The sequence below is a fragment of the Sciurus carolinensis genome, chromosome 15, assembly GCF_902686445.1.
Source record: "Sciurus carolinensis chromosome 15, mSciCar1.2, whole genome shotgun sequence".
Lineage (NCBI taxonomy): Eukaryota > Metazoa > Chordata > Mammalia > Rodentia > Sciuridae > Sciurus > Sciurus carolinensis.
This window is the reverse complement of record NC_062227.1, coordinates 8,739,709-8,848,781: the sequence shown is the minus strand read 5'-3', so window position 1 is coordinate 8,848,781 and position 109,073 is coordinate 8,739,709. Positions and strand designations below refer to the sequence as shown.

General features: G+C 52.0%; 3 protein-coding genes across 17 annotated transcripts; all 3 read right to left on the bottom strand.

Moving 5' to 3' along the window:
- Positions 1-1,091: 1,091 nt before the first annotated feature.
- On the bottom strand, positions 1,092-11,651 carry Card19 (caspase recruitment domain family member 19). Of its 4 annotated transcripts, none has more exons than XM_047525915.1 (6): positions 11,559-11,651; positions 5,913-6,055; positions 3,701-3,854; positions 2,304-2,363; positions 2,048-2,119; positions 1,092-1,396 (listed from the first exon to the last, which is right to left on the bottom strand). In XM_047525915.1, the coding sequence occupies exons 1-6, from the start codon at positions 11,563-11,565 to the stop codon at positions 1,281-1,283; spliced, it is 552 nt and encodes a 183-aa protein (XP_047381871.1). In that variant the 5' UTR covers positions 11,566-11,651; the 3' UTR covers positions 1,092-1,280. The 4 variants fall into 4 exon arrangements, with proteins under 4 accessions (XP_047381871.1, XP_047381873.1, XP_047381874.1 ...); XM_047525917.1 differs by lacking the exon at positions 11,559-11,651 and adding an exon at positions 5,487-5,656; XM_047525918.1 differs by lacking the exon at positions 11,559-11,651 and adding an exon at positions 5,487-5,656 and having other exon boundaries at positions 5,902-6,044.
- Positions 11,652-20,233: 8,582 nt separating this feature from the next.
- Positions 20,234-42,058, bottom strand: Susd3 (sushi domain containing 3). Of its 3 annotated transcripts, none has more exons than XM_047526729.1 (6): positions 41,944-42,039; positions 31,276-31,427; positions 28,876-29,064; positions 27,122-27,269; positions 26,480-26,635; positions 20,234-21,630 (listed from the first exon to the last, which is right to left on the bottom strand). In XM_047526729.1, exons 2-6 carry the CDS (start codon positions 31,319-31,321, stop codon positions 21,438-21,440), a joined length of 732 nt encoding a protein of 243 aa, XP_047382685.1. In that variant the 5' UTR covers positions 31,322-31,427; positions 41,944-42,039; the 3' UTR covers positions 20,234-21,437. The 3 variants fall into 3 exon arrangements, with proteins under 3 accessions (XP_047382685.1, XP_047382686.1, XP_047382684.1); XM_047526730.1 differs by lacking the exon at positions 41,944-42,039 and adding an exon at positions 41,728-41,753; XM_047526728.1 differs by lacking the exon at positions 31,276-31,427 and having other exon boundaries at positions 41,944-42,058.
- A 16,043-nt stretch (positions 42,059-58,101) lies between these two features.
- On the bottom strand, positions 58,102-108,141 carry Fgd3 (FYVE, RhoGEF and PH domain containing 3). Of its 10 annotated transcripts, XM_047526988.1 has the most exons (20): positions 100,953-101,141; positions 95,116-95,257; positions 93,518-93,565; positions 92,779-92,931; positions 91,753-92,227; positions 85,914-86,003; positions 85,104-85,240; positions 83,210-83,366; positions 78,770-78,908; positions 77,994-78,052; positions 76,684-76,830; positions 75,354-75,446; positions 73,696-73,775; positions 72,472-72,502; positions 71,882-71,989; positions 70,832-70,894; positions 63,624-63,746; positions 61,201-61,341; positions 59,828-59,968; positions 58,102-59,201 (listed from the first exon to the last, which is right to left on the bottom strand). In XM_047526988.1, the coding sequence occupies exons 5-20, from the start codon at positions 92,191-92,193 to the stop codon at positions 58,950-58,952; spliced, it is 2,202 nt and encodes a 733-aa protein (XP_047382944.1). In that variant the 5' UTR covers positions 92,194-92,227; positions 92,779-92,931; positions 93,518-93,565; positions 95,116-95,257; positions 100,953-101,141; the 3' UTR covers positions 58,102-58,949. The 10 variants fall into 10 exon arrangements, with proteins under 10 accessions (XP_047382944.1, XP_047382937.1, XP_047382934.1 ...); XM_047526981.1 differs by lacking the exons at positions 71,882-71,989; positions 100,953-101,141 and adding an exon at positions 108,054-108,141; XM_047526978.1 differs by lacking the exon at positions 71,882-71,989.
- Between the last annotated feature and the right edge of the window lie 932 nt (positions 108,142-109,073).

Genomic DNA, 109,073 nt, shown 5'->3' with positions numbered 1-109,073 from the left:
GTCTGCCGATGGAAGCCAAGGGCAGAGGGATATTTCCAGGATGGATCCCAAGGTTGAGGCCGGCGGTGGAAATAAGATGGGCAGTCATATCAGTCAAGGGAGCAGGGCCCTGTTCCAGATGCAGTTAGACCTCAGATGCAGTGACATTTTTCATCTCTAAAAGATCTAGAAGGTTCTGTAGACTGCTTTGTTCTCAAAGTCTAGATCTCTTCTCCTGTGGGTAGGGTGGCCTTTGCAGGTATGTCTGTCTCCTGCCATAGGTGTGACCACAGATGTATCTGACAGGGCGGAAGCCTGGGCCCTGGACCTGCCCAACCCATGCTTGACAGCACTGGATTCTCTTTCGCCTTAACGGTGAATGGGTGGGTTTGAGGTTCCAGCTCTCTTGGGACCTCTGTTCCCAGGTCACAGTGGTTGACCTGGGATGTGGAGGAGCTAATGCTCTGGTGACTGGACAGTGTCCAAGAGGCCAAGGGAGGGGACCTGGCCAGGAGGGTGGAGTCAGGTGTTTCCTTGGACAATCACAGGAAAGGACAAGAACAAGGTTAGCTTGAGTTCAGATCTGGCCTAATGTCCTCGCTTCTTTTACTGCCTGAGTGACCCTTTTTCTGGGCCTCAGTGTCCTCATCAGGAAAGTGGGGATAATGGTCCCTACCTTGTAGGTTTGTTGGTCGGATCAGATTTAACACATGTGGATGCTCGGAGCAGCAGGCACCCCCTGCAGGCCTACAGGGCCCACTACTACCCCAAACCCACGGTGGCCAGGCCTGGGATTCAGAGTCAGCAGAACTGCCAAGCCAGTGACTCAAGTCCATCCTCCCCACCTCCCCGCCTTTGGAACTGGACAGAGACCAGATATGGGGCTACCAAGGACACTGGGCAGGGAAGAGCCAGAAAGGCTCAGAGGTGGAGCAGGAGTGGGGACTGTGGGGCCTAGCATCCGAGAGGACAGCTGGCACAGGGAGCCTAGGTGGGGGCACCTGCCTGGGTCTAGGCTGAGGGCTGGATCTCGGCTGCTGGGAACACCCCCCAACCCAGCCCACGCAGGAGCAGCCAGTCAGAATCATGTAAAAAATCTTCTGAGAAAGGGAGCAAGAGAGAACCAGTGGACGTGAATGTTTAATATCATTAAGCACCTCGTAGGGTAAAGGTGATGTTCTTCATATAGAAATTATAAATAATGAAAAATAGCGCTTAGAAAAAGAAGTGCCGGCCCCTGGGCAGGCAGCCAGGGGGTTCTTTGGTTGAGCAGAGGGCAAGATCCTCTAGGCCTGGGTCTGTCAGAGCCCCCCGAGGTCATCTGCCAGGAAGGCCAGCAGGTAGCGGCTGACATGCCTATCGATGATGACAGGTGAGAAGCCAAGGACACGCCGGGCCCCTGGCAGCACTTTGGGGTCTGGAAGACAAACGGGGAGGAAACATTTAAGAACCAGCCATGAAGGGGAACTCTGTCCTGCCTGGCTGGGTTGCATGGCAGCTGGGGCGGGCTGTCACTCCCTCCCGCTCACGGTCTTGGTGTTTGAGTTGAAAGACAAGAATCTAGGCAGACCCTGAAGCCCATGGCTCCTTAAGTGACCCACAGGCCCTTCCTGAGGTGACAAACTTAGGCATCACAGAAAAGGGGAGGTGGGACCATCTGCATTGCGCTGCAGCTGCTGGGTCTCAGTGGCCTCCTGCTGCCAGGCCTGTGACACTACGGACAGGAAGCCTGGAGGCTCTGGGGAGGTGGCCTGCTAAGGGCCCCATGACTCAAGCTCACAGGTGTGCCGGGCTTTCCAGCTGCCCGCTCCTTCCAAGGCTCCTCATTCTCTGATGCTAGGGGCGGAGCAGGGGCGACCAGGGCCGGGCATGGGGGTGCCTCACAGGTAGTCCTGAAACTGTCCCACTGTATAGGTGGGGAAACTGGGGCAGGGAGAGGCCAAGGAGCTTCCGCTGTGGGCAGGGCTCAGGGCCCTCTCTTGGTGACCCTGGTCAGTGGCTGAGCACAGGCAGTCCTGAGATGGAGCCCTACTCTCCTGGGGTCTCTTGAGGGCCTACCTGCACTCACCTGGAGGACAGCAGTAGAGGAGGAGGGCCAGTCCAGCAGCCAAGCCGAGGCCCGCCAGGAAGCTCATGGGTCCTGGGGAGAAACAAGTGTGAACAGGCCCCCACGCTAAGCCAGAGCAGCTCAGGGGGCCTGTCCACAAAAAGAAAGCTAGGAGTAGAGCCTGACTTGGGATGGAGTAGCCCCTGGGACAGAGGCAGAGCCCTGAGGGTGGGGAGGAAAGAGAAAGAAAGGGGGAGGGAGGTGGCGGGGACGTTACCCCGGTCACTCAGCTCGTGGCTCTTGTCGCCCCAGTCGAACTCTGTGCAATCTGAGTTTTCTGGAAACAGAATCACAGGGCATGGTTAGTCATGGGCTGAGCCCGAGAGCGAGGTGGTCACCCCACGGGAAATGCACGGCCATGCCACCTCCTGAAGCCACTGGGCCCTCCCATGGCTAAACACTGCTGCGTGGTTCTGGCCAGGCCAGAACCTGGCAAATCAGCCTCCTCAGGGAACCCTGCAGTTCTTTGGTTCAATTACTGTGACATCATCGTTCTTGGCCACCGACACCAATGCAGCATGAATATCCACCATCCAGCCAGCTGCTGGCATCATGGTGACTGTCTCACCAGGGGCAGCTGGGCTGGGGCTTCTCCCCAGACCTCACTGTGGTCCTTTCCAGGAAGCCTGTCTACTGAACAGGCCCTGGGAGCATCTAGGAGCCCAGAAGGTCCTTCACCATCAGCAGCAGCGTGGCTGGGCCCCAACTACGCTCTGGAAGACCCCCGGAGCACTTGTGGCTCGGGTGAGAGGGCCTGCTCACTCTGCCCTCAAGTGTCCATAGCGTACCCTGTGAGGCCTGGGCAGGCCTCCTGGGATCAGAGGCACAGGCCTGAGCAGCTTGGGCGGAGCCACATCATCCCTCTGGTTGGGGGCAGCAGCCCCTCCTCCCCGAGGCCCAAGCACAGACGCCTCAGAATGGAGCCACCATTCCAGACTTCTTGTACCCTTCCTGGTCCCAGAAGCTCAGAGGACCCCAGACCCTTGGGACCTGCACACCCCCATGGCCTGGGGGTGCACCGTCCATGGGATAGAACTCTCTGAATCAAAATGCACGAGCCTCTAACTGGCTGTCCATGCCCAATGATACCCTGCAGAAACCCCACATGCGCAGGCTGGCAGGGCAGAAGGCGACACGACCTCAGTGTCTGCCAAGAATCAGGTAACTCCAAGCAGGAATGGCCTGGGAGCACCCTGCGGCCACAGGACAGGGCCGCCGTCAGCTCAGAGAGACCCCGCGGTGAGTGAGACTGGGGAGGGAAGGAGGGGCAGATGTGTGGGATGCTGGCCTCTGAAAACTGGCATGAGAAGAAGGGACAGGCAGAGAGAAGCGGGAGAGACAGAGACAGGAGAGAGGCAGAGGCAGAGAGGGAGAGGTGGAGACAGAAGTAGACACAGAGACAGAGACTGGGAGAGGGGAAAGGCAGAAAGAGAGACAGGCACACAGAGATCCGTGTTGCGGTGACACTCTCCCCCGGAGTGGGCAAGGAAGGAGATGCCCAGGCCTGGGCCGCCACAGACTCAGATGGGCACCGATGACGCGCATGCCATCCACAGCCGGCTGGGGAGCCTCCCTGGCCCTGCCTGGAGCATTTGCGTTGGGGAGGGGACTTACGCAGCGTGTGGCGGCTGGGCAGGCAGCTGTGCAGGGGCTGGGCGTGGATGTACAGGGCTCGGTAGAACTCCTGGCAGTCCCGCTCACCACTCCGCTGCAGGTGGCTCAGGAGGTCACAGAGTCGTAGGCGCAGGGACACCTTGGGGTTCCGAAACTGGGAGAGGAAGAAAGAGCAGGCTGGAAAGGGCAACAGTGGATCAGGGCAGGGTGCTGGGTTCAGAGTCCCCAGCAGCAGTGTCCCCAAGTATCAGAACTCCCACAGAGGGCAGTGCCTGCAAGCCCCACGGCCTCTTAGCCACGTCAGGTGGCCCTGACAACAGCACTGCCAGGGGCATTGCTGCTAATCCTTACTGCTTGGGTGGGGGCAGGCGGGAAGCAGACTGGGAGAAGTCACAAAGGAAGCACGGGTAGGGGACATCATCCTATGTAACAGGACTTCATGTGGCTTCCTGTGTGCTTGCAGTGAGTTGCTTCAACCCCTCTAAGTCTTAGTTTCTTTATTTGTAGAAAGGGAATAATAAGCCCACTTGGTAGGATCATTCCAGGGTATTGATGAAGTCATGGCATAAGTGATAACTTCTAGTAATGTGCAGTCTAGAAGAACATGCGTCAAGTATTTAAACCGAGTTGGGGAGTGAACCGGCTCTTCTGATGTGCTTAATGGGTGGACAGAGGGCTTGGCACTCACTGGTCAGTGGACAGAGACCAAGAGGCTGTGGCCTGGTGCTTCCCCCTGGTGGCAAAGCATAGTGTGACAAGAACAGACAGCAGGTGCGTCTGGTATGAAGTGGTTGGTTCCCTTTCCACTGTAAAAACACTGAAAAGCCTTCAAAAGTTTAAAGATGAGCATGTATTAGACGTCTATCTACCATGAGAGGAATTCGAGTTCATCACTTTAAATCACTTGGTGACTTTCATAATAGCAGCAGCATGTGAGGCTGTAGCAGAAGTTGGCTCTAGTTCAGTCCTCGCTGATCCTGCCTGTCCCAGGAGAGGCTCCAGAAGAGGCCCAAACCTCAGGGCAGCCCTGCAAGTGGCACTGTGACCCCCACACCCAGTGACAGAACTGCAGCTCCGAGATGGGAAGGGACTCATTCAGGGTCACCCAGTGGGGAGACCATGGGCAGGACCTGAACTGCAAAGGCCTTGTGGGTCTCTGGCACCAGCTGCCCAGTCCTCCAGTTCTGTGAGTGGTGCCAGGGACAGATGGCTCAGGGCAGGAGCAGGAGCTTGGTTCAGGGCATGCCCAACTCTCTCATCCAGTGTCCCTGAAACCTGGGGCACCCATTAGGGTCCCTTAGCCCCAGGGAAGTTGGGCAGCATTAGACCTCCTGGGACAGAGCTCAGGAACTGCATCTCAAATGTCATATCCAGCAGAGCCATTGTGGCACCGACAGTTCTGAGAAAGCCAGGGTGTGACCTCACCTCCTGTGATGGATGACCCTGGCATGTGGCAGCTTCTTGGGCCTCAGCAGCCTCCTCTATAAAAGGCGATGACTGGCTGCTTGCAAGGACCCTCCTGGAGCAGGGCACCCAGGAGCTATTTAGCCAGCTCAGGTGAGTCAGTCCACCCCACAGCCTGTCAGTACCCAGGGCTTCATGCCCACGTCACAGATGGGGATGCCAAGGTCCCACTGGGACCAACCTCCCTCAGCACTCTGAACAGGGCAGCATGAGCTTGGCCATGAGGCAGGTCAGCCCCTGTCGGTCCACCTCTGAGGGGCTGGGCCTTCTAGCCTTATACACGAGAGCAGCAAACAAAGAGGAAACGGAAGCAAGTCTTCACCTCGATCCTTTGGAAGATACGTGAGCAGCTTCCAGGTGGCACCAGGATGAGGCCAAGCAGGAACTTTCCATCCTTCCCCCTCAGCCCCATCCGTTCTCCCCTCCCGATCTCCTGATGTCACTGGCTATCGTATGTTGTCATGTGTCACCTCCTATAACCCCTCCACAAATCTGGAAAGGGCAGCAGATATGAGGGCATGTGAAGAGACAGGCAGAGGGTTGCTGTTCTGGGCCCTTTTAGGTCACTTCAAAGGTTTCGGGCTTGGGCAGCTCCAGCGCCCAGGCCCAGGGTGTCACTGTGAGCTATCCTGAGGCATCTGGTGTGCGGTCTCCTGGGAAGATGACCACAGTACCGGCTCCTCCCAGTCTGGGAAGGAAGGGGAACCGAGAGGCATCCTGGGCACCCCCACCCTCACCTCCTCAGCACCTTTTCGGCCTCCTTATTGGTGAGGATCTGTGGGTAGTAGCGATTCAGCTGAAGGATAATCCTGTCCACCTGCTGTTCACTCAGGCGCCCTTGGACCGTCAGGAAAGGTGTGTCCTGCACCAGGCGGTCACAGTAGGTCTGATCTGGAACAGACACAGGTAGCACAGGGCCTGAGCCAGTACAGCCCCATGGGAACCAAAGGCAGTACCCTTCGTCCTGGCCGTGGGAGGCCCCACCCCCACTGGGAGGGCGACCTCTAGGGGCACACCTGCAGGCTCACAGATCCTGCACCCTGCACAGCGGGCATCGATGCAAGGAGAGCTGACCCCGCCTGCCAACGCGCCTTGCCAGAAGACGGAAGGAGGCAAGGACCGGGGATCTAAAGGGGCTGAATTCTCTGCCCCTTTTCTATGCCCGACAGCTTATCACAGGAAATAAACTCAGAGAGGAGAAGGGGCCATTTTCCATGGGGCCTAGTCAGGGTCGGGAGGCTGCAGGCAGCTCAGAGAAGGCCCAGGGGCTCCCCACCATGCAGATGCAGGACACAGGGCTCGGGGTCTGTGCCGGTGTCGCCAAGGCACAAAGCACGTCTGGAAGGCCTCGAGAAGCTCCACCAATGGCAAACCAGCAAGCCCTGCACTTTGTCTCTGCTCTTTCTGAATCTTTTTAGAATCATCACCATTGTACTGTCTCCTCCATTAAGAACCTGACTGAACTGTGTTAAGAGCCATATGTGAACAGCCTAGTGAATCACACCTTTATGTACATCCACGAGGTACTAATTTTTTAAAAACTATAAATAAAAGAAAGATCAGTAGCATAGAGGAAAAGGATCAGGGGAGGGAGGAGAGGAAAAGGGGAGGTACTGGGGACTGAATTAGAGCAAATTATATTCCACACTTGTATAATTATGTCGAAATGAGCCCTAATATTAAATATAACTAAAATGAACTCATAAAAAAAGAATGCTTCATAGAAGGACAGGTCTTTAAAGCTGAGGGGTGGTATGGAGGGGGGCAGGCACAGGGAGCACAGGATTCTGGCGGGGACTGTGGCCACTTGTCCCACTGACCCAAGTATACAGGCTGGGGGCAGGCATGGAACTTTATAGAAACACACGCACGCACATGACTGAGGTTAGGTTGGTATCAATTCAAATTAGACTGTAACAAGTTGAGGATATTACATGTAATCTTCAAGTTTGTGTATATCTAGAATGTACACAAAAGGAAACAAAACAAGGCTGGGACTGTAGTTCAGTGGCAGAGTGCTTGCCTAGCATGTGTGAGGCACTGGGTTCGATCCTCAGCAGCACATAAAAATAAACAAATAAGGTCAGAGTGGTGGCGCATGCCTGTAATCCCAGATGTGTGGGAGGTTGCAGCAGGAGGATTACGAGTTCAAAGCTAGCCTCAGCAACATAGTGAGGCCCTAAGCAACTCAGTGAGACCCTGTCTCTAAATAAAATACAAAATAGGGCTGGGGATGTGGCTCAGTGGTCAAGTGCTCCTTAGTTCAATCCCCAGTATCCCTCCCCACCTAAAAAAAAATAAAATAAAATAAAGGCATTCTGTCCATCTATAACTACAAAAAAAATTTTTAAGGAAATTAGGGACTCAAAAATGTTTTACTACCAAAAATGAACTAAACACAAAAGCAATAATAGAGGAAACAAGGGTCCATAAAGCTACAAGACATACAGAAAATAAGGAGCAAAATGGCAGAAATAGGTCATTCCTTATCAGCAATTACTGTACATGTAAATAGGTTAATCTATCTAATCAAAAGGCACAAATTAAGCTGGGCACAGTGGCACATGCCTGTAATCCCAGCTGCTCAGGAGAAGAATTGCAAGTTTGAAGCCACCCTCTGCAATTTAGCGAGATCCTATCTCAAAATAAAAAGGGATTGGGGATGTAGCTCAGTGGTAGAGCACCCCTGAGTTCAATCTCCAATAATACACACACACACACACACACACACACACACACACACACACACACAGGTACTGAGTAGACACTGTCTACTGAGAAGATGAAGAACTGGTCAATAAGCACATAAAAAATGCTCAACATTACTAACCATTAGGAAATGCAAATCAAAACCACGTTGAAATAGCTCTTCATAATACTCATCAGGATAGCTATACAGTAAAAGATTCAGTGATGGGGAAGATGTGAAGAAGTTCAAAGTCCACTGCACTGGTGGAAATGTAAAATGGTGAGTCCCCGTGTAAAACAGCACAACAGTTCCTCAAAAACAGAGAAATTCTAGAGAAAAATGGGGGTCACAGAGAGCAGATCAGGCCCTGCTTTAGGGGGAAATTACCTGAGAAGGAGTACAAAGGACCAGAGTGACAAATGTGCTGTCTTGATTCTGCCCAGGCTGATAGTTACACGGTGTTGACATTTGTCAAAACTTACCAAACTGTCCACTAAAAACAAGTCCATTTACTCATAAGATCATACTTCTGTAAGGCTGACCTTTCCTAAAATAGGGTTTTCCTGTTGGAAAAGTGGGCCCCTTCTCTGGTCTCATCCTTGGGGCACAGACTCAATAGGCTGTTTCCCTCACATCTCTGTTCAGCGGCTGCTTCCTCCTGGCTGGTGTTTCTTCCACCTTCCCAATTCTCCCATCCCCGAAGGTAGCTGTGCCGAGGTGGGGACAGCCTGTCAGCACGCCTGCCCTGGGCCAGGAACTCTGCAATGTCCTCCAGGGGTTCACAGTGTTGAGGGTGGGGGCTGCATTCACCATGTAACCCCACAAACACATCTTACCCCAGACACTGGCTCTGCAGGGAACTCTGGGGAAGGGAGCTGCTCTATTTCACAGCCATTGCCTCTGCCAGGTCCACGCTTTGGCACATTAGCATGCCATCATTTGCCTGAGCCATCACCATGGCCACACCAAAAGCAGTTGGGGACTAGAAATGCTGGCTGAGCCCAACATACTGCATGGAAGATGACTGCCAGCAGCCTGGTCACAGTGAGGCAGCTAAGCACAGGTTGTCATGTGGCCGGGCGCATTGAGCACTGTGGTCTCCTCTCCCACTGCAGAGTAAAGATGAACTGGTTGCACGGAGCAATCCCACTTGCTGGGTGTGCTGTGGGCACTACGCCTACCTATACCCTCCGTCCTCCCCCAGCTCTGCACAACCTCCACCCTTGTTCTCAAAGAAACTGAGGCACAGAAAGAAGATCAGATATCTGTTCAAGACTGCAGTCAGCTAGGAAGTGACAGTTCCAAGGTCAGGACCCATGTACAGTTGCACTGGTGCCACCTCTTGACATCCAGATGTTCTGCCTCTCTCATGAACATGCAAATCAACAGTATAACTGGCTCTAAGGGGCTGCTCCCTGCCAGACAGAAGCAAGACCAAGGCTGCCTATCCAGTGCTGTCTCCCCAGTGTGTGTGATGACATGGACACAAAGCCAAGAACCACATGCACTCTCTAAGGAATTCTAAAATGAATGGGTACTGGTCCAAGGCCCAAGGGTGAGATCTGTTGGTGGACATTGGCCAACATCCTCTAGCAGCCTCCTCCTACCCTGCAAGCAGCTACCCTAGCAGGATTTCTGCTGCCCACAAGCCATGAGTCACAGAAGCCCTGAGTCACCTGGCACGGGCAGCACAGCCCAGGGGCTGAGCTTGGCTGCATGGCTCCAGGCTGGGCTTCCTGTGGTTCTTGTGAGCTGTGCATGCAAACCACACACATGTAGCCGCTGGGAAGCACGAAACACAAGCTGGGACCCCCACCTCGGGGCCAGGCCCTGGTAAACAAGGCCAAGACTGTTTTCATAGGATAAAGGAAAATGGATTGCTCTGTGAAAAACCCACACACAACTTTTCAAGGCCCACCCAGGCCCTCCCCTTCCTGCCCAGCTAATGTCAGACAAATGGATGTCACTCTTGTCACCCCGGTCTGAATTCTTTCTCCTCAGCCCAGATCAAAGCCCTTAGCTTAGCATCTGGGGCCCTGGGGCAGTTCTTGCTTAGGTCTCAACAGGCCCCAGAGTCCTTCGGCTTGGGTGGAGAGCCTACAACCATGCCAGGACAGAGAACAACTAGTTAACTGGTACCCAGCTCATTGTCCTCCTCCCACAAGGTCTTCCTGAGTTCCTTTGGTTCCACCCTACTAGGGTCCAGACCCTTGGGCATCAATCTTCTTCCCAAGTCTCTTCCAGAAGCTCCTCTTGTCCCACCACTCAGCATACGACAAGGCAGATAACTTCAGTGGAACACCTGCCCCAGGCAGACACTGTCCTCAGTGTTCTGCAGACATCAGCTCATACATGCTTGCTGTCATGTGAGAAATGTCTAGAGGTCTAACAAGGAGAAGGTAGGAAGAAAGGGTGCACTCTTTCCACTGTCAGAGTCCAGAGGACCCCTGCCTGGCTGTGGTCTCCCAGTTGGAGGGTTCCTTCATCAAGAAGACTTCCCTGGCCCCCAGACCCCCCTTGGAGTGGGCTAACTAACTCAGCCACTATCATAGCTCCCTAAAGGTCAACACGGCTGTAACCTGTGTGCCTCAGGCATTCTGATGGACTTGCTAAAGGAGCTGGGGCACTGAGCATGCTGGGACCAGGGCTCTCATTCTGCCTCTGTCACTTTGTTTCCTCATTCATATGCAGACATGATATTCCACAGGTCTCCATACAGTCATTCTGGCCAGGAAGTGCCCAATGCAGGACCCAGTACACAGCAGGTACCCAGAAATGACAGCCACAAATAAGAAGGGATGTAGCAATGACAAAGGAGAGCAGGTGGCAGCTGGGATCTCTTCTGAACTGGTATCTTGGAAGTCACTGGTTCCAGTTCATGAGTCTGTATATTTGTGCAGGACCTGGGCCCCAGACTCCAATGAGTGCAGAGGACAGAAGTGGAGACTTTCGGAACCACACTGATCCAGGGTCACCTCATGTTGCAGAAGAGTGAGACCCTTAGGAACAGAGGTGTGGCATCTGGGAGCCCCCACTTCCCCAATTGTTCTGCCATGGGGTCCCTCACTGGCCCATCACGCTGGTGAATTCTCACATGGTAAAGTTCACAGAGCAGGAGATGAGCAAGAAGGTGGGTGGGTCCTCCGACCAGAAAGGCCATGGCGAATGGGGGAGGCTGGCTGGGGCCACTAAGTCTGGAGCACAAATGTCTCCAGGAGAGTCCAGCTATCTCCTATTTCCCTAGGCCTGTCTAGGGTAAGGGGGTGCGGCCGAACCGAGGGAGCAGGAAGTGCTAGAGTTCCAAAGGTATCACACACTGCCCAGGAACGCAACGCCCATCCTGCCCCTTCCTCCGGGTGGCTGCGGGGATGTGCGTTATCTCCGTGCCAAATCACTGCAGCCCTGCAGGGAGTACCACTTCCTATTTTCAGACTCAGTCCCATCCCGGGACGCCTCTCCAACCCACAGATGCAGCGGCAGAGCCCGGACCGTGGCCGTGCACCTGCGCCCGAGCTCACCTGTGATGTCTGCCTCCTCGGTCCCGCACCGGCGCCCGACCTCCGCGCCTGAAGACCCCCGGCACCCACCGCCCCGCCGCGCAGAGCCCAGGAGAACCCCCAACGCGCGCGGCTGCACCCGAGTCGCCGCCAACAGCTGGAGACCAAGGTCACTCGGCTCCTGCCGCTGGTCTGGCCCTGCGCCCACCTGTCATGGCGGACGGCACGGCTGTCCGCCCCTCTGTCCGCCGCCCGGCCCACGGGCTCCGGTGACCGCCGCCCGCAGGTCGGGCCCTAAACCCCGCCCCTTCCCGCTAGACCCCGCCCGAATGCGACGGCGACGTCGCCGCCAGCTCCAAACCCCGCCCTTCGCCGGGCCCCGCCCCCTCGCCGGCCTGGGTAACGACGCCGCGTGGAGCTCTTAGCCCCGCCCCTTCCCGCTAGGCCACGCCCAGGGAGCGTCGGCGGCGCACTGGCTGGATTCTAAGCCACGCCCCTCGGTGGAAGCCCGCCCCTCGCGGTCCTGGGCTGCGGCGCCGCGGGCCGCTGAGCCCCACCCTTCGCCGAACCCCGCTTCCGAGGGCGCAGCCCAGGCGCTGGAGTCCCGCTACCGTAGCGTCCTTATGAAGCCGCGAGGAACCCCGAATCTCGCCCCCCGCTGGCTCCTCCCTCAGTCTAATCCCGCCCCCAGCAAGCTGCTCCAAAAACCCAGGAGCTCCTCCAGGTGCAAGCCTCTGTCTTTGGCCTCAACCCCACGGATCCTGCCTGTTTGCGGCTGAGATCCAGGAGGCCTAGGTGCTGCCTGCCTCCTTCTGCCGTGCAGCTCCGCCCCTGACCACCGCACCTACCTTCGAGATTAGTAAACTGAGACTCAGAGAAGACATACTTCACTCAAGGTCATGCAGGAAGTCAGGCCAGGAGCAGAGGGTTAGTGGGCATCCAGTAGCCCACTAACAGGTCAGCCTAAGTAAGTAGGGCTTGAACAGTGACGTTCCTCGAGGCGAGAGGAGAATTGAGACTCAACAGTGTGTCCTGGGTGGGGTAGTTTCCTATTGGGGCATCCATCTGTAAAAGAAAACACGACCCTGGCATTGTGACCCTAACTGGGAAAGTCATTAACCTGCCTGAACCTTAATTTCTCCACCTATAAAATGGGTGACTTCAGACAAATCTCTCCACTTCCCTGCCCACTACCCCCTCTGTCATTGGCCTGGCCTTTCCAGCTCTGATGCCCACCACAGGAACCCCTAGCCCCATATGATGCAAATGTGCCCTGTCCCAGCTATGAAATGATACCTGTTGTGTGGGGGTGAACAGGACCCTCATAACCATCAACAGTGGACAGGTGTTTGATTTTACTTGTCTCCTTCCCTGCCTGTGCCAGCTGTACCCCCAAGACTTCACCAATTTGATGTGTTGAAGGCTGACCAGGAATGGGGGCCCAAGCTCAGAGTTCACTTCTGGGACAGCACAGGGGTCCCTGTGGTCCAGGTGGCCTGCAGCACTGTGCCTCAGTTCTCCCCTGTGCTCCAGCCTCTCTTCATAAAGGGGGCTTGTACAGTGATCCTGAGATTCGGTTGCAGTTATCACCAGGAAACCCCAAACTCTTGGGCACAGTTGTGGTGGTCAGTATACACACCCCTCACCAAAAACTGGTGATGAGCCTGGCTCAGGTTCCCCACAAGATTGGGCAGTTTCAGAGCAGGTCAGAGGCGTACTCAGGACCAGAAGAACAACATGTGCAGGCCCTGCCCCAGGGCAGGTGTGTGCCTGACCTGTGCCACTCCTGGACAAACCTGGGAGACTTCCCGCCCAGACCCCAGGCCTTGGGCACCACCCTAGAATGCTGCCTAACCCCAGTTTTTCCATATGTATCACACTATGTTGTGGCATCTAGCACTGACCCCTCTGCATTCATTTTACCCCTGAGGAGTAATGTCAAAGTCATAAGTGCCAGGACTGGGTAGGGACAGCGGAGCTCCAGGTACCGCCCACTTTCAGGGAACCCTGGCTCCTAGGAAGGCCAGCATTCTACCATCACAGCTGCTCCTGCACACGCAGGACTACTCGGCCACATGGGGATGGTGAAACTAAGGCTTAGAGGTCCCTTGCCCCAGGTCTAGCAGCCAGGATGGGGTCTCCCAAGTGCAGGCTGCTGCTCTCCAGAAATCCAGACTTCGTATAGAATTTGGGCTAAGGACCCCACCCCACTTCACAGGGACTGTACACCTTGTACCACTCAGGATGTGACCTCCAGGCCTGTGGGGGCATTAGGCCTCAGCTGGAGTAGGAAAACTTCAGACATGCAAGGGGGCTTCTTGCTCTGATGCCTACCCCAAGGGCTGCAAGTGGGAACAGGCACCCCGAGGTCTGAGGATGGACCCTGGGCACTCTCCCCAACGTGCCAAGTTGGGGGTGGAAGTAAGAGTAATGCTGGCATCCTCCCTTTGGTTGACTCCTGCTGGCTGCAGCTGTTTGGGCCCCAATGGAAAGTGAGCTCCTGCAGATCGAGAGGGTTGAGGTCCTGGACCCTCACTGGGTTCTCGGGCACTATGGGTCTCACATGGTGGGAGAACCCAGATCACCCTGTGCAGAATTCTATACTATTTGAGGTTGCCCTTCACCTCCTGGGGAGTCACTGAGAACCCTGTCCTTGGACATTATCAGAAAAATCAGAGCTGGCCAGTAGTCACAGTCTGTAAAACAGACTTTATTCAGGAGTATGCAATAGAGAAAAAGACCTCGGTATAGAATGGGGTTCATTCTGGTCACCATAGCACATGCCTGTAATCCCAGTGGCTCAGGAGGCTGAGGCAGGAATATTTAAAGTTAGAGGCCAGCCTCAGTAACAGACCCTGTTTCAAAATAAAAATATAAAATAAAAAAGACTGGGAGCTCAGTAGTAGAGTGCCCCTGGGTTCAGTCCCCAGCAACCTATGCACACATGTGTACACACACACACACACACACACACACACCACAACTGGACTCAACATTGAATACAGCAAGGACAACTGGGGATTTATAACCAAGGAGCGGTGACAGGGCTGGGGCTGGACAGTGGGTGGAAAATTACTAAAAGGAGAGGTCAAGAGTAAGGGGCATTCTGGTTAAACCAACTGTTAGAGTTTGCATGTCCCCACCCAAACCCGAGTTGAAAGTTAATCTTCATTGTGAGGTATGTAGAGGAAGGACTAGGTGGGATCGTTAAGGTTAGGGCTCTGCTCTCTGAATGGATGCATCCATCATAGCTCAGTGGATTAATGGATATTGAGGGAGTAGTTATAAAAACAAGCCTGCTCTGTGTGACCACACTATGCCCTCCACCATGCCATGACCCAGCCATGACCCAGATGCTGAGCAGGTGCCGACACCATGCTCCAGAACTAAACAGAACTGTATTCTTTGAATACCAGTCTGTGGTATTCAGTTATAGCAACAGTAAATGGGCGAATTGACCTAACAGGATTCTTGCTGAGGGCAGGCCAGGGCAATCAGACATCACCAGGGCATGGTGGTGGATGATGGACCCTATCAGTTATCTTAGGGGATCAGGTATGGAGGGTGCTGGGCTCTTGCTAAGCTGTCTTCACAGCTTTCTTTGCTTAACCTGGATTTAACAAAGAAGTGCACAGATGGGCCTCAGAGAAGGTGAAGGAGCCCAACTCAAGTTTGGTCAGGCAAAGAATTGTCAGGGTCACAAATGCCCTGTCCCTGACACCTCTGCCCTATTTTGTCATCTTGACAGGCTCTATCTGATCAGAAAGTAAGCATGATCTTCAAGTTGCATAGGGAAACTTGTTCCTCTGTGGGTTCCTTGTGCTGGACCAGCCCCCTCCTTACTCCTGGCTCTGCTCACCTGCCCCTTTCAGCGGATCTCCTGTGGACCCTCCCTCCCCAGTGCCTCCCATATCCGGCCCACTCCCACCTCTGACCACCACCCCATTTCTTCCCTGGAAGTTGGCAACCACCTCCTCATTGGCTCCCTGCCTTGTCCTATCCCCGTAGCCTGTCCCCATAGCCAGTCTGCACACAGGAGCCACAGGAGTTGTGACCCCCAGTTGGACCGTGTTCCTGGGGATCACAGTCTTCCTGTTCTTCCAGCCGCCACCTCTGCCATTTATAAACTGTTCCATGCGTTGTGCCCTCTACCCAGACGTTCTTCCTAGTGCCTCACCTGAAATCCTCCCTCCCCTGGGCTCCGCCCAGTGTCATCAAGTTGCCATTCTTCAGAGTGTCATCACTGCTTGATAAAGGGTTTCCCTACTGGCATCATGCTACAGCATCCACTCCACAGGACCAGCATGCAGTAGACACTTAATGAATGCACATGAATAACCCTGTTGACAACTGGGGTGAGGGACAGGAAGGCAAGGACAGACACTGTAATACAGGGTGATGAGGCCAGGGTGGCCTTCTTGAAGTCTGAGACTGAAGTTATGGTGTTCCCAGGCCAGGGACATGGGGACATGGCCCCATGGACTGCCAAAGGCCTGCTTGGCTAGAGCTGACCATGACCACGCAAAAAGGCAACGCAGGTGGTGAGGGACCTGAACACTGAGGAAAAGCAAGGACATTCTTCTCCCACACCCACACATCACCAGGAGACACCAGCCATCCACTTATTTATTTATTCATTCATTTAACAAATGTCTCCTAAACAAGTGCCCAACCCTGAGTTAGATCACAGGCTGGCAGAGGAAGTCCGGCTCCACAGAGTTTCCCCTGTGGACAGAGGACACAAATTATCATGCTAATAAGTGCCATGAAGGACACTTAGGAAAATGGTGCCTGGTGGGGTCACCTGCCTCCAAGATGATCCCAGGGATGACATCATTGTGTGGTCTCCTCCTACAGTGAACCAGGCTGATGTGACCAGTGAAGTGGGGCACAGGTCTTGGTATGTAACTTCTAAGGCTGGGTCTTAGAGGTATTGAGGCATCAGCCTTGTGACTTTGGATAGCTTATTCTGAGGGAACAAGTAGCCATATTATTAGGATGCTCAACCAGCCCTGGAGAGAAAACTGGGGTCCCCAGCCAACTTCTGTGAGTGAGTCAATCATCTTGGAAGTGGATCCTCCCTCCCAGTGAAGCCCTCAGACGAGACCATCCCTGGCTGACATCTGACTATATCATCACAAGAGACCCTGAGCTTGAATTCCAGCTATATATAATAGATATTTATGTTATAATGTATATGACATATATTTATAATATATACATAATATATATTAATTGCAATAACCTAAAGGTGGAAACTGTTCAGATGTCCATCAGTGAATGAATGGATAAACAACATGTGATCCATCCATACAGTGGAATATTATTATTATTATTTTTTTTTTTGGGTGCTGGGGATCGAACCCAGGGCCTTGTGCTTACAAGGCAAGCACTCTACCGACTGAGCTATCTCCCCAGCCGCCCAGTGGAATATTATTGAGCCTTAAAAAGGAAGGAGAGCCAGGTGTGGTGGCACATGCCTGTAGTCCTCAGTACTTGGGAGGCTGAGGCAGGAGGATCACTTGAGCTCATGAATTCGAGGCCAGCCTGAGCAATATAGGAAGACCTCCATCTCAAAAAGAAAAAAAAGTTTAATGGGGACAGTGTTTCAGTTTGGGATGATGAAAAGGTCTAGAGATAGATGGGGGTCATATAACAGTGTGAATGTACTTGATGTCACTGAACCGTATATTTATAAATGACTACAGTAAAACAACAATGATAAAGCAGAGGTGTGGAAATAAGCTCTGAGGGGCTTGACGGGAGGCCTGGAGACCAGGAGGCCACTTTAATGGTCCAGGGCTGGTAGCAAGTGTGGAGTGAGTTAGGGGGCGTAGGCGGGGTGAGTTTTGAGGTTAAGCCAAAGGACTTGCTGAGGGATCGAATGTGTGGCTGAGAGAAAGTGAAGAGCCCTGGATTTGGGCCTGCAGCAGGCGAGGGAGAAAGACTCAGGGGTCCTCTGCTGAGACTGAGACTAGTGATCGCTCACCAGCGGAACATTGCCCTGGCCGGGGCCTGAAGGAACTGCCACACCCACTTCCTGTCCCTTGGGATGCTTCCTCTTGAAGCCCAGCTGCCATGCTGGAGGGGAGCTCAGGTCACATTACGTTTCAACTGAGAGCCTCGGTTAAGGTCACACCAGACATACTAGAAGATGCTTCTGGAAGATTCCACCCCCTGCCACTGCCCAAATGCAGTGGCATGTGAGAAGCAAGCACAAGCAAGAACCACCTTGCTGAGTCCAGCAAACAAGCAGAAAGAACCAGCATGGGGGCTGCCACTGCTGTTGTTTTACACCAACAAGAAAATGAAACAGGTAGCCAGCGTCCCCCATGGGCCCCCACTGGGGAGAGTCTGCTGAGTAGTGATGTCTCCTCTGTGCCCAGTTCTGTTAATGCAGCCACCTGGTTATTTGAGTGACGCCATTCCAGGGGGACTCACGTTTCTTTGATAACTTGGCTTTGCACTCTCACCAACTCCAAATCTAAGACAGCTGAGTCAGGCCTCAGGGGACTTGAAGCTATAAAGAGGAGGATGACAGTAGTCCTGATGTTGCTCATGGCCACCTGGAGAGTGACCTCCTGGTGCCTGAGTGGCTTGGGGTCAGTTGGTTGAGGTGATGCGAGCAAAACTCATGACTGACTTCCTTTCAGGCTAGAGCATTTTGTGGCTGGTGCAAACCTCTCCAACATCCCCTTCCTCTGTCACAAACATTTTGGACACTTGCATTGGAATGGGGGATGCTTTACCAGCCGGGAGCTCTGGACACTCCACTGAGCAGTCCTTGCCCATCAGCTGGACACATACTACGAGCAGGAAATAAACTTAGTGGTTTGAGACCCTGAGATTTAGGAAGTTACTTGTTTCAGCCACATAACCTCCCAAATGACAGATATAATAATAAAAATTACTGATTTCTTGGGCTGGGGTTGTAGCTCAGTGGTAGAGCGCTTGCCTCACACATGTGAGGCACTGGGTTCGATCCTCAGCACCACCTATAAATAAATAAACAAAATAAAAATATTGTGTCCATCTACAACTAAAAACAATTTTTTTTTAATTACTGATTTCTTGAACTAAGGTTATGGTTTAGATATGAGGTGTCCCCCAAAAGCTCATGTGTGATAAGATGCAGGTTTAGAGGTGAAATGATTGGGTTATGAGAGATTTAACCTAATCAGTACATTAATCCCCTACTAGAGATTAACTGGCTGGTAACTGTGGGCAGGTAGGGTGTGGCTGGAAGAGCTGGTCATTGCGGAGTGTGCCTTTGGGGTACAGTTGTTCTTGGTGATCAGAGCTCTCTCTCGGCTTTCTGGTGCTGTGTCCCAGCTGCTTTCCTCTGCCTCACCATAGGCCCAAAGGAGCGGAACAGGACATCTCTGGTCTGACCTCTAGAACCATGAGCCCCCAAATAACCTTTTCCTCCTTAAAATTGTTCTTGTCAGGGCTTTTGAGCCCAGCAGTGAAACAGCTGACTAAAATAACCAATAGGTAAATGGGGAAGGACAACCGTGGCCACCAGACAGGATGCTGTTCAGGCCTTTGTGGAAAGCAAAGTGGGTGTGTCCAAGAACCCACAAAAAGACCATGGTGGTAAGTGGTCCCTTCTCCTCCCAGAAATTGGACATCTAGGGGTTCTATTTGGAGGGTGGGAGTTGGGGGCTAGTCCCCCTTTGCTTATCCCTAGAGGGAGAGCCCCACAGCTCCAACAACCCCGAGGGAGAACAGCTCTCTGCTGTTCTGCTGTTGGGGTATCGCTAGTATCTCTGGTCCAGCTGCAACCCCCAGGCCATGCTGCAGGCTTGGGGGTGACCTGTGAGCCACAGCTCCCCTGGACAGCTGCTCTGCCCTACTAGGCCCCTCCTTACTTCCACTGCTCTTGCCTTTCACCTTCTGTAGCCCCTCCATGGGAATCTGAACACTCATTTCTGTAACTCCTGGCTACTGAGAGCTGCTGTGGTCAGGGTCATCCACTGGAACACCTTCAGGGCAGGCCTCTTTGTCCCTAGCCTGCTCCATGTGGCCGGGGTTTACAGCCTCTGCCATCTTGGTTCCCACCTTACCCAGAGGGGTTGGTGGGGCTGGAACTTGGCATGAGGAGTCTGGAGCCTTTAGTTGCCCATGCCAATCCCTGGCCAGAGCTGCTGAAGACCCGGGAGCATCGTGGTTTCTGACCCCTGCATACAGATCCACAGCAGGGGCCACCTTGTACTCCTGTCTGAGCTTTCCCCTTCAGTGTCCTACCAGATACCCCACGCAGGGTGTGCAGGCACGTCCCCCACCTCAGTCCCAGTTGGAAAGCCATCAGCAGGCAGGGAGCAGCTGGAGTGCAGACCTCTGACTCCTCTTCTGCTTCCCCGTGGCTCCCGTGTGCCTGCTGAGCCTCCGGGTCGGAAGCAGGAGAGTCAACTTTCTTCAATGGCCAGAGACAGGTCACACTCCAAATTTTTGAAGACTGCACATATTTTTAATTGACCCAAGACAAATATGGGGCTCAGAGGCAAAGAGAGGATGGGGCCTGGAGCTATCAAATGAGTCCCAAGTTCACCTTTTGTTTTGATGCTGGGAATTGAACCCAGCAGTGCTTAACCAGCCCTTTTGTATTTTGAGGGGTCTCTCTTAGGTTACTCAGTGCCTCACTAAGGTTGCTGAGGCTAGCTTTGAACTTGGAATCCGCCTGCATCAACCTTGTCAATCACCGGGATTACAGGCACACACCACCATGCCCAGTTCCCAAGTCCACCTTAAACCCAAACAAATAAGAGGTGCAGTAGCAGCAAACATGTAACGCCAGGAGTGCCTTGGCCGTACGCACCCACACACAGCTGAGCTGTTCAAACTGTCCCCTCTGAGAGCAGGCTGGAAGGGCAGGAGCTAGGATCCTCTTCTATCAAATTGTCTTGGTAAGTAACTGACTTAAAGTTTTGTGATGATTTTTTTTTTTTTCAGTGCTAGGGATCAAACCCAGGGTTTATCTCAGCTGCCACTACCAGTGTGGCTACCATGCTGAGCTCTTTTTTCTAAGTTTGTACTGGTGATTGAACCCAGTGGTGCTATACACTGAGCTATACCGCCAACCTTTTAAACTTTGAGACAGGGTCTTGCTAAGTTGCCCAGGGCAGCCTTGAACTTTTGATCCTCCTACCTCAGCTTCCCGAGTCACTGGGATTACAGGCATGTGCCACTGTGCCAGGCTCCTATGATGGTCTTAAAGTGTGTCCCTCGTTTCTTTCCCACTTGCTAGCTGTGAAATCTAACACCCCATCCTGGCCTATGGGGCCACCATGATTCCTGATGAACAGGACACAGCAGAAGCCACAGGAGGACTTCCAAGGCCTATAGGTGAAACAGCCTCTCTAATGCTCGCGATGACTCCCACCTTGGAAAGCAGCCACTGTGATGTGAGGCAGCCACAATGGGTGACCGGGAGGAGGTAGACTTGCTGGCCAACACTCCATGAGGTCTCTGTTGACTGCTAGCAGCAACCCCAGATCTGCAAGGGACCCAGCTACCACAGGAGGGACTGAGCTTTGGCAAGCCCAGAGCACTGAAGGGAACAATTGTAGCTTCAGGCCACCGTTGTGGTTATGTAGGGATGGACAACTGGGACCGTGGTATACACCTTTTTTCTTTTTTAGTTATAGAATTATTTCCCACACTTGTGCTTTACAAAGATAATGGATACAGGACCCTCCATGGATTCCTGCTTGGAAACAGCACATCCTGCCCAGGAAGATGCCAAGGTGGTCATCTATAGTTGCTGAAAAGTTTATTGCTCTTTTCTTATTCTACTATGCAAAACTAGATTTGTTTAAAATACTTCTTTCTCAGTCTCTTTAAAGGACCCTGGTTAGATATTGTACTACATTAACCTCAGCCGCTGTTTCAAGTGCGCCATTACTATAAAATCACCACAGCTGGGCTCCTTTTGGGGCCCAGGGCTCCTCACTAGGCCCCCTAGCCTGCGAGGGGCCCCAGCTTCTGCTGTCAGCTTGACCCCTGAGGGGTCTCTACACCTGGAGGCGGCTTCCACTGGCAGATCCCCAGCTGGACAAGTGGAGTTGCAGGTGCCGGGCTGGTGACGTCACCCTGGGAGGTACATCGTGGACCGTGTGGGCATTCTTGAGGCTGGCCCTGAGGAAAGCAGAACCTTCCCTGGGTTCACTGTGTGGACAACCACACGGGTGCAGGGTGAGCAGGAGGAGCTGCTGGGCCCAGGATCCTTGTCCACACTGGGGGTCACGCCAGCCAGTTGCCTGATGCCTTCGCTGAGGTCTCTGTGGGGAGAGTAGGCATGAGCTGGAGAGTGGATGAGGTTTAGCTACATCCAAGTATCCAGGCCTGGTCCTGGTCCTGTGGACTTTGGGACAGACCATTCCCCCAAGGGCTGGGGAACACTGCTTCCTCCTGCCAGAGCTACCTGTTCCCTGGGGCGTGTGGAAGTTGCTCTGTCTTCCTTACTGGACCTACTGGTCAGGCCTCAGGTCCCTCACCCACGTGGCCAGGGTGGGTCCTGGTCATCTTCCTAAGGGGTGAGAAGGGGCCTTCTGAGGCTTATTCAGTGTGTGCATAAACTGCTGGGAGTCTGGCTGCCTGGCCAGGACCTGGGGACAGGGGACCAGGCACATCCAGAGGACACCTCCTTTCCTTCCAGGCCTGTCCTCTTTAGTGGCCTGGAGCTGGATCACTCACCTTCCACACCCTCAGTGCCCTTGCAGCTCCCCAACCCCAACACAAACTGAGGTGCCCTTGGGCTGATCAGAGCTGCCCCCCATCTCTGGCTTCCACACACGCTGTCCTTGCTCCCTGGAGGCTGCCAGGCTGCCCCAGCCCTTTGCCTGCTGCCCCCTCTCGACTCCTGAGGCACGCTCCTCCAGTATGCTCACTTTAGGCCTCACCACCTCCTGGAAGCCTTCCTAGATCACCATTCCCACCCACATCTCATGCTCAAGAAAATTCTGGAAAGTAATAGAATAAATAATGCAGTGGTTCAGTGAACACATGAATGAATCGATTAGTTAATTAGTAGAGAGGAGACAGCTTCGTGAGTAAGGATGCAGACTTTGGATGGGCAGCCTGAGGTCAAACAAGCTTCCTGCACACTAGCTGTGTGAGATTCTGCTCAAGTTTCTTAACCTGTCTGGTTCTTCATCTGTAAAAGTGGTGCCCACACCTAAGTTTAAGAGCTAATATCTGGAGCGCTTAGAACAGAGTTAAGCACATTGTTGATGCTGGGCAATATTTACAACATAAAGCCAGGGCCAGGGGCAAGCCCAGCCTTGCCTGAGGGGTGATGGCCTCAGATCCAGACCACCCTGTCTGGGAACCAGGAGCCAGAGACAGGGGTTTGGGGACTCTGTCCCCATCATGCTGTGTAGCCTTGGGCAGAAGCTGTCTTCTGATTCTCCATTGAGCCTGGCTGAGTGCTCAGGGTGCCATGTGTGGGACAGCTCAGAGGAGGGGCTCTGCCCCAAGTGCCCCCCAGACAACCTGCTCTCTGCTTTATCTCCTACTTCCTGTCTCTTAAGCTACACTGCCTAGAGCCAGCTGTCAAAGTGGCCCCCAAGCCAGCCTCCTCCAGCCTGTCATGACCCCCTCAGGGCAGCCCCCAGATCCAGGAGTCTCCCACTCCTTGGGGAGGAACATAGTTCCCTACACAGCTCTGGGACCACCCTTGGATGAGGGTACCTGTCTGACCCCAAGGCCTAAGAGTTAGTGTCTGTGGGGCAGGGACAGGGCAGACATGGCCTCAGCAGCACCCCTGGGAGCCCCTGGGCCTCCTGCGTTCACCAGGGGAGCACAGCTGCCTCACCAGGGCACCATGTCATCCCAACAGCAGCAGCTCTCCCCACTTTCCTGATTAGGACACAGGACAGTCTGGTCACAGCTCTGAAGTGGGAGCAGTGCCACAGGGTGGAGGCAGCAAAGAAGTGTGGAACCAGCCTCGGCCACCTGAAGACAGGAGGAAGAACACAGCCAGGTGCAGCCGCGCACACCTGTGACCCCAGGACTCAGGAGGAAGAGGCAGGAGGACCAGGGGTCAAGGTCAGCTGACTCAGTTATGTGATGTGCACGTGCAGATATGTCCCAATGAGTCCCGCTGTTATGTACAATTATAGCACACCAATAAGAAATAATTAAAGAATTAGAATGTGAAAAAAGAAAGAAAGAAAAAATTCAAGGACAGCCAGGCAACGTAGTGAGGTTCTGTCTCAAAATACAAAGAGCTAGGGACGAGGCTCAGTGGGGAGGGGTTTGTGCCATGCCCTGGGTTCATCCCCAGCACCACACACACACACACACACACACACACACACACACATTAGTCAAAACAGTCCAACCAAACCAACAGGAAGAAGGAGCAGAGCCTGTAAAATCCTTGTGGCCAGTTGGCAGGTCAAGCACTCTCCCATGACACGGACCTCCTCGTCATGCAGAGGAACTGAGAAGGAGTGACATCAGCAATGCCCCTGGAAGGAGGGTTTGGGGAAAATATTCACCCTCAAGACTAAGCAAAAAAAGGCCAATAAAAATGACCTGTAAAATTTATACAAGCTAAGCAAGCAGTAAATAAGTCATTAGTTTTCAATGAGGATGTGGATTCTCATATAAAATATGGCTGAATGAGCTTCTTCAGAGCTCTCAGAGAAAAATATAATAAAAATAAAAATATTCAGACTCTGGCCTAAATAATTGACTCCTAGGATCACCCTGAATATGTTGTCTTAGAGAAACTGCCAGGTGTGATGGCACGTGCCTGTAGTCCCACCTACCTGCCAGGCTGATGTGGAGGGTCATTTGAGCCCAGTAGTTTAAGGCCAGCCTGGGCAACGTAGTGAGACCCCAGCTCAAAAAACCAAAAAACAGGCTTAGGGTGGGTGTAGCTCAATAAAGAGTGCTCACCAACATGCGTAAGTCCCAAAACCATGAAATAGAAAATTAAAAACAAAAACAACAGCAACAAAAAGAAAAACAGCTCTAAGCACAAAGAGATCTACCACTCTGACTGTTCAGTAGGAGAGGGTCTAACAGACATTGGAGCATTTGGCCTAACAGACAGCTATTCAGAAGGAGACTCCAAGCCAGGCACAGAGATGCATGCCTATAATCTCAGTAATTTGGAAAGCTGGGGCAGGAGAATTGCAAGTTCAAGGCCAGCCTTGGCAACTTAGTGAGACCCTGAGCAACTCAGCAAGCAAGACCCTCTCTCAAAATAAAAAATAAGGGCTGGGGATATAGCTCAGTTGGTAGAATGCTTGCCTTGCAAGCATGAGGCCCTGGGTTCAATCCCCAGCACTGCAAAAAAAAACCCAAAAAATAAAAAATAAAAGGGGCTAGGGATGTGGCTCCATGGTTAAGTGCCCCCCTCCCCGCCCCGTATCAGAAAGAAAAAAAAAGAACGAGGTTTCTAGCTAGGTGTGGTGGTACACATTTGTAGTCTGCTCAGGAGTCTGAGGCAAGAGAATCCCTTGAACTTAGGAGTTCCAGGTCAGCCTAGGCAACACAGGGGGACCCTGTCTAAAATACTAAGACTGTTGATAACAATGGGATTCTGAAGGACTCAGACCACCAGGATAAAGAGGAATGTGTCCTTAAGTGGAAAAGGCACGGACAGTTTCCGACTCACAGTGACCCTGAGGCCTGAGGAAAGGAGGCAGGAAAATGGATCACTTCCCTGTGGGCACTGGAAGGCTCAGTGACTGCACGTCACACAGGACCACCCTGGTCCCCACCCCAGTGCCTTGGCTTCTTCCTTTGCACAAGAAGGGCAAGAGTGGTAATGACAAGTACTTTCTGCACTCTCAGCCCAGGCAAGGACAAGGGCACACACGTGGACCCTGGTCATCTCAACAGTGCCAGGACCTGGGCCCTCCCTGATCCTTGACAGGCCAGGCAGCTGAGGCTCAGAGCAGTCATCATCCTACATGGGACCACAGGGCTGGAGTAAGCACTTGCTGCTCAGGAGACAGGTGGGACAAAGAGCAGCACCAAGCCAGGCATGGAGGGCACTAGGGAAGCCCAACACCTGGTGCCAGCAGGAGGTGCTCAGAGAAGGACAGGCATGTATCAGAAGAACACGGTGCAGCCCACAGGCTCCTCCATCAAAGGACAGTGGAGCCCACAGGACACCGGTGGGGAAGGGGAGGGACAGATGGCAACCCCGGAAGATGGAAGGCGGGATGGAGATCCGGGACACCAGTCTCCTTACTTTTGTGTATTTGTGATATTTTCTCATGACAAAGGTTCTAGAAAAGAATATCCTATGAGTTCATAGTGGTATCAGAGCAACAAAACAAAGATTAAATAAAGCAGATCTCATGGTTGCTGCTCCTGGAGATAGAGCAGAATCACACTCAACAAAGGCACCCTCTGCTGTGGCAGACTCCAGCAGGGTCACCCTGGAGCCCACGGGCCACGGCTCCTTCCTCATACCCTGACCTGCGGGACTCCTCTTAGCCAAGAGACCCTAGTCTCATTTCCCACAAGGGTAGCCTGACCCTGTCTGCTCATGTAACATCCAGGCCACAAATGCAAACCCAGCAGGGTGGTGTAGAGACACCAGAGGGGTGCAGAAGGGTGGTCTCGAGACCCCCGACCTGCAGCCCTCAGAAGACCACGACGCCAAGGACGAAAAGCCTGTCCCAGTTTAGGAAGTCCAGAGAGCTGGTGGCCAAGTGCTGCATGTGATCCTAGAGCGCAGGACGGGTGCCCGGATGCGGACGGCAACGTGTGGGCGCTTTCTAACTGTGAGACCCCAGGGTCAGCGCTCTGGAGTCAGGAAGGGAACGTCCACGGATTGGTTCAGAGAAAACAGAGGGCGTGTACTGAGAAAGAGGGAGCGAAGGCGGAGAGAGGATCGGCTCGGCACCTTGCTGGGCCAGGGAGGGGACACGGGTCCCCAGAGCTTCTGCAATCCTGGAGGTCGGAATTCTTAAGATAAGGGAGTGCAGGGGGCAGTTGTCCCCACAGCAAGTCATGGCTGGTACCGAGTACTAGAAGGACCCCGGCCTCTTGTTTGAGGGTTGGGAGGCGAGGCCCTGGGACCTGACAGTGCTGGGCTCAGGAGAGGCTCCCAGGGGCCTACACCCCCCGCCCACCCCACGCCCGTGGGCCCAGGCCACCCACGTGGTGAAGCTGCGGTTGTTGTGCGCCTGGCTGGGCTGGCTCCTGGGTTTGCCGCTGCTGCTGCTGTTGTTCTGGTTGTGGACCTTGAGGCCGAGGTACGCGGCCTGCACCGTCTCCAGGTCCTCTCCTCTCAGCTGGTGCCACAGCTGGGCCGTCCTGGAGGAGACAGTTCAGGTAAGAGAGTTCCGAGCAGCCACCCGTCCCCATGTGCACCTCGGTGCAGCCTGACAAAGCTCTGAGAGAGCCGGACAGGGGACGCCACCACTAAACTCCACCACTGCCGCTCAGAAGCAACGAGGAGTAGTAGAGGGTGAGAGTGGTCTGTGCCAAGAGCAGGTGGTAGAAAGTTCTAGCAATGCTCGGTGCTGATGGCTGCACAGCACCATGAATGCAATTGGCATCACTGAGCCGCACACTTAACGACAGCTAAATGAATTTCATGTTATGTGTGTTTTACCCACAATAAAGAAAAATACAAACGATAAGAAAAGCATTACTGTGAGGAGAAAGGAGATGGCCTCCCGAGGGCCACGCCCGCCCGACAGCCAGTGGGGCAGGTGCCGCGGGAGGAGTGAGGGCCCGTGGCAGGCGCGAGGCCAGGGCAGGGCACAGGGCTCAGACCATGCCCGGAGGACCACATACCTGTTGGAGCGCCGCTGCTCACTCTTCTTCACGCACTTGAGGAGGCAGCAGGTGAGGAAGGCCACGGACATGAGTAGGATGATGGCACAGCTCACGATGGAGGCGATGACTGCCACCTTGAAGCCAAAGGCCTCATGTGGTGGCACAGCTGGAGGGGAGACAACCACCTGCTCCTGCTGCGGCTCTCCCAGACCCGCAAGGCCCAGGATGGGGCATCAGAGGCGGGCAGAGCCTGGCTGGCCCTGGTGAGCCCTGTTCCTGGGGAGGCAGTGAAGTACTGATGGCTGAGGCAGAGGTCTGGGCAAACTATTGGGGGTGGCATTGGGGAAGACTTTCCTTAAGAAGGAACATTTGGGCAGGGTTTTGCAGGGTGTGTAGGAGTTTGCAACACAGCCAACTGGAAAAGCTCTGGCAGGGAGCAGTGACCCCTTGACTCCTAGAAGGGTGGATTGTGGAGCAGATGATGGTGGACACAGCCTCTGAGGATCTGTCCTGTCTACTGTCTAAATTCTCACAAAGCTCCAAGCAGGCAAAACCTTTCCAGGGCCTTCTCAAGTCACTTTCCAGGAAAGGGGAAAAACAAGAAAAATGCCCATCAGTGGGGTCAAAGGGCATCCACGCATGTCAGCTGTGTGACCTCAACTAAGCAACAAGAACGAGTTACATGAGATTCTAAGGGATGTTATGGAGAAAGCAGTCCCAGACCCTGAGCTGTACCCTCCCCTGGTAGCAGACATGGCTCATGCCAAGTTCCATTCCCCTGCTCTCCAGCTGGACACTGCCCATCCAGAGTGAAGGCTCCACACAGTGGTGACATGACCATGTTTTGGCCAACAGTGGACAAGGGCAGTGACCAGGACAACCCCCATCACTCTTCTCTGAAACACTGGGGAGCACCCTTTGCTGCTAGAAACCCCCTCACCCCGCAAAGTCCCTGCCTGGGATAATGGCTGTGACGCTGGGCCACAGTGCTGGGGCCACGACACACAGCCACAGAAGGGCAGGGTCCCAGGTCCCACAGCAGTGAGCCTGCTCCAAGCCTGGCCACCCATCCCTGAGGCAGCAGCACTCCTCGGTTAACCCTGTTATTTTGGGTTTTCTGCCTCTTGGAGCCTAATCCTATGACTCCCTGCTTCTCAGTTTCGGCCACAGGACTGTGGAAAGGCCCTGAGAAGTCCTGCAGCACACATACCCAGCTTCTGCCACTAACAGAGCATTCAGGGCTCCCATCTGGAAGCGCGTGCAGGGCATTCCACGGCGCTGCCTCATGGACTGTCAACGCCCTGTTCGACAGCGATAACCAGATCACCAAACTAACAACCCTTCCCAAGACTGGGTGCCCTGGAGCCGGGTCCTCCCTGGTGCTGGGTTCTTGGTACCCAGAATTCCTGGCATATGGGGCATCCTCTCAGGGTGTGCCACCTGCACGCAGGCATGAGAGAATGAATGATCACAGCTTCCTGCTCAGCAGATGGCCAAGCGCCCACTCAGACAGCACAATTGGCCCCCTGGTGGCCAGGGGCCATAGCAGTGGCAGAGCCCGGACCTGAAGCCAGCAGCCAGGACTGGAGTCCACGCTGGCGAGCTGCCAGGGCCTCCAGGATGCTGCCCAGCGGCACACCAGATGGGGATCAGGACCCAAGCCCTGACCAGCCCGGGGCACGTGACGGGGGCCATGTGATGGGCTATAGTGCCCCCCTGTAGCTGAGGCGGGTGGCCTGGGTGTTTTGGCCAACATTTGCACGTGGTCTTACATTTGCACGTGGGGATCCCTGAAGACCAGTCGGCGATACTCCCCTTCCAGGCACAGGTGAGGAGGCCAGAGCCCACCATCTGGTGGCCAGAGGGGCAGTGGAAAACGAGCACAGTTCCCACAGAAGTGCCATCGCCATGAAGGACTTGAAAGGTGCCCTTTGGGGGCAGCTGCAGCCGAGCACAGGTGCCTAGGGAGAGAGATGGTGGTGAGGTGTAAGGGCAGCACGCGGGGTAGGCACAGGGAGGGGCCGCCCACTGGGGAGTGGGGAGGAGCCTCCAGGTTGCAGGATGCTGGGAGAATCACATGGGCCATCCAGTTCAGGGACAAGTAGAACTGGACCCTACATTAAGTACAGTCTGCATTCTGAGGCTCATCTCTTAACAGAGAAACAAGCAGTAGACAATCGGGCAAACACACGGGTATAAGCATAGCTCCAAAGGCAGACATCAAGAAAACTGAGGAAGCTGGGCACAGTGGTGCACATCTGTAATGCCAGCAACTTGGGAGGCTAAGACAGGAGGGTTGCAAGTTTGAGGATAGCCTCAGCAACTTAGCAAAACCCTCTGTGGAAGAACAAAAAAAGGGCTAGGATGTAGCTCAGTGGTAAACCACCCTTGGGTTTAATCCCTAGTACCAAAAAAAAAAAAAAAAAAGTCAACAGATCAATAAATTTGACTCCATGAAAAGTAAAAGGCAAAAGCTTGACTCCCTAATAATTGAAAAACAAACATCAACGCATGAAAAATTAGGAAAAGATATTTGGAAAACAGGACAAAGGTCAATATCCTTAATTTGTTAGAATCGTACATCGATAAGAGCTGAACACACAATTTTCTTTTTAAATGAACTAATGTGTGAACAGCAGTTGACATGAGAAACAAATGACCAACAGGCGCGAAAACATGCTCATGCACATAGCGATCGAAGAGATGCTCGTTCAAATGAGAACCAGTCTCTGCCTCAGCAAGCAGCAAGAGTAAAAGCAACAGGGCTGGGGATGTGGCTCAGTGGTGGAGCGCTTGCCAGGCTGTGCCAGGTCATTCCCAGCTCCGCAAAAACAAATAAACATAAAAATAAATAAGTAAAAGGAAAACCAATCATATGTACATCAGCAAGGACAGGGAAGTGACTCCTCCCAGATCCAGGTCAGACCCCAACCTTTCTGGATGGAGTCTGGTATAAATGTGTCAAGGGTCTATGCTGTGTACGCATTGAGAACTTAGCCAAAGGCATGAAGAACTTTCTGCCAAGACTCTGTAGCACGATGCTCCTCTCCGAGCTACGAAAAACAGTGAAAAGTTAGAAATTATGTCTCCACCACTAGGCACTGATTTACAAATCAAGGTACAAATAGCCAATCCTACCATATATAGACAACAAAATGCTATGACAGGTTTGCAATGATACATAAGGATGCAGGAAGCTGGGAACGGAGTTGAGTGCCCAGTTCCAGCTACATGGGAGGCTGAGGCAGGAGGATTGCTTGAGCCCAGGAGTTCAAGGCCAGCCTGGGCAACACAGCAAGAGCCAAGTCCCCAGATTTTTACAAAATAGTAACAATGACAAAAGTTGGCACTCGAAAGGGACTTTGTGTGCTGCACACTCTTGTACTATCCCATCGACAGGAATGACCATCCTTATTCCCATGTGAAAACCAAGCAGAATGGGGGTGGGGAGTTATGTTACTTCCTGAGGTCAACAGCTCACAGGGCACAGGGCGGACTCAGAACCACGCAGGGGCCCCAGTCCAACTTCATGCACGCACACACACAGCCCGCACCCTTTAGTCAGTTTCTTTTTGCCTGCACAAAGCACCTACCTGAGTCATCACTTCCGCATGGACCAGCAGCGGGTCCCTCTTTCAGCAGTGAAGTACTCGCTGCAGGGACGGACCCCGTTTCTCTGTTCCCTGCTGATGGGCACGAGCGTCTTCTCTATGCTTGGGAATGCTCAATGAAACTGCTAAGGATGTCCCAAGCAGGTGCCCAAGGGCAAGAGGCTCTTCCTTCTGCTATTTCCTGCATTTCTGAGCACTGACTGAAGAGGCACCTGAGCGTCTTTGTGCCTGTTGGCCTCATTTCATGCAGACAAGGACACACATCCAGATGTGGGGCAATGGAGATGGAGGCCAGGGATGGAGGCTGATGGAACCTTTCCATGCTGACCTGCTGTGACCTTCTCCTATCCTATGCCCGATGCCCTCTGGGGCTGGGCACACATATCCCACTGCCCACTAAGCCTGACATGATCCAGCCAAGTGCCTGAGCACCCCACCCTCCTCACATGGTCTCCCCAATTCAAGCAATATTTTTCATTAGAAGCTCTTCATCTTTCAAATTCTTGGGCCCCAAACTTTAGTGTCTATTTAGACTTCTTTTCTCATCCACAACCAACTCACCTTCAAACTCTGTGGGCTCTAATTTCAAAATGTATGCCCAGTTCATCTGCAGTAGGCTGAAGCATCTCCCGGGGCTGGCTGTTTTCCCAGGTAGATTCTCCCCTTGTGGGACACAGCTCCCTATTTCTCACGCTGTGTCTGAACTTACCAGCCTGTACAGAGGGGAAACCCAGGCTCAGAGAAGTCTAAACCCCTCGCCTCAGCAATGCCCTTCTTAGGGCCCAGGGCACTACCGGGTCTTCAGCAGAGCAAGCCCAGGCCTACATTCTGCTGTCTGGGAACAGTGGAGGCCCGGGCTCTGTCAGCCCATCGCGGTGGCAGTGATGGTGCAGAACAGCGCTTGACTATGTGGCCAGGCCACATCAATGTTCTCCCCAGCAGAGCCCAAAGCCCCCTGTCCAGGGTCTATGTCCCACCTAGAACCCTCGCTGGTCGCTCAACAAGCTGAGGCAACAAGGGGGAGAGTAGAGCCTGGGGCAGCCCTCTGGAGGGGCAAGGTGACCTGTGTGGTGAGGCCACCTCTGTGTGGTGAGGCCATGCTGCTTCCACCCAGAGCAGTTTGACAGGCGCATGGGGGAAGAGTTGACTCAGGATCAGCACAAACACTGGGTGCCTAATGAATGTCGTTTTGTATGACAGCCCTGTAATTTCTTCTTATAAGCACAGCAAGACTGAATGACATCCCAAGGACACTGGGCCAGGACAGAATTGGGACCTAGCATACTGAGTGAGGAACCCCACTCCAGCTCCATCTGGGCAGCCTCAAGCCCTGTTTCCATCCCTGGCTGTGGCTACCCACCAGCATCCCTTCTCCTCATCCCACCGTTGCAGCTGGGGACAAGGCTGCCATAGAAAACTACACTTCCCAGCCTGCCCTACAGCAGCCGTAGGGCATGTGACTGTCTGGCCAGTAGGATGTGAGTATGGGTGGCCATGGCCACTTCCAGGCTGGGGAGCAAAGATGGCGGATGCGTGGAAGGGAGGATCAATCTCTCAGATCCTAATAAGAGAGAGAAATAAACTCTGGCTGGAGTTAAGCCACCATCTTTGTGGTAAAACCTGAACAAAGTTTCAGGAATAGTTCATCCCAGTGCCCTGGGACTTTGCCTGGCCCACCCAGATCTCTGAGAAGACAGTAATAAGAAAGTAAAAATAACACCCAGATTATACTCTGGGCAAGGCCCCCTGCTGAGTGCTTTGGTGGCTGTGGACATGAGCATATGGACTTAGACTGTGGGGCTCTGAGTTCCTTATGGTCACAAAAGTGGGGGCCTGGACAAGGAAGCCTCCTGGGTCTCCTAGGCAGCACAGCTGGTTGCCTGCCTCAGGCTGGTTTAAGGAACAATGAAGTGAAATGCCAAGGCATTTGCAAGGTCCCTAGAATACCAGGTCAGGAGCCATGGTTGGAAATAAGGTATGCCATCTAATCTGACAGCCCTAGACACCAAGGCTCAATGACACTGAGGTCACACAGTTAGTCACTAGTTCAGCAAGGAGTCAACTGCAGTACTTGGCTCTTCATCCACTGGGAGTCGCCATCTTGTCTGTCCCTTCAACATCTAGGGAAGGCTGAGCTTCCAGTCTGGCAGGACCAATCTGATGGTTCTCTGCTCACTATCAGCATTACATATCAACAACACATGTCTGCACAGAAAACTCTGTTCAAAAAGCATCCCACGTTCCTGGCCTCAAGCAACACTCATAACAATCCCAATAGGGCAACAGGGAAGAAATCATTATTAAAAACTAGAAAACTAAGACTCAATCAGGCTGAAGCCCAACACCCACTGATGGAGGGGTGGGAGTTGGACCAGGGTTTATGATAGCCAACTCAATAGCACAGCAAGAAGTGGGAGGTAGATAGGCAACATACATGTAACAGAGGGTATCTTTTCTTGATAAACAACACACATATTGACAAGACAATGACAAAATAACAACAATAACAACAACAGAAGCAAATTAGAAAAGAGAAGCAAATGGTTCACAAAAATAGAAAACAGATCAACTAGATAAAAAAAAGGAAATAAAAGGCAACCAGGTCAGAAAGAGCACCAGTAGCTGACATGCTTTTGTGTGCAGAAAATCTTCAGAAATCCCCTAAAAAATACTAAAACTAACAAGTTCTGCAACATTGCAGGATACAAGGTCAACACAGGAAAAATCAGTTGTGTTTCTATAAAGTAGCAATGAGCAAACCGAAAAGGAAAGAAAACAATTTCATTTACAAAAGTCACAGAAACAATTATGTAGGAGTAAATTTAACAAAAGCAGCATAAAAGTTGTACTCTGAAAACTACAAGATGTCGTTGAAAGACATTAAAGAAAACCTAAATAAATGGAAAAACATGAATCAGAAGACTGATCATTATTAAGATGGTAATGCCCTCAAAACTATAGACTCAACGCCACCCCTATCAGAATCCAGCTGCCGTCTTTGTGGAAATTGACAAGCTGGTCTGAATATTCATATGGAAATGTTAAAAAAAAAAAAAAAAACCTAGACTAGCCAAAACAATCTTGAAAAAGAACAAAGTTGAAGGACCCACTTCTCAATTTCAAAACTTACTATGAAGCTACAGTAATCAAAACAGTGTGGTACTAGAATAAGGATAGACACACAGAGCAGTATGGCAGAATTGAGGGTTCAGGAAAAAACCCTCCTATTTATAGTCATTTGATTTTGCCAAGGGTACCAAGATAACTCAGTGGGAAAAGAATAGTTTTTCAACAATCGGTGCTTGGAAAACTGGATATTCACATGCAAAAGAGTGAAGTAGGACCCCTACCTCATACCAATGCTAAAAATTAACTTAGAATGAATCAAAGACCTAAATATAAGATATAAAACTCTTAAAGAAAACAGGGTAAATTTTTGTAACTTTAGGCAATGGTTCTTAGATATGACACCAAAAATAAATGATTCAAGGGAAAAAAAACTGGACTTCATTAAAATTAAAAACGGTGTTCTTCAAAGAACACAATGAAGTGAAGAGACAACCTCCTGATTGGGAGAAAACCATCTGCAAATCATATACCTGATAAGACACGTCTAGAGTATATAAAGAATTATTACATCTCAATTATAAAAGACAAAGTTTTAAAATGAGCAAAGGATCTGAACAGATATTTCCTTAAAGAAAAGACCACCATAAAATAAGCACATGAAACAATTCTCAACATCAGCCTTCAGGGAAATGTTAAGTCAAAACCACAAGGGCATACCACTTCACATCCACCAAGCCGAACACTATATATGGTCTCGTGGTTTCTCGATGTTACACGCAGGATTACCATATAATCCAGTAATTCTACTCCAAGGTAAACACCCGAGAGAAACGAAAACACATGTCCACACAAAAACTTGTATGCGAATGCCCATAGCAGCACTATTAATACAGCCACAAAGTCGAAATGCCCAAATGTGTCACTTAAAAAAATGGATAAACCGGGGCTGGGGAGATAGCTCAGTCGGTAGAGTGCTTGCCTTGTAAGCACAAGGCTCTGGGTTCGATCCCCAGCATCCAAAAAAAAAAAAAAAACGGATAAACCAAATATGGTCTGCCTATACAAGGGAATACCCCTCAATCACAAAAGAAGCAAGCACGGGTACATGCTACAACACAGTTGAACACTGAAGACGTGACAAGTGAAAGAAGTGAGATGCAGAAGGCCACATATTGTATGAGTCCCACTTACATGAAAGGCCTGGAAGGAGGGCTTTTCTGAGTACAATGAAAAGAGTCTAAAATTGACTGAGCTGGTTGCACATCTAAAAGCTACTGAGTTGTACATTTTTAAATGGGTGGATTATATGGTATATGAACAGCTCAATAAAGCTATTAAAATCAAGAGGAAACTATTTATGCCAATTAAAGAGTATTTATGCAAGGGTTGGGACTGTAGCTCAGTGGTAGAGCACTTGCCTAGCTAGCATGCGGAAGGCCCTAGGTTCCATCCCCAGTGCTGAAAAGATAATATTTATGCACATTCAAGACCTGTTTGCTTTTTACCTTGTTCAGGATTAAAAAGTCCACAAGGTGGGCTGGGGAGATAGCTCAGCTGGTTGAGTGCTTGCCTATCATGCACAAGGCCCTAGGTTCAATTCCCAGCATCATTTAAAAAAAAAAAAAAAAAAAAAAAAAGTCCACAAGGCTGAGGAGGTTTTGTTGTTGTTGTTGGGTATTTTTTGTTTCTGTTTTGATACTGGGGATTGAATCTAGGGGTGCTCAGTCATTGAGCATATCCTCATATTGCTAAAAAATTTGATACAGGGTCTTGCTAAGTTGCTTAGGGCCTCACTAAGTTGCTGAAGCTGGCTTTGAACTTGGGATCCTCCTGCCTCAGCCTCCTGAATTTCTGGGGAGAGAGGAGTGCACAACTTTTTGGCAGGTGTGCAAGGCAGGGAAGGCAGGAGTTGCTCTGCAGGAAGGGACATCAGAGTGACACTGAGTACCCTCTGGGCCAGGTACAGCTCTAAACCCCTGTACTGGGCGATTTCCTGTAACCACGGGCTGACCCTCACTGGCCCTTGGATCCAAACTCTTGCCTCTGTCTGGGCTCTTCTGAACTCCCAGCCTGGTATCCAGAGGCACCAGTGCAGGAATGACAGAAGGAAGCCCGACGTCAGACAGAGTGGTGATGGGTGCTCCTAGGGAGGGGAGGCCCTCCACTTTTTCAGAACCCTGTGATCTAGAGATGTGCTATCCTGCCAGCCAGGGAGGTGGATGCAGGATTCTGGAGCCACAGCAGGCATGCAGCAGTCATGTGGGCCTCCCCCAGGACACCAGGCAGTCAACACTTCCCAGTCCTCAATTTAGAGCTGCAACTTCCGCATTCTTCTGTGGCTGGTTCTGGGAGAGGAGGGAGGCCCATTCTCCCCAGAGGCTTGGGAGTGGGCACACCAAGGCAGGTACACGGGGAGGGGAAATCAGCGAGGGTGGAAGCGCTCATGGCTGTCTGCCCAATGACAGGATGATGGCTGGACTCGAACTCATCGAAAAATAACACATGGCTGGGCGAGGTGGCACATGCCTGTGATCTCAGCAGCTCAGGAGGCTGAGGCAGGAAGATCACGAGTTCAAAATCAGCCTCAGCAAATTAGCAAGGCCCTAGGCAACTCAGTGAGACCCTGTCTCTAAGAAAAAAAAAAAAAATTACAAAAAACAGCTGGGGATGTGGCTCAGTGGTCGGGTGCCCCTGAGTTCAATCCCCAGTACTGAAAAATAGAAATAAAAAATAACATGCATGCAGCTGGGGCTATAGTTCAGTGAGCTAGTATGCACAAGGCCTTGCAGGAAAAACAAGACCTGGAGGGGTGGACAAAGGAAGGGCGGGATGGAGGGGTACGAGATAGAGCAGGAACTCAGCAGGGTGAAGGATCCATGGTGCTTCCTCCTCTGCCGTATGCTTGTTAAGTAATAAAAATGTGAGGGACATCCTCCAGCAGCCCTGCCACCATGGAACTAACTCCTAGCACAGCCCCCTCTTGACTACAAGGGCTCTGGTGGGTGAGGGTGACTGTCCCACTCTCCACCCCAGGCCCAGACACACAATCCACTGCCAAAGGTCCGGAAACAGAAATTTCTGCCATACAAGAGGAATGTGATGGACAAGGCCTCCCGTGCAACCAAGGTGGCCAGGCCCAGCTTTGGAGCAAGAGGTTGAAGATGGGTCAGGCCTTATCAGCCGGGGGACCCTGGTTACTTCCTGCCTGGGTCTGTGTCTCCACATGCAAATGCCACACCAGACAAGGTGGGGCACAGACCAGACGAGATGACTGTGGCCCCAGCAAGGAAACCAACACCATCAACTTCCCCTAAGTGCATCTTAGAAAGAGCAGTGTGGACAGTGCAGTGGGGACAAAAGGGGGGCACCAAGATGTCCCATCTGGGCTCGCTGCTTCTGTCAACAGCCACATCCTGTGCTCTGCCACTGGGTTCCGCTGTGGGGAGGTGCTTGTCCTGTGGCACATCTCACAGTGTAAGCCACCCACAACTCGGAGGCCACACATCTTGAAAGACAGAACATCCGCCCCTGTCACTGAGCCTCACAAACTTGAGGGTTAAAAGGTAAAGTCACCACCCACAACCAGAGAAAGGGGACCAGCCAGCGCTAGCAACCTTGTAAGAACCCTAGGATGTATGGTCAAATTAAAGACTTCAATAAAAGCACAGAACAATTTGGAGCCTGAGCCCAAGCCTGAGCCCAAGCCTGAGCCCAAGCTGGACGCACACTGGCCTCAAGTGCATGGCGGGCAGAGAGGGTTGGTACCCAGCAGGGGTCAGGGAGGCAGGCTCTAGGAGGTTCGGAATGGGAAGGGGGCTTTAAATGCAATCAGGGTCCTGAACATGACATCAGACCCTGCATTTCCAGTCAACCAAACCAGAGGGCGGGTCTCACAAGGCAGACTACCCCAGTTCCCCGTCATATTGTTGGAATGGTTCGTCCCTTAAAAATAAAACAGAAGCCTTTGGTGGAAATAACAGTGGTAGGAAGCAGGGACAAGCCTCATTCATGGATGGCTCTGCCTGGCCTCCTGTGTGTCTTAGGGGGGCTTCTGCCCATGAAGGGAGGCCCGGAAGCCCCACTTCCTTGAACCCATCTACCAAGCCAGGAGCAGGGAGGTAGAGTCACTTGCTGGAGGCCACAGGGAGAGAGGTCCCAGTTGGGAATGCCCCCTCTGACCTACCAGCCTCCTCTCCTGACCCCAGGGGGCTCCTGGGGTCTGATCCTGACCTGGTCACTTTGGGGCAGCATGACTTGGGCATGGATTCCTCACCTCCTTCAGGTTTCCCCATCTGCAAAACGCACGACCTGCCCTCTAGTGACTCAAGGAGCACTGCACTGTGGAGGCAGGGGCTGGCCCACAAGATCACTGCCCAGGGTGGTGGGACTTAAATCACACCCCAAGCACCTCAGGACATGCTGGGACCCAGGGCACCGATCTCAAGGCACTCAGGTCTCCTTCCCCAAGTCCATGGTCCCCAGGGATCCCCATCACTTAGACCCATCAGGGTCTCTGGCACCCATCCCTGGGCCTGGGAAGGCAGCCTACTCTTCCTCTGGGCTGAGCACATTTTCTAGGAGAGGAAACAGAGGCCCACAGACCTGTCCAAGGCTTCTGGAGCCAGCATCAGCAGAACATCAGGAGCCTAGACTTTGGGCCCCTCAGGGTGGTCCCTTCCTTAGGACATGGGCAAAAAGGATGGGGTGGGTGGGCAGCACGGTGCCAGGGCTATGGTCGATGAAGCCTGTGCGCCTCCAAGGGAGGTTCTGAGAAGTCACCAAGGCCTGGCATACAGGCTCTGACAACCATGTTCCTAGCCACCAAACAAGAGACCAGCTCCGAGGTCCCCTGACCCAGCCTGCAGACCCACAGCCACCCCTCACCAGTCCCCATGTCCTGCAGGCCCAGAGCCACCCCTCCCTGAGTCCCTGCAGCCCTCCCTATGCTTGGTGCCTGAGGTCAAATCCCACCTGTCCCCACTTAAAAATGCCCAAATGCCCCTGATGTCCAGAACCTGGCCCTTGTGGGGATGCTCCCTCCCCAGCTGACCTTGAAGACACCCATGCTCAAGAGAAGGCACCCGCCCACCAGAGGCGCAGAGCCACCCTAGAGGTAGGCAGCTTTCTGCCGCCCCTACAGGCCCCCACTGCCCACTGTGTCTCCCGTCCTTTGCTGTGTCCAGGCCTCGGGTCTCCCCCTCGGGTCCTCTCCAGTGCGGTTTTACTCAGGCACCCCCAAGACCCCTTTTTTTCAGTATGTGGAAGCAAATCTTCAAGGAGGGGATAAAACGGGAAAAAGTGCGTTTAAGGCAAACAGAAAGACAAGAACACATAAGGCCCAGCCTGGCCCTCTCACGGCTGGGAGGAAGGAGGTGAAGACAAGGACACTGTAGGGTCTTGGGGTCCTGGCCCACAAGAACCCTGAGCCCCACCTCACACCTCTGCCCAGCCCACAAGCTGCAGCTAAGGGACACAGTGCCTGACCTGGGTGGGGCCCCGGTCCTCCCAGCCACTGGAGACTGGCCAAGCGTGGAGAGATCCTCATTGTTAATTTTTTATCTGGAACCTTGAACCGCGGGCCAGCTCCTCTGTCCTCCTTCCTGGAGCCCACAGGCCCCCACACCCTGACCTTTTTAATAAGCTCTCTTTTATGCTGGCAGAGGCAGAGAGGGTGCAAGGTGGCGGGGAGAGGTGGCCACTGGACCTTGCCTCCCTGGGACTTAACAGCGGGACTGGGTCCCCCCCTGCCAGTGAGACCTTGTGTGACTTTGCTCTGGGACACAGTTTCTCCAAACGCAAAATGAGAATTCTCAGGAGGGATTTCTCAGAGAGCTCAGAGGGGCAACTTGTACAAACACATGTGCTCTAAGGAACCCCCAAAGCCCCAGCAACAGGGATAACTTGTGTTTCCAACACTGAGTGTGAGAGGTCCACAACTCTAGCTGTGTGTCCTCAGGCATGTCACCTGCCCTCTCTGAGCCCATGTGCCCATAGAGGCAGGGGCACAGGCTTCAGAGCCCCTGAAGCCTTGGGTCTCCCAGGCTGGACCTCTCACACTGCAGAATGTGCAGTCTCTTCCAGAACAAACCTAGGATGAGTCCAACTGAGGAAAGATGTACCCCCCCAAAAATCCCTTGGGGTAGAGGCTGAGGCTTCAGGGAGCTATGCCTTTTACCCAGCTGCTCTGCCGCACCCCTAGCAGGAGGCCAGAGCCAGGTCTCAGGGGTAGGTGAGCCTCACTTTAATTCATACTGGTTCCCACTGGGCCTCCGTTTCTCCTCTATAAAATGGGCACAGCCCAGCTCTGTGGCTACAGGGGAAAGCCAGGAGGACTACCTGGAGCAAACCTTCATCTGTCCACTGGACCTCCTGATGCCTCCCTTTCCAGACCTTTCAAAATCCCTTCCAGGAGTGCCTGGGGGTTGCCTTCAGCCACTGGAACCCTGTGTTCCTGGACAACCTCCCAGATCAGGGAGTGCAGGAGTTGCCCTGGGAGCAGGGCCACGTGCTGGCCACTCAACAAACATAAACCCTCCTCTGAGCCAGTCTTCCCACCCAGGGGAAGACCATGGACCCTCAAGATCCAAGTCATCTGGACTACTCTGCTCTTTCCTATCTACTCTAGGATGTCCACTCTGGATATCCTATCCACTCTGGGTTGTCTCCAAGACACCCCAAGACATTCCTTCACTTCGCAGCCCATTTCACAGCACCAGAGGCTGAGGCTGCATGGCAGCGGGGCATAGAGTGCAGATGATGGCTTTACCCCCAAGAGGACAAGGAGACCCAGGCCCTGATTCCACCTAGCCTGATCACAGCCTGGGGACAGGTATACTGTCCTCACCACTCAGAACATGGGGAAACTCGGGTATAGAGAGACCCGGGTCAGAGAGACACCAAACTCCACAGGGGACTCATGTCCAGGAGTGCACACAGAGTCTGGTACCCACAGGTGACTTAAAGATGACCAAGCTGCAATGGCAGCTTGCTGGGGCCAGACCAAATGAGATGGACTCTGAGACACCCCCCCCCCCATACACTGATTTTCCTAGCAAACAGCTTTTTGTGTGCAACAGTATCAGATCCTACAGCCACTCCCTTGCCTTGGGTTGACCTTGGTTAGTTCCTCCACCTCTCCTTGCCCTAGATTCCTACTCCCCCAAGCTGCTATGCCCAGAAAAGTTTCACTCCTGTGAGTGCCCAGGCAGTACCAGGTCCATGGCTGACTCCTTAAACACAGGAGCAAAGCATCTGTGATCCCAGCATCAAATTAGGGACTATGGGGATTTAAACCAAACCCATCAGGGCCAGGAACAAGTCTCAACTTCAATGCACAGTAGGAACCAGACCCCACCCCCAACTCCAAACCTCAGCTTCCTCCTTTACAAAGTGGCTAAACCCAGTCCCAGCCTGAATAGCCCAAAACCCTCAGGTGCTGCCCTGGTGGGCAGTGACCATTGAAGTAAGGTTTTGGAAGATCAGATATACAGGGTTCCGGTTTGGTTATGCTTCTGAAAGGGTCAGACTTTAGAAGCATTCATGGAGCAAAGATCGCATTGGAACCCAGTGCCTTGTGCCTGGAAGGTGAAACTCCTTTGCACATTCTTCAAGCGATACATTTTAAAATAAGTCAGCTTCCCTCCTTCCTGAGATCTCTGGGTCTCTGGGCCTCAGCCAACCCCAGACCCCGCTGCTGGATGGCTCGGGTGGCCACTTCTCTCTCGCAGCCTCAGTTTCCCCATTGGTAAAGAGCTGGGGTGGCCTCCCAAGGGACCCCGAAGATAACAGGCCCCGGCGCAGAGAGGGCGCCCGGGCTAGTCCCTTCCGCCCCTAGCGCTGCGCGCCCGTCAGGTGAGGCCAGTTCGAATTTCCGCAGGCGTCTGGAGCCACCGAGGGACTACCACATGCGCCGACCCGGGCAGCAGCTGTTTCCTAACCACTCACCGCCAGGTTTTGAACCCGTTGGGGCTCCCGCTGGGCCAGGGGAAGGTCGGGAAGAGTCTGTCCTCCGGTAGGCCGTCGGCCGTGCGACTCACGCGCCCCTCGCAGCGCACAACCCCCAGCTGTGCAGCCCCGCAGCCCGTCCCTCGCCCCTCGGCTTCCCCGTCTGTGAAAAGGGCACAGAGCCCCACCTCGGGACCCTGCAGACCCAAGCCTCACCTGTGCGGTTCCCCGGAGCGGACGTAGCGCTCCCCGCCCGGCCCCGTCGCCTCGACCTGCTGCTGAGGGTCGCGGGCATCCTGAGCGCTCCACTGCTGCAGGCTGGGCCCGCCAGTGTGGGGGCGGAGTCTGAAGGAGGGCGGGTCCTCGAGGGGCGGGGCGAAGGCGAGTCCCCGCCCCAGACACGCCCTCCAAGGGCGCGGTGCCTTGCACCAATCAGGCCACACCTACCTTTGAGGTGGGGCCGGGACTGGAACCCGATGTAAGGGCGGGGCCGGGGTGGGGCGGGGCTCAGGGTTGGGACAACCAGGGGGAACCTATACCCAGACCTGCCAAAGCGGGCCCCTGAAAGTGTCTCTCCAGGGCTTCAGCCCCGCCCTTCCCCTTTCGACCCTCACCTGGCCCCTCCTGCCAGGTTCTTCCCATCTCTCCTAGTATAGTTTTTCATGTTTATTTTTTGTGTAGGGTTTTGCGTTCTTAGGGTGCACAATTCTGCAGGTACCATAAGGCAAAAAGTAAAACCCCGTTTCCTCTGCCCGCTCCAACTCCCTGGATCTCACCCATCTTAGGCGGACCCCACGCCAACCCTTGGCTCACTGTGAGCCAGGCCATCTGAGGCTCCTTGAGCAGGTTGCTCTTATAGTAATCCTCGCTAAAGAAAGCAGGATTCAACCCCCTGGAGTCTGGCTCCAGGCCACATACACACACCCCTGGAGACCTGCCCCCTCCTGCCTGATGCCCTTCTGCCCAGCTCCACCTGCAGCAGCCCCTGAGTGGGCACGACCATGTAGGGGCTCTCAGGCTCCCTAGAATTGAGAATGCTCAGGGAAGACCTCCTGAGCTAGCAAAATTTGAACTGAGACCCACCTCTGTGGAGCTTGGAAATGCAAAGGCCCTGAAGTGGAAATGTGTTTAGTAGCTCCAGGGACAGCCAGAATCCCAGCGTGGCCAGCAGAGGCAAGAGGAGCAGCCTAGGAAAATGGCCCTGGTGGGGGTTGGCACCCTAGGACCAGCAGGTGTGGATGCTCTGGTGGATAACAGAGCAGGGTTCCAGTAAGGCAGCCCTGCCTGCTGCTTTCTGAGTACCATAAGATGCTCTGCCCCTAATATCTTGTTTCCACTTGGGCTTATGGGTCACACATGATGACTTTCTTCAATTTCCTTCACGCATAATCAAGCGTGTGTGTCCTCTTCACCCCATGGGGAAGGATAGGAACATTCACAGGGCCACTGTGACCCCAGCCCCCTCCAGACCACACTTCAGGTCCCCAAAATTTCCTGACAGTTGTCTCTGAGCCCACCACCTAGGTCTGTGTGGACCCCTCTCAGAGTTCCTTCCCTCCCACACACTGCCAGGTGGAGGGTAGCTACCTGTAGGTACATGGTGGGGCCAGGAGGGGAGGTCTGGGATGGCCCTGAACTGAGGATGGAGCTATGTGGCATGTAAAAACACTGGTCTGTCTGCGGCTCCTCACACTTGCATGCTAAGGCTCCGGCCTCCGGGAGTCAAACAATGCACATATTGCTGTTTGCAAGCACAGCCTGTGTAACCACCTGACCATATAGGGCATGTCTGTTTCCTAGGCCTGCACAACAAAGGACCACAGACAGAGTGCCTTATAACAACAGAAATTTATTATTTCTCTGAACAGCAGGCCAGAAGTCCAAGATCAGGGTAAGCACAGGACCGTTTCTCTGAAGCCTCCAGGGGAATGTTCTTCCTTGTCCCTTCCAGCTTCTGGAAGTCATTTGACCTGTAGCAACTCATTTCAATCTTCATAAAATTGCAGTTTGGCTTACTGGGCCTCCATCTGTTCTGATAGAGAATCAAAGGGTGGCAGGAGGACTTCTGTTATGTTCTACAGGAAACCATACACCTTGTTGTGCCTCAGAATACCCACTTACCATCAAAACCACCTTCAGAAGCAGTAGGAAGGAACTGGAAATGGACCTGGGACCTGTGAACCACAATCTGAGCCATCCCATCCATTTTTATGGGGCCCCTTGTTGTGTAGCATATTCCTGCAAAACCCAGCAACACCAACCACCTACAGGGAGGAAAATTGAGGCTATGCAGAGGATGGCATGAGCCACCAAGGACAACAGACTACCTGGGCCACCCCCTTCCATGGGCCTTCCTCTGACAGGTCTTGTGGTACCCTGGGCAGAGTTGGGCACCCTGTACGGAGCCTTGACGTTCTCATCCAAAGGGTGAGATGGCTCTGCCATACCCCAGGGTTAGCAAGAGACTGTGACATGCCCAGGATGGAGCAGTGGCTTCAGTACTGGACCAGGTAGTTCCCACTGGGCAACCAGGTAGTTGCCCAGGTTCCCAGACTCAACACTTCTAGGTCCATGGGAACAGTGCCTGGGCTATGCCTTGTGTAGCCCTCAAGCTCCAGGCCTGAGCCTCCCCCTCCAGGGATACCTCCTTGATGCTGTGCCCCTGAGGAACCATTCCAAGCTTAGCCATCAGGTCTACCTTGGTGGAGGTAGAAGAGGCTGAGAGGAAGGTGTGGGCTGCTGGCAGGGAGCCTGGGAGAAGCAGGTGAAGTGAGGCACAGCCATCTAGAACTGGCAAAGCTACAGCCTTCCTCACAACGGTTTGCAACTGGGAGCCTACGGTATACTCTGTGAATTCTGTTGAACGAACAGACTGGTGGGGAAGGATCCAGGAAGCAGGGGAGGTCGGAAGCCCTGCCTCACAGTATGCTGTTTTGTAAAATGACCACCACATGCACTGCCAGCAATTCCCAAGGGAAGACGAGCTCTGGCATGGGCAGAAGGCTTAGCTCTAGGGCATTGCCTCACCCACAAAGCTTTCCTCAATCACCCTAATTGACCACTTAGCACCCACAGGCCCTCATGGCCTGGGAGAAGACCCAGGCCTAAGCCTGCCAGTGGAGGTGGGGTAATTGGCTTGGTGTGTTCTCTTAAATTGCACAATAATTGTCGAAACGTAAACTGCTTTTTGTTTGCCTTTATTTTTAATTTTATTTGTGTGTTTTTTGTTTTTTGGGTTTTTTTTTTTTTTTTTTTTTTTTTTTTTAATGGTAGGGATGGAATCCAGGGCCTTGCATATGGTAGGCAAACACTCTACCACTGAGCTACACCTGCCTCCCAATTAAATGCTTTTTGTTTTTCTTCTTTATTTCAGTTTCCACCCCATAGAAAAATGAGATTTTTCATCCTGAAAACCTTTTACAATGGACCAGTTCCAGAAGGTTCCATTGCCAAAGGGTAAAAATAAGGAGGCACAAGGACTCCTGGGTTTCCTCTCTTTTTGAAAATGTTAACTTTTTAAAACTAAAAAGAACTTTTTTTTTTTTTTTTTTTTTGCATCAAGTGTCACTTATTTAAGGAACAATTCAATTGCATCTTGTAGGTAAACTAGTTACAGCAATATGAAAATACAGAATTCTGAAAAACAAAACCTGGCAACTTAAACATGTATTTAATAATGCAGAATATTCTGTAATATTAAGGAATTAAAAATAAAACATGTCAACTTGCAAGTTGGGATGATTTATTTGCACTTTAAAATGCAATTTCTAAGATGACATCTGTTTTAAAAGAACTTTTTAGAAAAAGAAAAGTAACCTCCACTTATAACTAACTCCAAAGAACTGAATCTTTGGAGAAAAAAGAATTTTCCCAAAACTCTTTCTGCCAGGCTGTTTGGAGCCCTTGTGCACACCACTAATTCTCCTGGCTAGCCTCATGGAAGTAGGAGCGAAGGAAGTGACTGGGGTGCTGGTCCTGCCTGGAGTCACTCCTGTCCTGCCAGGACCTAGGCTCTGATCACCGGGATGTCCTACCTGGCAAAGGCAGATGAGTGCACCTGGGATCCATCAACCTCTGGTTTAGAATCATGAACTGAGGACACAGTAAGGGACCCTGACAGAGTCACAGAACTGACACTGCTGAGTGCTGCATGCAGGCCAGTGCAGGTGCTGGGGACAAAACAGGGCACAGGAGGGACAAAGTCTGTTCTGGGACTGCTCCCTGGATTCTCTTCCTCCCCCAGGACCTTCACCTGGCCACTGTTGGGCTATCAGGTAATGGGCGATCCTTCTTACTGCCTTTTGATGCTTTCTTCTGTATTTTCTAAATTTGCCGCAATGATCACGTAGCTATTCTCAAATTAGAAGACAGAAACAAAGCTTTTCATTACTTTGTAAATGTAAACAATTGCAATCTCACCCCCCCACACACACTCCAATTCCAATTTGTACTTTTCGGAAGAGGTTCAAGTTGACCTTTCATTTTAGAGATGGGGAAACTGAGCCTTACAGAAGGGAACTGTCCTGTCCGAGGTCACTGGGCCATTAGGATTATGCCTCATTAACATGCTTTAGGTGTTCCCTTCTAAGGATAAAGTTCCAGGTGGGGCTGGGGGGTGTCTGTGTTTACCTTGGCCAGGAGCTGCTCCCAGCTAAGCTGGGAAGTAAGAAGGTACGCAGGGTCAAGGGCAACCTGAGACTTAATGCTCAGAAGCCCATTAATCTTCTTTGATGCCTAGCACCTGCCCAACAAGCAGGGCTGGCCCCAAGTGCCTGGTCACCAGAGAAGCCTGAGAGCCTGACTCCTTCTTCCCTCCGGCTCCACCCCAGTCCAGTGGCTGCTCAGCCCTGACCGACTCTGGGCTCCTCTGGTCCTGCGTCTTTACCAGTCCTGCCCAGCCCGCCTAGCCTCTGGTTGGTCCCGGGTAAGCTCCCACAGCTCTCTGAGCTCCAGTCTCTTTCCCTACCTCCTTGTGAAAAAGGGTGAACAGGAAACTCCTGTCAACCTGGGGCAGTCACACCTGCTGCCTGCAGGAGCAGGTGGGCCTAGCTGGCACCTTGGGGGAGGCCTTCCTGAGGTCTCCTGGGAGTGACTCTCAATGGCCTGCAAGACTAGTGAGACCCAACCAGATGGAGACATCAGAGAGACTCAGGCTCGTGAAGCTGCTTGATGGTCTCCTGTTTTACAGATGAGACCTGGGGGTGAGAATTTGCCCCAAGTAGCATTAGCTCATCCCAGAACTCCTCCCCAACAGACTGGGCTCTGGGATCTGTTGGGCTCTGCATGTGGGACCTAGGTGTGTTACCAGGGCTCTTTTTGCCTTAGTTTCCACACCTAAGGTACCAACATGTAGGGTCCTCTACCCCATGGCTGAGGGAAAGATGAAAGGTGATCTTGAATGCCGGCAGTGGACACACACATTGTGTGAGGGGGAGCTTTGCCAGCATCTCTGGTGGAAGATGGAGGTGGGAGGGTGGCCCACAGGCACCGCGTCTGCATGTTCCCCTCAGTCTGTCTGTGCCAAAAGCACGCAGCTGCTGCTGATGGGGCCTTCTCTGGCCCTATTTTACAGATGGGAAACTGAGGCTCAGGCCTGTGAGTCACACATTTGCTCGATGACTATCTTCCAGGGACAGAAACTAACTTATACTTGCTTTATGAGAAAGCAGCCAGGACCATCCTGCCTGGCATGTCTTCAGGGCTCTGTCCTCGCTATCTCCACTCCTCTGTCTGAGCATCCTTTCTGGCATCCTAAGCCCTCATCCCAAGATGGCCCTGGACCAACTACCCTCAACTAATCCATGTGGCTGGGCAGAGGTGCTCAGATTGACCAGGGCTCTCACATCTATTGCTACATAACAGACTCTTCTTAGTTTAGTTTTATTTTGCTTATGGTGCTGGGGATTGAACTCAGGGACTTGAGCATGTTCTAACACTAAACTACATTCTCAGTCTGGTACTTCTTAGAATAGAAATGGCCCTTCCTTTCTTTTGCTTAAACCTGAAGTTTAGGCATCTCTCAGTATTTCTTTTCTGCTGGTGGGGAGGCTCAGCTGGAACAGGAGGATCCATTTTCCAATGCCTCATCATGGGACTGACCAGTTAGTGCTGATCACAGGGCTGCTTGAGCTTCCTTACAGCATGGTGGCTGGCTTCTAAGAACCAGCATTCCAGAAGACAGAAAGTGGGAGTATCTCTTTCTCAAGACCTTAGTTCAGAGATGTCACTTTTGTATTCTGTTCATCAAGCACTGGATTCAGATTGAAGAAGAAACGAAAACCTCACCTTTCCTTGGGAGGAGTATCAACAAATTTGAGAGCCTTATGGAGGCCAAAGCCTGTGATTTGGACCAAAGTATTAGACCAGGTTGTTTCCATTCTTCTGGGGTACCTGCTGAGCACCTAAACACCAGGGGCCTCCTCCAAATCAGAACTCAGTTCAGGGTGAGAACCCAAATGTCAGTATGGTCTGTGGTTCTTTGACAAGACACACACAAGACAGATTAAAAGCAGGAAGGCAAGCCAGCTGCAGTGATGCACACCTGGAATCCCAGTAGCTTGGGAGGGTGAGACAGGAGGATGGCAAGTTCAAGGCCAATCTCAGCAACTTAGCAAGGTCCCAAGCAGCAAGACTAGCAAGATCCTGTCTCAAGTTTAAAAAATAAAATAAAATAAAAAGCACTGGGGATGTAACTCAGTGGTAAAGCACCCTGGATTCACTTCCCAGAACCAAAAAATAAAAAAACCCATAAACAAACAACAGCAATGACAAAAACCCAGAAAGTCTGGACGACACTAAATATTCAGTGCTATACTGGATAGATACTTAGGTAATATGGACATTCTTGGTGCTTACCCACATTTTCAAAACTGTTTAGAGGAATGGACATTTGTCTGACCTCCTATGCTGTAATGACACTGTCTGAAAGGGCATGAGCACAGCCACTACAGGAAAAGTCCAGGAGTGTCCATCATGAGCACATCTGGAATCCCAATGTTGGTGTGTGTGACTTTTTCTTCCCCCTTGAGGCCTGGATGAACCCAGGTGAGTCCAAGCTCCATGGTAACCCAGGGTCCTACTGCACTCATTTTTGCCCTGAGCCCTCCAGAAACCACCTCATTCTTAGTTCCTCTGAGAGAGTCACAGAAAGCAAGGGAGAGCCAAGGCTAGCCCACGTGGTGACTTTGTGCAAACTTGGAGAAGGCCACCTCCCTGAGGGTAGTGCATGGCTGGATCTCCATCAGCCATCCTCAGTGGGGAGTACGTTGCTGCAGCTTCCAGGGGCTGAGAGTGCACAGGTCTTTCTGCCACAGACCACCCTTGCTGACGACCACCATTTCTGGAAGGGATTCTGTGTGCCTGGCTCTGTGTTCCATGCACCAGCCTCATTGATCCCTCAAATCCCAGGAGTAAGGCCTCAGTCCCCAGTGAAGCCATTCGACCCCTCTCCTTCAGCCCTATCTGGAGCAGTCCCACAGCCCCTCAGACCCCCTACAGTGCTGTGCCTACAGTGTCCCAGCTGCCCTGACTCTCCTGCCCTGCTGGATTAGAAGCTCTGCTGGCGTGTCCACACGCAGCTCAGTGCTGCCTCCTCCCGGAAGGACTCCTCTGCTGACCCAGGCTGGGCTACTCCCTGGGTGGTACCTCCAGGACAGGAACCAACTGGGAGTGCCCCATGGGACCAGGTACAGGGCAGAAAGCATAATGAGACCCAGGTCAAACTGACAACACCCTGGCAAACTCTCGCTCTTCTTTCTCTCTCTCCACTCACCAAATCAAGCTGTGACTTTGGACCTGGAATTTGGCATCAGGTGACCTTGAGTCAGTCAGCCAGCCAGCCAACAGACGCTGCCCAGACAATACCCAGTGTATCCCCTCAGCCATGCCCACTTGGGGGGCCCCTCAAACCAACACCCTTTGAGGGAGACTCCCTCCGAGGTCCTGTATCAGTATATATTTTTTTCTTCTCTTTATTTTGGTACTTTGACTTCTGAGACTTGCTGACCCTGTGGGGACTGACGGTACCCCTGCCCCTCCTGGTGCCGCCACTTCCTAGAATTAGTAAAGGAGTCCTTGGAAGCATTCCTCTCAAATGCAACACGCCCATCCTGAACTCACACCCACCACCCCCTCTTTGGGGCTCTGGTGCTCTGGACCACTCCCCGCCTGTGCTCACCCCCCGGGGCCAAAGAGCAGACAGCCAGGAGAGTCTTCTGCTCCAGGCCTGCTGGAGTTCTTCCAGCTAGCAACCCTGTACCTGCTTACCTGCCTCTCCTGCTCCTTCCAGAGGAGACCGACAAATACCCCACCCATAGTTCCCTCCCTCCCTTTACTTCTGACTGGCCCCAGTGCAAGACCCATGAGACCTCCATGGCTTGCCGTGCCGCCTTCTGTTGGGAACTAGGGGCCCCAAACTATGTTTTCCCTGGCAGCCATCTCCTGACCTGTTGGCCTCACCATGCTGAATAATAATAAAACATGGATGATTTAAAAACAGCTTCAGGCAGGGGGTGTCACTCAGTGGTAGAGCGCTTGCCTCGCACGTACAAGACCTTGGGTTTAATCCCCAACACAACCACCACAACAGAAATTTTAAAAATAAATAAATAAATAACAAGAGCAGGCCCAAAGGCCCCTGGCATGCAAGGCAGACCAGCGAATGCTCCCTGGAGCAGCCCTTCCTCAGCACTCTCAGGAGCTGGTGGATGGGCGCCCCCTTCCCTTGCCCCTCAGGTAGGATGATCCTGGCGCGATCGTCCTGGGAAGCGAGAAGTCAGAGTGGGCCTGGTGCTCTCAGCTCCCGTGGAACATAAACAATCTCACAGCTCAGTGTCAGATAAAACCACTTCCTAATCTTGACTTGGCACTGAACAAACCAAGCCCCAGGCACACCATGAAAACCCCAGCATCCCTCCTCTGTTGAGCACGATGAGCAGCTGCTACTTCCTTCCACTTGCAGGTACCCAAGCATGGGGTTGCTCCCACTTCCTAAGAACATCCTGTCTGGCTCTGCTTCCTTGGACCCCCTCAAAAGCACCCAATGCAAGCCCAAATCCTAGTGTAAGTCTTTCTTAGTACCACCCTCCGTGGATGCCCTAGGTTTTCCCGTGGAGTTTGCTCTCACTCCCTGCAGCAAGTCTAGAAACCCAACTTTATCAATGTGGATCTGGGAGTCCTTGGTGGGTTGGAGTAACAGCTCCTAGAGTCCCTCTGCAGACTGAGTTCTAGTTGCCTCCAGACCTGAGCTGCTTGCTTACAAACCCTGCTTTGTTAGCATCTGCATTAGTTAGCTTTCTATTACTGCGACAAAATACCTGAGATAATCAACTTATAAGGAGAAAAGTTTTATTATGGCTTATGGTTTCAGAGGTCTCAGTCCCTGGTTGCTTGGCCCTGTGGCCTTTAAGCCTGTGCTAAGGCAGAACATGATGGTGGGGAGCCCACGGCAGAGAAAGCAGTTCACTTCACAGCAGCCAGGAAGCAGAGAGAGAGAGAGAGAAGAAGGGCTGGGGTCCTGACATCCCCTTCAAGGGTACACCCTGGATGACCTAACTTCCTCCCACATGGCCCCTCCTCCTAAAGACTCCATCACCTTCCAATAGGACCACAGCCTGGAGACCAGGTCTTAACCACGTGGACCTTTGGGGACATTTATCCAAACTTAAGTGTCCTGGGGATGCTGCCATACAGTTCCATGAACTGAGAGCTTAACACCACAAAGGAATCCTCAGTACTACTTGGCTTGTAGCTGAGTCACTCCAATCTCTACCTCCATTATCACATCTCTGTCTTCTCTTCTTATTTGGAAGTTAGTTATTGGATTTAGGACCCATCCCAACTCATTCAGTATGACTTCTTTTTCTTAACTAATAATATCTGCAAAGTTTATAAATAAGAAGTTCTGGGTGAATATGAATTTGCTGCTAGGGAGGACACTAATCAATTCATTACAATCTGACCCACAAAAAAGTCATTTTGGTCCCATGTTCAAAATAGATTTACCCATCCAACATCCCCCAAAGCCTTAACTCATTCCAAAAGATAGAAAAATGGAGGGTTGGATAAGTGTCTTCCAAAGACCCATGTGTTCAAGGACATTCTCCAGTGGCTCTATTGGGAGGTGGTAGCACTTTTAGAAGGTGGGGGCCCAGTGGGAGGTTCTTAGGTCCCCAGGGCCGTGCCCCCAAAAGGAATTGTGGCGCCCAGCCCCTTCCTCTTTCTCTTTTGTTTCCGGCTCATGAAGTGAGAAGTTTGTTCCACCACATGATCTCCCCACCAACCATTGCCATCTGATACGCCCACCAGAACTCAGAGCAATGGATCCACCTTATCTTAAACTGAAACTCTAAAATTGGGAGCCAGAATAATCCTTTTTTCTATGTAAGTTAATTTTCTCAGGTATTTCATTACAGTGATGGAAAACTGATGAACACAGGATTACTTGATCCAAAGTCAATCTGAAATCTAGCTGGCAGCCCCATTTAGGTGCTGTGACTGAATGCTCTGTCCTCTGGGACTCAGGTAGTGGCCTGCTTTCTGGGGCCTTGGCAGCAGCTGTAGTCCTGCCTTCTCTGGCTTGCTTTTGCATCCATGGCTCTGCCCTCCAAGTCAGTATGCCATCACCCATTTCTGTGCCTTTTAGCCCAGGCTGGCAAGGTTTCTGCTAGTGTGACATCCTCAGAGAGCTTGTTGGTGTCATGTGTAAACCACAGAGGTCCATGACTTCAGACAAGAGGCTCCGGCACAGGTCCTTCCTGGATAATCCCACCTGTGTTCCTGGATTCTAAGATGGTCAACTGGACCCATGAGTTACATCCCTAATCCTTCAACAAAATATCCAAAAATGCTTTTGGTGTTGTCTTCAGACCACACCTTCTCAGCAGTGAAGTTCCTAATTTTAGCAATCTGGACAGGCTGAGGACCTCCCAAATCACCCAGCGCTGGTTCCTTTTTTACTCAACACTTCCTTCCTCAATTTATCTCTTTGCTCTTCTTACTGAGCAAGAAAGAACCAGGGCACCTCTACTTGCTTGGAAATCTTCTTGGCCAAATGTCCAAGTTCATTGCTCACAAGTTCAGTTTTTTACCCAACAGCCTAGTTTTCTGCCACTGCATAACAAAGCTCACTTTCTTCCAGTACCCAATAATCTGTCCCTGCTGAGCTCTCATCAGAAGCACCTGAATGTTCACATTGGAACTAATATTCTGTGCATGATGATAAATTCATTCTCTGAGACAATGAGAGCTCTTGCCAAGATGTTCCTCTTTTCTTTCTAAACCCTCACAAGGAGCACCTTAAATAATGTCTGTATTTCCACCAACAATCACTTGAAGTTAATCCACTTCTGCTCTAGCATAATACCACAGCTGGGGTGATTCATAAACAATAAAAAACTCTCATGGCTCTGGAGGCTAGAAAGTCTAATATCAAGGTGTTGGCATTGACAAGGGCCTTCCTCCTGTATTGTAAGTTGGCAGAGGGCAGAGAGACAGAGAGAGAGAGGCTTAAGTCATCCTTTCATAAGACCCCGCTCCATGATGACAACATTAATCTCCTCCTAAAGGTCTCATCTCTTCACACTGTTACAATGGTGATTACATTTCCAACACATGCTTTTGGGGGGACATATTCAAACCAAGGTACTAGGTTTTTTCTATCAAGCCCCTTGTAATAGTTCATTTTCCACTACTGTCATGAAATACCTGAAGCAGGCTACTTTGTGAAGAAAAGATGTTTATTAGCTCACTGTGCTGGAGGGTCAAGGGCCATGACACTAACCCTAACCCTAACTCTCGTCAGTGCACTCATAGTTTGAAAGGACTTTTGGGAGGAGGCGAGACCTTGTTGAAGGGAGAAGGTCCTTTTTTTTTTTTTTTTTTTTTTAATGGTATCATAGCTATTCTTTATTGCAGTCTTACTATGTGTCAGGCATAGTACTATTTTACTTAAATTATCTCTAATATAGCAATTCTGCAAAGTAGATATTATTATTCCCATTTTGCAGATGAGGAAACAGACTTGGAGAGGTTAAATGACTTGCTCAAGAGAACATTGCTGGTAAGTGCTTGAATGGGGGAATTCAACCCAGTTCTGCCAATGTGTTGTTGATAGCTAAGTGAGAAATACTTGTGCTACTTCATGTCATTGTCTCTCTTTGCAATAAAAAAAAATAGCACAGTGTTTTTTTTTTTTTTCCTATTCCTGTTGTCTCTTCTGTGAAGAAACTGAGATGGTTAACTAACTGAGATAATTGTATAAAGAGGGTCAAGAAAAATATTCATTAGACTAGTAGTTCTCAAATGGGAATAATTGTAGGCTCCCCTTCTCCATCCTAGGACATTTGGTGATATCACCTTTTAGTTGTCATAACTGGAGTGAGATGGGATTCATCCTGCATGTAGTGGTTGGAGGCCAGGGATACTGCTTAACATCCTAAAAGGCACTGGACAACCCATGTGCTCATCCCCATTCCCCCTCTCAAATTTAGTTCAAAGTGTCATTAGAGGCTGGGGAGATAGCTCAGTTGGTAGAGTGCTTACCTTGCAAGCACAAGGCCCTGGGTTCAATCCTTATCATGCCTGCTTCTGCACATGAACTTCCCGGCATGGCCACAGACTTCCATCCCGAGGTGAAACCTTAAGAGTGCGAGTCCACTGAGGACGCCCGGGTATGGAGGGGGCGGGAGAAGGTCCTTGAGGGCATGCTCTTTGGGAACTCTACCTAGTTCCTGCCACTTCGTCCCTTCTCTTCCCTCCACTCCCCTCTAGTCTATTCCTCCTCTTCTCCTCCTCTCTTTCTGGCTGCCATGAGGAGACAGCTCTGCTCTACAACCCCCTTCATATCATGATGCCGTGCCTCACCTCAGGCTCAGAGCCATGGAGTTTGCCAACCTGGGACTGAAACCTCTGAAACCGTGAGCCAAAATAAATCTTTTCTCCTTTAAGTTCTTTTTCTCAGTTACTTTGCCACAGTGACAAAAAACTAACATGTTTTCAGTCTTGGGTCACATGACCATTCTGAGCCAACCCCTGTGGTTGAAAGAACTGGGATGCTCATGGGCCTGCCCACATCACAGATGTTAAACATGGAGTCCACTTCCTGATGTACCCTTGACTTTCCAGAAATTCAGGGTCCAGACACCCCAAACCCAGGCTCCAGCTCTTCTCCTCTGAGGTGATTCTCACTGCTGTCCCTGAGCCCCATGGCATAGCCTCATGTGGTTCTGGTTGGTCAGAGAGGTCTGAGTCCACACTGGGGCCAGCATGCAGCTTCCATTGGTAAAGAGGAGAAAAGGCATCCAGGGAGCGAGGACAGCAGAGAGGGTGGCACCAGTGGAGACCCCAGGGCAGCATCAGAGTGTGGGCTTCCTGTCGCCCAGCAGGAAGGGACCTGAGAGCCCTCAGGGTTCAAGGGAAACCTGACAGGCTGCAGGCCACTGAGGCTCCTGTGAAACCACGTGGTGTCACTGCTGTGGCTAAGATGCAGGCTTCCTGAGGATTGCAGGGGCCCCAGCCAGAGCTCCCAGCTGGGAGCAGGCATGGAGCCCCGAAACCCACAGGGGCAACAGGCTGGGTGGAGCAGGCCCTGGCCCAGGGGAGGCTAGGGAGGCCTGGAGACTTGGGATGGAATGCACAGAATGTAGGGGGGAGCCAGTTGCTCCCCCAGGGCCTGTCCTGATGCAGCTGCCTCCCTCCTTGGCCCCCCAGACTCCCACTTCATCCAGCATCCCTGGGGCTGAGGAAGAACCTGGTCTCAGAGGAAGAGTCTGTGGCCTCTGCTGAGTCATGTCTCCCCTTAGTTTTCTTCCTCATGAGTGGAGGTAGGAATCCTCCACCCAGAGTGATTGTAGTAGTCAGGGTTCTCTAGAGGAACAGAATCAGCAGGAAGTATGATTATAAAAGGGGATTTATTAGATTGGTCTACATGACCAGAAACTGGATAGTCCACCATGGCCGTCTGCAGGCTGGAGAGCTGGAGGAACCAGTAACTGCACAGTACAAGAGGTGGAAGCCCCAGAACAAGAGGGATCCCTAGTCTGAGATGGAAGGCTTCTGGAAGCTCCCTAGAGAATCACTGACAGAGTTCACTTTGGAAGAGCGAAGAAGAGAGAGTCTGATTCCTCAGGTGATCAGAGCAGCAATCAAGAACCTGTTCAAGAAGAATTGAGATTGCATCTGCTGCTGCAGCCTTGTTCTTCCAACTTTTATTCCATCCAAGCCAGCATCCTATTGGATGGGGTTGCTCCTGCTTAGGGAGGGTCTCCCCTTCAGTTTGCTATCCCACATGCTAATCATTCCTAGACACACCCTCATCGACACACCCAGAAGCCTTTAATCCTCAAAATCTCTTAATCCAATCAAGTCCACAATTCAAATTAACCATTACAGTGAGAGGTGTGGTGGCCAGGAGCTACGACTGCTGCAGGGGCCACCTGGCATCCTCAGGGACCCTGGCTGCCTCATCCCAGGGAGAGAGGAAGATGTCAGGAAGGGTGAATGGGCCAGAACCCCACTGCCCTGTGCCAGGTGCTTTCTGCACAGACAACTGGCCCTGCCCACTGCAGCTCTACAAGGAGGGCATCTCAGAGCAGGTACCAGACAGGACCAGGCCATGGGGTCACGATGGAACCACCATAGCTGCCAGCTGGGCCCATGGCTCTCCCTATAGGACCAGAGGGGACTTATCTGTAGAGACAGAGGGGAGCCCATCCTCCTTCCCTGATGTCCAGAGCCAGGACCAGGTGCTCAGAGGGCAGGGGCAACCTCTTTGGGTCCAGGAGGCAGGAGAGGCCCCTGGCGCAGCTGGTGCTCACAGTGGAGGCCCCAAGGACTCCACAGGTGGCCAAGAGGTAGGGTCCAGGGTTGTAGGAAGACCTGGGGCTTCGAGTTGACCTGCTGCCCCCATGGGAGGCTGGGAGACAAACACAGGTGGTGTTTGATCCACCCGGCTCCAAATTCCCCTCTGCTTTGTCCTGGGGGAGGGATGGCCTATCTGGGTCTCAGTGTGCCTGTCTCCAGAGGAGGAGGATCTGTCCCTGGTGTCCTTGGGCCACAGAGACCAGAGATAAAGCAGGAGAGTGCTGACCTTCTTGACCTCAGGCAGCCTCCATTTCTCCATCTGAAGATGAGGATTCCAGACCCAGAGTGTCCAGCAGCCATGCCACACAACGGGAGGACCACTGCCTTCCCAAGGCTGTCTGCTCCTCCTTTGTGCCAGGCTCGGCTGGAGGGGCTGTATGCACCCCCACCCCCCACCTGAAGGTTCTGTTCTCCTGGAGAAGCAGGTTAAACAAGACAGTAAGGAGCCAAACAAGAAAAGTGGAGCCAGGCACAGCGGCCCACGCCTGCAACCTCAACTATTCGGGAGGCTGAGGCAGGAAGAGTGTAAGTTCAAGGTCAGCCCAGGCAACTTAGTAAGACCCGGTCTCAAAATCAAATAAAGTAAAAAAAAAAAAAAAAAAAAAAAAAAAAATCAAAGTGCTGGGGGCGTAGCTCAGTGGTAGAATGCTTGCCTAGCAGCAGGAGGCCCTGGGTGTAGAGACTAGAGCAAGGGCTCTCTGGGAAGGCAGGCTTCCAGGAAGGAGGACCTGCAGGCAGAGCCCCAGCACAGAGAAGAACAGGCGCAAAGGCCCCAAGGTGGAAGGAAGCTGTTGGTTCAGCAGCTTGGTGGACTGAGCCTGATGGGGTGGGGAGGCAGGAGGAAACCAGGCTGGAAGTTTGGGGCACAGGTGGCCTTCAATCCCCCTGGTTCCAGAAACCCAAGGGACATCCAGCACACTTGCCTCCCTCAAGGGGCTGGCACTCAGGAGGCATGAGCGAATGGATGAACAGTGCGTGAGTGACTCCTGGCCGGCCCTTCGTTCACTGTGTGACCTCAGGTGGGTGTACTCCCCTCTCTGGGCCTCAGTTTCACTACTGCCAAGACACCCTCTGCATCGTGATTCTCTTCTCAGGCAGTTTTGTGGGCTGCTGCTTCTTTCCTGGGACTGTGAGGATGCAGCTAGCACCTGACTCCAGACTTGGTTTGCCAGGTGAGGCTGCCAGCAGTCCCTGGTACCAGCAACCCACACAGCCCAGCTGGCTCCTGCATGAGCTCACCTGGGTTCACAAACCTCACCTCTGCCCATCCCAGCTCACCTGGGCCCTGGTCCCACCTCACCTGTATCCCCATCTCACCTGTGAACAATCACCCATTTCCGGCTCACACCCACCCTCTCGGCCTCCCAGGTGGGTGCCCACATCTGCCCAGGTACCCTGACAGTGCCATGTGGTGTGAGACCCCGGTCATCGGCCCCCAACTCCCCCACCCTCCCAGTGGCCCTCAGGGCTCTGGTGCACAGCACCCCCACCCTGTGACCTGTGTCATGTCCCCCATGTTGTACACAAGACCCCACCCCGTCATACGGCACAGTCACCCACCGACACCCCTGGCAGGACCAGGGATATAGAACTGCAGGGCCAGGTGTGCAGCCTGGGTGATTCTGTCACCCTGGACCCCGCCTCTGACACCATGTTCCTCGTGGGGGCCCTGCAGGGAGGCGCGGCAGAGCGACCGGGCTGTGCCCACCTGCTGCCAGCAGGCATTTATTTACACGGACAACACGGCATCCGCTCACGAAGGGGACAGCCACGAGTCTCCCACGCCTGCCACACGGGGGCCAGGCCCAGCCTCCCCGCAGAGTTTCTGAGTGTGGTTGTTCAGGAACTGTGAGTCCCGGGGTCGGGACTTGGGAGAGGGCAGAGAAGGGAGGGGGAGCCCTGGGAAGCGCATCCTGGTCCAGCTCACACAGCGTGGACACGACAGGCAGAGGCCGGGACAGACCCTGGGCAGCACTACCCACTCCCGGGGCAACAGTGGGTCCCGCGGAGGTGTCATTCCTGTGTAGCACCCACGCAGCCTCCTTCTGTCTTAGAAGCCTCCACAGGGCCTCCCTGGAGGACGTGAACTCTGGCCGCAGCCCATGCTCCCTGCTCCAGCCACACGGGGGGCTAGAGTCAGCAGCTGAGCTCTTTCCTGAGACCTGCCGGGTGATCTGGGCAAGCGGATGCTCTTCTCTGGGCCTCAATTTCTCCTCTTCAAAGCAGAGAGAGCCTCCGGGGTCTGAGCCATCGGCCTGCCCTCAGCAGCCCCAGGAGTGCATTGCTTCTTCACGTGGTCTCAGCACCTCCCAGGAGGACAGGGGCCCGACGTGGCCTTGTCACAAAGGGCAGGAAAGCTCTGCTCAGGGAGTGGCCGTGCCAGCCAGGGCCTGGGGCCGTGGGGTACCAGGGCTGTCCTGGGCAGGGTCCCCTTGGGCAGCAGCACGCAGGGCTTCCAGCCAGCTCTTCTGCAGCTCCCTGGAGGGGGCCCTGAGGAACCAGCGCTGCTGGCCCTGCTGCAGCTTCCACAGGTGCCCCGCTGCCAGCCCTTCCTCGGGGTCTGGCACGCTCACCCTGCAGCCAGAGAGAGGGATGGCACGCGGCAGCCGACCACCCTGCAGCCAAGAGAGAGGGTCGCTGCATGAGCAGGTCCGCCTAGGCAGTCATGCTGGGTGCAAGGCAGGCTCTGAGCTGGGTGGGCCTGGGGACATGCCCGCACGCCCTCGTCCACAGCACAGGTGGCCCAGGGGAGGGTGCTGGAGGGGGCCTTGCCTACCTCACCAGCCCCCAGACCCCATGGCTTCCCTCTGATTCCCCAGTCCCAGGAGAGGTGAGTCAGGACAGTCCCTGTGACGTTGGCAGTCAGCAACGAGGGCTGACAGGGACTGGGCAAGGACCCTGATGACGAGGGATTGTGTGGGCTTCTGAGCCACTCCAGCAGGTTCTGTCCCCCAGCTGTCGGGGGTGCGATGAACGGGTGCAGGCGGGAGGGAGGGGCCGGCCCCTCTCACCCTGCCTGCCCCTCATCCCCTGTTGGTTCTGGGGTCCTGGCACTGTGGGGTCCTGCTCCTCGGGGTGGGGAGCAGAGGGTTATTCTGGGCAGCTGGGAAAACTGAGGCCCACGATCACACTGATGGAGTGGGTCAGCACCAGGAGGGTGACCCAGATGTGCCGTGGGCACTGCAGGCCTGAGATTGGGCTGTGAGGAGAGGCACGCAGCCTGGGGGCAGGGAACACACACCTCGCTGCTGCCACGCAGGTCCAGCACCCGGGGGTCCGATGCAGGGATGGTGGCCCACACTTCCTTCCATGATGTACCATTGTCTGACAGCCACAGGGGACTGCAGATGAGGCTGGGCTGGGGATCCACAGTTGGGGATTTCTAGGAACAGAGAGACCATGAGGTCACTAACCTGTAGAAGTCACTCTCCCTTGAGGGGCCAGAGCTGCTCAGGAGCTGGCCCCAGATGCAGCTGAGACACAGCTTCGCTAGGTCCCAGGGCTCACTCCAGGCCGTCCGAAGGGCCCAGGTGTCATGGAGTCTCAAGAGGGTTTTGTAGAACACAGGCAGTAAGACCACTGAGTCAAAATGTCAGGAGAAAAGTCCAACGGTCAGTAGCACGCGTGGGCCACCACGTAGAGGATCCTGCATGTTTCAGTTCTTTACACACCACGCACCACACACAAGTGTACACACGCACTTCCCAAGCCACAAACACACATCACACACAGCCCTTGTGATGTGCTCTAGAGCCACTATGGAGATGAGTCCCTGAGACGTCTACACATGCTTCCAACACCACATGCTGGGGCTGGTCCCCCTAAGACCTGGTGTCCCTTTGAGGCCTGAGCCCACCTTTCACAGTTCTCCCAGAATACACGTCAGTATTGAAAATGCAGAATGAGGGGGCCTGAGTGGGCAAGGTCTGGGGCTTCCCAATTCTGCCCTGGTCCTAACATCCCTACATCTGTGACCTCTTAGAGCAAGACTCAGATCAGGGACCCTGACAGCTGCGAGCCAGGATGGCCAGGAGATTCCACAACACATTGACCTAATCTACTGGAACCTTAGGAGGAAAACCAATGTTATAAACAGATTCCAAGAGGCCCCAACTTGCAGCCGGTGCTGAGAACATCGTGGTGTGTCAAGTGAAGAGGAAGGGCAATACATTTTTCTGGAAAACCATGTTTGCACTTTCTCAGATTCCCTAGGACTTCAGAAAGTAGGGACTGTGCTGGAAAAAGCAGTGGCCACATTCAGGGAGATGCAGGGGAAAGTAGGGTGGGGAGCTGGGACCTCCCACCTGCATCCAGGACCCTGCCTGTCTTAAGGGTAGACCTCAGGTCCTGGCTTGGGGGCAGCTCCATATTGTGCCCTCTAATCAGGGCCACAAGGAGTGGAGTTGATGTGTGCTCCCATGGAACCCCTGGGTAGGGATCATTCCCAAGCCTCTGCCCTGACCGGTCCTTAGAAGCCCAATGTGCACATATTTGTAGGATATTTTGCTTTCAATTGCCAATGACTCCAAGTAGCTCCCCCCGATTCCAGGACCTGTGAAGTCCACTGAGACCCCTTTCCCATCTTTCCCCATCCCAAGAACCAGGACCACCCACCTCTGTGTTCTGCTTGGGATCAGAGGGAGCCTCAGCACTGGGACTTGCAGGGGCCACCGGCTCTGCCAGGAAACACCCTCTGCAGACCCGGTTCTGTCTGCTGTTCTCAGCCTTAAACTCTGAGCACTTCCCACAGATGACCTGCAAGACAGAGAGCACCTATGACCCCACCACCTGGCCAGAGGAGAAGGAGAGACTCAACAATGAGAGAGGAGTAAAAGGCTTGACCTGGAATGAGGAGCGGGCTGGGAACCCCATCTAAGGGCAGAGCGAGGCTGGTCCCCACCATGTCCTGTTCTCCTTACCTGGATGACCCAGAGTTCAAGATCTGCATGCAAAGAGTGGGCAGAGCCACCAACCACAAGAAGACCCCATATCACTGGTCATCAGGAAAATGCAAATCAAAAAATATAAGCAGAAACCATCTCACACCCTTCAGGATGGTTATTATTCAAAACACAAAATCAAACAAAACAGAAAATAGCCGGGCATGGTGATGAGTACCTGTGATCCCAGTGACTCGGGAGGCAGAGGCAGAGGGATTCCAAGTTTGAGGCCAGCCTTGGCAAGACTGCCTCAAAATAAAAAGGCCTGGGGATGCAACTTAGCGATAGAGCACCCCTGGGTTCAATCCCCAATGCTCGTCCCAAAAATCAAGTGTCGGTGATATGCAGAAATTGGAAGCGTTTACAGTTAGAAGGGTGCAAACTGGGGTACAGCTGCCGTGGCACAGTGTGGTGGCTGCTCAGGAAATCAAACACAGAACTACCACAGGATCCAGCAGAGCCCCTCGGGACACATGCCAAAGAACCAAAACCAGGAACTCACAGAGACATGCGCACAGTCTGCAGCCAAATGCAAGGATGATGTTGGTCTTGGCACCTGTGAGTGCTCGCAGCATGGACCTCCCCTCTGGAGATGCTCCCCCGCTCCCTGGGCCATCTCCCATGCTCTCCTGAGCCCCATCTAAACTGGGACACTCAGAGATCACCTCTGCCTCCTAATGGCTCCCTCCCTGTGCACAGCCAACTGAGCCCTCCCCCCGTCCTGTGCGCTGGCACGTGCCAGCCCCCTGCCCCCTCCACATTGGTTAGCTGGCCTGGGTTCCTCCCTGCAGCCCAGGCTCTGAACAAGCAGCCCTCACACCTCTCACATCCTCTTCCCTTCCTTCCTCACTAGAGACTCCAACCCTTTTTCCTCTGCTTTCCACCCCAGACGCCACCACTGGAACCCACAGTGCAAATCTTCCAGGAGCCCCATCTTCCACCTGACCTTGCTGGCTTCCCTGACCCATGCACACCTAGGGCCTAGGCCACAGCCTCAGGTCCAGACTGTACTCCCCAGACCCTTCTCCCCATCTACTCAACCATTCACCCATCCATTCATCCCACCCCCCATCCATCCATCATCACTCCATCCCTGTGTCTACCCACCCACCCACCCAGCCCAGGACCCATCCATTTCTCCCTTGTATCCCCAGACTGGCCAGCAAGGCAAGGTTTTACATAAAGATGTGACAAGGAACACCTGTCCAGGCACAGACCATTGGTACCCTTTGGAAAAACATCTCTAAGGCATCTGTGGTGAGATCCACTTGCTAACGTATATGTATTTTTAATAACTTAACCCCAAAATACTTGAACCATTGGTTTCTTCCTCCCACCCCCACCTCTGGTACTGGAGATTGAACCCAGGGATACTCTACCATGGAGCTACAACCCCAACCCCTTTTATTTATTTATTTATTTATTTTATTTTATTTTGAGACAGGGTCTCAATAAGTTATTCAGGCTGACCTTGAACTTGCAATCCTCCTGCCTCAGCCCCCCAAGTCCCTGGAATTACAGGTGTCCTCCACAGCACCTGCTCCTCAGAGATACTTATATATTCTGTATTCAGAAATGATAGTCCATTTTCTCAAGATCAAGGGCTTTGGAGGTGTGTGAAGAGGAAGGGAGAGGGCGTGGGTAGGGGGTGCTGTCAGAGATGCCCCTCTTCAGAGGCCCACCAGACCCTCTTCACCACTGGGGTGCTGGGGCAAAGGTCAGCGAGAGAGCACTCCACAGTGGCCACGCCCTCACCTTCCCCTGCCTCCTTCACTCCTTGTACAAGGACACTATCATCCCTTTGTTCTCAAGGGCACCCAGCTAGGGGTGCTGGGGTTCCAAATCTAACACGTTTTGAGTTGCAAGGAATGTCTGCCAGACACTAGAGGGGGACAATTCAGAGGGACAATTTCAGCTCAAGGGCATCTGTGTCCAAGAGGCGGGATCTGGGGGCATCCTTGTGGGGCTGCTGCGTGGTTCAGAGAACTCACCAGCTGCACAGCCTTCAACCTGGGGCAGAGTTCAGCCGCCCACCCCGGGGACACGTGGGGACACCCTGCTCCTCATCCAGCCCCTCCCTCCCTCCAGCCCACTCACAGCCCCGCACAGCTTGCAGTGGTGTCTCCTCTTGGTGATGGAGTTGAAGGTCTCCCCACAGCTCTTACAGCTCTGCTTCTCCTTGTCACGTCTGGCCTTGGAGGAGAGTTTTCTGGACTCGAGCTACAAAGAGGCACAGGCTGCCATCAGCTTCCAAGTGTGTGTAGCACCATGCCCCACTAGGGTGCAGAGGGGCAGCTGGTGGCTTTTCTAGGGACCATGTGGAGTAGAATGAGTTAGAATCACGATGGCCATGTCCCCCTCCTAGCCCTGACCCCCAGCATCCACCCGAGTGCATCACATCACATAGAGCAATATTCCAAGTGGATCAAGAACTTTATGTTTGACCAATGACTTTATCTGGTCTGTCTGAGAAAAAAATATCAACAGAGCCAAAGCTGGAGGGAAATGCTGCATACTGGGATGGGCATAGTCTGCACAGATGGCATGTGGCAACAGGGACTGGGGTGTCCCCACCTGCAACCCTGCAGCAGTGTGGAGATTCTGGGCACATTTTTCACCCAGCCACACCCTGCTCTGCATTGGGCACTCAGGTACATGGTCCCCCTGCCACATGCTCTACCTGCCTAAACACAAATAGGAGCCCACACGACAGCGTGCAGGCATGGGGAGCACACAGGAGGAAACCGGGCCGGCCAAGGCCATGCTCAGGGGCTTGACTCCCCACTCTGTCTCCTGCGATGCTGCCTGAACTTCCTGGAGAGGTTGGTGGCGTGGAGGACAGGAGCAGTCTTACGGAGGCTCCAGCCGAGCCTCGGTCTCCCTGTCTGACTATGAGCAGTGCAAGGCCAGAGACAGACCCCAGGCTCCTGCCCTGCCCCTCGGCAACCAGGAGACCCTGGATGAGTCACTTCTCTCTGAGCTTCAGCTTCCTCACCTGTAAAATGGAGTGAGTAACTGCTCTCTGGGCAGTAAGCCTTGTTCCAGAACACAAAGTCCTGGCTGGTTTGGGCAAGTTGCTAATTACCCTTTCATGTTATGGTGGCCTGTGAGTTCTAGAAATGCCTATCATGGGATGAAACAGCTTCCTGTACTTTTGAACCGACCCTACAAACACACACCCAACAATTCCTCTATGGGGAGGAAGACTAGTCTCCCTCGAGGCTCCTATTGCTGACGCAGAAACCATCAACATTAAGATGATGTTAAGAAATACCAAAGATATTTATTGAATTCCCCAGCATGTCAGAGCTGGAACAGCCTCTGGACGTGTTTATTTCAACCTTTCTGTACACATACAGGGAAACTGAGGGCCAGAAAACTTTATTACTAGTACTTTTGAGCAAAATAAAGCAAGGTCCAGAATTTGTTTGAAAATATTATAGCAAAAAAATGTGGGGGCTGGGGAGATAGCTCAGTTGGTAGAGTGCTTGCCTCACAAGCACAAGGCCCTGGATTCAATCCCCAGCACTGCAAAAAAAAAAAAATGTGTATATGTGGTGTTGGTGAGGGTGCATAAAGCAGAATCAAGAACAGCACAAAGTTGAAGTTCAGAGGGTTCACTGTACTTCTATCCCTACATACCTGGGTCCAAACCTTCCAGAACAAAAGGTCAGATAAAATAAGCTAAAAATGTGGTTAGCACAAACTCTCCAGGTTTCAGGAGAAAGAGGTGAACTACCTGGGTGTGGGGGACCAGCAGGGGATTGGGGCTGGGCTTGAGGCTGTGATGGGCCAGAGTTGTCCCCTGAAAAATTCCTATTTTAATTCCCCAGTTCCTCAGAGAGTGGCCTTTTGGAAAGAGGACCTTTAAAGAGGTGATAAGGTAAAATGAGGTCCTATGGGTGGACACTCATCCAATACGACTGGTGTCCTTTTGAAAAGAGAAGGTTAATACAGACACACATTGAGGAACAACCACGTGAGGACACCACCTACAAGCCAAAGAGAGAGGCCTCAGGAAAGACCAGCACCGCAGACACCTTGATCTTGGACTTCCAGCCTCCAGAGCCGTGAAGGAACAAACATCCGTTGTCTAAGCCTGCGGTGTCAAACTGATACCATTGCCTCATGCAAATGCTAGCCCTGCACTTCCAGCTGTGTGGGCTGGTGCCATGGCCACCACAAGTCCCATCACCATGAGGCCAGCACCCAGCCACCTGCACAAGAGGCTCCAGGGGCAGGGCTGGCTCTCTGAGGTGATGGGGACACTCACACTGCAGAGTCCCAGCTCCTCCATGTCACAAGAACTTGCTCCAAGGATGAACTGCCAGGTACCTCAGGCTCAGTACCACAGTCAGGGCACCGAGCCACCAGGGAGAGCGGGTATCCCAGACCCAACACAAAGCAAAGCCTTCCCTCCCCACACTCTGCATCTTCCCTGAGCACCACCCTCGCCAGACCAGGTTTCTCCCCCATGATCGCCCCTCAGGACCACTGGGCAGAGTGGGGGACCCAAATGTACACTGAGATGCAGAGGCGAGAGAGAGGCCCAGGGCAAGGAATGGACAGTGAGAGGGAAACAGCAGACAGGAAGGGGCCATTCTCGGGATCAGCCATGGCTCTGCCGCCTCTGTGCCCTGTCCACCTTCAGGGTGTCCTCAGTCTTCTTTTTCAGGTGAGAAATCTGAATCTGAGTGGTTGGCAGACAGGCGGCCAGGCGGCTCTGACATGGGACTCTCGGGGGGTCCTAGGGCAGAGGACCCCTGCCACAGCACCCAGCAGGCAGCCCCGCCTGGCAGCTGAGAACACAGGACGCCGTGCGGGCCATCAGGGAATCAGGGGGCTGGAGGAAAAGCTGAGATGTGCTGGGGTGTGTGGCCAACAGCTGAGGCTCCAGCATCAGTGGAGAGCCAGTCCCAGCCAAAGTTCTGAAGGAAATCCCTGGGGCAAGGAGGCCTGCTCAGGGCTGGGGACAGAGCCATGGGTCCTTCATCAGCAAGTCTGCCATGATCAGCACAGCAGAGCCAAGCCAAGCACTGGGACGGGGCACTTCCTGGCTCCTACAATGCTGAGGCCATGGCCCATCCTTGATGAGGCTCTGCCCCTGACCACACCAGCTCCCCAACACAGAGATCTGGCTTGATTCATAGACTGCAGGTGACTAGGTGGCTAAGGGGTGAGGACCCCACCTGTGTGGCCAGGGATGGGTCTACCGGACAAACACACTCCTCTCATGGATGAGGTGACCAGGCAGTTGGCCAAAGGAAGAGGCTCAGGTTCTGTGTGCAGATGTCAGGATGTCTGAAAGGCTGGGCCCAAGTATTTCTGGGATGTTGGCCACAGTAACCGGTCAAAATCTCCACCCCAAAGCACCAAAAACATGCCAGCATTGACCAGAAGTTGGTCTCCACCAAGGGCCAACAGGGCTGTCCCCTCAGCAAGTCTTCTTCATTGGAGTTAGCTACGCATCAGGGAACTGGGAACACAGCTCCAGCAGACAGACTCAGACCCCACCTGAGGGAATCACATCACTTATATCCAAAAGTGAATGACACACATGGGAAATCCAAGTGGACACAAGCCAAGGGCACTGCACAGGGTCATTCCTACAGGAGGCAGCCAGCAGAAGCCAGACCTGGCCCCTCTACTCTTTCCTGGAGCACAAGGGTGGGCACAGGGTGGGATTTTCTCCAGGAGAGGCAAGTCCAGCATTGTGGGGGAGCCTTGGCACAAGGGTGGCCAGGGTGGGGTCCTTGCTGGTGCCTTGGCTTTCTGTGTCACCCACAGTAGGCCTGGCACCCCGGGGGGACTTTCACACTCTGACTTTTAGTGCTTCTGTTGATAGCAATTGGACTTGTGCAGAAGGAGGAAAGCTTTGGATTCTGCAAGGCCCCATACAAAACTTCCTGGGTTGGGGTTTGGCTTCTCTTTGGAAAGAGGGGCTTACAGGACAGTACCTCAGCCCAGGAAATGAAGCCATTGTAGCATGGGTGAATTTATTTTCCTCTGTAAATATGCTAAGAAAAAGCTTAAGTTTGGAATTCTGGAGCAAAGATCACTCTTGGGTGTCAGAATTAAATTTTTCTTTTGAGAACCTTGAAAATGTCCACTGAAAATGTGTGTCCCACCCTGTTTGCTCACTGCTGCAAGGTGGACAGATGCACCCTGCACCATCCCGGTCTCAATGAAATCTCAGCTCAGCTCAGCTCTGCTGGGGTTGGGGTGGGGGTGGAGACACCCACAGAAAGCGCACAGTGATACATACCAGGGGCAGGGAGGCCTCAGCTCAAGCCAGAGGCCTATTGTTGGAGTGGAGGTGGGGCAGGCCCCAGCCTAGTGTAGGTGAAGGAACAAAGACAGGGAAACCAGAACAGCAATTGTGACCCCAAGTACCTGACTACAGAACCTGCAGAAGGCTGAGCTGGACAGGAGAAGGCAAAGCAGGTGGCATAGACCAAGCAGCCACTTGGCCAAGAGTGGCCATTGTGCTCAAGAGTGACCATGGTGACAGTCTTCAGACACAGATTGAGGTAAGGAGGTGGGTGGGATTGAAGCCCCTACTATGTTAGGCAGCCAGCAGCTTCTCTGATCTCTCTTGCCAGGAGAAACTGAGGCTAGAGGAGCAGCACTTGTCTGAGGCTGCAATCCTTGGCCAGTTCTGAGTCCATGTCTCTGCAGGGTAAACCATTTTAACACATGGCCTTTCTGGTTCCTTCCAGCTAGAACACTTCTGATCTGGGCACTGACCCACAGTTATCCACAGGACTGTCCCACCTGCAGATGACCCATGCCAATGCCCCTTGGGCACACACATTTGTGCAAGCATGGACCCCACTGGTAGCACGGTCTGTAGGTATAGCCACACACCCACTAGTGCACACTGCTTTCCATACAGACTTGCAAATGCCCCAGGAAAGTAACCACATGGGTCTGGGTACCGCCAGCTTCATCCGCACTGCTGAGCAATATGAGGAGTTGCCCGTGGGCTGCCATGGGCTGATTCGCATGATAAGCATTATCAAGGACCCTGGGGCAGCACAGGGCCTCACAGATGCAGGTGGAGCAGACAACAGGTGCAAAGGCCCCGGGGCCTGGCAGAGCAAGGGGGAGTCCGGGGCACCTCGGGGAGCAGGGTAGGAAGCGGGCACAGCCAGGAGGGAGCAGGAAGCCACTGGGGGAGCTTAGACATTCATTTCCCTGTCAGCTGCCTGTGCCACATTCAGACTTCCTGACTTTCAGTTTCAACAAAATTGACCCTCAGGGTGCCTGCTCTGTGGGGCGGGGCGTGCGGGCAAGCAGCAGTGCCACTGAGGAAGGGGGCTCTCCTCTTGCCTGCTCATCTCAGGCTTCCCCTTCGCCTTCTCGCCCACCCCTGAAGTGCCTCAGCCTTCCTGAAGCCTCGTGAAGCCTCAGGGTTGTCAGACACCCATCCAGCCTGAGCACACACCCCATGAGACCTGGTAAAGCTCAGGTCCCAGGGAAGGGGACCACACCTCCAGGCCCACCCAGCAGGCCTACCTGGCCAGGGCTTCACACTGCCCCATGAAGTGGGCGGCAATGTCATTCCACCAAAGAGGTGTGCCCCTGTCCCCCCAGCCCTTCCCTGCTCTTCACCACAGGGTGGCTCTGTCCCCATGCTAGTCCTTGACATCTGCTTTAGGGCCAACACAATTCACTGCCCTGAATCTGCTTCCTCCTCCACAGTGGGACTGGCCAGGGTAAAACTCCAGAGTAGCAGTGACAACCTAACAGGACGGCCGTACCAGAGACCTCAAGGGCTGGCCACCAATGTTCAGGCTGAGTCCTCCTCTGGTCTAGGCCTCCTCCAGGTAGGCCCATACCTGTCCCAGATGTAGTGAGACCTCTGGGGTGTGTGAAAGAGAGACAGAGGGATAGAGAGGGAGACAAGAGGAAGTACGAGGGAGGAGGCAGGTGTGGACAGAACGTAGGGCTGTACTCTGAGGGGGTGTCTGGAGGACTCCCAGGAGGAGCAAGAGTCCATGTCTAGGCTGGGGCCAGGGGCAGCCAACCCAAAGGGGCATCCCATCATTTCTCCTGAGCCAGGAGAACAGCAGGACCCAGCAAGGTGTCTGAGAGTGGCCTTCCCAGCACCCTGGGGCAGCAGTTGCCCAGGGTGCTCCTGGGCTACCTATGGCATCAGTGCTGGTGACTGTTGGGCTCCACCGTTAATGACGTGGCCCAGGTGCTAGTGCTCACTGGGAAATCTACTGACCTCTTTAATCTCCCATATTAAATGGAGGGAGAGGGGCCTCTCCAAGGCCTCAGGGCAGTCCCTGGACGGCAGGCATGTGGCCTGGCTCTGAGCCTCACCCTTGGGGGCTGCACTGCCTTAAGTGGGAGGAGAACACAGGAGGAGAGAGGGGAGAGCTCAGTTCAGGGTGAGGGTCTGAGGTCAGGGTGCTTTACTGGAAGGCAGCCCATGCTGAAAACACGGACTCCCCACCTAGGCCTGGCACACGTTCTATGGGGTAGTGGACGAGATGAGAATGCTTGGCGTCCATCTTCATGATATGCCCCTCTCCTTTGTTCCATTTTAACCTTTGGGTCAGATTCTATACTCAGTTCTTGAGGTAGACATGCTGACCATTTGAAAAGTGTTTTGTCCAAAACCACCGTGTCGGTTAACCTGACCTAGATTTGCCCAGTCCCTCTCTCTCCCCTTCGAGGCTAAAGGGACCTGCCAGCCACCATGACCAGAAACACCAAACCACGGAAGGAATAGAAAGAGGTGGCACAGAGTTCCTCCAAGATACCCAGATGAGAATATTCCTTCCCTTAATGGCCTGTCCCTCTCCTCTGTTGTTCCTAGCCTCTCTCTGGGACTCCTCAAGTTCCCGGAGTGCAAAAGCTGTTTTGTGAGCAAAGTTCCCACTTCTCCATTCTTTGGCCACTGAATAAAGCCTCTCTTTCTCCCCAACACTCGCCTCTTTGACACTGGTTTTTCCGTGGGATGATCTTCTGGACCTGGGCTCAGTATGACTACACATTTTATCAAGGCCTGTTTACACAGAACAAGCGCACGGACATTCACATCGGCCTCAGGGAATTCCTACACAGGCACACCGCCACGTGACAACCACCAACAGGCTCCCTCGTGGCCTCTGCCGAGAGCCCCAGCAGTGACCACCTCCAGGACCCACGTCACCAGAGCCTGGTCTCAGACAGAGCCGTGCACTTGAGCACCTGGCCCTGAACAAACTGGGGGTGGGGGAGGCTGGCCTCTGAGCCTTGCTTGACCCCTGCCACCTCCTGCCCCTCTTGACTGCTGGGCGTGGGTCACTTACCCCTATAGCACCTCCACTGCCATCAGTCACCACTGCAGGTTCCACGGAGCTTGTGCTCATCATCTGGAAAGGAATTCAGAGGCTGAGTATAAGGTGGCTCCAAGGCCATAGGGCTGCATGCCCTGGGCAGCAGGGATCACTTCCTCAAACCCAGCGCCTCTGTGCATTGGGGTAGGTGCAAGAGAAAGAATCAGCAAAGTCTGGTAAATTCTGTGATGGTAGTGAGGTGCAGGGTGGAGCTGTTCCCATGGATGGGGCTGCTGAGCAAGGCTTGGCAGGAGGTGCCTCCGCCCAGTCTGAAGGGCAGCACAGGCCCAGGATAGCACCTGAGCACCTCTTTCCGGGGGTCCTCTAGCCCCCAGCACCCAGGAGCAGACACTTCCAGGCCTTCCTCCCAGAGGGCTGTGGTCAGCCTCCTTGTCCATCTGTCTCTCCCAGACAGGAGGGATGGCCGGGCTCTGCCTGGGTCTCAGCCTTGTCTTGCTTCCTGGCTACTCAGTGGACACCCTGCAGCCTGCCTCCTGCATGGACCCAAATCTCCACATGGAGTCTACACCCTGCCCCTCAGGGCAACTCTGCAAGGAATGGGAAGAGCTGCCCTTGCCACTATCCCCAAAGGGCTCTGAGCTGACATCTCCTGGAGCATTTCAGGGAGGAAACACAACTGTAAAAAGATGTCCGTAGTCACTGGACACCCTGGCTTGGTCAGAGTGGCATGTAGGAAGGGCACTGGGGTGATGATGGTGATGATAGTAGTCTAGGAGTGTCCCTGAGCTTCTGTGAAACTCAGGCTCCACAGGTATAAGACAAGACAAGACCCCTCCATGCACAGGGCTGGCATGCCTAAGTGACAAAATGACTAAACACAATGAGATGCTTCTTCCACACAGGCGGGGACCCCCAAGGCTGTAGGGTCCAGCAGACTGCAGGGGGCACTCAGTCAAGGGTGGGCAGGTGAATGCATGTCTGAGCTCCCCACCTGGATGCCTGCCCCTCTCTCCTTGGCAGGCCGCCATCCCCCACCCTCCCTGGCACCCACTGCTAACTCACCGGAGAGTCTGGGGAGAGGCCGGGGTCCTCGTCCAGGCTGCAGGCGCTGCTGAACGCCCTGAAGGTCTCGCTGTTCTGCTTGTGCTTCTCAATGGTGGCCTGGATGACCTGGGCCCAGAGCAGAGCCAGAGGGCCGTCAGAGCTCGAGGAGGACTGGACACTGCTGGGACACCAGCCTGCCTCTGTCCTCGAGGATGGGGTCAGTGTTCCTGGAACACTGCCCACACTTGTGACCATTTTATTTCCCCTCATCAAATAGCATGGGCTCTGCCCTGGAGCCATGGGGACCAAGGAGACCCCCCTCTGAAGGGAGGACACTCACCTGCAGACCCTCTGGGCCCATTTATGCTACTTATTTATGGGGGAGGAGCTCAAACTGGCAAATGGATTGAAAGACTTATGGCATCTGTGGGTGCGAATGAAGAAACATCGATCCCTGCCTAACTTCAGGGGGGACACTGGGAGAAGCAGCGTGGTGTGTGCGGGTGGGGGAGAGACAGTCACAGGGCCACCTCTCTGTTCCAACAGGAAATGGACGCACTGCTCAATAACCTGGGGATCTGGTTATTTCAAAACTTTAGAAGCTTTACCTGAATCCATTCTTTCTTCTCTTCTTCTGTCCTGTGAAAACAAAAACAGTATTTTACTAATACAGCCTTGAATATTGACTGTAAACTCCAGCCTCTCTCAGCCCTGTAGTGAACTCCGAGCCACTCACTCTCCTAACTGTGACTTGAGGCTTGGAAATTTGGCTCTATGGGCCCGAAACAATCGTGGCCAGGTAGCACCAGGCTTGCCTTTGGGACCAGCTGCAGCAATGCCAGTCAGCACCTCTCTGGGCCTCAGGAGATGATCACAAACTCCCAAGTTACTGGTGGGAACTGGGAGGCAGACCTTCCACACACTGACCAAGTGCAAGCCTGGCCTTAGAGGGCAATGGGACAACGGCCACTGAAATTCAGAACGGGCACGCTGCACGTTGACAGCAAAGTTGTCCGAGATGCATCGGATGGATACAATGACACATATGCACAAAAACCTAAGTATGAGGATGCTGTCACCAATGGCCAGAGCGAGATCCAGGGAGGCCCAGGGCTCCATCCATGGGAACACGTTAACGATCATGAGGGAGAATCACACTGCTTAGGAAATGGTGAGAAGATAGGGGATGATTCCTGGAAAATTTAGTGAAAAAGGAGGATGCAGATCCAGTAATAGCACCTGTGACCATCACATCTGGAGAGGTGATTTTTGAAGTGGGGTTAGGGGACTGGGGCTGCGGCTCAGTGGCAGAGCACTTGCCTAGCACGTGTGAGGCACTAGGTTTGATCCTCAGTGGCACCACGTAAAAAAATAAAATAGATAAATAAAGTAAATTAAAAAACAAAACAAAAAAAAACACTAAAAGTTTCTTTTAAAAAAAAAAAAAAAACAGCATATATGGGGCTGGGTGAGAAAGCACTTGCCTAGCACTTGCAAGGCCCTGGGCTCAGTTCCCAGGGCTGATAAAAAATAAAATTAAATAAAAACAAATCCTGATCAAAAGTTCTGGAAAAGTGGGTGAGTGCAGAAATTTCCAGAAGGATACTTAAAAGCTGGCTAAGAATATCTGCTGACCCTGGGGAATAGGAACTGGGCAGAGGCTCAATTTTCATTGACTTCCCCTTGGTATTGTGAAATATTGAACTAAGGATAAAAGAAAAAAATAAAAACATATTGAAAGTTTATTGCATTTAGAAAACTACACCATCTGCCACAAGCTGAGGTCAAAGATGTTCACGGAGCAGCAGACACCAGCGAGGCTAGAGCCATACCGGGCCTGCAGCTCCAGGGACCTTTTCCTTCCCGTGAGGATGAACGTGTGTGCTGCATTTGGCTTGACACTGTCCTGCACCTGCGGGAACAAGAACACAGAACCAAACATAAACAAACACCAGCCCATGGTCCTAGCTCTTCCTTAACACCAGCCACGTGCTCCTTTTTTCTCCCATGGAGAATAATCTTTGAAATTTTTGCCTGAGGAGAGGTCAGAGGTGACCCAGTGTGCTCTCAGCTCTAGACTGAGGCTCAGGTTCAGGGTGGCTGATGGCAACTGCTGCACAAGCTGACCCATGGGGGATAGTGGACCATCTTCCCTGCCCACAGAGGGTTGGGGACCCTGTGCTTGGAACGCGGCTGACCACATGCCTATCCAAATGCACCTGCTCATCAGGCCTCCTCTGGAGTGGCCCCCAGCCAGTCCCAGCCCAGCCTTTCCCACCAGCCCTTCCAGGGACCACCTCCCTGCAGCAGGTGCACCCCTCCGGAGGGATGCGAATCTTATGAGAAGAGCCAGGAAGGCCTCGGCCACCTTGCAGCTATCTGAGTTCACACAGGGTAGGTGCATCCGCAGTATAAAAGACATAAACAGAAGAGCACGCACCCAGACAGAATGGGTGACAGCTTTGCTTCTTCCTAGAGTCTCAGATTCCATGCTGTCCCCATGCTCCTCACCAGGTCTCCTCACCAGACCACAGAGCACAGTGGCAGAACAGAATTGGTGATCCCTGTGGCCCTCAGGTCCTATTGGAATCCATCCCCTCCCAGCACCTGCCAGCTGGTGCCTTTAAGGAATACTTACTCTGGACCTTGCTCAGAACCTCTGGGCTCCCCCACCCATGAACTGAGAACTGCATTAACACATCAAATTCACTAATAGGGCTGATTTCTTATCAAGAACATTGGGAAAATGGTTTCTTCTAACTATGGAAAAAGGTATTTTTCCCCCCTCTGGTTAGCCACTTGTAGTAATTGTGTTTTCTTAACCTTGATTCAGAGAATTTTGAGGAAAGAAGGAATTTTTTGTGTGTGTCATTTAAGCAAAACTTTACTTTTGAAATGATTAAACACTTTCATGTAACCAATATTTTTGGAGCACTGGCTAATTCAAAGCCTTCCCCACAGGGGACAGCATTCATTTCATCCACTACCATGAGATATGGAACAGGCTTACAGAACAGGGGGACAGCAAGGACTTACAGGCACCTGTAAACTCCCTGCTGGCTCCAAGAGGGTATAGAAAGGACAGAACTCAGGGCCCAGTGTCCAGGCAGGGGAAGAAGACCCATGAGCCATCTCAAATTTGTTTCTTCAACCTGAGCATCACCTTTGGGCCTGTAAATGGGGCCCTGTGACCTGGCCTTAGGTGACCCACTGACAACCCCTGCAGCTCCTGAGGCTGTGCACTTGAGATTCCTAATCACCTCCTGTGTCACTTCATCATTTCACATGGGGCCAGCAGGGACCTGGCAGATGTGTCAGACAAGAGAGTGCGGAATCCTGCCCACCCAGCCCAAGATGCCAGGGCCGCGATGACGTTCCAGCCACCCCTTAGTCACCTAGAGAGCTAGTGGCCAGAGTCTATGTCCTCACCCCTACTTGGTGCCACCCCCAGTGTGTGGGTGGCAGGCTTGGGACAAAGGGGCTCACCCACCTGGAGACCAGAGATGTCCATTTTCTCCCTGACACTGAACTTCTGGCCCATGAGTCGCAGTTTGGGCACACAGTAGAGGACCATGCTGTTGAACTGAAAGAAGGACAGCATGGTGAGGGGCCCCAGGACGCTTACTCCTAAGTTCTTCTTTAAGGTCACAAAGTAAAACGTATTTTTTAAAAGAATCAGACAGGGGCAGGGGGTGTAGCTCAGTGGTAGAGGACTGGCCTAGCGTGTGAAGCCCTGGGTTTGATCCCCAGTACCTTGAAGGAAATTAAATAAATAAATAAATAAATTGAGAAAGGCATGGTGGTAATCCCAGCTATTCAAGAGGCTGAGGTGAGAGGATTATGAGTTTGAGGCCAGCCTGGGCAACTTAGTGAAATCCTATTTTAAAAATAAATAAATAAATAAATAAATATATATATAAATAAATACATAAAGATGTGTGCAATCATTTTAGCTATGGCTACGTCTATCTTTGAGCAAGGAGATGACTGTGGATGATAGCTTTATTTTTGTTGAATTCCTAGTTTTTCATTTGTCCACCAGGCACATGAGCTAATCATGTAATAAGAAAGCAAAACTTTTGAATAAGCTACTGACATATGCCCAAACATGAATGAATCCCAGAAATTCACTTATTGAGGGAATGAAGCCAGATTTGTCTCATGGCATTTATGTCCTGTTCTGGAAAAGTGAAACCATAGAAACCGAGAACAGATCGATGGCAGCCAGGGGCTGCAGGAACACTTAACTACACAGGGACAGGACAAGGGATGTGGAGGCAGTGATCATATTCTTCTGTAACTTGATTATGGTTACATGGACTGAATTTGTCAAAAATCAGAACTGTGCCGCAAAAGTGATTTTCTGAATGTAAATTTCTAAAACTTACTTAAAGGCACTTGCAAAGATCTAACTGCTTATTCAAGAAGAATAGAAGCGAGGGGAAATGATCAGGTGCCTGGAACGGCTCTCTCGCTGTAATTCCTTCCTGTCTTTCCCCCTCCCTCCGAATCAGAGTTTGGTTCTGACATCGTTGGAGTCACAATGTGAGACTCCAGTTCCTTACATTCTCCCGGTTGCTGGAGACTGCTCAGCTCCAGCAGAGATAGACTAGGGAGCACAGAGATGGATGTAAGGGACAAAAATACGAGACCTTTGTAGCAAACAGGGCAGAGCCACTGGCAAAAATGGTGCCTTCAGTCCTGATAGGAGAGGGCACAGGAGAGCCATGTCCTTGAGCCACAGGAGCCCTGTCAGTTCTTCTCAGGGACTGAAGGGGCAGGCAAGGGAGCTCTGACGCCAGGGTGGCAGCTGGACTCACCAAGAAGAGGTGGCGGTCCTGGGCGGTGCCATTCTTGGCTGACAGCTTCTGAATGTGGCCCTCCTTGATCAGCTCATTGGCGGGGTTGACGATGTCTTCCTCCCCACCCAGCTGCTCATACACCTCCAGGAGCTTGTGCATTTTCTCCTGCAAGAGACACAGGACTCAGGCAGGAGTGAGGTTCCAGGGGCTGCTGGGGACCCAGGTGAGTGGTGTCTTTACTGCAAACTGTGACCCAGAACCCAATAGGGTAGTGGGCCTGCTGACAATGGAGTGGGAGGGAAATATGAGGGGACATTTGAGTTGGGTATTAAAGGACGAACAGAAGTTCATCATGCAAAATAATAGTAATAATAAATAAACAGCTACCTGCATTGCTATCTGTTTAACTCATTTAATTCTGACACCAACTGTATGAAGTGGGCACAATTAGACAGGGAAAATGAAGCATGAAGAGATCAGTTTAGTGGCCATGATTCAGAAAGAATCAATCCATGTGTCACCTTTCCCAAGCCCTGGTGATGGATAGGGTGGTCACATAGCCAATCAGAACCCTGAGGTGTGATGGGATAGGGTCAGTAGCTCATGGTCTCCCAGCTCTGAGCTGGAAGCCAATGCAGCAGAAGGTAGGACTGATCCTGAAGGGACTTGACAATGGCAACATGGTCTGGGCCTGGACCTGCCATGACTCAGCAGCTCCTGTTGTTGGCCTTGAATGACCTTGTCCTGCACACCTAGGATCATGGAGGTTTGGCCTGTCCTATCTCTGGCATGGATGCAGTAGATGCAAGTGGACTGAAAAACACAGCAAGGATGTGGGGGATTCTGAAGGAATGGATAGGACAGGGCTAAGGACCTTGCGGGGATTAGGGACAAGCAGATATCAGGTGTACATACAGGGAAGTTGGGTATGCACCCTAGCAGAGGGCAGGGCTTATACCTGGCCTGTACTAGGAGAGCTGAGCTTACAGCCAGCACGTACTGGGGGCAGGTCTTACACATGGCAGATTTGAGGGAAGCTGGGCATGGCGTGCCTAGGGCTGTACTAGAGCTGGCTGGGTGTACCCACCTGGCTTGTTCTAAGGGGGCTGAGCACCTACCTGGTATGTACTAGGGAGGCAAGGTGTACACCAGGCAGGCCTGCCCAGCATGAGACAGAGTCCCTGACCACTCTAAGGGCAGGGGACGAAGGTGCTCCCTGGGGGCCACCTGGGAACAGGGTACATGTGCTCGCTAAAGCAGCCCACCAGCCCTGACTCCTGCACTGCTCTGCCACTTACAGCACCCCACCCCCCGCAGCCCTCACTCACCATTTTCCGAATGGCGGCATTGGAGTGGTTGGCAGCTGTGGAAATGAGCTCTAGGGACCCTGTAGGAGGAGGAACCAAGTTACCCTGGGCACAGAGTGACCAGGGTACACACTCTTACAGGAGAGGCCAACTCTGGGGCTGCGGGCAGCTCTCCAGTGGGGTGGCGTTTTTCCTACACTCAGCCTTTCTGAGGGTGCTGGGTCTGCTCCTGGTGCCTGGCCCAGGAACAGGGTGGGGTCAAGGCCCTGCAGACACACCTCACTTGTTGGCTGCCTGCTAGGGCCAACGCCAAGTGGGACCCCCACTCTCCTGCATGGACTCCTGTCCTGTGCTGCCACCAGCCACAATGGTCACTGCTAGTGGACCAGGAGTGACCCTCATCAGCCCCACTGGGTCCTTCCTATGTCTAAACTCTGGGTGGGGCCAACGTTTGGCAGCACATTCCCCAGAACCAGTGCCCCCATCACACGTCTGGTGGAGGAGATTTACTAAGTCACCTCCTGAAGGGGTTCCCTGTTGAACTCTCCGATTCTGTCTCTTTCTCTCTCCCCCATCTCTCTTTCTCTGTATGTCTCTCTCCCCCTCCTCTGTTTCTGTCTCTGTCTCTCCCTCCTTGCCCCTCTGTCTTTCTGATTCTGCGCCTCTCTCTCTTCTCTATCTCTCTGCTCTCTCTGTGTCTCTGTGTCTCTGCCCCTCTCCCTCTCCTGCACCCCAGGTTTCAGCAGGTGTCGCTCGCCCATCCCAGGGCCCCTCACTTCACGGCCGCCTCCACTCACTCTCGGCATCCTTCCAGTCTGGGGCATCCCTAGGGAGCCTCTTCAGATAGTCCTTGAGCAGCAGCTCGTAGCGGGGGACCCTCTGCACGGGTTCCAGCATGTGGTGCTGCAGCGTCAGGTTCCCACACACATCCTGCTTCTGTGGGGACAAAGGGCAGTGCGGGGCACCCTGAGGACACACACGTCAATGCTGCTTCTGGCCACCACAATCCCAGCAGGCTGCCTGGAGCGGCCTGCCCTTGAAGACACGACTGGACCGACCATGCTTTGTAACAGGGGAGCTCAGGCTCAGAGAGGGGCAGAGAGGAAGCCAGGAGCAGAAGCCCGCCTGGGACAGCTGTGGACCCAGAGCTCGCTCTGTGGATGCACCCTCAGTGGAGAAATGAACACCGGACAAGGCTGCCCCCTGCCGGCGAGAGTGAGTTTTCTGCACCATGTTCACGTGTGGATCTGAGCCGAGCCCCCTCCCCTCTGCTGGGAGATGGAGAAGAGCTCTTCCTTACTCTTCCTACAGGGAATCAGGCCAGCATCTCCCCTCACACCTACAGCTGCTCTCAGAGTGCCGAAGACTCTTTCATTATAAACACAAGAGTGGCTGGGCGCGGTGGCGCACGCCTCTAATCCCAGTGGCTTGGGAGACTGAGGTAGGAGGATTGCAGGTTCAAAGCCAGCCTCAGCAACTTAGTGAGGCTGTACACAACCTAGTGAGACACTGTCTCAAAATAAAAAATAAAAGAACTGGGCACCTGGCTCAGTGGTTAAGCGCCCCTGGGTTCAATCCCTGGTACCAAATAAAATAAAATAAAAATTTTAAATCCCACGAGAGTGAACAATCAGGTGGGCAGGTGGTGTGCTAAGTCCCTGAAGGCCAGGTCCCTGTCCAACAGTGCTCATGGCTCTCTGCATACCTCCCTGGACGCTGCCTCTGAACAGTTCCCCTCTTCCAGCCCTTCAGCACCTCCTCACTACTGCCACCTGGGAGATCCAGACCCTCAGGCAGCATGCAAGCTCCAGACATGCAGGGCTGCATGCTGTCCCCATGACCTCTGCCTGACTTGGGGTTTCCTGGCCACGTCACCTTCTTTTTTTTTTTTTTTTTTTTTGTGGTGCTGAGGATTGAACCTAGGTCCTCATGTATGCTAGGCAAACACTCAACCACTGAACCACATCCCCAGCCCCACACCACCTTCTTTGCTCCTCTCTCAACCATGCTCACGAGGCCACGTGTCTTGGCTAAGAGGACCTGCTGCTTCTGTCGCACTGTCCACCTGCTCCACCATTCCCTTGCCAGCAACTCAATGGCCTCACCTGCCTCAGGGCCCAGAATGACACGGTTTTCAGCTCAGATAAGACTGGATACAACAGGGCTAGAAACACCCTCATTTACAACCTTCATGAAAACAATTGTTTGAGGCGAGAATCATCAAGAATGATGAAGAGCGTACTCACATAGCGTCAAGGTGTCTCCCTAGGAGGTAGCTTAATAATAGGGAGGAAAAATCTAACTTCCTGATGGAGAGACCTGGCAGACACACCCTTAATCAAATGAGCATCCTCAGAAGTGGGGCACATGGGAATGGCGTCTGGCCAGGCAGGACGCAGTGAGAACACAGCCTCGCTCCAGTGAAACTCACAAAAGGAACCGCTGAGTCGAATCACATACAAACAGCTCACAGACCCAAACTGAGAGACAGTGTGCGGACAGAGGCCTGTTCTGGTAGAAAGGAGACAAACCTGAAAATGAACACAATGTGTGGTCTTGGCTTGGGTGACGGACCAGGGAGGGAAGGGAGGAAGGAAGGAAGGAAAAGAACATCACTGGGTCAGCTGTGACATTTGGGCGTGCGTTTCGGAGTAGTGTGACATCAGTGCAAAAGTCCTGGTTTGATCCCTGTGCTGTGGTCACGTGGGGGAACGTTCTCATTCACATTTAAGGAAAAAGGCTAACAGTGTAACTTAGTCTTCAAAGACTCAGGAAAGAACAACCATACCTATGTGTCTAGAGAGAATGATGGACAGGACAAAAGGCTACCGGTTTGTAACAGTTTGTCATTTTTGCAACTTTTAAAAAAATGTTTAAAATTATTTAAAAATAAAAGTTTTACTTTAAATGTGCCTTGGATTGCACAAAGGAAATCTTCGGAGGCCACAGGAAAATTGACCATGATGCTATCCCGTTCTGTCCACTCCAGGGCTTCTCGGCCTTGGCCTATGGACATTTGGGTGGGAAACTTTCTGGACTGTCCTGTGCACTGCAGGGCATCTCCAGCTTCCACCCACCTGATGCCAGGAACAACATTAATGTCTACAGACATGGTTTAGGTCCCTGGGGGCCAATGTCACCTGCAGAGAATAACTGGACCAGGCTGATACCAAGGGGTAGACCTTCCCACAGCCTGCCTGGTTCAGCACCAGAGTGTGGGGACATGTGACTGTGGGTCATGTCTGCCAGGCAGATGCTGCTTGAGACAATGAAGTGCTGGGACCGTCATTAGACACATTTGTTTGACTTTCCAATCCTGAAAGACTCTTATCACTGGGGACCTTCCAGACGCAACAAGCTGGCCTGCCCAACATGGGGACAGCAGACTGTGCCGGGCTGAGTGTCTGTCTTCATCTCAGGAAGGAGCTCCATGGCACACGTGTCACGGTGCATGGCTGCCTGAGTAGTGTCCCATCTCCCAGGAAGAAAGCAAGCTCCCCAGTGTCCCTCCCCTCCTCCTGCATTCTGAGACCTAGAGGGGAGATGTGGCTGACGGACAACCTGGGGAACAAACCAAATGAACCCCGATTTAACCTGTTCTTTCTCAAAATAACCAAGTCAGAGCTCAACTGGCCAATGCAAATTTAGCCAGAGGTCAGCTTCCTCAGTTATAGCACTAAGATGATGATGGCAGTGTAGGGGGAGGAGGAGGCAGAGGAGGGAAAAGATACGGAAACGGCAAACCTAAGCGCAGTAGGACTAGGAAGGACACTCAGGCCATGTGCAGTTTGGGTCAGGGAGGAGCGGAGGGGACCCCAGTCGTGGTTCCTCTGGATACTTTATGGTGCATTGATTGGTAATATGACTTTAAGGGAAACACGCTTCCTGGGAAAGAAAACTTGTTGTCACTTGTGTCTTGGAAAGCAAACTTTTGTCCTGGTCCCCCCTGTAGGACTCAGGAAGCCAGCATCTCCACCAGCCAAAATGCTCCTTCCTCTGAGAAATCACACTCAGGCTGGTCCCTGTCTGCCCCGGAGGCCTGGCTGTCACCGCATCTGTGGACAATGCAAGTTGGGTGAATGACGAGAGTGTCCTGTGGGAGCTGCTGTGTCAGCAAAAATACAGCTCATGGAGGCTGGACATGGCTATTCCCTGGATACAGCCAGGGTGAGAACCAGAGAGGAGAGAGGCCAAAGGGGAAAGGAGGGGCTCAGGGGGAGGCCATGGCTGTCTTCTCTGGGGCCTGACTCTGCTACTGAGTCAGGGGCACTAGGAAACCATGGTGCTTTCCTGAGATGGCCCGGTGAAAAGATATTAGGGGCCACCCCAAATCCAGGCCTTGCTTCCATACCCAGCAGTGAGCACTCAAGGCCCACAACCCCTCCAAGCTACAGTGAGGCCAGGGGAAGAGATGTGTGGTGTGCACGCACACTCAGGATCACTACTGTGCTGGGACAAGCAGCTGACTACGGACCTGGGTTCTTCCCACACACACGGGACACTATATTGATCTACCTTTTAAAAAAGCATAACTTGATCTTTTCTCATGCTTTCTCTCCTCCTGACTCACTTTCTTTCTCCTCCTTGCTTTTCCACTCTCTCTAGCACGTGCCCTTTCTCTTTCCTTTCTCTTTTTCTCTCATTTTCTCTCTTACCCTGCAGGGAGACACTCTGTTTGCTTAATAAACTCCTTATGTGAAAAAAAAAAAAAAAAAAAACTTTTTTTTTAATCAGTGAATGTAGGTACTTAAAAACCAAAAATTCTATATCGTCATCCCCACCATAAAGCTAAAAAAAAAAAGATGGGGAAAAATAAATCATGACAGGTGTGATAGATAAAAGTCGAAGTTCTTAACATACAAAAACCTTGTGAATCAGTAAGAAAAAGACCAATACGTCAGGAGACAAGGGCACAGGGGTTGTAAATGGGCTGTGTTCAAAGAAGAAGAAAAGATCAAAAGGACACCTTCTCAATGCCTGCCTTACACACTAAGGGATGCCTGGAGTCAGAGACAGTTCTCTGAATCCAGGTGCTATCAAATAAATAATTTGTGTCACTAAGCCACGATTTTTCCATCTTTGAAATGGGAATGAGGATTTATCCCTGGGAGTCAGATCAAAGTGTCCATGGAACACCAGGACACATCCCATAATTTCACTGATTTTCTCCGTGTTCCAAACACACCCAGCTCCAGGAGCCTCGAGGATGTCTGTGCCCACACGCTGCAGCCGCCTACCTGGATGCTGTGGATAACATCCTTAAATGGCAGCGAGCGCTGGGTCCACGTGCTCACCAGCCCCACTGCCCGGTCAAAGTTCTTGACGTACTCTCCATACATCTTCAGGAATGGAGCCAGCTTCTGCAAGATGTCCCCAAGTCGGGGGTTTGTGTCCCTTTGTAGAGGAGTAAGGTCATCAGAGAAGTGGCCAGGGTGGGAGGGGGCTCCTGAGGTTAGTGGACATGAACTTCACCCATGAACTGCATCGGGGTATATGGGGCAGCCAAGGGCAACAACCTGAGTCCCTGTGTTGTGTGATGGTGGGCACATGGTTCACCTGCTCCGAGCCTGTTTCCTCCCCTGTGTTTTGGAGGGTAGAATATAACATGTTGCTGGATATTTAAGGAGAAGATGTCTATTAAACACCTCAACAGCTCAGGCTGAGAACCAGAGCCCAAACACGAGTGCACTCACAGTAGAGGAACAGGGCACGGTTTATAAGAGGATCAATTTCACACCTTTTAAGTGAACAAAGGTTGGAAACCATGGTTCTATCCAATGCTGACAAAGTCACAAGACACTAGCACTTTGCAGTACTGATCATACATACTTCCTGCTGTTCCGGACAGGGCTTTGCAAAAAAGCTGCGAGAAGTGAAAAGCATACTAATAGTCTTTGATTTTGGAACTCTCTGTTGGAGATTTATTCTAAGTAAATAATTACAAGGAAAGAAAAAGGCCTTAGGCACACAGCCACAGCTGGGGTGCTCCTTTGAAAGTGTACATGTGGGTTTGATTGAAAGGCCCAGCAACCAGGGAGGGTGGATCAGTGGTTGGACCCCTGCACCTTAGTCAGAAAGGGAGCTGAGGAGGCTGCCTGATATACTACGGTTGAATCTCGGCAGCGTGAAAGCAGAGTCTGTCTCTAACGGGCATGGACTGTTAGCCAGCACATACCCAGTCCTGACTGCCTTGGGGACATAGTGTAACCTGCTCTGCAGCTGGACTCTGTCCTTCTGAATATTCACAAAGTGACTCATCCCCACCCTGAGCTACAGGTGAAAGAACCCCCAGTCAAGCCCCCTGGTTCTGGGCTCTGGGGACACCAAGAGGAAGCCAGGTCTGTGAAGGAGACAGACAGCAGAGACCCTAAGCCAAGCTTTAGGTTTCCCAGAATTTGGGATGAGGGTGCACATAATAAGGAGAAGTGGTGGGTTGGGGGTCTTATCTGTGATTTTTCATTAATTGTGTCTATAACCGAACTGTCCCTTTGCTAAAAATGGGCAGAAGCAGCTGAGGGGTCAAAGGAGGAAGATCTGTGACCCACTGTTGAGGGGTAGAAAATCTCATTCTTTTTAAAAGCTAAGGGGGAGTACATGCTAGCAGGAAAAATGAGACCGACTAGCACCATTGGCTCACCATTTTGTGTTTCTGGATATCAAGCCTCATTTAAATTCCATGGATCCCTGAGTGGTATTAAAAGCCCTCATTTTGTATCATTGGCTTCCTCAAAATTTAAGACTTGGGCCTGGCCTAGTGGTAGATGCCTGTAATCCCAGCAGTTCAAGAGGCTGAGGAGGAGGATCTCAAGTTCAAAGTCAGTCTCAGCAAAAGCGAGGGGCTAAGCAACTCAGTGAGACCCTGTCTAAATAAAATACAAATTAAGGCTGGGGATGTGGCTCAGTGGTCAAGTGCCCCTGAATTAAATCTCTGGTACCTCCCCCGGAAAACTTAAGGCTTGGAGACTCTAAGTGGCCCATCAAGGACACCAACAAGGAAGGGTGGACCTGGGATTGGACCTAGAACCAAGCAGAGAAGGGAGGCGCCCAGGCCACCATAAGACAGTTCCCCGAGGTGCCTGCCTGGTTCTTAAACACATGAACGGGGTGGGGGTGGCCCTGGATGGTCCTCACCACTCCTCCGTGATCCGCCGCTGCAGCTCAGGCAGCAGGAACTGGCCGTGGAAGCGGTAGATGGAGGAGATGTTGGAGAAGATGCCAGTGGTGACTTCTGAGGGGATCCCCGCTTTCCTCAGTGTGGTGCAGAAAACCTGGGCATGAAGAAGCTCACGTCAACCAGGGAGCATGGGCCTCGGTGGGCAGTTACCGTGAGAGTAGGGGGCACTGGGCAGAGACTCCACCCTGTCTTCTTAATGAATGTCAGAGTCATCGTCCTCCTTTGTCAAACTGGTTCAAAAATCCTGGTGGTCTTAACACAAGCTTATTTATGACTCAGAGTTGTGGGTGACACAGGAGCAGCCCCTGGGGAAGGACCAAGACATCTTCCTCTTCCCCTTCTCACAAGAAATGAAAGGCCAAGATTTCCTTCTTTGGCTTCTGAGATTCACACAGAAGCAACACACCCTGTCAAGTCTTGGTTTCCACGGGCACTTTATTTCCTGTGCTCAGAGGCCCCATGTTACCTCATGAACTCTCCCACCCCAACTTATATATGCAAAAAAAATGCCTAGCAGTCATTTACATGCTCAGATAATCAACCACCAAGAAGAGTCCCAAAGGTGATTGGACAGAACCTTTGCCCCAGAGCCACCAGTACTGAAAGTAAAACGTATATTTCTAGACCAGACTTAAGTTTGTCTGAGTTTTAGCATTTTGTACTCCAATTGTAATGCCCAATCCTTGTAGGGATGAAGAGTTCGTCTTTGAAACTGCCCACAGGAATTCTGCGAGTGGACAAAACCCAGTCCCTGAGCCAAGGGCTACCTGGTCCAGCAGGTGCAGCCGCCTCACGTAGGTCTCCTCGGTGTGCAGGAGTTCCTGGGCAATGTGGAACAGCTTCTGCGGGTCAGAACACTGCAGGGAGGAGGAAAGCCGCGGGGTTACCTGCAGTGCACCAGGATGACCAGGAGCCAATAGGACTGAAGTAGGCCACTGGGACTGGGACAGGCGTCCGTTCTCATGGATGCTATTTCCCCGGAGGGATCCAGGAAAAGCACAACTGGGCCCCCAAAACAACCATACTCCAGAGATGACTCTCCATTCCTGGAGCTTTGACTGCAGAGAAGCTGCAGTGATCACAGAAAATTCATATTGCAGTGTTGGGGATGTAGCTCAGTGGAAGTGTTTGCCTAGCATACATGAGGCCCTAGGTTTGATCCCCAGCACTGGAAAATAAAAAAATTACAAAGTAATTGCAAAGCAATATCAGATGGCAGTCTAAGAAGCTGCAGGCCCTCCTTCCTCCAGAGAAACACAGACTGAACAATAATACAGACTAGAAAATCTCTAGGAGAAAGCTAAAGACCAGAGGAGAAGCCATAGCATCCACGATTGTAAAATCAAGAAGGGATTCCAGAGGAAAGTGTAAGAAAATTGGCGGCATGTGGCAATTGGCATGCCTGTCTTAGTCTCTTTGTGCTGCAATAACAAAATATCTGAGAATGGTAACTTATAAAAAACAGAAATTTATTTCTCACAGTTATGGAGACTAGAAGTCCAAGATCAAGGTACCAGTAGATTTGGTGTTGGATGAGGTCACAGTCTCTGTTTTCAAAATGATGACTTGAATGCTTGCCCGCACATGACAGAGGGATAGAAGGTCAAAAGGCGGGTAAATGCTGTGTCCTCAAGTAGCAGAAGAGCAGAGGAGAATGAACCCACAGATTTCCTTTCTTCACTTTATTTTATTACTTCTTAATTTTTATAGTGCTGAGAATCGAACCCTGGGTTCAGGCATGCTAGGCAAGCCCCTGCCCTTCCTCCCTCCCTTTTATAAGAGCCTTAATCCCATCCATGAAAGCTCTGTCCTCATGACTTATTCACCTCAAAAAGACCCCACCTCTCAGTACTATCACTTTAGTGATTAAGTCTTAACATGTAAATTTGGGAGTACACATTCAGTCCATAGAAGTGCCCTTTAGTACTCCTCTCCCAATGCAACATAGCAGGGAACAACTGGGAGGCAACTCCCATACCAGGGCTCCTCCTACAGGACAAGAATAAATACCCATGGTTCTGGCTTGTCTAAGGGCTGCCCAAGGGACTGGACTCTATCTTATCTGAGTGCAGAACTAATGAGATCAGCATTTGAAAGGCACAGAAAACTAAGCCTAACGGTACATTAGATCCTCAGTTCTGCAGGCAGATGCCAAGGGAACAAGAGGTAGAAGTAGGTTTGAGAGGTTCTAGGGCCTCTGACTGGGCTAATTCATGAAGGACTCCCTCCATAAAGCCAGAACACAAAGATTGGGAGAGGCAATTGTTTTTTTAAATGCCCAGGTTTCAGTCACCCCCTCCCTGCCACCAAATTCAAGGCACACTAAGAAACAGGGAAATATGGCCTAATCAGAGAAAGAAATAAAAACCTCAAAACCAACCTTAAAAAAACCCACACATTTATAAGCTGATTGAGAAAAAATATCTATATATTTTTTACAAAATACCTATATATTTTTTTACAAAGGTGCTCAATGAACTAAAAGGACACAGAGGTAACTAAACAAAATCAGGAAGTGATGCATGAGCAAAATGAAAATATTACAAAGGCATAAAAACTGTAAAAGAAAAAAGAAAGAGACACTAAGGGACTTAAAGTCCATCAGATGGACCAACATATGCATGTGGGGACCACAAAGGATAAGAAAGAGAAAGGAACAGAGAATTTATTTGAAGAAATAATGGCTGGAAATTCCCAAATTTGAGAAAAGAAATGGACAAATTCAAGAAGCTCAAAGAACTTCAACTAGAATAAATCAAGAGAGAACCTCATGGAGACATGCTTATAATCAAACTGTCCCAAGTTGAAGACAAAGAAAATCTTGAAAGCAGCAAGAAAAAAAGCAATTATTTTATTTATAGTTCTTTCATAAGATTAATAGAGGATTCCTCAAGGGAAACTTCGTAGGCCAGAAGGGAGTGGGATGATAAATTCAAAATGTTGAAAGAGTCAGACATGTTGGTGCATGCCTGTAATCCCAGCAACTTGGAGACTGAGGCAGGAGGATTACAAGTTCAAGCCAGTCTCAGCAACTTTGCAAGGCCCTAAGCAATTTAGTGAAATCCTATCTCAAAATAAAAAATAAAAAGGGTTGTGGATGTGACTCAGTGGTTAAGCATCCCTGGGTTCAATTCCCAGTACCAGAAAAAAAAAAAGTGCTGAAAGAAAAAAACTGTCAATCAAGAATATAGCATCAGAGCAGGGTGCAGTGGCACATGCCTATAATCCCAAAGACTTGGGAGGCTGAGGCAGGAGGATCTCGAGTTCAAAGCCAGCCTCAGCAACTTAATGAGGACTTAAGCAACTCAGTGAGACCCTGTGTCTAAATAAAATACAAAAAAGAGTTGGGGATGTGGGATGTGGCTCAGTAGTTAAGTGCCCCTGGGTTCAATTCCTAGTACCATAAAAAAAAAATATATATATATATACATATATATGTATATGTATATATATACATATATATATGTATATATATATATTTTAAAGGCAAAACTGCCTTTAAAAAATAAAAAAGAAATTAAGACTTTCCCAGATAAAGAAAAACAAAAGCTAAGGGAGCTCTTTACCACTAGACCTGCTCTCCAAAAACTGATGAAAGGATGATAAACAGAACATGATAATATAAGGTCTTCCAATAAAGGCAAATACCTGGATGGTTGGAATAATCTAGAACTAGAAAACAGTAGCACAATGAAAATCCACAGATATGTACAAGTTAACCAATACTTTCAAACAACCAATGGGTAAAAGAAGAAGTCACAATGTATTTTAAAAATACATTGAAATTAAATGAAATGCCAATGTACCTATGGATGGTACATAGGGAATTTTTTAGCTGTAAATATGTACAAATATTCAAGAAAGATCTTGAAGCAACTGTCTAACTTTACACTTCAAGAAACTAGAAAAAGAGCAAACTAAACCCAAAGCTAGCCAAAGGAAGGAAATAGTAAAGATCAGAACAGAGATAAAAGACAGAGAATAGAAAAAAATAGAGAAAACCAAGTTGATGAGCTGGGGTTGTGTTGTAGCTCACTGGTAGAGCACTTGCCTAGCATGTGTGAGGCACTGGGTTCGATTCTCAGCACCACATATAAATAAATGAATAAAATAAATTCCATCAACAACTAAAAAAGAAATCTTAAAAAAAGAGTTTTTTTTTTTTGAAAGGTCAACAAAGTTAAGAAAACCCGATCTAGATAAACTTTAAAAGAGAGAGAGAGAGAGAAGAACCTCAAATAATTAAAATCAGAAAGAAGGAACGCTACAATTGATACCATGGTAATAAAAAGATCATGAGACGATCATAACAATCATACGCCACCAAATTGCACCATCTAGAAGAAATAAATGCTTAGAAACACATAACCTATAAAGACTGAATCATGAAGAAATAGAAAATCTAAGAAGACGAATAATGAGCAAGGACATTAAATTAGTACTCAAAAATTTCCCAACAAAGGAAAGTCCAAGGCCAGATGGCATTACTGGTGAAATCTACCAAACGTTTAAAGAATTATCATTCTCAATGCCTCACCCTGCTCTTACCGGGGACAGAAACTCAGAGTGCTAAATGCTGAAGTTTGATGGAGCCTCAAGTGTTTTGCTAACCCTGGAAGATCACCCCCTTTTGAAAACATGAAGGGTGGTGGACGGGTGGAGATTCTGCCTGGGAGAAATTCCTCTCTGGGAATTGGCCGGACCCTCATGAATCCAGGAGTGCCAGTCCAGCCCTCCGGTTCCCCTAGTGGTCTCCAGACCCTGGAACCCCTCCAGTCCCTGTGGGAATGGCTGCTTCACATCTGACCAGGCGACCTCACACGTCCCCCTGAGCTGGGCAACCACGGGGCCAAGAAGAGTGCTACTGCATGTGTCCCCAAACTTTCCCAATTGCCTCCCCCTGATGACTTTCACTTCTAGCTAACTCCTCATGGAGCGGAGCCTGGCAGCTGAACTCAACGGGTGTGCACGTGTCACCCCTACCCAACACGGTCTCCTAACGTGACCCAGGTTGAGTAGGGGAGTGCCATTGGACCTGGAATGTCCCTCAAAGGCTCCTGTGTTACAGACTAGGTCCCCAGCTCGGTGCTCCTGGGACAAGGTGGAAGCGTTAAGAGGTGGGAGGTCTGTAGTCCAGTGGGGAACTGCCCCCCCCCCAGGGGATTGTGGGACCCCAGTCCCATCCTCTTTGTCCCTTTCACTTCCCTGCCATGAGGTGAGTGGCTTCGGCAAATGACCTTGCCAAAATGGGCTACCCCAGGACTGATGGGCCAGCATGGACTGAAGCCTCTAAAATTATGAACCAAAATAATAATAAACCAACTTCTTTTTGTAAGTTGATTATCTTGGTGTTTGTAGTGATGGAAGTCGACTAAAACAAGGGACGAGGCACAGGTCCTGGGCTCCTGGGCCAACACTAGCCCTAAGGACCTGGTGTGGGTCACAGAGGCACTGGAGTCTTTCCTTTTTTTCTGGTACTGGGATTGAACCCAGAGGAGCTTAACCTCTGAGTCACACCCCCAGCCTTTTTTATTTATTTATTTTTATTTTGAGACAGGGTCTCACTAAGTTGCTGAGGCTGGCCTCCAACTTGTGATTCTCCTGCCGCAGCCTCCCGAGCCACTGGAGTCTTTCTATTATGAATACTGAGACCTAGTCCTTCCCCAGAACCAGTGGGCAGGCCTGAGGGTCTGTAGTTTTCCCAGTCCCCAGGAGGCTGAGTCAGTTGGTTCAGGCTGGGCTGGAGCGCACTTTGAGAGTCTTGGGTGGTGTGACCTGCCTTAGCTGCACCCTTTCTTTTCTGTATTCTAGGTCTTTCTGACCCTGCAGGGACTGACCCCACCCCCACCCCTAGGCCCACCAATTCCTAGAGATAGTAAAGAATTCACCTTTTATCACACTTTACAAATGCAAATCAACTAACTCCAGTCCACACCCACCAGCTCCTTTTGGGGGCTCTTAAGCTCTGGGCCACACTCTGCCCATGCTCATCACCCCAGGGCCAGATAGCAGACAGCCAGGAGGGCCTTCTGCCCCAAAGCCAGCCTTCCCTCTGCAAAGTTGGCTCACAGTGGTGTAGGCACAGCCGCCTTTCACCTGCCAAGCCCACACGGTTAGCACAAAATTGCTACCAGGAGACAGCAGGCCCCACCCGGTCAAATGACTCCTGGACCTGGTCATTTGGCAGCTTGCCTCGTCTCTGGGAGCACAGGGCACTCAGCCTGGGCCATGCCCTGTGGGTGACCCTGGGCAAATACTATGCTCTCTGTGCCTCAGTTTCCGTATTTTGAAAATGGATGGTGCTCCTGCTGCCTTCCACATTGATGGGTGGTACCACCAGTAAAACTGACCTTCACCCCTTCCTGGGTGGGGGATGTGCCCACCATGAAGACCTAGAAATTGAGGCTCAGGATTAAGGTCGTCGCCCAAGGTTTCAGTGGGGGACTGATGGTCTGGCTTTTCCCAGCATACCTCATCCCAGGACCCTCCCCGCGTGTTATGCTTCTTATTGGAAAACAAGGCACAGGTGTCATCGACGGCAAATCTCCAGCCCTTCCCCAGGAGCGCCCAGCAGACCACACCTGAGATGGAGGAAGAGAGGCCTACCTGGGCCAGGCCGATGTCCTCCTCGCCCCTCGCAGGGTCAGGCTCCTCGCCCACATCACTGTCAGCCTCCTCCTGGGGGCTGTCCTGTGACGCCTGACTGTCCACAGCGGTCTCAGGGTGCAGTGTCAGCATGGTAGGACCTGGGGGGATCTCACTGCCCTCCTCACAGGGGAAGTTCTCACAGGTGATACTGGAGGACGGGCTGTCGATCCCACTGTCCCGGTTGGGGATCTTCATGATGGTTCTTGGCTCCCCCAAGGGGCAGGTGTTGGAAGGGCCATCTCCTGCTGCAGCCGGGCTGTCAGGGTCCCCTTGGTGGGTGCCAATTCCAATGGGAAGCTCTCGAAGTTTCCCTAGGGAGGAGCTGCCAGGCTCAGCACTGGGCACCCCTAAAGGGGTAACAGCTTCCGGGGACATTGAGGATCTCTCACTCGATTCCATCCTGGAAGCAGAACTCCGTGGACTCTGTGGGAGGCTGTCGGGGAGAAATGAACCCAGCTCAGTGGAGTCCCCAGAAGCAGCTCCAAGACAAAATCAGCCTCGAGGAGGCCGGCGGGGCTGCTCTCAAAATGTCCACACCCTGGTGGACCCCAGCAGGGTCCTGTCTGGATAGGCTGTCTGAGAATGGCACACGGAAAATATTTTCTTTTAAAATAAAGTTCTTCATTGAAAAACAAAGTCATCCTCCATGCAATGGTGACGTTCCTGTGGGATAAGGCCACCCAGTGCTCAGTCAGTTAAAAATACGCACGCAAAGCAGTGACAGCCTGAGCAAAGCACAGTGGCTTCCAGTTATGACCACCTTTGTGTCCACGGTATTTGGGAACTGATGATACTCCCAGGAGACGAGATTGGTGTCCCCAGCACCCTTGCCTCCTCCCCTGGCCACTGCCATTGCCTGTCGCATGGGTGAGTGACTGTCCCACTGCCTCCCTGCAGGAGGGCCAGACGGGAGGTGGGGAGGTGGGGAGGTGGGTCTTGCCCAGGATATGGGCTGAGGCCTTTGGCTCGGTGATGGTCACTTACCCCTTAGCTGATGCCACGCCCTCTCCGTGAGGGCACTGAAGGTTGACAGGCGAGTGTCTGCTTCCTGCTGGGTCCCCGGATTGGCCAGCCGAGGTGTGGACTCCCTGGAGATCTTTTGCCTAGCAGGTTTGAACTGGAACCATTTGGGACCTACTGGAAAAGCAGTGGAGGAGAATGAAATCCACCCCTCCAGCTGGCACTCAGAGCAGCCCCAGGACCCCGTTCTAAAGGCAGGGGGTAGAGAAGGGCAGCTCAGGCCTGCACCCAGCACAGCAGACCCCCAGGCTGGGCACAGGGGTCTTCAGATGGACGCAGGACACAGCACAGCCCATCGTTGACCTCCAGGGCCACACGCACAGCAGAGAAGGGCACCAGTGGCCACACCCCATGTGTGGGCAGTGCCCTGCAACCAGGAAGAACATGCAGGAAGTGCCCAGATGAGGAGAGCCAGGGGCACCACCACACCTCTCCCCGGCCCACACCCCTACCTCACCTGGACACCCTCCGGGACACAGGCGCACAGCTGTTCCCCTGTACACTCACACACATGCTCACACTCGCATTCACACACACACATGCACATACACTCACACTCACACTCGCACACACACACAGTATCTCCCACACACATTCACATGCACACAGTAGCTACCTTGATCACAAACACACTCAGTAGCACACACACACATGTTAGCTCTCTCACATGCTCACACTGACACACTGGTTTGCACATACTCACACCCAGATATTCTTCTTCCAGGAGCTTCTTTACATGTTTCCTTCCTCACTGCAAAGTACAATAAACTGCAATCAATGCAGAAACCAGCTGTCTACCCTGAGTCTGCTCCCGGCCACCTCACCTCCCAGAGAACACAGCACACAGCCCACCGCGGGGCCAACTCCAGTGGCGTCCCCTGTGGCTGTGGGAGCCAATGGATGCCTGGACAGAGCTCCTCCCCACCCATACAAACTCCTGAGCATTTACTTTCCTGTGGTAAGACTACTTCTGAGTGGACCTTTCTTCAAGTGACTTCAGGTGGACATTTATCATTGGCTACTGCCACATTCTTAACTAGCTTAATGGATAGAAATATTAAGATTTCCCAACAGAAAATACGTGTTTTGCTGCATTCTTCTCATAGCATGAGAGATAAACTCAAGTTTCCAGAAGTCAGACATGACACCGTGATAAAAGTACACGGAAGGAATGTGGGTTGTGTCCAGAGGCAGCTGTCCGGCAGGGCAGGGTCTGGTTCAACCCCACCTCGGAGGAATTATGCTTCTGGTCAAGATGGAACAACAGAAAACAGACGGATTCTCACCTGAAACAGCACAACGTGGACAAGACACTATATGTCGGGCAGCAAAGCTCTGTGACCCTTGAGAGGGAGGAACAAATTGGAAAAGCCTCCCTGTTGCTCCAGCTCACCGTCTGTGGACCTTTCTGGGCTGAGGAGTGGAGAAGGGGACTCTCCAAGTAGGAGTCTGGGAGACCAAGGTGACAGAGACTTACAGAAAAGAACTCTGGAGAGGAGAGAGCCACACAAGAACCTAGAGATCTGAAAGGGGTCCCTCTAGGACTGTTCAGCATGTGTATGTGAGCAAACAAATGAGATTGGAGAAGGAATGGCCTGAAAGAACCAGAGGGAACATTCCTTGAAGCTCACACCGGCCAAATTAATACCTGTTCCTACCAGCCAGTCTTGAAAGTCCCAAGGTTGGCAGGGCCTTAGGTCCAGGGCTCAGGAGGGACATGCCTTAATAGTCGGGGATAATTAACCTTACAGTGACCATTGCTCTGGTCCCACCTAAAAAATCTTAACAGGAAGGCCAAACTGTTTACGACTCAATTGCATCCCTAAAGAAAGCTCAAAAATGGTTAAGGAATTAAAAAAGAAAAGAAAAGAAGAAAAAAGCTCAGCTCCCAGCAAAAGTCACAATGTCTAGCATCCAATCAATAATTACTGGACACACAAAGGGACTATACAAGCCATAATGAGAAAACAAAACAAAACAAACAAAACAAAACTCCATCAATTGAAACTGACCCATAACTGACACAGATGATGGAAATAGCAGACAGGAACATAAAAGCATTTATTATGTCTGTATTTGAATGATGATGACAGAGTGGTTGCAGGCTGCAAGTCACTGTGATCCCAGCTCAGCGTTTCCTGACTTAGTTTAGTGACTTTACATTAAACCCCAGCAAGATCCTATCAGCAGTGAGCAAGCAAGGCACAGGATGCCCTGACCATGCCATGTGAGATGATTGATGGCCAGCCAAATTAATGCTGCCTCATGACCCAGAGGTGCCCAGAAGCACTGAGTACTCACCTCAGGGTCTCAGCCTGGGAAATGCTCTGGTAGTCACTGATGTAGCTGGGGTCCTCTGTCTTCACTGCTGAGAACTCAGTGGGGTGCCTCATGCCTTGGAATTGGGGTGGGGGTCAGAACAGGAAAGGGGCACAAGGGCAAGCTGAATGGGGAGAAAAGGAGACAATACTGTATCTGCCTCTGTTCAAATGCCATGGTCAGATACTCACAAGTCCAGCTCACACTACCACCTCTAAAAGCTACGGGTACTGTTTAAAACTGTGCAAATCTGCTATACTTTGTATTTTAAATGTCTCTCAAGGGTCCACGTGCTAAACATTTGGTCACCAGCCTGTGGTGCTATTGGGAAGTGGTAGAAGCTTTAGGAGGCAGGACCTAGGGGTAGGAGTTAGCTCATTGGGGGTCTGCCCTTGAAGGGAACCCCAGCCTTTTCTTGTCTTTCTTTTTAATTTCTGGCTGCCATGAGGTGAATAGGCCTCTTCCACTAATGTGTCCCCACTATGATGTACTATGGCACCATTGACCCAAAGCAACAGGGCCAAGTGACCATGGACTGAAACCTCGGAAACCATGAGCCCAAATAAACCTTCCCTCCTTGTAAGTTGATTTATCTCAGGTGTTTGTTACAGCAATGAAAAGCTGACCAACACAAATGGATAAGCAAAATGCAGTCTATCCATGCAACGGAATGGTATTTAGCCTTAATAAGGAAGGAAACTCTGACATAGGCTATGACAGGGATGAATCTCGAGGACATTATTCTGAGTGAAATAAGTCAAACACACAAGGACAAATTGCATATCATTCCAATTATCTGAGGTCCTGAAAAGTAGCCAAATTCACAGAGATGGAAAGTCGAATGGTGGCTGCCAGAGGTCAGGGGAGGGAGGAAGAGGGAGTTAGTGTTTAATGAGGATGGAGTTTCTACTGGGAAGAGGAAAAAAAACAGTCTGTGAATTCACACCAAGATGACAGCAACTCAGGCACCTGCACTTGCTCACAAGGGTGCCTGGCACCCAGGGTCTCTCACCGCCTTTGCTGCACACATGCCCACATGGAAGCATGGTCTGCAGAGGATGAGGTCGTGCTGGGTGCACATCTTTCCAAGGCCTGAGCACCTGGCCCCAGCCCCATGCCACTGCCCTCCTTCCCCAGGTGCCCTCTGCAAGGTCAAGTCCAGACTGTCCTGAGGCAGCCCGCATGCCGGCCCAGCACAGGGGCTCCATCCTGGTAGCCCTCTTATTATTAGGGGCTCAGTCAATGATTGTAGGAAATGCAGGAATGATTTTCTGGTGAGTCAACATTCCTGAGAACAAGGACACCTCATTGGGTGACAAATGCAGAGGGAGAGGAAAGGGCAGGAATAGAGACCCTTGCCCATTCAGGAGGGTCAGTCAAGCTAACCAGAGGCTCCAGACAACCCCAGCCTCATAGGAGGTAGTGCCTGGACTTTCCCCTGCTCTGACTCCAGGCCCATTTCCTGGGATCTCCCTGGGGACTTGACAGCCCTGGCCCCCGCATGCTGATCATGGCATGGCCAACCTCAATGCCTTGTTTCCATCTCGAGGCAGTATAGTCATTACTGGCCCAGGGCTTTGCACCTAGTGTGACCCTGTTTTTACCCTTCACTGTCCGGACAACTGGGGACAAGCTCAGCGTCCCCCAGCCTCAATCTCCTAAGGCATCTCCAGGCCTCTGACACAAGCAGAGGCTGCAAATTCTATTCAACTGCAGCAGAATATGGTAAAATCATGCAACATGTGCAGAAATAACAATTTTTGCCCGAGGTTGGAATAGCAGAAACTCATGGATAGTAAGCCCAGGAACGCATGAGAGTCAATACATGGAAATGCAGCAAGAAGTTCTAGCATGTCCACTGACAGGGACCCCTTCACACAGGGTTGCTGTGTCCAGGAAACCAAAAGCAGTACCATTTTTACCTCATCTTCTTACTTTTATGTTTACTTGATACTTCTTGTTTGCTTTATTTTTATTTGCTCTTTAAATTTTCTACTTTTATATTCTATATTTATTTCCTATATTTAGTTTCTATTTTGGTTTCTTTCATTGAGAAGGAACATAAATACCAACATTACAGCCATGAATGCAACATTACTGTTCATTGTCATACATTAAAAAAAAAAGCAGTCAGAAAAATTAAGATTCTACCTTTAAAATAAAATAAGACTCCTTCCCTGTGTAAGTAGCTAGGTGTATGGTAAAGCAAGTAGAATCTCAGGGGTGGGCACACAGGTGTTCCCTGCAAAATTATTTGAGCATGGTTATACTTCTGAAAAATTTTCATAATAAGTACTGGGAGCAAATAATTTACCCTGCAATTCCCAAGCCCCTCAGTCCCCTCCATAGGGGCAGAGAGATCCTGAATTCCTTTCTTTCCATACATTCAGGCAACCTTTCCCGGTGAGCATCCTGGGCTCCTGACAATTCTACCTCCAATGATGTTTGATAATTCCCATTTTAAAAAAGTAAATGAATAATTCCAGCAACTCAGGAGGCCAAGACAGGAGGATCATAAGTTCAAAGCCAGCTTCAGCAACTTAGAGGGCCCCTAAGCAATTTAGTGAGACCCTGTCTCGAAATAAAAAATAAAAAGGGCTGGGATATGGCTCAGTGGTAAAGTGCCCCCTGGGTTCAATTCTTGTTACCCCCCCCAAAAAAATGTAGATGAAACAAGATAAATAAACAAGAACTTCTCAGTAGCCTCCAATCTAAACTGAAATTCTCCAATACTCGTCCACTTTGACCTCTCCTGGATCCAACTTCCTTCCAGAAGCCCCCTCCCACCCCTTGTGTGGCTTCAAGGACTGGCCCAACTCACTCCCTGTTTTATCCAGCTCTCTGCTCCCAAAGGCCCTCCCTAGAGAGACAGCCCTCCACCCGCACCTGTCCCCACATCCTGCTCTCCCTTGGAGCATTCCTTCCCCCACAGCTTCCCCCTCCTTGTCCTCTTCCCTCTTGGGATGTAAGTGATGTAGGAAGAGCCTCGTCTTCTTCCTGCAGCCCTTGGCCTGGTATGTAGGACTCGATATTTTTGGTGAATAAATAAATGAATTAATTGGAATTGGCAGAGCAAGGAGTTTTTATATCCCTTCTCAAATGAACTTTCCCATACACAAAAATGTGCTTTGACTGAGTCCACATTTCAAAAATACAAAATCTATGTTGTGATCACGAAAGGCTCAATTTACCTCTAAGCAGTCCCGGCTAGGCCAGCATCATCTCACCGTCTTATCTAAACATACAGTGACCAGTCAGGCCACAGCCGAGACAGGGAGGTCCAGGTGGTAAATTCACCTCACTAAGTCACATTTACGATTCGTAAGAACAAAATGTGACTCCCCACCCCTGGCCCACAGAACCTACATAGATCTAAAAAGTTCATCACCAGACAGAATACAGGGCCTAATTGACCAGACCACCCCACTTCACAGGACCTAAGTGATCAGGTCATCCCACTTCATGGATCTGAGTGTCCGTCATCCCTCACTGGGGATCAGGTAGAGGGAAGAGCGTTGCAGACAGCAGGAAAGGCAGGAAGAGTCAGCAAGCCAGGCGACATGGAGGCTGCATTGAGGGGGCAGGGGTACCAAAAAGGTGGGAGAGGGGCAAAGACTGGTAGGGTCAGGATGGATCCCCCACAGCCAGCAGACAGGGGCCCCAGTTGGTAAGGTGAGACCCATTCTGATTTTTAAAATGTTGTAGGATGCGTGGAGGATCCATATGTGGATCCCTGGAAGTCACACAGTCTGTTGATTACAGTCCTGGTACCTGACTCAGGGAACCCAGGGAAAAGAGCAGGACACAGAGAGGTCAAGCACTCACCCCTGTGGAGCCAGAGGTGCCATGCGCATAGGCACATGTCACCAGGCTACAGTAGGCTTGTCCCCAAGCTGTCACATGGCTGCCCCCATTTCACACAGGGTCTGCCCCCTCCCTATTCTTTGCTATCAGCAAAGATGCATCCAAGCCTGGTGGTGGCCCATTTCCCCCAAGGGACACTGACTCCCTTGTCACCTACCAGGACCCACAGACATCTGCAGAAGGGAGGATCCAGTGACCAGAGGCAGATGATGGCAAGGAATGAAGGTCCCCTCATCTCTTGTCTCCTTCCTGGGCTGGCTTGGCCCCTGCTTACTGTCACTCATCCTGTCCAGGGACAGGTAGGGACAGGCTCTCTCTGCAGTGGCCGCTCTGTGCTTTCTTCTGTCCTCGTTCATTGTTTGCCACACACACTCACCCCTGAGCCTCCTTGTAGCTTCCAAGCACTCCACAAACCCTGTCTCATCTGGACCTCGCATCTGCCCAATGCTGTACTGGACTCCCTTGGTCACTCCTTTTACTATGGAGCCTCAGTTTCCCCATCTATAAATGGGGATCATGATAGGCCCACCTGGGGCAGGTAGGGAGGGTGCAGTGGGAGCGCCCAGCACACATTCAGAGATTCCCGAGGTCATTATTCTAGCCCATGAGCCACTCTTGAGGGCACAAGGCAGAAAAACCAAGCACAACCTTAGACCCTCACGCTATGGGAGGCCTCGCAGAACAAGGCCATGTCAGCTCGAATCTCATAGAACAACATGCTCCAGGCCTCTGTGCAGAGCTCACAGTCCAGTGTGCCTCTGAGGGGCCGGACATGGTGTGAGGTGCTGGTCTCTGTGCAGACAGGCGTCAGCCCCACTGAAGACCGGAACCTGGGCCCCAGCACTGGTAACAGCCCATCTGAGACAAGCCACTTCCTCCCCTCCCCCGCTGTGGCCCGCCCCACCCAGCCCCCAGGCTGCTGAACAACTTGTCCTCTCAGAAAATTTGTGTGGAGGCCCAGCCAGTCAACTCAGAGGCCAGGGTGCCTGGGGCAAGCTGTCAGAGTGCTCTGTCTCCATTTCCTCTCTTGTAAAAAAGGCTTCCAACAGCCCCTCTGGGTGCTGGGAAGGACCAATCTGAATAGCAGCAGAGCCACACTGACCTTGAACCTCAGTGAACCTGGAGCTGTTCAGAGCCCACTCTGGAGACAAGGAAATCAAAGCAGAGTCTGAGCCCACAGTCGCCGTACTGGGGATGGCTCTGGCAGAGCGTTCTATCCCCCATTGCCCTGTGCCTGGCTCCCTGGCTTTGGTGGGGTCTCAGAAAACCCCAGGCCCTCCTTTCTGTCCCTCTTCAGGTGCCCTTTCCCCCACATCTCTCACCAACCTCAGGAAAAATGGAAATGATATGGTCGTCTCAATTATAAGAACCCGCTCTGCAAACTCCATAGATCCCAGAGGCCAGCGATCCCGGAACTTGCCCTGCACCCTCCGGCATCGTTGTCCTGTCTGCACAATGTGCACAATTACTATAGCATCAAGTTGTGCTGCTACTGCTGCTGCTGCGACCCTGTCTTTGGGCCGCCTGCCTCTAAGGTAACCTCCCCATTGCCCCAGGCTGCCCGGGATCCCCTGGAGGCCCTGGTGGGCTCCGTTTCCTTTCCTGGTAGCACCTCACTAGTAGAGCCCTGTCTGTTAATGTCTAAACCCTGGACTTCAGAGGAAGCTTCTGGAGCCACACTGAGTGAGAAGGCCTGCATCTGGGACTACCTTCCTGGGCTCAAGGAGAGGGACACCTGTATTGCTCCTGAGCCTGGGTGACATGAGAGGGGCCTGGGCTGTGGTCCCGCTGCCTGAGACACCGCTCAGTACCACGGAGGAGCTTCCTGCCTTGAAAACACCCATCTCAAATGACTTCTGCTTTGCTCCAAATGCCTCCACCACCCCAAAGTCTCCCTCACAAAACCTCCTGCCCCTTAGGGCTCAGCGAAGATCCGGGAGCCGATCCCCACTCACCGCTCACCGTTCTTCCAGGCTAGTGTTTGTTTCCTCCGGGGCCGAACTTCATGCAACAGCAAAGCACAACTTCCTCTTTCCAATTTTCACAACATGGGTCACAAAATGATGGCGTATTTGCATTTCCGTATCATTACGCAGCATGAGAAGAGCTTGACTTGGTGGTTCTGGAGGGCCCTCACTTGCTGGCTGGTGGGGGTGACCTCGACAGCACAGTCCTCAGCCACAGCTGTACCGGCCCACTGTGCTTCTAGGGACCCTAGGTGTGCTGGGCCAGGACCACCACCACCCTCCTGCCTCTGCCTCTGCAGCCACAGATGTCTCTGGTAGGGAGGAGTCCAGCAGGATTGGCCCAGACCCGACAGACACAGAAGCCCTGTCAGAGCCTTCCAGACCTTTGTGGGTGGAAAAATCGAAATAGCCACACAAAGTTGGAAAATGGAGAAGCCCCGCCTCAAGCAGATTATTTCAAGGTGCCACCAGAGGACCTAGACAGAGCCCCCAACTAGACCCCAGGAGGCTCCCTTGTTTTAGGGAGAAAGTCAATAAAAAATAAAACAGGGATTCTGAAAGACTTAGACTGCAAAATCTGACTTGGTTGTACTAATGCCCTCTTAATCCAGCTCTAAATTTATTTTTATTTTTAAAGCAATTTCCCTGGACCTTGGTCTCCTTGTTGTCAGAGAGGGGTGATCATAAAGGTCCTTGCAGGGCATGAGGGGGTCTCATGAGCAGTCATCCTCAAAGCACCTGTGGCAGCTCCTTGAACCAGGGAAATGTCCTGTGGGTGTGTGACAAACAAAACCAAGTTACGACTGCAGAAAGCATAACGGGACCTGGGAAAGGGCCATTTCTGCAACCCACAGTGACTTCCTGGAACATTTCAACAGAGTGTGAAATAGAGGGGTGCTTCGTGAGTTCCCCAGTAATGTCTACCTGGCTGGAAACGGAGTCTCGCACCCACAACTCAGCTCCTCCGAATGTTGACTGGTTTTCGTTGGGCGGTATGAAGATGCGAGGCTGGGAGATGCCACCCATTTCACTCTCCCAGGTCATCTTCCTTTTGACCAGGGACGGGACGAATGTTCTAGTGATGCATGACGGAGCATGTATTCATTCCCCTTGACAAGTATGCAGTGAAGGTCCTTGTGTGTCCACCCTGGAGATGCAGGTGATGCAGAGCTTGTCCCCAGGTTCTGTCTGACTCTGCTGGGCCCCCGTCTGAGGATGCAGAGTTGCTGCGCCCAGGCTCACGGGTGGTATGAACTTAGGCACATCACAGAGCTGCTCAGAGCCTCATTTCTTTCTCCATAAAATGGGCAAAACACAGGACATACATGTTGGAATTGTGAGGAATGACAACCGGGCCCATGGCGTTCTTTGACAGGTGCTCAAGGAATCTCGGCAGTTGTCATCTGAATCACCACTGCTGAACTTTCCAGTGCCCAGGCCCTAAAGCCTTAGCGTCCATGCCCTGAGGGGACAGCTCCCACACCAGGAGGCAGCCCTGGACCATTCAATGCTTCTAACACAAGCCAGGAAGGATAGAGCCTGCCATCACTCTCAGGACAGCTGCCCCTCTGCTGATATATCCTGAGCCAGAAGGCTGGTATGTGATCTCATCAGGACCAGGGACCTAGATCAGGGCTCACCAGGAGCACGGCAGTGACTTCAGGAAGTCAGGATGCCTTAGGGAAGTCAGTGGCAGGCCAGGTGTGAAGACCCACAAGGTGAAGGTTTGTCATAGGTGAGGGCACAAAGGCTGTGTGGGGTGTTGGGGAATCCATAGTTTAAAAGCAGAACTGAGGTCAAGTGTCCTTTTGTTCCTAAATAGGGGTGAGGGGAGGAAATGGTGCCTCTACCTAGGGGTGGCACCGTCTGAAAAGAAATTATTGTGGGTGGACCAACAATTGCCACATCCTGATAGCTACACTCTTGTGTAGCCCCTCCCACCATGAATAGGACTGACCCGTGGACATTGGTGTCCAATAGGACCTGCAGAAGTGACAAAGGTGACTTCTGAAACCAGGTCACACAAAACACCGCAGCTTCTGTAGGGGTGGGAATAGGGGTGGAGATCAGCCACCATGCCAGGAGGATGCCCAAGCAGCCCTGAGGAGAGGCCCACATGGGAAGGGCTGAGGCCCCAGCCAACAGCCAGCACCACTTGCCATGAACATGTGAATCACCTGGGACTTGGATCTTCAGCCCCAGATGGGCCTACGGATGAGACTGCAGCCCAGGCCGCCACTGGTCTGCAGTCACATGAAACCCCACGCCAGAGTCAAGCTACACTCAAATTTCTAACCCACCAAACTAAACAGAGTTAACAAGCATTTACTATTGTTTAAACCACCACATTTTGGGTAATTTGTTAGACAGCAAGAGTTAAGCAGTGCAATATTTTCATCAGGAAGAGCAAGGGGTGGCCTGAGGTTGGAAGAAGGGAGGCTCGGCTCACAGCAGAGAAGCACCCACCGGAAAGAACAGTGTGCACTCCAACTTCTCTAATTACTGTGTTCATGTCTCAATGGTCCAAATGGGTCCTCAACCCTGAATGTCTCTTAGGGACCACAGAAGACTCCTGAAGGCCACAGTGAAGATCCATTTGTGCTGTTTGGTCTCCAGGACCCTGAATCACTCTGTGGAGTTGGAGACTCTTCAGAGGAGGGTCACCTTCCTCCAGGTGTTCCCCTAAGCCTGCCCCTCCCTCAGGGGTGCACTCATCTTCCCCCAAACAGTTCACTGCCTGGAGGGGGCGGCTCCAATGAGGAAGGGGGCTCTCCTGCATCTCTGTTCTTTCCAAGAGACACCCTAAGCCCTCCCTACCAGGAAAACCAGCAATGACTTGGGGACAGATAGACTTCTGGTCTACACCCATCTGTAAAGGTGGGGACCCCGAGGGACCTGGGTGGAACTACAGAGGTCAGGATATTAGGAACAGGAGGGCAGAGACTGCCAAGGAGGAGAAGCATCCACTCTTCTAGAGAGTGTCCCTGGGGAGTGTCCACTGGTCGGGAGACAGTCTACAGCTGCCAGGAAGGGAAGTCAAATGCCTTCAGTCAGTCAGTCAGTCAGTCAACAATCCTTTGGGAGCAGCTACTGGATACAGAGGAATATACCTCGGGCTCTGAAGACAGTGCCACAGAAGGAGACTTAGAGAGGCCCTTGAGTCTGCCACTCCTCCTGAGCACAGTGGGCCCAGTACTGGCCTTTTTGCTCATTTGTTAGAGTCACGGTCACTCCAGCCACAGGGGCATGGTGCTCAGAGGCTGACTGCTTCCAATCACCCACCTATTTTGGGGAACTGAGAACCACAAATCCCACATCCTTCCTGGAACCCTTCCTGTAACCAGTTATTCTCATCTTTTGGAAAAGACAAGAGAAATATCAGACCAGCAGGCAGGAATCGGGTGAGAACCACGGCGGTCATTTCCAACGCATTTGAATGGGGAGCACTTTTGTCAGCACCCCAAGACGTTGGACTTAATGATAGACTAGACCCAGAGAAGCAAAAGCTCCCGGAGGCAGCTTGGACCGGCTTACGTAGCTGTCTGGGTGGTGAGTTTCCGGGAATTTTCACATAACATATAAATTTCAACAAAGAGCATTTATGATATTTGTCATCAAGAGAAATGCCAATCTGTTGAAAAATAAGAGAATGAAACTCTCATCGCTCATCCAAGATTCCCAGCCCAGAGCTCTTCACACAATGAAAGCCAGCTGTCTCCATGCCTGTTTACGTATGGAAATTTTAATTTCTACTTAGCTGTCCTAAATCTCTCTAAGGAAAAATGTGGTCAAGAAACCAAAAAGGAAGGACGCTGAGTGTAATTTTGTTTTCCAAAAACACATTTTTTTGCAAAAAGTTTTCAGGGTTGCATTAAACTGAAATTGCATTTGACTCAAAGATAGATGATATTTCCTGAACCTTTTGATCACCTTTACCTTCAGGTGCCTTCCCTGGTTGGGCAGTTGGAGGGTGGACAAGCCCAGATCTGGGACCCCCGAGGCCTGTGTGCAAATTCAGTCAAGACCAGTGGTGTTGGATGAACCCTTTCCCCGCAACACAGAGCAAGTATCCTTCATCGCCAGGCCACTGAGGGGTTCCCTGGAGAAACACTTGTAAAATGCAGAAAGCAGTGAGTAACTCATTCTTCATTCCTCATTTTCCTTCTTTAGAAGAAGAGAGGGGAAAGAAGGGGGAGGAGAAGGAGGAGGAGGAAGAGGAGGAGGAGGAGGAGGAGGAAGAGCTGCATTAAAAAGTATTTGACAGTTTAATCCTCTTAGCCAAAGGATCCTTTAGCACTGAACCAGAGAGGTAATCCAGCTTCAACACTGGGACAAGTGACATTTTGAGAGCTCCCCAGACAGGGGGCGTAATTACAGGGCGGCTCTGGTAGTCAGCTGTAATATTTGAGCTTGAAGTGGAAGCAATTGTTCCTTATCTTTAACAAAAAGCTCTGATGTGTCTACCCTTATGCAAAAGCTGTGCCTGGTACTTTCTTTTTTAATGCCATAAGAAAAAATTATCAATGCGTAAATAGAGAGTGATACATAAAAACTAAGCCATTAAAGGGGTGGCCACGCCCCCACTCAATCAGGCCCTGAATAGAGGATAATTCCAGCATTGTTATGGGGCAGCTGCGCGGCATCAACCAGGAAGGTTCCAGAGCCCAGAGAGATGCAGGGGCCCTTCCTATGCTCTCAATGTCCAATCCAGACATCAAATTCTGCCAAGTGGTATTTTCACCATCACTTGGATCCACCCTTTATTATTCAGTCCTTAGTCTCTGCTCCTGACTAACCAAAGCCTATTCAGAATCCAACAGCACATGCGCATTTAGAGGATTTTCTTTTAGGGAGGTTTGGTTTGAGGGAAGAAGATCACTAGAAAGGACAGACACCTAAGGATGCCCACAGCAGCACTGTCCTGAGGGAGGGAGGAAGGAAGGAAGTTGGTTTGTTAGTTGGTTCACAGGTCAGCAGTTGGCTAGTTGGTTGGCTGAGACCCTGCAGAAGGCACCGGGTTCTGAGGGCACAGGGACAGTGAGAACTACTCAATTACTCAAAAGGCCACGGTAGGACAGGTGACTACATCCTTCACGGCACATGCAGCATAGCAACAAGTACCCCAAGGATGGGAGCTGGTAGGGGTAGGACAATATTAACCCTCTGATCTTCCTGGGCATATCTCTGCACACGAGCACCTTCTGTCTCATGGGAACATTGGCCACGCAGACATATCGCGGGCCTCAGATGCACCCCTGGAGGCCTGGGTGACTGGGAACACTGAGCCAAGCCCCCACTCCAAACCCATCCCATCCCCAAACACCTCCCTTTGTGTCCCCCCTCTCCAGAATGTCCTGGAGACCCACGAAGGTCAGCACTGACCTGAAGCTGCAGAACTGAGATGCCCCCGTGCTCACAAACTTGAGAAGGGAACAGAGGGGCTTGGTGTCCCTCAAGGGCAGGGGAAGCTTGTCAGACACAGCTGTAGATGTGAGGCTTCTGCTGCAGGTCACACAGGGTACAAATGCACCCTTGGGTTCGCTACCCCACAGAAAGCTGCCAGTGGGGGACACATGACCCCATTTACAGCTGGGGAAACCAGAGTGCTTGTGCATGGTTACACTACAGGGGAGGGACAGATTCCTAACCCCCTTCCAAGCACCAGCCCCACAGTGGCATGTGCCGCACAGTGTCAGGTGGACATGCTCCCCTCTGACCCCCTAGACCATGTGAGATCCAGTTTCCTGGGTAACATCTACACAGCTCCAGGCTCTCAACAACCCAAAGAAGCCTGTGGTCATCCACAAGCTCACTAAGGGCCCCAAGGGATGAGCCCTCATTTTTTAGATAAGGAAACAGGCCTCTGGCCCCAGCTCAAGCCCTACTGACCCACCAGTGTCTCTGTGAGTCATGAGGCCTGAGGATGAGGAGTTGCCCTTGGGACACAGCTTGACCCCAGAGCAGATGGAGTGGGAGCAAGCTGCCAGCCCTGGGTGAGCAAGGTTGGAACCCTGTCCCTCAGGCCCCAAAGCCAGCTGGCCTTCAGAGGATGTCCCCTTGCCCCAGCACAGAGGCCAGAGAAGGGAAAGCCACAGGCTTTAGGGAACAGCCAGGATTTGCTGCTGTTGAGAAACACCTAATCTTTCTGCACACGGTGAAGTCTGTGACAACCTCACTGTGCAGGGGTTTGCTCTCATCTTCACACTCTACAAAATTCATTCCTGTCCACTCGTGCACACAGGGACTCAGACGAGCACATACATCATCCTTTTGCTTCAAACTGATTTGAGAGAGGATGCCTCTATGCCCAGTCATCTGGAAAATGTCGACATTTTAGTTGTCCTAACTCACGAATGTAGAGCACAGGAAACAAACAGCAAAAGAGCCCAGAACAATCTGGAGTGCACAGGGATCTGAGGCACAAACTATAAAAGGGGCCACTGCCGCACAGTCTTCCTATAACGTTCTCGCCCCTGATCATCCCAGGAGCCAGTTTCCTTAATGAACTTTGAACTTTCACGCAGCAATGCAAAAGAGCCCTTTTCACGCCTGTTTATTTTCTCCCTTGTAAGAAGTGACGCTTGGGAGAGGTCAAGAAGCAATAGTAACACTAACAAAAAGAAAAGACAATCCTGGCATCTGACATGGGTACTGTTGTCATGGGAACCTCACAGACAATGGTATATTTTTTAAGCACATTATTTTCCCTTCCCATTCATTTGGAAAAAAAAAAAAAAAAAAAGTAGGAAGAGTGGGGTGAGGATGGGGAAATCCAGAAAGAAATCAAATCTCATCTCATCAAAACCTCCAACCTAGTACATATCATTGAATAAATGTACAGATCATTCTGTCTGGGAGCCAGGGACCCCAGAACCACAACAAGGACAGCCATGGTGGTCTCCTAACAGCCCAACCTCACTCAAGCGTGCTCAGAGGGCAGCGGCAGATTAAAACCCCTCTTCGAATTACACACCAGGCAGCCACCCCCTCCTGAGGAAGGATCCCACCAGCTCCACCCACTGGAAAATCAGTAGTGGAGAAAATGACCCCCACAGTATCCCAGAGCCACCCGAAATCTAACAGACTCACCACCTTCCCTTGGGGATGAATATCTTTTTAAAAACAAGCAGAGCCCGACGCGCCCCACGGGCCTGAGCAGGGGAAACTTGGAGGCTGGCCAGAGCTCCTGCCCAGGGACAGCTTCTGGAGGAGCCCCGGGTGGGTCACCTGGGGCCAGAATGCAGGGGGAGTCTTTTCAGGGACGCCAAGGGTTGGAGGGAGCTTCCAGGCGCCGATCAGCCCAGAACTGAAGCTGGCTAGAGGACGGCCGGGTGGTCCTGCCTCCCTGGCAGCCCCTCGTCTTCTGCTGGCCACAGCTGCAGACACACACTGCGCCCTGACAAAGCCAGCACGTGGAGAGTTAGTGAGAAGGGGCGGGCACTCAGCTAGGATGCCGCAGACTAGTCCCCATGGTAACACTGCAGGCGCTGGCCTGGTGGTGAGCAGGCAGTCAGGGGTCTGGAGGAGCAGACTGGGTCCCTGTGACTTTGGGGCTCAGGAAAGATCCTGGAGGGCAGCTACCTATTTATCTCGATACCACTGCCCCACCCACTACCTCCGGCAGACTCTTTAGAGAGTCCTGAGGCTGCAGGGGTCGTGAAATACTCCTGCTTTGCCGGGAAGCCCTTTCATAGTGTGTGGACACTTGACTCCTGGCATAGGGAGGCTGTCTTGGGAAATGTGCTTGTTTAAGATCTTTGTAGAATGGTACACCAGTGTGTGTATGTTTGTGTGTGTGTGTGTGTGTGTGTGTGTGTGTGTGTGTGTGTGATGCATGTGGAGGGCGCAGAGGCAGGGGAGTGAGTGAGGAGCCCTGATCGTTCCTGCCATGGCATGCACTGGTTTTAAGTGGGGAAGGCAAGTTGTCCCTGTAGGAAGCCACCCCTACAATGCTTGCCAGCTGACTGAAAGAGGTCATAAAGTGGCAGCTCTAGGTGTCCAGAGCAGCCTGGCTGTCAGTCTCCAATCCTAGAGCTTCCCAGGTATGGTTCCTTCATCCGCACGCCCACCATCTCACTGAACATTCAGAAGTCATCAGAGAACTGTCCA

Excerpts from the sequence above, each read along its gene's own strand:
- Card19 (XM_047525915.1), bottom strand. Across the intron at positions 3,855-5,912 it reads CCAATAAGGAGGCCGAAAAG|TTTCGGAACCCCAAGGTGTC; the intron begins GTGCTGAGGAGG and ends TTCCTCTCCCAG. Across the intron at positions 2,120-2,303 it reads CCACGAGCTGAGTGACCGGG|GACCCATGAGCTTCCTGGCG; the intron begins GTAACGTCCCCG and ends GTTTCTCCCCAG.
- Fgd3 (XM_047526988.1), bottom strand. The coding sequence starts at position 92,193 with ATGGAATCGAGTGAGAGATCCTCAATGTCCCCGGAAGCTGTTACCCCT. Across the intron at positions 61,342-63,623 it reads ACTGCAAGCTGTGCGGGGCT|GTCATCTGTGGGAAGTGCTC; the intron begins GTGAGTGGGCTG and ends TCTGTCTTGCAG. Across the intron at positions 59,202-59,827 it reads ACCTGCGTGGCAGCAGCGAG|GGTGGTCGGCTGCCGCGTGC; the intron begins GTGTGTGTTCCC and ends TCTTGGCTGCAG.
- Susd3 (XM_047526728.1), bottom strand. The coding sequence starts at position 42,022 with ATGCCCGCGACCCTCAGCAGCAGGTCGAGGCGACGGGGCCGGGCGGGG. Across the intron at positions 27,270-28,875 it reads AGGGATCCCCACGTGCAAAT|CTGTGCCACCACATGAGGCC; the intron begins GTAAGACCACGT and ends TCTCCCCTCCAG. Across the intron at positions 26,636-27,121 it reads GAGCAGCGGCGCTCCAACAG|GACGGCCCAGCTGTGGCACC; the intron begins GTATGTGGTCCT and ends TGTCTCCTCCAG.